At 42.4% G+C, this 144,179-nt stretch overlaps 1 protein-coding gene across 2 annotated transcripts; it reads left to right on the top strand.

Moving 5' to 3' along the window:
• Positions 1–26,255: 26,255 nt before the first annotated feature.
• Positions 26,256–119,351, top strand: pth1r (parathyroid hormone 1 receptor). 2 transcript variants are annotated; one of them, XM_072268681.1, is made up of 13 exons: positions 26,256–26,777; positions 79,073–79,178; positions 93,615–93,725; positions 95,005–95,129; positions 96,617–96,711; positions 100,840–101,029; positions 102,606–102,759; positions 103,541–103,601; positions 108,647–108,713; positions 108,820–108,914; positions 109,662–109,803; positions 113,009–113,050; positions 116,966–119,351. In XM_072268681.1, the coding sequence occupies exons 1-13, from the start codon at positions 26,703–26,705 to the stop codon at positions 117,326–117,328; spliced, it is 1,626 nt and encodes a 541-aa protein (XP_072124782.1). In that variant the 5' UTR covers positions 26,256–26,702; the 3' UTR covers positions 117,329–119,351. The 2 variants fall into 2 exon arrangements, with proteins under 2 accessions (XP_072124782.1, XP_072124866.1); XM_072268765.1 differs by lacking the exon at positions 26,256–26,777 and adding an exon at positions 54,763–54,845.
• Positions 119,352–144,179: the final 24,828 nt, after the last annotated feature.

Raw genomic sequence — 144,179 nt, 5'->3', positions numbered from 1 at the left:
AGCAATACAGGGGCATTCAGCGTAACAGAAGACACTGGAAGGGAGATAGTCACACCTAAGTTGCAGGAAGCAGGTAGCTGAGTGATTGTCAGGAGAGGGAAAAGGAACAGGCAGACAATGCAGAGGCTGTTTCTCTCAATAACAAGTGTACCATTATGTACTGCTGGGGTGGGGGTGGGGGGTGGCAGGACCTACCAGGGAAAAGCAGCAGAGAACAGGTCCCTGTCACTGAGTCTGACTCTATGGCTCACAAGGGAAGGGGAAGAAGAGGAGAGTGAGGCAATAGGGGATTCAATAGTATAATGCCTCCCAGGTACCACTGTTAGAGATGTTGCGGATGTCTACAACATTCTTAACGAAGAGGGTGAGCACGCAGAAGTTGTTATACAACACATTGGGAATAATGTCATAGGTAGGAAAAGGGATTTAAGATTGTTTAGCATTATGTCCAGTACACAAATGTAAGAAGAATGAAATTCAATGCCGTGCAAAAAAGATAAAGAACACAATAATAACCCCCCCCCCAATAAATATAAATATGTAAGATGGCTTACATATATATAGATTGATTGTATGTCCATAAAGTGATGCTAGGCACAGGAGGGTCTGTACATAAGGTGAGTGACAGGAAATGGTAAAGTAGTGGTGGTTCCGGGTTGTGGAAGGGTTTTTTTAGATTATGAGGACACTCAGTCCTTGTTTATTGTCATTTAGAAATGCATCCGTTAAAAAATGATACAATGTTCCTCCAGAATGATATCACAAGAAACACAGGACAAACCAAGACTAAAATTGACAAAACCACATAATTATAACATATAGTTACAACAGTGCAAAGCAGTACTGTAATTTGATAAAGAGCAGACCATGGGCACGGTTAAAAAAAAGTCTCAAAGTCACGATAGCCTCATCATCTCACGCAGACGGTAGAAGGGAGAAACTCTCCCTGCCATGAACCTCCAAGCGCCGCAAATTTGCCGATGCAGCACCGTTGGAAGGCACCTGACCGCAGCGGACTCTGAGTCTGTCCGAAAACTTCGAGCCTCCGACCAGCCTTCCGACACTGAGCACCGAGCACCATTTCTGCTGAGCGCTTCGACCCTGCCCCGGCCGCCAAGCAACAAGCAAAGCCGAGGACTTAGAGCCTTCTCCTCCGGAGATTCTGGATCACACAGTAGCAGCAGCAGCAAAGCAGGCATTTCAGAAGTTTCACCAGATGTTCTTCCGTGTTCTCACGTCTGTCTCCATCAAATCAGGATTGTGCACGGCACCCTACTTGACAGATAACAGACATCACCACTGGAGTGGCTGCTGCGAGCTGCGTCGTGCTGCCATTTTCTCCTCCCCCCAAGGGTTGGTGGGTGGAAGTGTTGATCAGCTTTACTGCTTGGGGAAAGTGACTGTTTTTGAGCCTGGTGGCCCTGGTGTGGATGCTTCGTAGCCTCCTCCCTGATGGGAGTGGGACAAGCAGTCTGTGAGCAGAGTGGCTGGGATCCTTCATGATGTTACTGGGCATTTACCAGCATCTTTCTAGATATACTGCATGTCCTCGAAGTTGGGTAGGCTGAAGCCAGTGATGTGTTGGGCTGTTTTGATTACCCTTTGTAGAGTTTTCCAGTCTGCTGCAGTGTAGCTTCCGTACCCTGCAGAGATGCAGCATGTTAGAACATAGAACATAGAATAGTACAGCACAGTACAGGCCCTTCGGCCCACAGTGTTGTGCCGACCCTCAAACCCCGCCTCCCATATAAGCCCCCACCTTAGATTCCTCCATATACCTGTCTAGTAGTCTCTTAAACTTCACTAGTGTATCTGCCTCCACCACTGACTCAGGCAGTGCATTCCACGCACCAAACACTCTCTGAGTAAAAAACCTTCCTCTAATATCCCCCTTGAACTTCCCACCTCTTACCTTAATGCCATGTCCTCTTGTATTGAGCAGTGGTGCCCTGGGGAAGAGGCGCTGACTATCCACTCGATCTATTCCTCTTATTATCTTGTACACCTCTATCATGTCTCCTCTCATCCTCCTTCTCTCCAAAGAGTAAAGCCCTAGCTCCCTTAATCTCTGATCATAATGCATACTTTCTAAACCAGGCAGCATCCTGGTAAATCTCCTCTGTACCCTTTCCAATGCTTCCACATCCTTCCTATAGTGAGGTGACCAGAACTGGACACAGTACTCCAAGTGTGGCCTAACCAGAGTTTTATAGAGCTGCATCATTACATCGCGACTCTTAAACTCTATCCCTCGACTTATGAAAGCTAACACCCCATAAGCTTTCTTAACTACCCTGTCCAACTATGAGGCAACTTTCAGGGATCTGTGGACATGTACCCCGAGATCCCTCTGCTCCTCCACACTACCAAGTATCCTGCCGTTTACTTCGTACCCCGCCTTGGAGTTTGTCCTTCCAAAGTGTACCACCTCACACTTCTCCGGGTTGAACTCCATCTGCCACTTCTCAGCCCACTTCTACATCCTATCAATGTCTCCCTGCAATCTTTGACAATCCTCTACACTATCTACAACACCACCAACCTTTGTGTCATCTGCAAACTTGCCAACCCACCCTTCTACCCCCACATCCAGGTCGTTAATAAAAATCACGAAAAGTAGAGGTCCCAGAACAGATCCTTGTGGGACACCACTAGTCACAATCCTCCAATCTGAATGTACTCCCTCCACCACCACCCTCTGCCTTCTGCAGGCAAGCCAATTCTGAATCCACCTGGCCAAACTTCCCTGGATCCCATGCCTTCTAACTTTCTGAATAAGCCTACCGTGTGGAACCTTGTCAAATGCCTTACTAAAATCCATATAGATCACATCCACTGCACTACCCTCATCTATATGCCTGGTCACCTCCTCAAAGAACTCTATCAGGCTTGTTAGACACGATCTGCCCTTCACAAAGCCATGCTGACTGTCCCTGATCAGACCATGATTCTCTAAATGCCTATAGATCCTATCTCTAAGAATCTTTTCCAATAGCTTTCCCACCACAGACGTAAGGCTCACTGGTCTATAATTACCCGGACTATCCCTACTACCTTTTTTGAACAAGGGAACAACATTCGCCTCCCTCCAATCCTCCAGTACCATTCCCGTGGACAACGAGGACATAAGGATCCTAGCCAGAGGCTCAGCAATCTCTTCCCTCATCTCGTGGAGCAGCCTGGGGAATATTCCTTCAGGCCCCGGGGACTTATCTGTCCTAATGTATTTTAACAACTCCAACACCTCCTCTCCCTTAATATCAACATGCTCCAGAACATCAACCTAACTCATATTGTCCTCACCATCATCAAGTTCCCTCTCATTGATGAATACCGAAGAGAAGTATTCATTGAGGAACTCGCTCACTTCCACAGCCTCCAGGCACATCTTCCCACCTTTATCGCTTATCGGTCCTACCTTCACTCCTATCATCCTTTTTTTCTTCACATAATTGAAGAATGCCTTGGGGTTGCTTGGGGTTTTCCTTTACCCTACTCGCCAAGGCCTTCTCATGCCCCCTTCTTGCTCTTCTCAGCCCCTTCTTAAGCTCCTTTCTTGCTTCCCTATATTCCTCAATGGACCCATCTGATCCTTGCTTCCTAAACCTCATGTATGCTGCCTTCTTCCACCTGACTAGATTTTCCACCTCACTTGTCACCCATGGTTCCTTCACCCTACCATTCTTTATCTTCCTCGCCGGGACAAATTTATCCCTAACATCCTGCAAGAGATCTCTAAACATCGACCACATGTCCATAGTACATTTCCCTGCAAAAACATCATCCTAATTCACACCCGCAAGTTCTAGCCTTATAGCCTCATAATTTGCCTTTCCCCAATTAAAAATTTTCCTGTCCTCTTTGATTCCATCCTTTTCCATGATAATTATAAAGGCCAGGGAGTGGTGGTCACTGTCCCCCAGATGCTCACCCACTGAGAGATCTGTGACCTGACCCGGTTCATTATCTAGTACTAGATCTAGCATGGCATTCCCCCTGGTCGGCCTGTCCACATACTGTGACAGGAATCCATCCTGGACACACTTAACAAACTCTGCCCCATCTAAACCCTTGGAACTAATCAGGTGCCAATCAATATTAGGGAAGTTAAAGGCACCCATGATAACAACCCTGTTATTTTTGCACCTTTCGAAAATCTGCCTCCCAATCTGCTCCTCAGTACCTCTGCTGCTACCAGGGGGCCTATAGAATACCCCCAGTAGAGTAACTGCTCCCTTCCTGTTCCTGACTTCCACCCATATTGACTCAGAAGAGGATCCTGCTACATTATACCCACCCTTTCTCTAGCTGTAATAGTATCCCTGACCAGTGTTACGTACCCCGTAACTGGGTTGCCAAACCAGCAGAAATGGATCACTCAGTTGGAGTCTGGATTACTAGAACTAAGAAAGTTTTATTAAATTAACAAGCAACACAGTACTCTAATCAAACGGATAATGAATGCAACAGTTCAGCAATGTTAAACATGCATGTACACAGAATTAAGATAACAGGATCAATCAAGCTCTATCGTTGTCTAGGGGTAAATGACCAGTTTCAAAGTGATGCAAAGTTCAGTTCAATTTAGTTCAGTTCAGTTCGCAGTAATCGCTGCTGTGGCAATGGACAGTGGGGGGAAGGAGAGAGAGAGCAAAACGAATGAATATTCAAGGCTTCCACACAGACCTTTGCAGTCAGCTTTCGGGCGAGTCCTTTGTGATGTCATCTGAGGTCACCGACCGTGACCCCTCCATTCCCAGATACGATCATTTCCCTGCAGTGAACCTGGCACCCAGGCAAAGGTGGACACACACCATGTTCCCACCGATTGTGCCTTTCCACCCTGTGCGTCTATGGCCTGGTCCCGCAACCGGCCTTCCAAAACTTCCCACCGACTTGTGAGAGACGCACCGCTTCCAGGGTCTCATTACCTCGGGTGTCGTGTGTGTCTTGCCTTAGCGAACCTGTCCCTTTTTATCCCCCTGCTGGGGTATCACCTGTCCATCACTTCAAACAGTTCAGGGTTCAAAGGGGGAGCCGATCTTGACAGCCCTCCCTCCCTTCATTAACATCTCCAAATGCTGCTCCATTGTTTTCCTTATCTCTCTCTCCTGAAGACAGGTGGTAGACCAACTGCTGATCCCACTGGTGCCAGCCCAAGACAGCTAACATCTTTATCTATGTGTATTCTTGTCACACCAGTAATGCCACCCCTCCTCCCCTTTTTCCACCCTCTCTGTCCCTTTTAAAGCACTGAAATCCAGGAATATTGAGAATCGATTCCTGCCCTGGTGCCAGCCAAGTCTCTGTAATGGCCACTACATCATAATTCCATGTATGTATCCAAGCTCTCAGTTCATCACCTTTGTTCCTGATGCTTCTTGCATTGAGGTACACACATTTCAGCCCTTCTACCTTACTGTCTTTACACCGTTTATTCTGCTTCTCTTTCCTCAAAGCCTCTTTGTATGTTAGATCTGGCTTTACTCCATGCACTTCTTCCACTGCTCTATCGCTCTCTGCTGCACACCTGTAGAATGATGTGAGTATAAATATGCATAGTTCAGCTCCCTTCAGCCTCCTCAGAAAGTAAAGACATTTGGTGAGGTTTCCTGATTGTGTAGGATGTGTTCTGGGACCATCAGAGATTGTACGAGATGTGTACTCCCAGGAGTTTGAAACTGCTCACAGTTTTCACTTCAGTGAAAGGAGGGGGAGAGTGGTGCGAGTTCTGAAGTCGATAACCATCTCGTGTCTGTCTTGTTGACATTGAGGAAGAAGTTATTTGACTGGTGCCAGGCCTCAAGCTCTTCCTCCTCCTCTTTGTAGACGGCCTCATCGTTGCTGCTGATGTGCCCCACCACTGTCGTGCCATCGGTGATCTTGACAATGTGATCACTTGGGTGTTTGGACATACAGTCATGTGGAAGCAGAGTGTTCAGCGATGGGGGGGCACCCGTATTGAGGATGATGGGATGGGCGGAACGGGTTGTGCATCTTAACTCTCCGAAGTCTTTTGGTTAGGAAGTCCAGCACCCAGTTACACAGTGGTGTATTCAGACTGAGGAGTAGGCATTTGTTCACCAAGGTCTGAATGCCAAACTGAAATCCAGAAACAGTATTCTGACATAAGTGTCAGGAAGTGTCATAAATAGCATAAAGTCCTGAAGAGAGAATATAGGAAACTGAAAAGCAGCATTTTAAGAGTAGTAATCTCTGCATTGCTGCCTGTCCACGTGCTAATGAGGGTAAGAATAGGTTGAATGAACGGCTAAGGAATTGTGCAATGGGCAGTGTTCAGATTTCTGGATCATTGGAATGTCTTCTGGGAAAGCATTGACCTGATCAATAGGGACAGAATACATATGAACTTGCTGTCAGATTTGCTAGAGCTGTTGGGAAGAGTTTAATCTAGTTTGGAAGGGGGATGGGAGCCAGAGTGATGGGCTAGAAGATGAAGTAGTTGGTGTAAATATAGATGTTTCCTATAGATAGATTGTGAGGAAGGATAGGCAGTGGAAGAGTGGCATGATTTCAGTCAGTTGGATGGGTTAAAATAGGTCTGTTTTAATGTGAGAAGCTTCTGGATCCAGGGTGATGAACTTATGGCATGGGTCAATACAAGGAACTATAACATTGTGGCCATTCCAGTGACATGGCTGTCACAAGGGCAGTAATAGCTGCTGAACGGTCCAGTGTTTAGGTGTTTCACAAGGGAGAGGGAGCAAAGTACAAGACTTGGGGAGTGGCATTGCCAGTCAGGAAGAGCCACCCCAATAGCAACAGAGACACTGAGAAGCAGATTAGGAGGCAGATTTTGGAAAGGTTAAAAAAATTACAGGGCTGTTGTTATGGTGACTTCAACTTCCCTAATATTGATTGGCACCTCCTTAGCGCAAAAGATCTCAATGGAATGGAATTTGTTAGGTGCATCCAGGACGGATTGCTGATACAATATGTAGACAAGCCGACCAGAGGAGAGATCATATTGGATCTAGTACTAAGCAATGAACCTTGTCAGGTGACAGAAGCCTTGGTGTGTGAGCCTTTCAGAGACAGTGACCACAACTCCCTGCATGGGATTCAGGATAGGTTTGTCCCACTGAGGCAGGGAAAGAGTAGTTGAGTGAAGGAACCATGACTGACCAGAGATGTGAAGCACCTAGTCAAGAGGAAGAAAGAAGCATACTTAAGGCTTAGGAAGCAAGGATCAGAGAGGGCTCTGGAGAGTAAGCCAGGAAGAACCTTAACAATAGACCTAAGAGAGCTAGAATAGGACATGAGAAGAACATATGTGAAGAAGAGGAGGACAACTAGAATGAAGGTAGGACCAATCAGGCATAGAAGAGGAAACTTGTACCTGGAATTGGAGGAGGTCGGGAAGGTCCTTAATGAATACTCTGCTTCAGTATTCTCCAGTGAGAGGGTCATTGATGATCGTGAGGTCAGTGTAGAGCAGGCTGATATGCTGGAACATGTCCATATTAAGAAAGGGCATGTGCTGGAATTTTGAAAAACATGAGGAGAGATAAGTGCCTGGGGATGGATGAGGTATACCCCAGGTTACTGTGTGAGGTGAGGGAAGAGACTGCTGCACCTTTGACAATGATCTTTCTGTTATCACTTTTCAGAGTAACAATACCAGAGGGTTCAAATGTTATCCATTTCTTCAAGATGGGCATTACAGATGAGTGAGTCTTGCGTTAGTGGCGGGAAAACATTTTGAGAGGATTCTTAGAGATAGGATTTATGAGCATCTGGAGAAGCATAATCCGATTAGGAATAGTCAGCATGTCTCTGTGAGGGCCACGTTATGCCTCATGAGCCTAACTAAATTCCATCAGTAAGCGACAAAAGAACATGGTGAAGATTGAGCTGTGGATATGGTGTTTATGGACTTTGACAAGGTTCCCCATGGTAGGTTCATTCAGGAAGTCAGGAGGTACGAGATCAAGGGTAAACTGCCTGCGTGGATTCTGAATTGGCTTGTCCAGAAGGCAGAGTTTGGTAGATATTGGAGAGTATTCTGCCTGAAGGTTGTTAACCAGTGGTGTTCCTCAGAGATCTGTTCTGGGTCTCCTGCTCTTTGTGATTTTCATAAATGACCTGGATAAGGAAGTGGAAGGGCTGGTTAGTAAGTGTGCACATGACACAAAGGTTGGTGATGTTGTGGATATTGCTGTAGGCTACAATGGGACATTGATATGAGATACAGAGCTTGGCTGAGAGTGGCAGATGGAGTTCAATCTGGAAAAAAAAGTGCAGTGATACAATTTGGAAGGTCAAAATTGAAAGCAGATTATTGGGTTAATGGCAGGATTCCAAGTGGAGGAACAAAAGGATCCTGGCAGGTTGGAGGCAAGGAAGAGTCGAGGCAGCGGGTCCTGGGCCTGGGTCTGAGAGCGAATCAAAGCAGCAGGGCCCAGGTCTGAGAGTGACGAATGGTCCGAGGCTTGGCTGATTTAAGCGCTTTGCCAGATTGTATAGGTCAGGGTGTCAGAGACAAGGGACAGGTCAGTTCAGCTCACTGCCCGGTGAGGTCTACTCATCTCTGTGCTGAACTGAGGCTATGGCCTTCAACCAGAATCGCCTGCTGTGACGACTGGCTTCGTGGCTGTGGACTCACTTTCATGAACTTCAGTTCTGAATGTTAATTTGTTACTTTTATTGTTTGCATGATTTGTTTATTTTTCTGCAACTTTTTCACCTACAGTTGGAAATCCAATCTTTTAAGAACCTCTTTGAGAAAACAGAACTGGTATAGTTAGTATAGCATTGATTTCAAGAGGAGTAGACTATAAGAGCAAGAATGTAATATAGAGGTTTTATAAGGTATTGGTGGGACTGCACTTGAAGTACTCTGAGCAGTTTTGGGCCCCTTATCTAAGAAAAGATATGCTGGTATTGGAGAAGGTCCAGTGGAGGTTTATGAAAATAATTCAGGGAATGAAAGGGTTAAGGTATGAGGAGTGTTTGATGGCTCTGGGCCTGTACTTGCTGGAGTTTAGAAGAATGAGGAGGGATCTCATTGAAATCTATCAAATATTGAAAGGCCTAGATAGAGCAGATGATGGAGAGGATGTTTCCGATCGTGGGGGAGTCTAGGTCCAGAGAACACAACCTCAGAATAGAGGAACATTTCTTTCAAGCAGAGATGAGTAGCAATTTCTTTAGCCAAAGACGGCTGTGGAGGCCAAGTCTTTGGATATATTTAAAGTGGAGGTTGATAGTTTCTTGATTAGTCAGGACATCAATGCTTATGGAGAGAAGCAGGAGAGTGGGATTGAGAGGGATAATAAATCAGCCATTATGGAATGGTGCAGCAAATTCAAAGGGCTGAACAGTCCAACTCTGCTTCGGCATCTTTTGCTCTTACGTTCTATGTTCTATGTAAGTATCAAGCTCTGAGTGATTTTTTTTTAAAGCATCGTTCATGCACAGTGTTATCAGGAAATAAGCAGCCTGTTACAAATCTGACAGAAATATTTTCAATTTTAACATCACATTTTCTGAAAATATATAATCCCTCAGAAGGCACATGTCATAATCCTGGGAACACAAGTAAACCAAAGTAGAGTTAATTGTAAGATAATAATTCACATTAATTTTCTCATACTACTGGGCTCCTTTTCATCTTCTGTTTTTGAGTTTCTATTCTGGTATGTAGTCCATATATTTGATGTGATTATTGGAAGAGGTGAACATTTCTCTCCTTTCTCTTGCAATATTACTTGAATGATCATCATATGCTTTCAGATCCATTGAATTCTAAAATATTACAAAAAAATGGAACTAATCGGAATCATTATTAGATACCATTAAAACTTATCTGACAGGACTCTGGAAAGTTGAACTGTTGAATATAAATGAAACACAAGCAATTAATGGTTGGTTCAAAAGAAATCAATATTCAAGAAAACACACATCAAAGTTGCTGGTGAACGCAGCGGGCCAGGCAGCATCTCTAGGAAGAGGTACAGTCGACGTTTCGGTCCGAGACCCCTCGTCAGGACTAACTTATATTCCGTCTGGGTAGCCTCCAACCTGATGGCATGAACATTGACTTCTCTAGCTTCCGCTAATGCCCCACCTCCCCCTTGTACCCCATCCGCTATTTATTTTTATACACACATTCTTCCTCTCACTCTCCTTTTTCTCCCTCTGACTACACTCCTTGCCCATCCTCTGGTTTCCCCCCCACCCCCCACCCGTCTTTCTCCCTGGGCCTCCTGTCCCATGATCCTCTCATATCCCCTTTGCCAATCACCTGTCCAGCTCTTGGCTCCATCCCTCCCCCTCCTGTCTTCTCCTATCATTTTGGATCTCCCCCTCCCCCCCCCCAATTTTCAAATCTCTTACTAGCTCTTCCTTCAGTTAGTCCTGACGAAAGGTCTCGGCCTGAAACGTCGACTGTACCTCTTCCTAGAGATGCTGCCTGGCCTGCTGCGTTCACCAGCAACTTTGATGTGTGTTGCTTGAATTTCCAGCATCTGCAGAATTCCTGTTGTTTACGTTCAAGAAAACACAAGTTGTTTTCTTTTTGCTAAAATTTTTCACTGGAATGATAACACCCTTTAGTTATTTATGCTTTCTTTCTTAGTGTAGTTAATGAAAGAACTCATGCAGTATCAAGAAAAGATTAATCCAGGAATTTTGACCATGATGAATTCCAATTAAAAGTGTGTATGGAACCAGAGGAGAGAGCAGAGGAACTTAATGAGTACTTTGCTTCAGTATTCACTACGGAAAAGGATCTTGGCGATTGTAGGGATGACTTACAGTGGACTGAAAAGCTTGAGCATGTGGATATTAAGAAAGAGGATGTGCTGGAGCTTTTGGAAAGCATCAAGTTGGATGAGTCACCGGAACCGGACGAGATGTACCCTAGGCTACTGTGGGAGGCAAGGGAGGAGATTGCTGAGCCTCTGCCAATGATCTTTGCATCATCAATAGGGACGGGAGAGGTTCCGGAGGATTGGAGGGTTGTGGATGTTGTTCCATTATTCAAGAAAGGGAGTAGAGATAGCCCAGGAAATTATAGACCAGTGAGTCTTACTTCAGTGGTTGGTAAGTTGATGGAGAAGATCCTGAGAGGCAGGATTCATGAACATTTAGAGAGGCATTATATGAATAGGAATAGTCAGCATGGCTTTGTCAAAGGCAGGTTGTGCCTAACGAACCTGATTGGATTTTTTGAGGATGTGACTAAACACGTTGATGAAGGTAGAGCAGTAGATGTAGTGTATATGAATTTCAGCAAGGCATTTGATAAGGTACCCATGCAAGGCTTATTGAGAAAGTAAGGAGGCATGGGATCCAAGGGAACATTGCTTTGTGGATCCAGAACTGGCTTGCCCACAGAAGACAAAGAGTGGTTGTAGAAGGGTCATATTCTACATGGGGTCAGTGACCCGTGGTGTGCCTCAGGGATCTGTTCTGGGGCCCCTACTCTTTGTGATTTTTATAAATGACCTGGATGAAGAAGTGAAGGGATGGGTTAGTAAATTTGCTAATGACACAAAGGTTGGAGGTGTTGTAGATAGTGTGGAGGGCTGTCAGAGGTTACAGCAGGACATTGATAGGATGCAAAACTGGACTGAGAAGTGGCAGATGGAGTGCAACGCAGATAAGTGTGATGTGGTTAATTTTGGTAGGTCAAATAAGATGGCAGAATATAGTATTAATGGTAAGACTCTTGGCAACGTGGAGAATCAGAGGGATCTTGGGGTCCGAGTCCGTAGGACACTCAAAGCTGCTGCGCAGGTTGACTCTGTGGTTAAGAAAGGCATATGGTGCATTGGCCTTCATCAATCATTGGATTGAGTTTAGGAGCCGAGAGATAATGTTGCAGCTATATAGGACCCTAGTCAGACCCCACTTGGAGTACTGTGCTCAGTTCTGGTTGCCTCACTATCGGAAGGATGTGGAAACTATAGAAAGGGTGCAGAGGAGATTTACAAGGATGTTGCCTGGATTGGGAAGCATGCCTCATGAGAATAGATTGAGTGAACTCGGCTTTGTTTTCTTGGAGCGATGGAGGATAAGAGGTGACCTGATAGAGGTGTATAAGATGATGAGAGGCATTGATCGTGTGGATAGTCAGAGGCTTTTTCCCAGGGCTGAAATGGCTAGCATGAGAGGGAACAGTTTTAAGGTGCTTGGAAGTAGGTACAGAGGAGATCTTGGGGTAAGTTTTTTTACGCAGAGAGTGGTGAGTGCGTGGAATGTGCTGTCGGTGATGGTAGTGGAGGCGGATACGATAGGGTCTTTTAAGAGACTCCTGGACATTTATATGGAGCTCAGAAAAATAGAGGGCTATGGTAACCCTAGGTAATTACTCATGTGAGGAAATGTTTGGCACAGCTTTGTGGACCAAATGGCCTGCATTGTGCTGTAGGTTTTCTATGTTTCTATGCTTCTAATTAATAAAATATTATTTGCAATTCCTTAAGGTGAAATGGTCATACTCTCTCAGTTCACAAGCTCATTGATCCAGACCATGGCTTTTCTAATTTCACAAACATGAGAAAATCTGCAGATGCCGGAAATTCAAAGCAACACAAAATGTTGGAGGAACTCAGCAGACAAGGCAGCATCTATGGAAAAGAGCAAGCAGTTAAGTTTCAGACTGTGACCCTTCTTCCGGACCCTTCTAATTTCATGTTTCACTAGTTAAACCTTCATCTTATATTACTTTACTGTCGCTATGACAACATCATGGCAGTTGCCTCACAACTCCAACAAACGAGATTTGATTTTAAATTCCAGTACTCGCTGGGTGGAATTTGCATGTTCTCACCACGACTGTGTGAGTTCTTTTCCTGGGTGAAACATCCCAAAGACAAGCTGGTTGGTAGGTTAATCTGCTGCTGGGAGAATCGGGAGGTGCACATGAGTATATGAGAGAAAATAGATTTTAAAAACAAAGTGGGAACAGCATTGTTCTGAGAGTTGACATAGACTTGATGAGCTGAATGACATCCTTTAATGTTAATATTTGTGACTACAGCATTGTAAATTTTTGCAAGATATCCTCTGACTTATAGTCCAGTACGCTGTCTATAAGGTATAGGAGCAGAATTAGGTTATTTGGCCCATCAAGACTGCCCTATTGTTCAATCATGGCTGAATTTTTAACTTAAATCACCAAATCAGCCTTCTCACCAAAACCACCTTGTTAACTGGAATCTAATACACCCATTTCTTGGCCTCTGCAGCCTTCCATGGCAATGAATTCCACAGGTTCATCACCCTCGGGCTGAAGAAATTCCTCCTCATCTCAGTTTTAAAGGGCTGAACCCTTACTCTGAGGCTGAGCCCTCAGGTTCTAGACTGTCCGACTCCACACTTTATTTGCTTTGTTGTCTGCAGTGCTAATACATGATTGGACTTGTTCAGAATCGAGTGGAACAGAGTATATATTTTCTAAAAAATCAGAACCCTGTGGAATGAGTTTTGAAAGTCCTTACATAATATCCACTAAATAGCTCTCCCACGTGAAATTAATTAAAGACTCAAGGAATTCCATTAGATTTGTGACACATAACATATTGCTTTTAAATTCATGCTGAGTTAACTCCTCTGCAATGTTTAGATAAACATTTGTATCTTGTACAAAATTCTCAAGCGTGTTCTGGGTAAATTTTCTGGGTAAATTAGTTACCTAATAAAGTCTGCCTCCTTTTTGGATATTTTAACAACAGTTAATCAGTTTTAGTCTTTCCACTAAATATATTGAGAAGGAAACCAGGGGAAAGAAGAAAAGGAAAAAAAAAATAAAGTGATTAAAAAAAAAACTAGAGATGGAAAGAAAGAACTTTAATTTACCAGCCTCTGGTAGACTATTAATACATGACATGTAATTACTGCTACAAGTAATTACACATTTTCTGATCAGCCATGATACAAACGTGCTCCTGATTGATCTTAAAGAAAGTTACTCACAGCAATTTAGTGGTCACCTTTGTTGTATGACAGGGAGTTAATTACTCACTTTAAGGAGTACCTAACAATAACTCTGGCATTCCGTATCAGTGATGATATAAATCACTTTTGAAGTGCCAATCATATTGATGAATTTTCAGGCACAAATTGAGAAGTAAAAAACACAACACACACAAAATGCTGGAGGAAATCAGCAGGCCAGGCTACATCTATGGAAAAAGTGTACATTTATGTACATAAGATTTTCTCTCAGCACTTTGTGTCTGTTGCTTGGATTTGCAGCATCTGCAGGTTTTCTCTTGTTTATGAGTGAAGAAACACAATCTTTTCCCACTTTTTAAACATTTTATGAAAAGCAAAATAAATATTACAACATGCACTTAACATTAAGATGGAACTTGACATAACACTAAATAATGAAAGCTGAAATATCTGAGGGGTTGACAATCCATGGACACAAGATCATTCTTTTAGGACCAGGAAGACAGTTCAGCAATGCATCTTCAAAGATCATTAAAAACTAATTCAAATCTCATGAAATAAGCTGCAAGGGTTTTTAATAACAATAAATAATTTGTAAACTGGAAGTTCTTATCAGGCCTCTGATTCATGAAGATTACAACAGATAAAATCTCAAATTGATGCTCCCTTCAGATGACAGCAGCTTCTGCATTTCCACGACTGTGTGAATGTGCAGTCTTCACTCATTGCTAAGAGTCATCCAGCATTCTGTATGTGCCCATAGATGCTGCTTGACCTGCCCAGTTCCTCCAGCATTTTGTCTGAGTTATTAGCTACCAGGGTGCAATCTAGACAAAAGCTGACCGTCCCTACAAGTACACCTGCAAAATCCAGTATATAGGGAAATGAAGTAACTAATTAGCTGATAGGAAGTTGCCATAAATAACAATTCAGTAAAGAGTCACATTCTCTGCTTTTGATTATAGAACATAGAATAGTACAGCACATTACAGGCCCTTCGGCCCACAATGTTGTGCCGACCCTCAAACACTGCCTCCCATATAACCCCCCACCTTAAATTCCTCCATATACCTGTCTAGTCGTCTCTTAAACTTCACTAGTGTATCTGCCTCCACCACTGACTCAGGCAGTGCATTCCATGCACCAACCACTCTCTGAGTAAAAAACCTTCCTCTAATATCCCCCTTGAACTTCCCACCCCTTACCTTAAAGCCATGTCCTCTTGTATTGAGCAGTGGTGCCCTGGGGAAGAGGCGCTGGCTATCCACTCTATCTATTCCTCTTATTATCTTGTACACCTCTATCACGTCTCCTCTCATCCTCCTTCTCTCCAAAGAGTAAAGCCCTAGCTCCCTTAATCTCTGATCATAATCCATATTCTCTAAACCAGGCAGCATCCTGGTAAATCTCCTCTGTACCCTTTCCAATGCTTCCATATCCTTCCTATAGTGAGGCGACCAGAACTGGACACAGTACTCCAAGTGTGGCCTAACCAGAGTTTTATAGAGCTGCATCATTACATCGCGACACTTAAACCCTGTCCCTCTACTTATGAAAGCTAACACCCCATAAGCTTTCTTAACTACCCTATCTACCTGTGAGGCAACTTTCAGTGATCTGTGGACATGTACCCCCAGATCCCTCTGCTCTTCCACACTACCAAGTATCCTGCCATTTACTTTGTACTCTGCCTTCCAAAGTGTACCATCTCACACTTCTCTGGGTTGAACTCCATCTGCCACTTCTCAGCCCACTTCTGCATCCTATCAATGTCTCTCTGCAATCTTCAACAATCCTCTACACTATCTACAAAACCACCAACCTTTGTGTCGTCTGCAAACTTGCCAAGCCACCCTTCTACCTCCTCATCTAGGTCGTTAATAAAAATCACGAAAAGTAGAGGTCCCAGAACAGATCCTTGTGGGACACCACTAGTCACAATCCTCCAATCTGAATGTACTCCCTCCACCACGACCCTCTGCCTTCTACAGGCAAGCCAATTCTGAATCCACCTGGCCAAACGTCGACTGCACCTCTTCCTAGAGATGCTGCCTGGCCTGCTGCGTTCACCAGCAACTTTGATGTGTGTTGCTTGAATTTCCAGCATCTGCAGAATTCCTGTTGTTTGCGTTTAAATTCACTACTGCGAAGCCTCTTCCGGTGATGCCTACACCGAAGAAGTTTAGATCCTCTCTTCGACGGGAGTTCAGTGAAACCATCTCTCACTGCTCCCCATCTGTAATTTCTTCGGCTCTTCAACTTTTCGACCACACTTTGACTCAGACTCGCTATCACAGCTATATATACTTTCTTGGAACATGCCTCCGTCGCCAACTTACTCCAGTTGGCTTTAGGATTCGTTTCCAAGCCTCTCAATTTGGACCTTCTGAGGATCCCAGGTACTCACATTTTATTGGCTCTGCCTCTCGCCGCTTCTCCCTTCAAGCTCTGAAGGCGACTCTCTCCGCCATGAGGAGGTACTTGGTGTCCTTATCCCAGACCCTTCCACATCTTCGGGACACTTTCTTCCCCGTTACTTCATCCTCCGTCGGATTCACGCCTGCAATCGCCGTTTTTTTGACTTTGTCATGTTAGGCAAAGATCGCAAGATCCTACATCTACGGACTCCAGAGCTTGCTGGCCCCGACGCTAGCAGGCATGAACTTCAGATTGCGGCCCCTGCCACTGATCTCGGCGGCTCCAACACCTCAGGGCATATTCAAAACCCGGACTCCAGCAACGACCATGGACACCTTCACAGCAATTGTGCAACCACCAACTGCGACGCCAGCCTTGAACTCCAGGCCGGGTCTTTATGTGCTGCTGTTGTGACTCCCGTCTCCCCTTCCCCCACCAATACTCTGCAACCCCGTCTCCTTCAGATCCCATCGTCAGCTCCTGGGTCCTCAGAAGCTCCTTCTTCCTCTCACCCCAACCCTCCCCTCTCCATTGACACCCCCAGCCTCCCCCCTCCCCCCTCTGATCCCAGCTCTCATCCGTGCCGGGTCTTTACCATCCCCTCCGACCTTCAATTGTCGGAGGAAGAACGCTCTGTCCTCAATAAGGGCCTCACCTTTGTCCGCCTTCGCCCACACCTCAGCGAGTTCCGTGTTCGCCACGATGCGGAACTTTTCTTCCGCCGTCTCCGTCTCCGAGCCTACTTCTTCGGCAAGGACTCTTCCACCCCCACCGATGGCCCCTTTTCCCGTCTTCAACCCGCCTCTTCTTCATGGACACCCCGCTCTGGTCTTCTGCCTGCTCTGGATCTCTTTATTGCTAATTGCCGACGGGACATCAACCGTCTCGACTTCATCGCACCTTGTCCCCATTCCAACCTCACTCCTTCCGAACGCTCTGCTCTCCACTCGCTCCGCACTAATCCTAACCTTATTATTAAACCCGCCGATAAGGGGGGTGCTGTTGTAGTCTGGCGGACTGACCTCTACCTTGCCGAGGCACAGCGACAACTCGCGGATACCTCCTCTTATTTACCCCTCGATCGTGACCCCACTAAGGAGCACTAGGCCATTGTCTCCCACACCATCACCGACTTTATCCGCTCAGGGGATCTCCCATCCACTGCTACCAACCTTATAGTTCCCACACCCCGCACTTCCCGTTTCTACCTCCTACCCAAGATCCACAAACCTGCCTGTCCTGGCCGACCTATTGTCTCAGCTTGCTCCTGCCCCACTGAACTCATTTCTGCATACCTCGACACTGTTTTATCACCCCTTGTTCAATCCCTTCCGACCTATGTTCGTGACACTTCTCACGCTCTTAAACTTTTCGATGATTTTAAGTTCCCTGGCCCTCACCGCTTTATTTTCACCATGGATGTCCAGTCCTTATATACTTCCATCCCCCATCAGGAAGGTCTCAAAGCTCTACGCTTCTTTTTGGATTCCAGACCTAATCAGTTCCCCTCTACCACCACTCTGCTCCGTCTAGCGGAATTAGTCCTTACTCTTAATAATTTTCCTTTGGCTCCTCTCACTTCCTCCAAACTAAAGGTGTAGCTATGGGCACCCGTATGGGTCCTAGCTATGCCTGCCTTTTTGTTGGGTTTGTGGAACAATCTATGTTCCGTGCCTATTCTGGTATCTGTCCCCCACTTTTCCTTCGCTACATCGACGACTGCATTGGCGCTGCTTCCTGCACGCATGCAGAACTCGTTGACTTTATTAACTTTGCCTCCAACTTTCACCCTGCCCTCAAGTTTACCTGGTCCATTTCCGACACCTCCCTCCCCTTTCTAGATCTTTCTGTCTCTGTCTCTGGAGACAGCTTATCCACTGATGTCTACTATAAGCCTACTGACTCTCACAGCTATCTGGACTATTCCTCTTCTCACCCTGTCTCTTGCAAAAACGCCATCCCCTTCTCGCAATTCCTCCATCTCCGCCGCATCTGCTCTCAGGATGAGGCTTTTCATTCTAGGACGAGGGAGATGTCTTCATTTTTTAAAGAAAGGGGCTTCCCTTCCTCCACTATCAACTCTGCTCTTAAACGCATCTCCCCCATTTCACGTACATCTGCTCTCACTCCATCCTCCCGCCACCTCACTAGGAATAGGGTTCCCCTGGTCCTCACCTACCACCCCACCAGCCTCCGGGTCCAACATATTATTCTCTGTAACTTCCGCCACCTCCAACGGGATCCCACCACTAAGCACATCTTTCCCTCCCCCCCCCTGTATTCCGCAGGGATCGCTCCCTACACAACTCCCTTGTCCATTCGTCCCCCCCATCCCGCCCCACTGATCTCCCTCCTGGCACTTATCCGTGTAAGCGGAACAAGTGCTACACATGCCCTTACACTTCCTCCCTTACCACCATTCAGGGCCCCAAACAGTCCTTCCAGGTGAGGCAACACTTCACCTGTGAGTCGACTGGGGTGATATACTGCGTCCAGTGCTCCCGATGTGGCCTTTTATATATTGGCGAGACCCGACGCAGACTGGGAGACCGCTTTGCTGAACATCTACGCTCTGTCCGCCAGAGAAAGCAGGATCTCCCAGTGGCCACACATTTTAATTCCACATCCCATTCCCATTCTGACATGTCTATCCACGGCCTCCTCCACTGTAAAGATGAAGCCAAACTCAGGTTGGAGGAACAACATCTTATATTCCATCTGGGTAACCTCGAACCTGATGGCATGAACATCGACTTCTCTAACTTCCGCTAAGCCCCACCTCCCCCTCGTACCCCATCTCTTACTTATTTTTATGCACACATTCTTTCTCTCACTCTCCTTTTTCTCCCTCTGTCCCTCTGAATATACCTCTTGCCCATCCTCTGGGTTCCCCCCCCCCTTGTATTTCTTCCCGGACCTCCTGTCTCATGATCCTCTCGTATCCCCTTTTGCCAATCACCTGTCCAACTCTTGGCTCCATCCTTCCCCCTCCTGTCTTCTCCTATCATTTTGGATCTCCCCCTCCCCCTCCAACTTTCAAATCCCTTACTCACTGTTCCTTCAGTTAGTCCTGACGGAGGGTCTCGGCCTGAAACGTCGACTGCACCTCTTCCTAGAGATGCTGCCTGGCCTGCTGCATTCACCAGCAACTTTGATGTGTGTTGGCCAAACTTCCTTGGATCCCATGCCTTCTGACTTTCTGAATAAGCCTACTGTGTGGAACCTTGTCAAATGCCTTACTAAAATCCATGTAGATCACATCGACTGCACTACCCTCATCTATATGCCTGGTCACCTCCTCAAAGAACTCTATCAGGCTTGTTAGACACGATCTGCCCTTCACAAAGCCATGCTAACTGTCCCTGATCAGACCATGATTCTCTAAATGCCTATAGATCCTATTTCTAATAATCTTTTCCAACAGCTTTCCCACCACAGACGTAAGGCTCACTGGTCTATAATTACCCGGACTATCCCTACTACCTTTTTTGAACAAGGGGACAACATTTGCCTACCTCCAATCCTCTGGTACCATTCCCGTGGACAGCAAGGTCATAAGGATCCTAGCCAGAGGCTCAGCAATCTCTTCCCTCATCTCGTGGAGCAGCCTGGGGAATATCCCTTCAGGCCCCGGGGACTTATCTGTCCTAATGTAATTTAACAACTCCAACACCTCCTCTCCCTTAATATCAACATGCTCCAGAACATCAACCTCACTCATATTGTCCTCACCTTCATCAAGTTCCCTCTCATTGGTGAATACCAAAGACAAGTATTCCTTGAGGACCTCACTCACTTCCACAGCCTCCAGGCACATCTTCCCAGGTTTATATCTAATCGGTCCTACCTTCACTCCTGTTATCCTTTTGTTCTTCACATAAATGAAGAATTCCTTGGGGTTTTCCTTTACCCTACTCGCCAAGGCCTTCTCATGCCCCCTCCTTGCTCTTCTCAGCCCCTTCTTCAGCTCCTTTCTTGTTTCCCTATATTCCTCAATAGACCCATCTGGTCCTTGCTTCCTAAACCTCATGTATGCTGCCTTCTTCCATCTGACTAGATTTTCTACCTCGCTTGTCACCCATGGTTCTTTCACCCTACCATTCTTCATCTTCTTCACCAGGACAAATTTATCCCTAACATCCTGCAAGAGATCCCTAAACATCGACCACATGTCCATAGTACATTTCCCTGCAAAAACATCATCCCAATTCACACCTGCAAGTTCTAGCCTTATAGCCTCATAATTTGCCCTTCCCCAATTAAGAATTTTCCTGTCCTCTCTGATTCTATCCTTTTCCATGATAATGCTAAATGCCAGGGAGTGGTGGTCACCGTCCCCCAGATGCTCACCCACTGAGAGATCTGTGACCTGACCTAGTTTGTTAACTAATACTAGATCTAGTATGGCATTCCCCCCAGTCGGCCTGTCAACATACTGTGACAGGAATCCATATAACCATATAGCTATGTAACAATTACAGCACGGAAACAGGCCATCTTGGCCCTTTTAGTCCGTACCGAACTCTTACTCTCACCTAGTCCCACCGACCTGCATTCAGCCCATAACCCTCCATTCCTTTCCTGTCCATATAGCTATCCAATTTAACTTGGATAAAATTTAACTTAATCCGTCTTGGACACACTAAACAAACCCTGCCCCATCTAAACCCTTGGAACTAATCAGATGTCAATCAATATTAGGGTGATTGATTGATTGTTAGAAGCTGGCTAAACCAATTTGGAGACTCCCACTACTGCAAAAAATCTTCAAGTGATGACGTGGGATCTTTACATTCAATCAACAGGGCAAATCAGTTTTACCTTTTTGTTCAAAGACAGCAATTCAGCATCCTCTGCACCTATCTTTTAAACAGCAAAAAGAGTATGGTTTCAAGTCCCACAGATGCGATAAGAAGTGAGATTTTGATCGTTGAGCCACACTTTTCAATAGTCAGTATAAGCTTGTATAGGTACTATCTTAGGTAGCTTTAAAGTTAATGAGAAGAGGGCACGTCCTAGTTGATGGGGTCCTTAATAATGGACACCCTTAATGATGGATGCCACCTTTTTGAGGCATCACCTTTTGAAGATACCTTGGATGGTGGAGAGACTGGTGTCCATGATGAAGCTGGTTGATTTTACAACACTTTGCGGCTTTTTACGATCCAGTGTAGTTGTCCCTCTAAACTATACAGTGATACAACCAGTTAGAATGCTCTCCATGGTACATCTGTACAAATCTGCTGTGTCATTGGTGACATACCAATTCTCCTCAAACTCCTATGAAGTATAGCCACTGTTGTGCCTTCTTCATGATTGCATCTATATATTGGGTCCAGGATAGATCTTCAGAGATGTTGACACGAGGAACTTGAAGCTGCTCACCCACTGCTGATCCCTTGAAGAGTACTGATGTGAGTTCCCTCAACTTCCCTTATGTGAAGTCCACAATCAGTTCCTTGGTCTTACTTACAATGAGTACAAGTCATCGCGACACCACTCAACTAGCTGATCTATCTCACTCTTTTATGTCTTCTCCTCACCAGCTGTGATTCTGCCAAAAAGTTGTGTCATTGGAGAATTTATAGATGCAACTTGCGCTGTGCTTAGCCACAGAGTCATGGGCATACAGAGAGCAGAACAGCAGGCTATGCACATATCCTTAAGGTGCACCAATGTTGGTTGTCAGGGAAGAGGAGATGTTATTTCTAATCCACACCAACTGCCATCTCCCAATACAGAAGTGAAGGGTCCAATTGCAAATGGAAGCACAGTGGTCCAGGTTTTAAAGCTTGTTAGTTAGTACTGAGGGAATGGTGGTGTTGAACTCTGAGCTGTAATCAATAAACTGCTCTCCATTTCCACTGCTTGATGTAGGAATTGCTGTTGTTCATGTTATCAAATGCTGAGTGAGATTACATCAACTATAAACATGTTGGTGGAGGTAGGTAAATTACAGCGGTCCAGGTCCTTGATTGGGCAGGAGTTAATTCTGGCCATGATTAACCTCTCAAAGCATTTCATCACAGTAAATGTGAGTGCAACTGGATGGTAGTCGTTGAAGCAGTTCACTCTACTCTTCTTGGACATCGGAATGATTAATGCCCTTTTAAATAATCAAGAATTTTTAATGATAGATCTTCTGAAGCAGAAGAAAATCTTTATATTTACACGAACTTTCCATGTCTTTGTACTCCAGCCCCTCCTATCCAGGGTCTCAGTTCGATCACACATAAATCCATTGTTTCTGCAGAAATATACTTAATTTTTTGACTCCATCTATGTCACAACTTCCATGAACTTCCCTAGACAACTCATACCACAACTATACTACCCTGTGTACACCATGTATTTTCTTTACGTTACTAATTGTTTGGTAATAAGTGCTTTGCCACATGGAACATCTGGTTGGTTATATTCTTCTTGAAATTCTATTACTTCCGGATTGGATAACACAATGTAAAGAACATGAAACTATTTTAATTATTGATTACCCGGAAATAAGATGCTGGATTTATTTTAAAAACTCAGATACTTGTAAAGATTTCAGGAATGGAACAACTTTTCATTTCAAGAGCCCAGAAGCAGCATTACATAATGCCCATGCAAACACAACACAGAGTAAATATGGAGTGAATATTTGTAGCACAGACATTTCCAGTTCAGGTGAATGGCAGAGATACTTAAAGGAAAATTAAAATCTGTTTGACCAGAAGCTCCCACTACCCTGTGACCAACTATCTCAAGTGCTTCACCTACAGTTTGGTACTTTGAAATTCAATGAGTGGTCATGTTATATCTTGAGATTTATTAAACTAGTAATTAAGACCTGGTAGAGGCATGAGAAAGAAGTATGTATTTGAAACAAAATTTACAATGTGGTTGACAGAGGAAGAACGATTTTGACCGGGAGAATTTAGATGGTCAGATTAACTGGGCAGAGAAGAGGGAAATAGATTTCAATTTGAGTTAATTCACTTGGGAAAGTGCTTCAGGACAAGGGAATAAGCAAAATATGTGAGAGTAATAGGAAATATGGAGGAAGAGAGGGATCTTCGAGTGTATATCGAAAGATCCTTAAAGTAAGGAGGACCATAAGACACAGGAGCAGAATTATGCCATTCAGCCCATTGAATCTGCTCTGCCATTTCATCATGGACAGGCAGAAAAGGCGGTTAAAATACATTCAAGTCAAAGAAGGTAACAGCAGGCTACATCTTAAGCATTTTTCAGCCACATTTTGAGTATTGTGTTCATTTCTGATCACCATATTAAAGCAGTTATCTAGTTCACCTGACATGGAGTGTGATTTACCAGGAACTTGCCAGATGAGGAAAGATTGGATAAGCTCGGAATGTTTTCTTGTTTCCTTTGAATGGGGCTGAGGAATACATAAATAATGTATGTGGGATTATGAGGATCTTAGGTAGGGTAGGAAGAACCTTTTTCCCTTAGCTGGATGTTGGAGGAGGAAAAAATTAAATAATGAAGTAATTAGTCAAAACATTAGAGGACAAGTTTTAGCAGGACAAATGTAATCTGTTAAGTACCGCTCCCATCTCAACCTACTTTCAACTAACAGCAAGCTAACAGAAGGTGGTTATCCACGGTGCTATCAAATGGCATTTATTCTCTATTAACCTAGTCTCTGATGTCCTGATTGGGAACCACTAGAACCTCTATAGGAGTTCCTCAAGCCAGTATCCTGGGTCCAATCAGCTTCAGCTGCTTCATCAATGCCTTTCTTTCCATCAAAAGATCGAAAGTGGGGATGTTTGATGACTTTGAAGTCTATTCGCAGCTCCTCAGAAAACTGAGTAACCTGTGCCTGCATGAAAGAAGACCTAGGCAATACCCAGGCATAACTTGATAAGTGATAAATAACATAGTCACCACAAGAGGCCTGATGAAGGATTCTGACCCAAAATGTTGTCTGCTCATTTCACTCCATAGTTGCTGCTTGACCAGATGAGCTCCTCCAGCATTTTGTGTGTATTACTTACGACAGAAGTGCCAGAAAATGAACTTGTCCAACAAGATAGAATTGAACCACCTGCCCTCAATATCCAATGACATTGCAATCACCAAGACCCCTCTCATCAATGCCCTGTGGGTCAACATTGACCAAAAATTCAACGAGATCAGCTACATAGATCCTGTTGCTGCGAGGGCACCGAGAGACTGGATACCTGACATCTTCACATCACATGACCTTTTCACCATTTACAAAGGGCCCAGAGGTAAAGAATTTAGGATGAGAATTACAGCTCGTAGAGATTTCTGACCAAAGCTGTATCAATACAACGATGATGTAAAAAGCTCAGATAAAGGTGATCTTGATTTAGTCTGATACGAATAATAATTATGAAGAATATAGGTTTGTGAGTTCTGCTGAAGATCTCAGTGCCTGCAAGACTTTTGCTATTTTCAGAATTACTGTATGACCCCGAATCAAACAACAGTGGAACTGGATGTTTTAAGGGAGGGCAGCATTGGAATGCAGAGGCTAAACTGAAGCTCTGGTGGTCACTTGAGCAATGTTCCATCAGCTATGGATTAACTGCTGTCTGCCTAGTGCAGCTTTGCCAGAGTCAGGCAAGATGGACAAAAAACAGTTCCTTAGAGACAATCCGGAAAAATTCAAAGAAATAGCACAGTGACTGCAAAAGTAACAGCAAGCAAATGGAAATGTCCAGTATTCACTCATTGTGTAAAAGCAGACTGAGACAAATGGAGAGCCTTAGGAAGCAACTGAAGTGCAGATATTTGTGGCTGAGGTCATGGTACTCAGTAATATTTCAAATGCAATGTTTAATTTTAACTACTGTAGTTACAGATGAGAGCTATTAGTCCCTGAGCTAAGGTTAATGCGGACAGCTCAATGATTGTGGGTGACACACAGACTACATAATACGATGTATTCAAAATTAATGTTGCAATAGTGTATAATTGTGGACAAGAACAATTAAGACCTATTCCTTCAATCTGACTTCTGTTGACTGCACAAGGAAATTCCTCTCATTAAATTACCTAGTGTACAATGTGTATGTTCAATATCTGGCACTGTTTATTACAGGTCAGAACATTGCAGTTTAGTTTTCATGCATGACAGCTGGCATGGAGATGACCACAAACCAACAAATTATGCGACAGGAATTAATTATTCCAAAAACTATTTAAAGACTTCCATCAATTCTTCATGGAGTATGATCTGTCAGAACTTTTCAATTAAATCTGAAGATATAAGATCCTGGGATATACTACAATGATTCCCAGATTTTTTTCCCCCTCTCTCAAATTTCTGCTGTTTGCTTTGGGACTAGACTTTGCCTGCCAAGTGAAAAAATAGCTTAACAGATTCCAGCAGGAGTCAGGAAACCATCTACTGGCGGGAGACTGGAGATCACGGCATGTTAAAGGAGGGGCAGAACTAGAGAGTAATTGTGCCACATTTTTAAGATATTTCCTCACTCCCTTCTCTGATACCTGCCCAAAAGAAACACAATGGACAGAGTGAGAGAATGGGGACAGTCAGAAAGAAAGGGGGGGGGGGGGAAGATTTGAGTTTTATATACATCCTTCTTCACGATTTTGTCTTTTTCAGGATGATCACAGTTGGTGAGCAAATTGACTGGATGGGATAACTGAAAATGGAGAACAGGACTGCTGAAATTAAATCTGAATTGAAACCATCTAAAGGCTATACGCAAAGATCAAAAAAGTGTTCTTTAATATAATTTCTACTTCGGAATATTCTAACCTACAGAGCAATTTTTAAAAAAAAAAACCTGGAGTGTCGCGCAGGCAAATGCGAAAGTGGCAGAAGTGACTTAAAATTAAGGCGAAATTTAAGCGGCGATATGCATGCGCAGGAGGTGGGCTGTTCCCACTCCATCACCCCCCCCCCCCCGGAAATCCTGGAACAGGATTAAGGAAAATGAAGAGAGGCGCAAATGTGACAGCGCAGAAACCCGAAGCCTAGGGTTATAACCTGCCTCTTGCTAGTTGGGAAGATCCAAAGGGGGAGGAGTATACAGAATTTAAAGCAATGGGTTAACAACTGACTTCCGTCATATGGCTATGATTTTTTATGTTGCTCTGTAACTAGTGTGACCAGTGTGCAGAGAGAATCAGACAACAGCAGTGACAGCCTCAGATCTTGCTCTCTCCACAACTTGAGGAAGAAAAGTTAACGAGAGTTGCAATTAGTTTTTTTTAGTTCTGGGGGGAGGGGCAAGTTAGAATGGACTCGTTGATCCGATTCAGCCGAAGGTGAGGAGAGAGAAGGCGTTTGAAATAGCGAATTTGAAAACTGGATGAAGAAGAAGACGCTGTACTGACATCGGCCGGTGTCCGATATGAGGACCGTCAGCATCTCTAGCAGCTTGGGGGTCCTGCTGTACTGCTCGGTCCTCAGCTGTGTCTATGCTCTGGTAAGTGTTCCTTACAGGAAGAACGTGTTTCTTTTCATAGCGTGGTACAGATTAATTCACTGATTTATGCCAGTCTGAAGACCCCATATTTCTTATATTAATTTCTACTGCTGAACTAATTAAGCATTACTGTTATACCACACAATCAGTTCTTATGAACGTGCACCAAGATCCGGGGAGATCAGCACGTTACAGTTCTCATTTCCAAAATCACTAGGTCTCTTATCCAAATGAGATGATCCATATTTTATGCAGGTGTACAATAAGACAGAGCAGAAAAGACTTTACTACCAGAATCTGTATAGAAAAGGCTCTCTTTATCTCCACCAGTGACAGTAGGGGATGCAAAATATGTTTTCTTTGTACAAGTACAGTAGAATGTTCTGCAAGATCTAAGTACAAGTTGGATAGAAAGTCACAAATTTTAACCCTGGTCTTGCTAAAATATATTCAGTGAAATCTGGTGAAATCCAGTGCTAACTGTTTGTTATCATCATTTCTGTTGTGTGTGTCTGTGTGTGTGTGTTCAGATCACTCATTGGCCTCACTTGTCCATGTCACTGAAATTTCCTCCAGCCTCATAACTCTGAAATTTCCATTTCTGCCTTTTTTCAAAATCCTCGGTTCTAATCACTCCTGTTATATACAACTGTGGCCAAAGCACTGGAATTCTCTTCCTTAGCCATCTGGCTAATTAATTTTTTGTCCTCTTTTACGCCACTTCACAAAATCTATTTCTTTAACCAGGGGTTTGATCATCTGTTCTATTTTTTTATGTGGCATATGCCATCATGTTTTCCCAATGATGTTCCTGTAAAGCAGCTTTATTTTAAAATGATAATATGAATTAAAATTAATACGTGCTTGAGCATGGAGCAGAGTGAGAGCTAATGCCATTGTTTGTGCCTCTGATTGTACATTAGAGTGCCCAAGAGAACATATGTGTGTGTGTATCCATGCATTAATATAGATTTCATGCTATTGCTAATTATCTGATATTTGATCTGTATGGTTACGGACCTCAGTGGAAAATACTTCATAGAATTTACTAAGGCTTCTAATATTGAATATAATGAATGTAATGGAATTACTCCATAAATATTAAGAATTCATCAAGTAATGCCAACCATGAAGAGAGAATGCAAACATTCTTACTTCAGTTAAGATAAATTCATTTATTTAATTTCTTTAAATTCATTTCAGTAATAAGTAAAATGCAATGGCCATACAATGCCATCAGCAGCTTGTCATTTTATTATTTACTAACTAATTTTTCCCTAGTTACTCAAATAAGCATTGACTGTGGATATTCTGATGCCATATTTCCTACTCTCTTTCCCAGCTATCTCACCCTTGTACCTGTCCTTTGTCAGTACTGGAGACTCAAATACAACAGCTAAGGTTGAATGTGAGATCTTTGCATCTCTATCTCTCAGTAAAGGGAGGATAAACAAACTTGTATGTATAAAAGCATATAGCACAGCGTCAGGGGAGCACAATGTACTCATGGCCAATGAAGTACTTTTGAAAGGTGTGCAGGCGAATCATATAAAGCACCAGATAATCTGTTTTATGGGTCTTGGTTGAAAAATAAGTGTTGGCTAGGACACCTTAGCCTGTCTGTTTTTCTGTGGGTGGTGCGATGGGATCTGTGAGAGTAAATAGAGCAGTTGTCAAACCACATCTTCAAGAGTGCCGCAATCTTTCATCAAAGCACTTGGATTTGGTTTGTGAGCCCACAACCTGTTGAATCAGAGATGAAAGTGGTATCAGTTGAACTGCTGCTATCACAGCTGTATACATGCTGTGAATAGCAGCTACAGGGTTAGATTGTTGGTACCATAAGAAAGTACATTGGATGTGCTTGATTAAAAAGTGACAAAAAATTAATCTGAGCTATAGATAAATACAGGAAAGCTGCTTAGAAATCTGTGATGGTTTGGAATCAGTGTGTTAAATATCAAGGCATGACAAGAAATCGTGTTGGGAATCTAATTTATTAACTAATTTATTATCTAATCTACTAATTTTAATAACAGGGAGAAAGTAAAATTTCAAATCTTAAATGTAAGCAAAAGTTTTCCATTAACAACTGGAGGCATGATAACAAATATCAAGAGAATAAAACAAGATAGAAATTAGACTTGGGCTTCGATTCTACCTTAACCACTAACTTCACAAATGGAATTTGCCGCTTTGCTTTAAAATATCTTCAGCCCTTAAGTCCGGTTTATGGCTGGGTTCAGCTATATCACCCTAAAAGACATTTCTGCTTGAGTACGTGATGTAGGCTGGACCTTCAGAGCAGTGCAACTGCCAGTATAAAATGTAGAAACAGAAAATAATTTAATTTCATGACAAGACGTGCAAATTAAAATGCATAAAATTGTAGAATTCATAATGTTAGTTTTGATGATTATAGAGTATTGTGTAGATTGTATAATAAAACATCAGTGTTAAACTGAATATATAGATTGGGCAATATCAGATTAGAGTAAAATGAGCAATAAATTGCTGGAAAGTGTTGCAATTTAACACCTTTCAGTTGAAAGAATATAAATTTAAGAAATAACTGTTGTTAAAATTTAAATATTCAATGAAATTGGAGGTAAATTTGCTTGTAAAATACAGGGATGTGAAAGTTCAACTTTTTAAGCAATTAAAAAGATAAAAGATCTTTGTACGCAAGTGATAATAAAAGTTAATAAAAAGTTAATTTCTTCTGTTCCCTTAATTATGCATTCATGCTGGAATGTAAATAAATGTATAAGAACCCAAATAGCAAACCATTGATAAGATGCAGGAGGCTTCTTTGCCTATTGTATTTGAAGGGTGCATAAAGTGGATATGCTGGCAGTAATTAGGAGGGTTTTGTTTGGACCTTCTCAAATTCTATTAATAATGAAGATTTTGTGAAGTTTTACAGAGAGCTGGAACCCTAAGGTGGCAGATACTAAATGTAAGAAGAAATAATATTCATGTCTGTGTGAATTTAAAAGTATTGCATGGTATACTGAACTGGAAGTTCACAGTCAGAAGACAGGAATGAATAAGTTAAAAGGAGCTCTGCACAATGGAATAGCTTCAAGGGAAATAGATAGTTCAGTCCAAGTCTATGAATACAGACCTAGATCGGAAGAATCAGGGACGTGAAGAATGAGAAATTATGTAGTATGCAGAACAGATACCACATTTGGTAAATTTCTACTCAATTGAACTGTGTGTCTGCTTTGTTTAAAATTTGAGTTATTTGTGGTAATTGAATAAATTGATATTTTTCTCAATCAGGTTGTTTGCACTACAAATTATTTTAAAGTTTTGCAATATTCATACAAACATAGAAAATTTGGAGTATTTTTATTGACAAATTTTATCTTCACTATAGATTAGAACAAATGCAAAAGCTACTGAATTTATTCAGGATTATTTTCAGCAATAGTCTGTCCCAGAATTGAGAACAGACTAAGGTATATTAAAAATATTATGAAATAATGAGTCAGATTTAACAGTCAAACAAATTGAACATTTATAGAGTGACATTCCTGCCATTGAGTTCAATAGGTATTTCAAAGAGAGAAACACAAAACTACTGCTGGGATTCTGGATATAAGTGAAGCTGATTTCCATGCACTCAGGCAAAGAATGTCTGTGATAAACAGGATACATATATTAATGGGTAAAATGATGAAAAAAGTACCAGAAGATATCCAAAAGGAGGGTTATAATGCTAAAAAATAAGAATTCTAATTATGAAAGAAAATTTAATGGATGACCAAAGAGTAAAGAATCGTAAAAAAAAAATTGAAAGAAAGGGCTTTCAAAATGTCAAAACCTAGCATATGTATAGATGGCTGGGAGAGATGTACTGGACAGCAAATGTAGCCGAATAATTAGAGCTACAAATGGAGTGTAAAAAGAGAATCAGCACAAAACATTTGGAAAAAGAGTGATGAGGAGCCTGAAAAGTGATAATAATTATTTGCAACAGCATTTACCCTGAAGAAACTCCATTGAATTAGGGATGGGGTTAATTAAAATTAATGACATAAAGTGATAGATAAGAAGACTGGCAAATCCCTCAGTAGAGATGGTTTCAGACCCAGTAATTTAATGCAGGAAGGTGAGAGATTGAAAATGCAACAATAATCTTCACGTTTACTTGATTGGGGTGCTATTTTGTGTGTAAGACTTTATTTTCTAAAGAAGGTGACAGAGGCAAATCTGAGAATTATTGACCAAAAATAGTGGTTGATATCTGAAATGAAATTTTAAAAAATGATGGAGATAGTCAGAAGGTTAGGCACCATCGGTGGAGGTGAAAAATGGAGTTAATATTTCAGATATATGACAATTCTTCAGAACTTCATTTTTTTCCACAGGTACCGCACTGGTATTTCCAGCCTTTGCTGTTTTATTCAATGAAATTATGGATCAATTGTCCTAACATCTGCTATTAGGAAACTAAAGTCCATAATTAGGAACAAAGTCATTGAACACCTTGAATAATTTCAATTTATTGGATTAATCAGCCAAGATTTGTAAAGAGTCAAACCATCGACTCACCCCTGCCCATGATAAATTGGATTGCACTGTTTGACATGTTGACAAAGGGGTGGTCTATAGATTTTACTTATAAGGAATTCCAGAAGACATCTGATGAATGTACTTCCTAAAGAGTGAGGTACTTCCCAAAAGTGAAATATGTGGAACTGAATCCAAATTTTTTACCTGATAGCAAAATTGGTTGAGAGGCAGGAGATCTTGTTGGGCTGATGAAAAGGATCACTTTAGTAGATGTAACTAGTGTCAGCTTACAAGGAATCTTGTAGGAGTGGTAAATATTTAAAAATAATTTAAAAATGAAATGGAAAACTAAGCATCCAAGTTTGCCTGTGACATGCTGAATGTGGAATTCTAAGTGTGTATGTGGAAGAATTACATTACAAATTAATATGAATAGATTAAATGAATTAATAAAAGTGTACATAAACTGATTTCATAGTAGGTTTATGTACGGTCCTCCATTTTAGTCTGTAGGGGATGGAAAATGTTTGTCTGAAAATGTTGAAAAGTTAGAAGTAATGACGATTCTAAAAAGACAGCACATAAATCTCAGGTACAGAATACATTCAGAAAATAGTTTAAGAGGCTAATAGAATGCTGGCTTTTACATTAAACTAGAATGTAAAGAAGTAAAGGAAAATAAAAAGAAATAGCAGAGACTGTAAATCTCAAATGAAAACGGAAAATCTTGAAATCGTGCAGAAGGTCAGGCTCTAAGTGTGGAAAGAGAAACAGAATTAATGTGGCAAGCTGAAGAGCTTTTGTCAGAATTCAGAAAGAGAGAGCAAGTTAGAGTTAAACTGCAGGGAAAATGTGGGAAGGATGGATGGAGTAAAGTGAATATCTGCCATGGGATGAGGCCAAGGTTTCCAAGGGAATAAGTTGTAAAGGGCATTTAGTCAATAGGCTAAAGGGGGCAGTTGTAAAAAAAACATCAGAAGTTATGAAAATAGGGTGGATAAAGAATGGGATTACAATCAAAGGAGCATAAAGATTGCAAAATGCAGGCCATAGGATGTGCTCAGGCTGAGCAAGCATTATCAATAAATAACTTGTTGTTGTAATCCACAGCGGCAGCAGTTCAATGCAATACATAATATAGAAGAAAAAAAGTAAAAATAAATAAATAAGTAAATCAATTGCCGTATATGTATATTGAATGGTATTTGTAGAGTTTGGTATTGAGTCTGAAAGGCTGCAATATGCCGAGAAGGAAAATGAAGTACTGTTCCTCAAGCTTACATAACACCTTGTTGTAACAACACAGAAGGTCACAGCAGAGAGGTCTGGATGGAAGCTGAGGCAGAATTAGCTAGCAACAGGGAGCTCAGATTTGCCCAGACAGAATGAATTCAGGTGCTCCACAAAGCAGTCGCCCACCAAAGAAGAGGCCACATTGTGAGCATTGAATGTAGTGCACTGGATTGTAAGAAATGCAGGTGGTACACCGCTTTGCTTGAGATGACTGAATCGTTGGGTGGGGGAAGGTAGAAATGAAAGGGCAAGTATTGCACTTTCTGTGGTTCCAAGGCAAGGCAAGGAGTGGTTGATGTGAGTGGATGGGCAAACTGTGGAGCTGGGGATAGAATGGCCACTTTCAAATACAGAAGGAGAGGGAAAGATGTTTGGTGCTGGAACCTTCTTGAAACTGGTTAAAAGTTAACTATGTAACCATATAACAATTACAGCACGGAAACAGGCCATCTCGGCCCTTCTAGTCCGTGCTGAACTCTTACCCTCACCTAGTCCCACCGACCTGCACTCAGCCCAAGACCTTCCATTCCTTTCCTGTCCATATATCTATCCAATTTAACTTTAAACAGCAACATCGAACCTGCCTCAACCACTTCTGCTGGAAGCTTGTTCCACACAGCTACACTCTCTGAGTAAAGAAGTTCCCCCTCAACTTCTGCCCTTTAACACTCAACTCGTGTCCTCTTATTTGAATCTCCCCCACCCAATGGAAAAAGCCTATCCATGTCAACTCTGTCTATCCCCCTCATAATTTTAAATACCTCTATCAAGTCCGCCCTCAACCTTCCACGCTCCAAAGAGTAAAGACCCAAGAATAAAGTTGTGAAGGATGATCTGTTTAATTCCATAGTTTGTGGGGTTGAAGGTGAAAACCCTGTGAAAACTTTCCTTGCTCTATCCAGAGGAGAATGGATGAGATCAGCAAAACAAGAAGTAGATGAAATGAGTTCAATGCACTCTGGTAGGTGGGAAGCCATATTTTAGAATGAAGAAAGAGGCACTTATGTGGAAAATTTTAAGCAAAAATGACTGAGCTGGGGGAACTGAGAGAATGCATGGAGTTGTTAAAAAACAACACAGTTAAGCAATCAATGGGTTTATTATGAATATTTATCCCTAGCCTAATCTCTGAGATGGAGACAGAGAGAACTAGAAAGGGAAGGGAAATGTTTGAGATAGATCACACAAAAGTGAGGACAGGGTAGAAAGTAGCTGTAAAAGGACAGATAATTTCAAATTCTATTTGAGTGCTGGAAGCAGCCCCAGTACAGCTACTGGTAGATTAGAAGATGTCAGAGTAGAACTGAAACCGAGTCTGCTACATGTATCCCACAGAAAGACCAGGTATAACGAGGGCCCATACGAGTTCCCATATCTTTGATATGGAAAACGGGAATAGAGTTGAAGGAGAAGTTGCTCAACGTGAGAATAAGTTCAGCCAGGTGAATTAATGTGGCAGTGGAAGGGAATGATTCAACAAACAATCGGAGGGTTTTTAAGTCATTGCGGTGTGATACGGAGGGTTGGTGGGATTGTGCATCCATGATAAAGATGAGCACTTTGGGATCAGAGACTTGGAAACAGTCAAAGTGGCATAGGGCATCAAAGGTGTCATAGAAATAAGTGGAAAGGTGATGGACCAAGGGAATGAAGGGGGGGGGGGGGAAGGAAGAAATAAGCTTGGTGTGACAAGAACAGTCTGAAACACTAGGTGAACAGTCCTGTTTGTATTTCTTGGCCAGGAGACAGATGAAGGCTATCTGGAGCTGAGAGACTCCAGGGCTAGGGAAGGAAGCACTCCTGAGGTAATGAGACTGATGATTGGGAGATAATTGCCTGATGTTTGGTGATGGGAGGTGTATGCTTTGGAGAGAAGTATGAGGATATGTTTAAGAAATTAATGTTTGGTCTCTGTGAGATAGAATGAACCTAATCTTCTGACTGGGTACATTATATTTTTTCAGGCTCGATAACAAAATCTACAACATCAGCTAACTTGCTTTACATAAACACAAGAGATTCGGCAGATGCTGGAAATCCAAAGCAACACACACAATGCTGGAGGAACTTAGCTGGTCAGGCAGCTTCTGTGGAAAGGAATAAACAGTCGACGTTTTGGGCCAACACCCTTCTTCAGGATTGGAAAGGATGGGGGAAGACACCAGTGTGAAAAGATGGGAGGGGATGGGGAATGAGTGTAGCTAGAAGGTGATAGGTGAAACCAGGTGGGTGGGGAAGGTAAAAGAGCTGGAGAGGAAGGAATCTGACAGGAGAGGAGAGTGAACCAGAGAAGAAAGGGAAGAAGGAGGGGTACCAGGGGGAGGTGAGAAGAGATAAGAGGCCGGAGTAGGGAATAGAAGAAGAGGGAAGGGGGAGGGAATTTTTTTACTGCAAGGCGAAATGGATGTTCATTCCGTCGGGTTGGAGGATACAAAGACGGAATAGGAGGTAATCTGCTTTGTCTGTGCTGGACCTAGCCTTTTCAACATCTGTGATATTAGCTTGGTTTGTCTCTTGTCATTAATAGTGCCTAGCCTGCTAGATATGTCCTACAAGCCTGCATTTCACAGCCTTAACTTTCTATTAACTGTTTTGCAATATTACGCCTTAACTACCTGCAATTCAAAGCTTTTGTCCATTTTTTTGTCTCTTTAACTTTATGACAATAATTTGTTTCCACATCCACCCTGGTTTAACTCTGTCAGTGACTTTTTCCCCCTTGTTCTGCCTATTGCTGTCCCATCTTAAAACTGACTTTTTTTTTCTTTCCATTTCTGACAAAGGGTTTTTTAACCCCAGTAATAATCCTGAAGTTATTTCCACACTTGCTGCCTGTGTGTTTTTTTATATATATGTAGGACTGTTATCAGACAGTTTTATAGCAATTGGTGTGTTGACTTTCCTAGCAAAAGGAGCTGATGAAAGGTCTCAGAATGAAACGGCAAACATTAATGTCCTCCACAGACGCTGCCTGACCTGCTGAGTTCCTCCAGCATTTTATATTGCTCAGTATTTCCAGCATCTGCAGAATCTTACTGCAGTTGTAGAGGATCTTGAGTATTGTGTGCAGCTTCTGTCACTTTTGAGAGTGGATGTTCTTGCAGAGGAAAGGACATAACAAATGTTCACTAGACCAGTTACTGGGATGGCAGGACTGAAGAGAGTTTGGGATAATTAGGCTTATATTTACTAAGAAGTTTGAGGGGGTGCTTCATTAAAACTTATAAAGTCCTGATAGGACTGAATGGACTAGATATTGAAAGATTTTTAAGGATCAGCTTTATCTGTCACGGGTACATTGAAGCGTACAGTGAAATAAAACACAAACGTGAGGAAATCTGCAGATGCTGGAAATTCAAGCGACACACATAAAAAATGCTGGTGAATGCAGCAGGCCAGGCAGCATCTCTAGGAAGAGGTACAGTCGATGTTTCGGGCCGAGACCCATAGTCAAGACTAACTGAAGGAAGAGCTAGTAAGAGAGTAAGATAGTAAGACTCTTCTTTCAGTTAGTCTCGATGAAGGGTCTCGGCCCGAAATGTCGACTGTACCTCTTCCTATAGATGCTGCCTGGCCTGCTGCCTGGCCTACTGCATTCACCAGCATTTTTTATGTGTGATACAGTGAAGTACATTGTTTTGTGTCATTCAAGGGTGTGTTGGAGGTAGTCCGCCAGTGTTGTCGTGCTTCTCGTGTGAACATAGCAATGCCTCTAGCTTAGCAACTCTAACCCATACATCTTTGATATGTGAAAGGAAGAATATTCCTAATGGACGGAAAGTCCAGAAGGGTGAGTAACAACCTTAGGATATGGGCTAATTCATTTAGGAATGCGATGAGGAGAAATTTCTTCAGCCAAAGCCTGGCAAGCTTATAGAATTCTCTACTGCAGAAGGCAGTTAAGGCAAAATCGCTAAATATTTTTTAAAAATTGGATGTCATCCACCAATTAGTCCTATCTCATCACTCTCCTTTCCCTCTCCATGCTGGCCATCTCACTTCTCCACTCTCAATCCTGATGCAGGGTTTCCTTCTGAAACGCTAACAGTTCATTTCCTCTCATAGATACTGTTCAACTCGCTTTGTTCCTCTAGCAAGTTACATCTGCAGTCTTATGTAACTTTCTAGATACAGTATAGTTCTAATGGTTAAAGAAATCAAGGAACAGAATATTGAATTTGGATGATCAGACTATGATCCTGTTGATAGATCTACTCCTAATCCCATCAACCGTGCTTTGTATTATGGTATCACTCTAACTTCCCTTGAGTTCAATTTCATTAGATGGTGAAATGGAGCCATGTGGTACAGTGAAATCTGTGCTGAGTTAGCTATCCTCAGTTGTATCCATGGGAAAAGAGGTATACGTGGCCTCGGTTCACCTTCTGCTGCTTATTGCTGACCAGTGACCAACGTTCCTGTCCATATCTTCACAACTGCTGCGAAGAACTCTGGCAATGACACTCAAATTCGCAGAATAGGTCAACGGCATTCACTGTCTAGATCTTTGACTGAGACTCCAGAAAGCTGGTGGAACCATCGGAAATAAAGAGTGGTCAAGTGAGATAACATGGAGTATGATGACCTTTATAAATGATGAAAGAATGCTAGTTCCTTGGAGGACACTCCGAACACAAGATTGCTCTTTCAGCAGTCAGGATACACTGAGAAATCTATGGGAATGGACCCTCAGGCAGAGACAGCACTTTAGTATGGTTGAATATCGAAATCTGATGAGAAAAATGTGAAACAAATTGGCAATGTCTGACAGAGAAATGAAAAGAATTTGCAATATGTTTAAATGCCCTTGCAGTTGACTGGCAATAACTCTGGGGCTTCAGCTGCTTTGGTTCCTGGTTCAAATTTCCGTTGCCTGCTTGATTACTCAGAAAGGCAGACCATAGTAATTTCTTGTTGATTCAATTCTGCTATATTTTTAGCGCTCGGTGATGGTCGTCTTTTGAATCCTAGTGCCGTGGGCTACTAATTCTGTAATTCCAGATGCTGCTGTGGAATTTGCCTGCTGTTAACTCTCCACTGACAGGTTGTTGGGGGCATGGGGTTACTTAATCTTATGGGAAGCCCTCTCCGAAGTTGTCTCTGCTCTGTGTTTGCAATGTAGAGAGCTCAGCAGCCAATGTGAACACTCATTGTTCTTTCACCAGCCAGGTCGATGCAATGTCTGCCTCTCCCTTTCTCTATAATTAGTGAATGTAGTTTCAATTGAACAAGTACTAAGCTCCACCCATTTCTCCCTAAATCATACTTCCCCCCCTATAGACCTCTCTTACCATTTATTTCTTTGAGAAAGGTTTTTGTCATCCATCCTTTTAATTTCATCCTTGGCTCAGCATTAACTATTGTCTACTGATGTTTCTCTAAAAAGTTCTAGGTTTTTTTGTACTATGGTAAAGTTGATATACCCTATACAATCACTGGTCACTTTATTAGGTACAATAGTGGAACCCATTGTGATCTTCTGTTGCTATATGCCATCTGTGTCAAGTTTCAACATGCTGTGCATTAAGAGATGCTCTTCTGCACGTCACTGTTGTAAGGGAGTCTTGATCATAAGCGGGCCGAAACTCCTGAGGACAGGTGGCAGATCAACTGATGATCCCACTGGTGATAGCACAGGACAGTTAACATCTTAGTCCACGTGTATTTTGTAACTCTGTGGTTATTTAGGTTACTGTCAGCTTGAACCAGTCTGGCCATTATCCTCTTGTTAACAGGATGTTTTACCCACAGAAATGCCACTCACTTCTAGTTTGATGTTTGCACCATTCTCTGTAAACTCTTTAATCCCAGGAGCTCAACAGTTTCTGAGATACCAAAATCATCCTATCTGGCATCATTCCATGGTTAAAGTCACTTAGATCACATTTATTCTGATTTGGTCTGCATAACAACTGAACCTCTTGACCATGCCTGCATGCTTTTTATGCATTGAGTTGCTGGCACATGATTGGCTGATTAAGTATTTGCAATAACGAGCAAGTGTACAGGTATGCCTAATAAAGTAGTCACAGAGGATAAATTAAAGGTTGTTTTTGCACGACTAAGTTCCATGTGAAACGAGAAAATCTGCAGGTGCTGGAATTCCAAGCAACACACACAAAATGCTGGAGGAACTCAGTAGGCCAGGCAACATCTATGGAGAAAAGTACAGTTGACATTTGGGGCCAAAAGCTTCCATTTGAAGCTTTGGTTATGATCAGTATTCATAGAAAGATAAGATTAAAAGTGGGGATATCCTTAAAATATTTTGAATGAACAAAATACCTAAACAAATCAAGTGAATGTTGATAAATATTAGATTAATTGGCTCACCTAAGGAATAGTTCTTGATTAATTCTATAAAGAGAACTCAATCAAATTGATACAGAACTGAATTGCTGGTATTAACTTGGCTTCTGATCATACTGAAGTTTCATGTTAGTAACTAATTTATGAGGTTTTGAGAAACAGGAGGCCATTCAAGGTCAGTAAAAACTGTGGGTGGGGGTGTGGGCAGGGGAAACTATAAATGGGGGAACAAATGGAACGACCAAATGTGGGTGGAATTTTGAATTTTAATTCTGCTCGTGGCTTATCATGGCTCACTGAGCAGCAAATACATTTGTAATGCTTGGATTCTAATCATAGCTGATAGCAATAACATACTGATTATCCAGAGTTATGGATGTAACACAATATTTGACAAAATTAGCTGTAATCTTACTACTCATGAGATTCATCCAGAAATTATATTCAGATTGTCCAACTACTGTGCCGTATATGATCAGATACTTGAGACAATAGAATTTTTAACCCACTCCTTGGACTGTTTTGGATTCAGATTCTATGAGATGGGGAATTTTAGTTAGAGATAATTCTATGCTTGTGCTCCATACAGACTCTAACACACTTGAAAAATGATTGAAAAGACTTGGGACTTGGTCTATTTTCCAAACTGAATTCAGTGAAAAAAAATTGTTAAACCACTCTCTGGGCTTGGATTCAAACTTCCATGCGAGTTTCCATAAATATTATAGCACAGGTGGGATCTTTCAGCTGTAAATCCATTCCTCCCAAGCCATTAATAGTCCTCCATTTTAAGTATTTATACTGCTCCTTTAATTTCATATCCTGGTTCATGCCTCAATAGCTAATGATGATGAAGCATTCCATGATACGATACTCCTGTCCACAAACCATTCTTCTCCCTAGGTCAAGTCATGGTTGCCAATGTGAAGGTGAAGTTCAACTGTCCAGAAATGAAGGAGAGTTGTGTGTCAAACAGGTTTAAAAAAAAGCAAGGCATTTGTCATCGAGATTTTTGAGAATCGACAGCCAATGTAGATAATTGGGAATAGAGATGATGGGGGAATGGGTAAAAATTGGTGTCTACATTGCAGCATTTTGATAAATCAAGGAAAATGGAGGATGGAAGAAGAGATGCTGTGCTGGAGAACACTAGAGCTGTTGTCTTTAGATTAAAGTACTTCCAAGTAGTGCCCCCTTTGATAAAATTCAACCTCTCTGATGTTCTCTAGCTGCAAAGGTTGCATTTAACCCCATTTCACAGTCCCCGCCCCCTGTCAATTCCTCCAGCTCCAGTCTATTATCACTCTGTCCACCCAAACCCATTGTCTCCAGTTCTCACAAGAGGTTCTGTAAAATGCTAGAAATCCAGAGTTTATTTCTCTCCATAGATGCTGCCTGACCTGCCAAGTTCCTCCAGCATTTTGTGAGTGTCCCCAGTTCTCAATCACCTACTTTTCCAGTGTTGAATTCCAAGCATTTGCCCTGTATTCCTGATCCTTCTCTTCCCACCCGTTCTACGCCTCTCCATCCTCTGTCTTGACTCTCGTCCCATTCGTCCAGCTGTTGTAAATGCCAATCACCTGTAAATGGAGTGGCTGGGTCCTGCAGTGGGAAACTGCACAGAGCCAGTTACTCCCCTAGAGAGGCAGATTCTGGTGCAAAGAGGTTAATGCCAATGGCCTTGGTAATATATCCCTCCTCAGAAATGGATACTTGCAAGGAACTGTATAAAGGAGAGCAGAGGCAGAGTGTAATTTGCTGCAAAGGAGGCAAGAGGCTGAAGAAAGATTGTCAATAGTCAGACAGAGGGAAGATGAAGGAGAAACTTACAAGGCCAGTATAAAGGGTAAAGGAGTGATCAAAAAGTGGGACTGGAAGTTTGATATTGCAGAGATAAGATAGATTTATGAATAAAAGTGACATTTTATATATAATACGTCATGGGATTAGTCCTGATCAGGGGAGGGGCCAATGGGCCAGTGGTTCCTCAAGTGGGTACAGTAAGTCCCTTGTGTGTATCTGCTACACTTGCTCTATGAGCTCTGTTTACCAGTGGCTGTAATAGAAATATTTGCAGAGACTAAGTTGTACTTCTTGGACAACTCCCAAGAAGTATTTCTGCACTGTGAAAAATTACCTGTGTGAAACCATGAGGCCTCTAATGGCAAACTATCTATTATTCTGTGGTCAATGCGAATGATGTGTTTCTTCATGTTGCGTTAGTTAGGTTCGTGGAAGCATTAGTGGTAGTTTTAAAGTAACCTTTCCTCCAGCAGTAAATGGAGTAATGGGTTGATTGCCTATTTCACACCTGCTTTTACTCACTGTTAATTTATGTAGAGAAGATTAGAATTACATCCACAGTCTAATTGGAATTTTCAGCTAATTTTGTAAAGGCAGAATGTGCAATACAAGTTAAATCTTTCACAGCATCGGAACTCCCATTAGTGTACTCCGCAGTACTTTTGGAGGTGTAGGCACTGTAGTCACGTGGGGACCATAACAGCTAAATTTTACACAGTAATTTACCAATAATGCTGTGGTAAATGTCCAGTTAATCTGTTAAAATGGCTTACTGATAGTAAACTGACTTTAAGGTAAAATAAAGGCCCCATTCCTCAGCTACATCAGATTACCTATGTGGTGATTGTGTTGTATAGGTAGGTGCCAATATGCTGCCAGTTGAAAGTGATCGTGTTTAAATGGGGAAAACGTGTGTTTGTGTAAATGAACACTAGTGAGGGTGCAAGTCTGGACAAAAAGAGCTTGACAATTGTGCTTCCTCTGCTGAATTTCCTGACACAAGGAAATCTTCAGATGCTGGAAATTCAAGCAACACACATAAGATGCGAGTGGAACGCAGCAGGTCAGGCAGCATCTCTAGGAAGAGGCACAGTCGACGTTTCGGGCCGAGACCCTTCGTCAGGACTAACTGAAAGAAGAGATAGTAAGAGATTTGAAAGTTGGAGGGGGAGGGGAAGATCCGAAATGATAGGCGAAGACAGGAGGGGAGGGATGGAGCTAAGAGCTGCAGAGCTGATTGGCAAAAGGGATACCAGTCTGGAGAAGGGAGAGGATCATTGGACGGGAGGCCTAGGGAGAAAGAAAGGGGGAGGGGAGCATCAGAGGAAGACATAGTGAGAGGGACAGAGGAAGAAAAAAAGAGAGAAAGGTGAAAAAAATAGAAAATAATAAAGGGATGGGGTAAGAAGGGGAGGAGTCAATGTTCATGCCATCAGGTTGGAGGCTACCCAGACGGAATATAAGGTGTTGTTCCTCCAGCCTGAGTGTGGCTTCATTGTGACAGCAACCTGGTTAATGTATGAAGGCTGGTCACGTGATTGAGAGGCTAAAGGTACTGCAGCACTACCAAGTGGAAAGGATCAATATTACTGATCAAAAGAAAGAGAGAGGTGGTGGGAGCAGTTTACGAGACAACTGGTGAACTTGGTGAATGAAAGCATTTTCAGTGTCAGATTAAAACATTGTTGGAGGTAAAAAAAATACACCCTGTCCCTCAGTTCTTCAGAATGTTTATGCAATAGTCACATTATCAGTAATTAACAGAACTAGAGTTACACTATGGTTTTAACAAAAGTCCGAAAATCGAATGCTGATATCTCAGGATGTGACCTTAAGGCTGTTGGATTACAGGTACTGCAAAAATCCAACTGGTTGAATTAATTTATTTTGGAGATGGGAAGCTTCCACCCTAATCCAGTCTGTTCTATTGAGGGTGTTTCCTCAAATTCTGAAGGGCCCAGAAATTCCTGTGAACATCCCCAGTGAATAACAGGACAGTTAAAAATTGATTTAAACTAGAGTACAACAATTCTCTGCGCATATTTTGGTGTTATGGGTAAATTTGATGCTTGATATTGTGGCGGAATTTCCAGTTTCTGTTGTACCTTTTGTCTAGTGTTAAAAATAAATTCTCCAAATGAACAACAATAACATTAGCAGCAATACAGCACACAAAATTCAACCAGAGTGAGATTTTCAACCTCTCTGATCTGAGGCAACTACTTTCATATACTTATTTTCCCTTGAGATAATGCTGTTTTAAGAACCAACACTTTTATTGCCTTTGTTGTCTGTGACCTCTGGTGGACTTAAAACAACTTTGTGCTTTTCTGGTTGTTTTCAGCTTTATAATCTCAATACTACTTGAGGCGGCTGCTGCTACTGGTATCTGCACATCTCAGCTTCTCATTAGGGAGCTAGTCAAGCTCCTTACTCTAGGAGGAAGGTCATGAGTAATTGTGTGTTTTGTGGGCTTTCCACATTGCCTGTACACATCCCTTAATCATCCAAGAAGCACCTGGCAGTCACCCCAGCACAGAGGACATGCCGTCTATTGGTGCTATTCCTCATTAGCCAGCCCAGGAACAATCTCTCAGTCCCTTTTTTTTTCCAGCTTCTCGTTGTTCATAAACTTACTTCTCAGTGGGTGGAAGCGTGTTACTTGCATTGTGTGTGTTCTTTTAAAAGTGCCTTACAGAGATCACTTAAGCAATGCTAAATGCCGGCAGCTGTGGGAACCTTTAACAAATCACTTGAGGATGCCACACAGTCAAACACAACAGCTCTATTTGTGCAAGAGCATATTGCTAGTCTTGGTTTCTATGTATTAGGATTATACACCACATTGTTTGAATGCCATAAATAGGTAGAAAAGCAAGTTCTAGCTCATCATGGATTGCACACTAGCTACACCACACCATTGCTTTCACTGGCAATTGTGGTGGGAGTGGTTCTGTTTCAGGGCTTATAGATCATGATATGCGGTTTTGCTCTTCTAAGGCTACGTCCACACTACGCCAGATAGTTTTGAAAACGAAGCCTTTACTCTTTTTTTTTGACCCTCCGTCCACTTTGAAACAGCGTTTTCACCCCCCCGAAAACGGAACTTTTCTAAAACACTCTCCAGAGTGTGTAAATTTGAAAATGATTGTTGTGCGTTGTAGTGTGGACGGGGTAAATGGAGATATTTAAAAACGCTGTCGTGACAACACCACAACAACAATGCTTTTTGGGCTTCTGCTTGGTACTGTGCAAGCACTGCCGGACGACTGTTATAATGCGCAGTCGGTGTGAACAGCGTGAGAGTTAAATTGTAAAGTGAACTTTTTTGACTAGATCCCCTAAATTGATTTGATTGGGTCTATCTTTAAAAATATTAATGTCAGAAATACTGCGCAGGTCTGGCAGCAGAAGATTCCACTCTCTTGTTGATCTTGGGTAGAGGACGGCTTCATGTGTGTGTTGTTTACTTTATTGTGTACGTTAATAGCTTGTTTGGAGTTAAACGTCTCCACGTTCTCCACTGCTTTGCTGACTTTGTAGTCGTTCGTAACTCACAGAAACAGCTCAACTTCATTGTCTGTCTAAACGAAGAAGTCCGGTCTGCTTTTTCCAGCGGAGGTTTTCTTTGTATTCCTCGAAGACATTGTTGAAAACTTTCTTTCATTGTTGTTGGTACTGTAGTTTTTGACCAATGGAAATAACACAACGCCGCCGCGGAAACATAAATATTATACCGTTTCCTCTTCGCTTGTTTTCTGTAGATGTGTCTGCGCATGCCCAGTTGGAGTAGATTCGCCCAAATATCTGTTTTAATGTGGACAGAGATATTTTGAAAAACGCCTAGTGTGGATGCCTGGTGTTTTTACTCGAAACCGGCGTTTTCAAAATTATCTGGTCTATTGTGGACGTAGCCTCAGCTCTGAACAAGACAAGAGATTGGAGTTGCATTTTCTGGTTTCATCTTATAACTATGAGCTGTGCGCATGCACACACATGTAAATTTAATGGCCACTTTATTAGGTATACCTCTACACTGGCTTGTTAATGCAAATACCTAATCAGCAGCAACTCATGTGGCAGCAACTCAATGCATAAAAGCATGCAAACATGATCAAGAAGTTTGGTTGCTGTTCAGACCAAGCATAAGAATGGTGAAGAAATATGATCTAACGACTGTAGATGATTGTTGGTACCAGGTGGGGTGGTTTGAGTATCGCAGAAACTGCTGATCTCCTGGGATTTTCTCACACAATTGTCTATAGAGTTTACAGCGAATGGTTCAAAAATCAAAAAGCAGGCAATGAAAAGTTTCTTTTCTGTGGGTGAAAATGCCCTGTTTATGAGAATGGCCAGACTAGTTCAAGCTGACAGGAAGGTTACAGTAACTCAAATAAACACATGTTACAACAGTGATGTGCCGAAGAGCATTTCTGAAATCATGACAACTTGAAGTCGATGAGCTTCAGCAGCAGAAGACAACAAACTCAGTGGCCACTTTAAGTACAGGAGGTATAGGGCCCAAATTTAATGGGGATATAGTACTCTGCAAGAGTTTTAGGCACATGTATATAGCCAGACCTTTGCACAGTACTATATATTATGTCTTTCCAGTTACCAAGTAACGCTAAATACTTCTGAGCTAATACAAAGCTAACTTCTCTTATTTCTGTTTCCCAGCCACCTCCCTATTTTAACTAATATACAATACTGTGCAAAAGTCTTACGCACCCTAGCTTTAGATACATTCCGAAGACTTTTGCACAGTACTGTATTTTGGCAGTACCCTCTGTATTGGCTTATGTTTCCTGCCATTATTGCCGCTATTTAGTGATTTCCACGTGAACGTAGAAGTTCTGAAGATGTGATAATTTTACCTAATGCATTCTGACGCATAGAAACATAGAAAATCTACAGCACATTACAGGCCCATTGGCCCACAATATTGTGCTGACTATATAACCTGCTCTAGAAGCTGCCTAGAGTTTCCCTACTGCATAACCCTCTATTTTGCTAAGCTTCATGTACCTAACTAAGAGTCTCTTAAGAGACCCTATTGTACCTGCCTCTTCCACCTTCACTGGCAGTGCATTCCAAGCACCCACCGTTCACTGTGTGAAAAACTTACCTCTGACATCCCCCTTGTACCTACTTCCAAGCACCTTAAAACTATGCCCCCTCGTTAGCCATTTCAGCCCTGGGAAAAGGCCGCAGGCTACCCACACAATCAATGCCTCTCATCATCTTATACACCTCTGTCAGGTCACCTCTCATCATCTGTTACTCCAAGGAGAAAAGGCCAAGTTCACTCAACCTATTCTCATAAGGCATGCTCTCCAATCCAGGCAACATCCTTGTAAATCTCCTCTACACTCACTCTATAGCATCCATATCCTTCCTGTAATGAGGTGAGCAGAACTGAAGAGAGTACTCCAAGTGGAGTCTAACTAAGGTCATATATAGCTGTAACATTACCCCACAGCTCTTGAACTCAATCCCTTGGTTGATGAAAGTCAACACACCATACGCCTTCTTAGCAACACTGTCCACCTGCACAGCAGTTTTGAGTGTCCTATGGACATTGACCCTAAGATCTCGCTGATCCTCCACTCTGCCAAGAGTCTTACCATTAATATTATATTCTGTCTCCAAATTTGACCTACCAAAATGAACTACTTTAGACTTATCTGGGTTGAACTCCATCTGCCACATCTCAGTCCAGTTCTGCATCCTATTGATGTCCCACTCTTACAACCCTCCAGACTACCCACATTGGCAAACTTACTAACCTACCCTTCTACTTCCTTATCCAGATCATTTATAAAACTCACAAAGAGAAGGGTCCTGGAACAGATCCCTTGCGGAACACACTGGCCGCCGTCCTTCTTGCATAATACAAGCTATCTACAATCACTCTTTGCCTTCTGTAGTCAAGTCAATTCTGGATCCACAAAGCAAGGTCTTCTTCAATCCCATGCCTCGTTACGTTCTGAATGAGCCTCGCATGGGAAACCTTATCAAATGCCTTCCGCTGCTCTACCTTCATCAATATGTTTTGTTACATCCTCAAAGAAATCAATCAGGTTCGTAAGGCTTTGTCAAGGGCAGGTCATACCTTGCTGACTATCCCTAATCAGATTATGTCTCTCCAAATGCTCATAAATCCTGACTTTCCGGATCTTCTCCAACAACCTCCCACCACTGAAGTAAGACTCACTGGTCTATAATATCCTGGGTTATCTCTACTCCCTTTCTTGAACAAGGGGACAACGTTTGCAAACTTCCGATCGTCTAGTACGTCTCTCGTCTCTATTGATGATGCAAAAGTCATTGCCAGAGGCTCAGCAATCTCCTCCCTCGCTTCCCACAGTAGGCTGGGCTGTGTCTTGTCCAGTACAAGTGATTTATCCAACTTTTCAAAAGCTCCAGCACATTCTCTTTCTTAATGTCTATACACTCAAGCGTTTCAGTCCACTTTAAGTCATCCCCACAATTGCCTGGTGAATACTGAAGCAAAGTATTCATTAATTACCTCTGCTACTTCCTGTAGCTCCACCTACATGTTTCCACTCTCACTCCTAATTGGTCCTATTCTCACACGGCTCATCATCTTACTCTTCACATACTTGTAGAATGCCTTGGTATTTTCCTTAATCCTGCTCGCCAAGGCCTTCTCATGGCCCCTTCTAGCTCTCCTAATTTCATTCTTCAGTTCCTTCCTGGCACCCTTGTAATTTTCTAGAGCTCTAAGAATACCTAGTTTCTTGAACCCTTTCATAAGCTTTTCTTTCCTTCATAACTAGATTTTCTACATACTTTGTACTTACCTTACCATCCTCTCCCTGCTTCAATGGAACATACCCATGCAGAATTTCCTTGAGAACATCTGCTCACAATTTATGTTTCTGCCTAATAGCATCATATTTCCCCCTACTCCAATTAAAGTTTTTCTCAAATTTTCTGCTGCTATCCCTCTCCAGCGCTATGGTAAAGGAGACAGAGTTGTGATCACTACCTCCAAAATGCTCTTCCACTGAGAAATCTGACACCTGACCAGGTTGATTTCCCAATACAGATCAAGTACAGCTTCTCCTTTAGTTGGCGTATCTACAGATTGTGACAGGAAACCTTCCTGAACACACTTAACAAACTCCACCCCATCTAAACCCTTGCTCTAAGGAGATGTCAGTCAGTATTAGGAAAGATAAAATCACCCATCACAACAAACCTGTTGTTATTGCACCGATCCAGAATCTGCCTCCCTATCTCTGTTACTATGGAGGGGGGGGGGGGTCTGTTAAAAAAAAACACCCAGTAGAGCTATTTCCCCCTTCCTGTTTCTGACTTCTACCCACAATGACTCAGTAGAGAATTTCTCCATAACTTCCTCCTTTTCTACTGCTGTGATGCTATCCCTGATTAGCAGTGCCACCCACCCTCACCTCTTTTGCCTCCCTTCCTGTCCTTTTTGAAATATCTAAAGCCCGGCACACTCAGCAACCCCTGAGTCATCCAAGTCTCTGCAATGGCCACAACATCATAGCTCCACGTATTGATCCACGCTAAGTTCATCCGCCTTGCTCATGAATTGAATTGAGTTTATTACTTACATCCTTCACATACTTGAGGAGTAAAATCTTTATGCTATGTCTCCGTCTAAATGTGCAATGTGCAACTTACAGTAATTTATAATAAATAGTATGTACAACAGGACAGTCAATATAACATAGAAATACAGTTGTGTCAGCGTGAGTTAATCAGTCTGATGGCCTGGTGGAAGAAGCTGTCCTGGAGCCTGTTGATCCTGGCTGTTATGCTGCGGTACCATTTCCCAGATGGTAGCAGCTGGAACAGTTTGTGGTTGGGGTGACGTGGGTCCCCAGTGATCCTTCGAGCCCTTTTTACACACCTGTCTTTGTAAATGTCCTGAATAGTGGGAAGTTCACATCTACAGATGTGCTGGGCTGTCCGCACCACTTTCTGCAGAGTCCTGCGATTGAGGGAAGTACAGCTCCCATACCAAGCAGTGATGCAGTCTGTTAGGATGCTCTCAATTGTGCTCCTATAGAAAGTTCTTAGGATTTGTGGGCCCATACCGTCTGAGGTGTCTGTGTCTTTTTCACCACATAGCCAGTATGTACAGACCACGTGAGATCCTTGGTGATGTTTATGCCGAGGAACATAAAGCTGTTCACCCTTTCAACCCCAGATCCGTTGATATCAATAGGGGTTAACCTGTCTCCATTCCTCCTGTAGTCCACAACCAGCTCCTTTGTGTTTGCAACATTGAGGGAGAAGTTGTTTTCTTGACACCACAGTGTCAGGGTGATGACTTCTTCTCTGTAGGCTACCTCGTTATTATTTGAGGTTAGGCCAATCAGTGTAGTATCATCAGCAAATTTAACTAGAAGATTGGAGCTGTGGGTGGCGACACAGAGTAAAGGAGGGGCTTAGGACACAGTCCTGAGGGACACCTGTGTTGAGGGTCAGAGGGGCAGAGGTGAGGGAGCCCACTCTTACCACCTGCCGGCGATCTGACAGGAAGTCCAGGTGCAGTTACACCTTGCATTAAAATAGACACATCTGAAACCATCTGGCTGAGTGCTTCTTTGCTCTATCATCTGCCTATTCTTCCTCACAAACTCTCTACAAGCTGTCTCTACTTGTGCGCCAACCGCCCCATCCTCTGCCTCTTCACTTCGGTTCCCACCACGGCCTCTCCATGGATTTCAGTGGACAGGAATGATTGCAAAGTTTCATGATACATGCAAGTTCATTTAGGATTTTTCAGTTTATTTAAACATTTTACATGTTTTAGCTTTATTTACTTCTTATAAAATGATTTTTTGTTAGCTTAAATAGTGTATCTAGATTTGAATGCTTTGAGTGTTTCCAAGTATCAGAAATAGGAGCTCTAACAGTTGGTCAATCCATAGGCATATCTTAGTCCACTGTCAGTTTTATGCGAACCTTCCCAATGTTGAAGATTGTGTCCAGAAGACCCTTTCATTTTGTAGGGTTGTCCCGTGATGGATACAGCCATTTAGTTCCTGCTAGGATAATCGTCTGAGGAAAATGGAATAATTTGTTGATGGACCTCGGTAAACACAAGCAAATTGTCCCTGAGGTTGTCAACATTGTATTGCAACAACAAAGGACAGTTGTGGAACGCACTGTTGATGGCCTCAGCAAGTTCCCTTGTATAGCAGAAGCTCCCAAGTGCAGCCAAGGTTAAACGTAGCCTTTGCTGTTGCAACCATCAATTTCCTATGAAATTATATTGAATAGGGGATAAAGGAGAATGAAAACAGTGTCAGATCTTACTGGTTACCCACTCTGAAAGCTACTTATTTTTGAAAACATTGATGTTCTGAAAGTGCATGCAGACGTGTGCATTCAGAGGTAATTCGAAAGTGTTCTGGAAAAGAATACATAAAAGCCAAGTGTATTTTCTCTAAACTGTAGTCGATCATCTAGATTGCTCAATGGGCAACTATTTTGCTGTCCCGTGTGAGGAAGCTGGACATGGTTCCTCCGTCAATAATCAAGGTCCTTCTGCAGCACCAAAGGTCTCCTCATGTTCATGTACACGAGCCTTCCTGCAATTAGAACAAACACTGAGACCGAGGCCGTGGCAGTGATGTTAAGACAAAGGCTCTTGTAGTCGTTTGTGCTCTTTATAACAAAATTTTAAATTGTAGTAAGTGCCAGCTTGTGGCCACCAGAATAAGAACCAAATCAGGTTTGTTCACAATGATATATATCGTGAAATTTATTTTGTGACAGCAGTATAATGCAAGACATAAAAATGTTACTCTAGGTTACAGTAAAAAAATAGACACATAGTGAGGTAGTGTTCATGAGTTGATGGATTGGTCAGAAATTTGACGGCAGAGGGGAAGAAGCTCTTCCTAAAACATTGAGTATGGGTCTTCAGGCTCCTGCACCTCATTCCTGATGGTGGTAATGAGAAGAGGGAAGGTCCTTGATGGTAAAGATTTCTTAATGATGGTTGCCATCTTCTTAAGGCATTGCATCTTGAAGATGTCTTGATGGTGGGGAGGCTTCTGTCCATGATGGATCTGGCTGAGTCTGCAACCTTCTGCAGTCTCCTCTCATCTTACGCATTGGCACCTCCGCACCAGACAGTGATGCTACCAGTTAGGAACTCTCTGCAGTCCACGTTTAGAAATTTGCTAGTGTCTTTTATGTCATACCAAATCTCCTCAGATCCCTAATGAAGCAGAGCCACAGGGATATCTTAATTGTGATTGCATCAATATTTTGGGCCCAGGAAAGATCCTGTGAGGTGGCACGCAGGAACTTGAAGCTGCTCACCCCTTCCACTGCTGACTCCTTGATAAGGACTGGTGTGTGTTCTTCTGCCTTCTCCTCCTGTGCCAGCACTATATACCAGGGTTACACCTGAAAGGTTTCTGTTGTAGTGACAGCCTGATAGGATGTTAGTCCTTGGCTTTTCACTCAGACTCTGAAGATTGCACAGGGCCTGACATAGTCACTGGTCCATGTGTTCCTGGTCTTGATCCATGGGTCTCTCTGGTCCTTGATGAAAGGGTAATACTGATGAAGCCTTCAAAAAAAAAGTGTTAGAGAGGATGTTGGAAGCAATGTTCTATATTTTTCTTAATAGCTTGCAGCTGTGACTGGTCAATAACTCGTTAATTTGATTTTCTTGGACAATCCCCGTGATTAGTAATCCTAGTGAATCTGACACCAGTTTTCTCTAAGTTTAGAATCAGTGGTATTTAACCCTTAACTTTGTGACTTCTTTTGGTATTTCCCTGTAAACAACCAGCATGCAATAAAATTTCGCCGGAGCCTTCAAACAGCCCTTATATTTATTTGAACTCATGCTCTGGCTCACACCCTTTTTCAGTCAATTGATGAAGAAGCCAAGTCTGGCACTCGACCAAACTCTACTAAGTATATACATTGTAGTGCATAACACAGTCAATATTGAGGAATCTGATTCTGTGCATTCATTCTATACGTTCATTGGAAAGTGGGACACTATAAATTGTCTTTAAGTCTTTCCAATGAAAATTTCACCCAATTACTCTAGGTGTGTTGCTTTACTAATCCCTGTGCAAAGGGCAGGTGATAATTCGATGTGCATTGGTGCTTCACTTCATTGCTTTGCTTTAAATCTTATTTTTCACATGCTGCAAAAATTTCTGAATGATATCCCTATAGATTGACAACATTCATCTAGTCGTTACAATTCTTACCTGGCTCAATATCCCAAGTTCAAGATCCATTCCAATGAGCTGTGGACATCATCCATGCTGAGACAGTGCTGCACTATCAGTGTGCATTTGGAATGTGGCATTACATTTTCTGCTGACTGAAACAAACAGAAAAGGCTCACTATTTGTAGAAGAACAGAGGAATTCCCCATATCCAGGCCAAAATTTACCCTCAACCAAAAATACCTCTACAGAGTATTTGGCTACTTATCTCATGGCTATATTCACAACCACACTGTGAAATGCACCCAAAGAAATGGAAAAATACATGGAGGCTGTCACACGTAATGAAAGGGTTTCATTTTGAATTTATTTAAATCTTACATCCATCCCATAACATGAGGGAGTAAAAATCTTTGTGTTATGACTCTGTTGCAATATACAGACAAGTGAATTTATAAGTCTAATGGCTTGTAGAAAGAAGCTTCCCGTAGCCTGCTGGCCCTGGCTTTAAGGCTGTGGTACTGTTTGCCAGACGGAAGCAGCTGAGGCAGTTTATGGTTGGGGTGACTGGTGTCCCTGATGATCTTCCAGGCCTTCCTTCTGCACCTGCTGCTGTAAATGTCCTCAATGGAGGTAAGTTCACGTCCACAGATGCGCTGGGCTGTCCGTACCACTCTCTGCAGTGCCCAGCGATCAAGGTTGGTGCAGTTCCCATACCAGGTGGTGATACAGCCAGTCAGTATACTCTCAATGAATTGAATTGACGTTATTACTTACATCCTTCATATACGTGAGGAGTAAAAATCTTTACATTACGTCTCCATCTAAATGTGCAATGTGCAATTGATAGTAATTTATAATAAATAGTATGTACAACAGGACAGTCAATATAACATAGAAATACAATTTTATCAGCATGAATTAATCATGCCCCTGTAGAAGGTCCTGAAGAATTGGGGGCCATGTTGAACTCCTTCAGTCGCCTGAGGTGGAAGAGATGCTGTTGTGCTTTTTTTGCCATGCGGCCAGTGTGTACAGTCCAGGTGAGATCTCTGGTGATGTGTATACCAAGGAACTTGAAACTGCTCACCATCTCAACTGCAGACACATAGATGTTGATCGGGGTGAGCCTGTGTGGTTTACTCCTGAAATCCACGATCAGCTCTTTTGTTTTTTGGACATTGAGGGAGATGTTGTTACCCTGGCATCACTGTGTCAGGGTGTCAAGCTCTCCTCTCTAGGCTGTTTTGTCACTGCCAGACATGAGGCTGATCAGTCATGTCATCGTGTCATCTGCGAATTTGATCAGCAGATTGGAGCTGTGTGTGGCAGCACAGTCACGGGTGTAAAGGGAGTAGAGGAGGAGACTCAGGGCACAGCCTGGGTGGGGGGGGGTGTCAGAGGGGCAGAGGTGAAGAAGCCCATCCTTACCATCTGTTGGTGATCTGACAGGAAGTCCAAGATCCAGCTGCACAAGGCGGGGTGCAGGCTGAGGTCTCTGAGCTTCCTGTCAAGCCTGGAGGGAATTATGGTGTTGAATGCTGTGGCTATGGGGTCATTCCTTTAAATTAATTTTGTTTGCAAATTCAAAAAATAAGACTGATTGTATATTTTCCTGTTTCTATTGGAAGTATACTTCTATAAAAGATCATTAATTAGTTTAGAAATTTGTGATTGCCTTGTAAACATAAGTAAACATTTTTCTTTCAATACGCTTCATTATTGCTCATATTTTTAACATAAAAAATGTGCCCTCACTCTAATTGATTAACTTCTTTGGTTGGATGAAGATACTGTCCCTAGCACTCCTATACAATTCCAAAAATCACTTAATGGGAAGTGTGAGCCTAACTCTTAGTGCTTCATCTGGTCTCAGTGCCTCTTGGTTAATGGGAAGAAAAGAAAAAGAGCCGTGGTTCTGCTCCCGATTATCCTCCTTCGTGTGAGTTTGGAAAGACTGTGAAGTTTTCAGTCAGTGGGCAAAATGGTGGAAGAATTTGCTTGCTACTCTTAACTATTTTTCCTTTCATTGATTTCAGTTGATCTGGGAGCACTATTTTAGCTCTTGTTTATTGCTTTTTAGCTTCCAACTAGCATCTGTGGCACAATGTTTATTTTGCCAGCACTGGCTATGTGTGTGTCGTGTGGCCAAGTGCTTAAGGCGTCGGTCTAGTGATCTGAAGGTCGTGAGTTCGAGCCTCAGCTGAGGCAGCGTGTTGAGTCCTTGAGCAAGGCACTTAACCACACATTGCTCTGCAACGACACCGATGCCAAGCTATATCGGCCCTAGTGCCCTTCCCTTGGACAACATCGGTGGCATGGAGAGGGGAGACTTACAGCATGGGCAACTGCCGGTCTTACACACAACCTTGCCCAGGCCTGCGCCCTGGAAATCTTCCAAGGTGCAAATCCATGGTCTCACGAGACTAATGGATGCCTAAGTTATGTGGTACATGAGTGAGTGATGTGGGACAAGTAGAAAACATTACTTAGTTGCTAATGTAGGTTTTTGTTTATTCAAATAATGTAAAACAACTAAAAATGGCCAATCTTCTGATTCACAGTTTGCATCTCTGCTGATTTCCACACCACTCCCCATCAAAGTTATTACTACCCCCTCATATACCTCCCCCTAACCCCCACCACCCCCCAACAACAACCTGACTAATTCTTCCTTGTATAAAGATGATGAGTAAGAACAGGAACCATACTAATTGCTTTTGCAGTCCATGGTTAAACAGTAAATGACACTGATGTGAGGTCCTCAGGGTATGGCAACTGCCTGGAACAGAATGTTAACTGGGTGTTACATCTAGAGGAGGAAAGCGAGAAGGGAGGAGAGTTAAACATTAACTGTTGGTTAATTCCATGTGTAAGTAATTGGATGTAAATGATGATCATGTGAAGGAGCAGAAGAAACAGAGACTTGGTGAGTTTAAACAAGCATTTGGCATAAGAAAAAAATAGTAATTTTAAAAAAAGTTTTGATCAAGGGAGGTAATGCAATAAGTATAATTATTTAAAGTCATTTATTTATCTTTTAATGTGTTTATTTTAATACATGCAGCATAGCAGGGACCTCACTCCATATTCTCCTGTGCCATATGGGAACTCCAGGATCTTTTCCATGTCCTGGACAAGCACAGATGTGCATCAGCTGGAGGTGCTTGAGCTCTGGGCTTTGGGCCTTGAGGCTGTCTGTGGATAGACCGTTCTCACAGATGCTTACCCGCAGGTGAAGAGAATGCTGACAGAGAAGGAATGGTGATATCTGCACTGAAAACATAAGAGCAGACAAGTAGTTTAGGAGACTCCCATGGACTCTTACTCTCCCAGTCGCATTCTGATAATACTGTTGAGAAAGGGTTTTCCACTGGGAAGTGTAGCGGTGGCTTAACTATACAGTGGGGTGTGGTACGAAGGTGGGGTTGGGGAGGGGAGATGGGGAGGAGGAGTAGGGCACGGAGGAAGGAGAAAGGTCAAAAGAATAATAGCTATAGGGGATATTGTGGTTATCCAAACAGAGAGATGTTTCTTTACACTTGTAAGGCAGCAGGATGTTATGTTTCCTCCTTGCAGTCGGGGTTGAGGATATCAGTAAGTGGTTATTCCGAGAGAGGTCAGTACAGAGCCAGAGACTGTAGTTGATATGGGTGCCGACAGAAAACAGAAGAAAGTCTTGCAGGCAAATATGAATAGAAAGAGTGTGAAGAGCATCAAATATGAATAGAAAGAGTGTGAAGAGCACAGTGATGCGGTGATTCCATGAGCCTGAGTTCAGTATTGATGTTCGGGGCTGCCTAGAGTTTGTTCATTACCTCGGGTGCTCTATTTTGCAGAAACCTGCTGTTTGCTAGGTTATTGACTGTTGTAAATTACCCTCAATGCTGGTGGCTGATAGGAGAATCAGGAGAATAATATACTGTGTATCATTGAGTACTAGAATGGTATAGAAAAATTGAATGTAATTCTGAGGAGATGGTGCAGCTAGGGTAGGTTTCAGATTCTTAGGCACTGGGAATAGTTCAGATTTAAAAGGTACCTGTACAGGTCACACACGTTATACCTCAACAGAACTGGGGTTAATTTCTTTGCAGGTAGGTTTTCTGGTTATGTTAGTAAGGATTTAGTTTGCCATAGAAAGCTGAGTAAGGCTTCAGAAGGGTGAAGAGCAGTTCTGAAATTGGAAGGCAGCAAAAAAGTGGGAGAATTTGGAAGGCGAGGGACATAAAGCTGGGAAAACCAACCAACAGCATGCGCACTTGTGCTTTATGGTTCAGACCTGTATGTAGAGGCTGATTGGATGCAAGGTGAGAACAGGGGAACTCTGTTCTTGCTCTCTTTGGGAGAGGGGGTGACAGCAGAGGTGCAGGAAATAGATGAGGTTATAAAGGGGAAGCTGCAGTTCAGGAATAAGGGTGACATTTTGGAGACAGTAAATACCACAAAAATGAGGGATCTGGGAGAATGGAATGGATTCCTTACAGCCAGTGGATTGGGAGGAAATATAGTCAAGATCACTGTAGGATTCTGTAGGCTTGTTATGGATGTTGGTGGGTTGCCTGACTCCTCCGATTGTGCCACTCCATTCCACAGATCATCTTTTGCAGCTTCTCTCAGCTTCATAAACACGAGAGATTTTGCAGATGCTGGAAATCCAGGGCAATACACACAAAATACTTGTGGATCTCAGCAGGTCAAGAGGTGATCTTCCTGACCTGCTGAGTTCCTCCACTATTTTGTGTGCCTTCCTCCGTCTTTGACAAGATTCCGTCACTGGTCACAAATTCCCCTCCTCTCTCCTTTCAGAATTTTGTCCATCTGTTCTCTTTGCCACTCCCTGGTCCACTTGCCTGCCCCCACCAAACTCTTCCCATCTTGAAGCACTTCCTTCTGCAACAACAGGAGATGCCGTATATGTCCTTTCACTTTACCCCATCTGGAGACTCAATCAGCCTTTCTATGCATTGATGTGAATCACTTGCACTTATAATCTTTTATCTTTCCTTCTTCATGTTTGGTGTGCTGTATCTGGAGTTTGCAAAGCCGTCTCCTTTACTTTGCTGAAACCAAATCGAGGTTGTGTGATTACTTTGCCGAGCACAAGTGTACAGTCTGTGGGGCTGACACTAAGCGTCCTGTTGCTCGCTGTTTAATTCTCCGTCCCACGGCCATTCTGACCTTTCTGCTCTGCACTGTTACATTAAGGCTCATCATCCGCTGAGGAACGACAGTTCATCACCTATCCAGACATACTGTAGACCTTTGGAACAGGTATCAACTTCTCCAACTTTAGTTAATTTCTCTTCTCTCTCTCTATCAGAATTGCTCATTTCTGCTGTGTGTCGCCTGACAGTGTTAGCTCAGCTGTTTTTCTAGATTAGTGCAGCCTGACCTGCTGAGCATGTCCCATAGCCCTGTTATTAGCAACACATCACAATTTTCTCCTATTTTATCACAATCTAACTGCCTCTATTAACCACTTTGACTGGAGAGCTCTCCACAAGGCAACCCAGACCTCATCTTTTCACAGATATTCCTTTCGTCCTGTTCACTCTCGCTGCCACCATTTTTGTAATTTAAATCTACCTTTTTATTTTCTCTTTTTCACTGTTCCACTGAAAGACCTTGCTCTGAAACTTTAGCTCTGTTTCACGTGCACAGGCACTGCCAGATCTGCATGTGGTTAGAGCATTTCTGATTTTATGAGCTGAGATACAATCAGTTCAAAGATATAGAATGCACTAAAGTGCCTGATTTACATTCAGAAATATACGGCAATCCCCATCTGAGGTTGCAATTCTGCATTTAATTTTAAGCAAAGACGTTTGGCAGGTGGAAAGTGCAGCAATGTGAGAGCATGTTGATTGGCATGAAAGTAATGAGGCATGGGATCCAAGGAGACCTTGCCTCGTGGATTCAGAATTGGCTTGACCACAGAAGGCAAAGGGTGGTTGTGTATGGTTCGTATTCCGCATGGTGGACGGTGACCAGAGGTGTTCCGCTGGGATCTATACTGGGACCCCTCCTCTTTGTGATTTTTTAAAAAATATAAATGACCTAGATGAGGAATTGGAAGGGTGGGTTAGTAAGTTTGCTGATGATATAAAACTTGGGGGTGTTGTGTATATTCTGGAGGGTTGTCAGAGGTTACAGCGGGACATCAATAAGATGCAGAACTGGGCTGAGAAGTGGCAGATGGAGTTCAACCCAGAGAAGTGTAAAGTGGTTCATTTCGACAGGTGAAATTTGAAGACAGAATACAATATTAATGGTAAGACTCATGGCAGAGTGGAGGATCAGCGAGATCTTGGGGTCCGTGTTCATAGGACACCCAAAGCTGCTGTGCAGGTGGACAATGTTGTTAAGAAGGCGTATGGTGTATTGGCATTCATTAATCATGGGATTAAGTTCAAGAGCCGTGAGGGTATGTTACAGCTATATAAGACCTTAGTTTGACATCACTTGGAGTACTGTGTTCAGTTCTGGTCACCTCATTATGGGAATGATGTGGATGCTATAGAGAGCATGTTCATTGTCATGGACGTGATTCAATAAGAGATGGCATAGTAATGAAGAAGGATAAAGATAAAATAAGACATAGTGAACATTTGGAGTAAGGCTAATTTACAATATTGAAAAGAAAGTTAGCAAAAACAGACTGGAACTAGTTATTGAAAATCTCAGTGTCAGAATGATGGAAAGTTCTCATCTGCAACAACAAGAAAAGGACATTACTACTGAGATTCCTGAACTGGTTGGGGTGAGAACCACTGCTTCAAGAAGTTCTGTTAAACCTATTTCCACCACAATAAAATAGGACTATAAATATGGAGCTTCCTGGATCCATCAGGGTAAGATTTAAAAAAAAGGGAAATTATGTCAGATACCAAGAGCTTAATACTGCTGAAAACTTCAAAGACCTGAGAGAATCTAAGAATGAATTCAAATGGACATTTGGAAAGCAGAGCGGGAACACTGGAAGGTAAAATCAAAGCCTAAGGATGTTTTATAATGAGCACGAGGATACTAAGGAAGAGTTGTGCTTGTTACTGATAAAGTTGCTTTTGTGTGCCAGCAGAGAATTCTGAATGTTTGCCTTTGTAAAAATGGGACAAATATTGATGTTGTACTGTCAGAGGTATTGAACACAATAAACCATAAAGCGGAGGGTATTAACAGATTCAGATACAGTGGATTCTGGTTAATTGGGCCATTGGTTAATCAGGACAGCTGCTTATTTGGGACAACTCTTAAAGAATAAAAACTAACAGAGAAAATAACCAGGATTCTCTCCTTTTATTTGAGACACTATGCTGCTTAAATGGTACAGGAGTCTGTTGCCTGAACAATTTCTAACCAGAGTCAGTAGCGTGCACTTGTGTGGCCGCTAGAGCGAAGGGTTTTAAATAGTGTTAGATGTGTGTGTTGTGTTCAAAAGGCAGTGATTTTTATCACTGATAGTTGGTGAGAAATATGCAGAAAGACAAATCTGAGTTGTTTTACTCACTGAGGTTTCAAGCATTCAGACTTGGAGATACCACAGGTGAAAATAAAATGATCAACAGGGTAGGAACTACGAAGAATTTGACGGTATGGACAATTATCTTGAATGTTATAATGAAAATGAAGGATTTTGGAGGATGCAATCTTCGAAGGGATTGTATGGAGACACTCTTCTGCACTGATTTTGTTCGTTCATAGTCAATCAAAAGAACACGGCAATGTACACTGGATGAATTCCTTCATCGATAACTATTAGGAACTAATGCGTAGTTTTATAGTACTGTAGTAGTATTGGCAGTGTTCTAATTTGTTCTGTATATCATTTGAAAACACAATTTGCTGCACAGTTAAATGGTAGTTTACTCTTTTTATACATTTTTAACTATTTCCATGCAACTTTGGCTAATTGGGCCGAAATGTGCTGGTCTCAATGTCTCCCAACTAACTAGAATTCACTGTATTTGAATGTGAATATTGCAAGCAGTTAAAAATAAGTTCTTGATGCTTTGACCTCCCAGTATTCAGTACTCCCTGGCTGTAGGATTGGAACATTGCCTGTGTTGTACCATTGTTTAAAGGAGGGAATAATATATTATAACAGATTTGTCATTTTAACCTTTGCAGTGGCATAATTACTCGTAACAGTTCTTAAGATTAGTAAAAAAAAACTTCCTGTAGAAAAGTACAGATTAATCAATGATAGTCTATGCAGATTTATTCAGAACAAGTCACATCTGATTAACAGTTTTGTGAGCTGCCTGCAAAGCGGTGGCTTTTATTTATTTGTTTGTTTGTTTGTGTTTTTATTAATTTGCACGGTTTGCTGCCTTTTGCACGTTGATTATTTGCCGTGCTTATGCGTAGTTTTTCATTGATTCTGTTGTATTTCTTTGTTCTATTGTGAATGCCTGCAAGAAAATGAATCTCTGGGTAGTATATGGTGACATATATGTACCTTGATAATAAATTTACTTTGAAGTTTGAGCTTTTGAGCAGTTCGATTTTTGAAGCAGTAACCGATTTAATGAGGCTGTTGTATGTGGTGCAGTTTACTTTGACAAGGCTGACTGGTCAATGTTCAAAGTACGTTTATTATCGAAGTATGTATACCATATGCAATCTTGAGATTCATCTCCTTGTAGGCAGTCACAAAACCTAGAAAGATAACAGAACCCATTAAAAAAAGACCATCAAACACCCAACGTGAGGGGGAAAAAAAAATCATACATGCAATAAAAGTAAGCAAATAACATTCGGAACTGAAGTTCACAGCCACGAAGCCATTCATCACTGCAGACGATCCAGAAGTCTGTTAGTCGCAGGCCACAACCTTAGTTCGGCACAGAAACAAGTGTACCTTGCGGAACAGTGAGCTGGATATTGGCCTGTCCCTCACCTTCAGCCCCGACACCCTGAACTTTGCAATCTGGCTTGGCCAGCAAACTATGGGTTGTTCCTCACTCTTGGAGCCCAGGCTCCGATGCATCAACACTGCCTTGCCTCGACTCAGTTCTGCCACATCGAATGCCTCCAAGTCCGCTCTGGCAATGGCCAAGTATTGGCTTGTTACCTGCTTTGGGGCCTGGGCCCCACTGCTTCGATTCGGCCCATACACACCACACCACAACCGTCCTGCATCTTCGAGATTTCAGTTCTCACCATAAAAATGCCATGCAGTTCAGAAGCTCAACTCTGAAACGGAAGTTACAGGCTGTTGATTGCAGTGATTGTCTCTGAGGAAAACGTTTGATTAATACAGTAGTTTATAGTTTTGTCTGCTACCAGCAAGTTGCCGCTGTGCTTCACAGTGCCATCTTAAACCAGAAAAAGCAAAGGTGAGTGGAATCCAAGTAGACTGGCAAATTGGATCCAAAATCAGCTCAATGGCAGAAAGTAGAGGGTACATTTGACGGTATTTTTGTGACTGGACGACTGACACCCATAGATTTTATAGTATATATTAATGATGTAGACTTAAATGTAGTGTGCAAGATAAAGAAGTTTGCAGGTGGTACAGACATTTACTGTGGTTGACAAGGAAGAGGAAGGCACTTGAGTTTAGGAACACAGATGATTTGATGAATTAGCATGAATAGAACAGTGCAGAGCAGGTACTGCAGGTGCCTCACATCTCCAGTGATCCAGGTTCAATACCAACCTCTGATACTGTGTGCGTACAGTTTGTATCTTCTCTTTGAAACTGTGTGGGATTTCCCACAAGTATTCTTCACATTGGTTTCTTCCCACATCCCAAAGACACATTGTTTAGCAGGTTAACTGGGTACTGTAATTTTCCCCCAGTGTACTGTAGGTGGTTTAAGATGGGGGTGTTAATGAGTATGTGAGAAAGAATGGGTTTGATGAGGTTGCTGTAAGAGAGAAGAATTAATGAGTTGAGTGGCCCCTTATTAAAAATATGAATACAGTAATTTGGGCAAAACAGTTGAGAATTGAACTTGATTAGAAAGTTGTGAGGGAATGGATTTGGTGAGGTGCATGAAGGCAAAGGAATAAGTGGATTCCTGCTAATTGGATCATCAGTTAATTGGGTCAGCCACTTATTTGGGGAAACTCAAAAAGAACAAAAACAAATCGAGAAAATAGCCAAAGTTTCCTTTGTCAAGTCAAGTCAAGTCACTTTTTATTGTCATTTCAACCATAACTGCTGGTACAGTACACAGTAAAAATGAGACAACGTTTTCTAGGACCATGGTGCTATATGAAACAATACAAAAACTACACTGAACTACGTAAGAAAAAACACAAAAACTACACTCGACTACAGACCTATCCAGGACTGCATAAAGTGCACAAAACAGTGCAGGCACTACAATAAATAATAATAAATAATAAACAAGACAATAGGCACAGTAGAGGGCAGTAGGTTGGTGTCAAGCCAGGCTCTGGGTATTGAGGAGTCTGATAGCTTGGGGGAAGAACCTGTTACATAGTCTGGTCGTGACAGCCCAAATGCTTCAGTGCCTTTTTCCAGATGGCAGGAGGGAGAAGAGCTTGTATGAGGGGTGCGTGGGGTCCTTCATAATGCTGTTTGCTTTGCGGATGCAGCGTGTGGTGTAAATGTCTGTGATGGCGGGAAGAGAGATCCCGATGATCTTCTCAGCTGACCTCACTATACGCTGCAGGGTCTTGCGATCCGAGATGGTACAATTTCCGAACCAGGCCGTGATGCAGCTGCTCAGGATGCCCTCAATACAACTTTTTACAAATGTTTCAACTTTTTTTTACAACTAATACAAATGTACAAATGTTTACTTGGGACACTCTGCCACTTAATTGGAATAGGGGATGTTGCCGAACGGTTTCTCACTAGCGTCAGTTGCATGCACTACATCATGCTTGGAACAAACAGTTTTTAAATTGCATCATTTGCGTATGTTTAAGTGCAAGAGGCAGGGATTTTTGTGACCAATATCTGTTGTAGTTGGCAAGAAATAAGTGATAAGAAAATTCAGAACCATTTTGCTCATAGTGGTTTCAAGCAAAGTTTAAAGTTCAAAGTAAATTTATTATCAAAGTACTTGTACGTCACCATATACAACATTGCGATTCATTTTCTGTGAGCATTCACAGTAAATCAGGAAACATGATAGGATCAATTTAAAAGGAAAACAATATGGACAAACAATCAATGGGCAAAAGACAACAAACTGTGCAAATACAAAAAGTAAAGGAGTAATAATAATAAATAAATAAGCAATAAATATTGAGAACATGAAATGAAGGGTTCTTCAAAGTGAGTTCATAGGTTGTGGGAAGAGTCAGTGATGAGGCGAGTGAAGTTTAGTGAAGTTATCCCCTCTGGTGATTGAGGGGTAATAACTGTTCCTGAATTTGGTGGAAGGTCCTATGCCATCTCCCTGATGACAGCAGCAAGAAGCGAGCGTGATCTGGATGGTGGGGTCCTTGATCAAGGATGCTGCTGCCCTGCGACAGCACTCCATGTAGATGTGGTCAGTGTTGTGGAGGGCTTTACCCATGATGGATTGGCTTTTTCCATTCAAGGACTTTGGTATCTCCATACCAGGCTGTGATGTAATATACTGTCCACCGCACATCTGTAGAAGATTTGTGGAAGTTTTGGATGATATGCCAAATCTTCACAAACTTCTTAGATAGTAGAGACCCTGTTATGCTTTCTTCATAATTGCACTTGTGTACTGGACCCAGGACGGACCCTCTGAAATGATAACTGAGGAATTAAAAGTTGTTGACTCTCTCCATCTCTGATTCCCGAATGAAGACTGGCTCATGAACTTCTGGTTTCCTCTTCCTGAAGTTTATAATCAGGTCCTTGATCTTGCTGACATTGAATGTGAGGATTTTATAGTGGCATCAGTCAGCCAGACTTTCAATCTCCCTCCAATATGCTGATTTGTCACCACCTTTGATTTGGCCAACGACAATGGTGTTGTCAGCAAACTTAAATATGCCATTGGAGCTGTGCTTAGCCTCGCGGTCATAAGTATAAAGCCAGTAGAGCAGAGGGCTAAGCACACTGCCTTGTGGTGCACCTGTGTTGTTGGAGATTGTGGAGGAGATGTTGCCAATACGAACTGACTGCTGTCTGCAAATGAGGAAACCAAGATTTCAGTTGCATAAGAAGGTATTGAGGCCAAGATCTTGAAGCTTCATGATTAGTTTTGAGGGGTGATAGTATTGAATGCCAAGCTATAGTCAATGATGAGTATCCTGATATATGCATCTTCATTGACCAGATGTTCCAGGATTGGGTGAAGAGTAATGAAATAGCATCTGCTGTTGACCTGTTGTGATGGTACATGAATTGGAGTGGATCCAAGTCACTTCTCAGGCAGGGGTTGATACGTTTCATTACCAATCTGTCAAAGCAGTTCATTACCATGGATGTAAGTGCTTCTGGATGATAGTTACTGAGGCAACTTACCAAGTTTCAAGCATTGTAATGACCACGCTATCAGGCTCAAAGTATTCAGCCTCGGAGATGACAGAAAGTGAAAGTAAAATGATTTTTCTGCTTCACAAAGTTAGGAATTATGAAGAATTTGAAGGATTCAACAATCATCTTGAATGTTACAATTAAAATGAAGATTTGGAGGATGTGATCGTTGAAAACATCGTATGAAGGCAGTCCATTATCCATTAGGTGACTGCACTGATCTTTCCAATTACATCAATCAAATGAACACCAGCTCATTAGTAGAAATACATGATTAGTCCTTTATGTGGCAGCAATTCAATGTACGTTTGTATAAAAACATGCAGACATGGTCAGGGTTCAGTTGTTGTTCAGATCTAGCATCAGAATCAGGAAGAAATTACTGTGACTGTAGAATAACTACAGTGTAATTATCCCTAGAGCCAAATAGCATGTAAATATGTTTTTTGTAAGATATTTGGCCGTTTCTTATGCTCTACTGGTCATATTACAACATTATTATTTTATGTACCTTATTTATGCCTTCCGCTTGTCCACAACTTAGCGTACAGTGCTAGAGTAAATTCAATAATGGACCAGTGAAGAACGAATTTGATCAGTGTGACCTATTAAAGTCAGCGTTATAAAATTATAATCATTCACGAGTGTGGACATTGTTGGCAATGCAGGCATTTGTTGTCCATCTCTAACTGCTCTTGCCTTGAGGACTTGGTTAAGAGTCAACCACATTGATGGATATGGAGATACATATAGCCCAGACAAGATAAGGATGCAGATTTCCTTTTCTGAAGGACATTAATGAACCAAATGGTTTTTATGACAATCCCTAAAATTTATGGTTACAGATGCAGTACAGGGCTGTGTATAAATGTTCCACTTGCTGTCAGCTGCTGCAGGGCAAGGTGAACATCAAGTGTGGAGATGATGGAGTTAAGATAAATTAGTGGTCGCCAACCTTCTTAAGCCCAAGATCCCCTACCTTGACCTTTAGTGAAAGGCAAGATCTACCTACTAAATCGATTAGAGAAAAAACAACTCAGATTACACTTCCAACTTGAGGCCTTTTATTTGGGCTAATTGTATTTGAATTACATAAAATGCTGATGTCAAACTTTCAAATTAATTCAAACAAGAAAACACTGTAACTAGCTTGTCAAACAGGCCATAGCTGTCTTTCTTTAAGAATATTACAATACTTCATACCTTTTGTAGTAACTTCTACTTTGAAAAAGGACCACTCGACAACTTCATGTCCAAAGGAACAACTTTATCTGGGACGGCAAAACCAATGCAGTGGAGGGGCTCATACACACATGCGCAGAAAAGACCGGAAGTAAAACCTCGCAACCCTGGAAACAACCTCTGTTTACAAACAGCTTTCCGTAGCAGGAGTATTGCTATATTACCATTATCCTATTTGGTATTAACTTATCTTTATAATGCACACATTACAACACTTCTCCCCCTTTTAATTCCAACATTCCCCAAATGTAAAGGAACTGGGAGACAAAAACCAGAGGTGTCATTAGCTTGTGTACCCCTGAAACTTATACTAGTGTCTCAGTAACAGTTTAACAATACAAAACACCTGAAAAACGTGGCAGATTCAACATTCAGTCTAACAAAGGAAACTGTCCATTCGAATATTCAGCCTGTCAGGAGGTTTGTGAGGGCGCTGTGCTGCAACGGTTTGTTGACTTGCTGCCTGAGATAAAGAATGAGGAGCACGAGGAACTGTCAGATGATGCGTGGCTACTGGATTTAGGGTTTCTGACAGACCTAACGGCTAAATTAAACGCACTTAACAACGAGCTCATGAGAAAAGACCGTCAGCTGCCCCACATGATAAGCGCAGTAAATGCGTTTAAGGCCAAGCTCGGTGTTTGGATTTCAAATCTAAAGAATGAGAGGCTGACACACCTTCCGAACTTGGAGAAGCTGTTATAAGCCATCAAGGGAAAAAAAAATGCTTTTGGCCCTGAGCAGTACTGTGCTTACCTAGACAAACTGGCATTAGAGTTCGATTGGTGTTTTGGGGAGTTAAACGTCATGAAGGATATTGCTGCATTTATTTCAAACCCATTTCTGCCGATCGATATAGAACAGATACCAGCCAAATTCCAGCAAGTATTTGGTGTGCCAAGTAATATTGAAATGGAAATAATTGATTTGCAAAATGACATAGAGCTTAAAGCAAGATCAAGGGATGGTGACTTTGAGGGCTACTTCGGGTCAACTTATCTGTGTGAAATTGCATTTTCACGGATGAAAATTATTAAATCTAAGTACAGGAGCTGTCTTACTGACAGACACCTCATAGACTGTCTCAGACTGGCTATCTGTAGTTATGAGCCAAATTTCAGGGAACTAGCAGAAAGTATTCAGCCCCAGTCATCACACTGAGTGCAACGGTCAATTTTTATTCATTTATTTTTCGTATTGAAATAAAATTAAATAATGAAACTTAGAATTAAAGGTGTTGTAATGTGAGCATTATAAAGATAAGTTAATACCAATTAGGATAATGGTAATACAGCAATACTCCCACTACAGACAGCTGTTTGTAAACAGGTTGTTTCAGGGGTTGCGGCGTTTTACTTCCGGTCTTTTCTGCGCATGTGTGTATAAGCCCCTCAGCTGCATTGGTTTTGCCGTCCCAGACAAAGTTGTTCCTTTGGACATGAAGTTGTTGAGTGGTCCTTTTTCAAAGTAGAAGTTACTACATATGACTCACATATGCGCTCTATGGGTAAAATTTGCTTTTGCATCAAAAGGTTTATCAGGCATAATGTATTTGTGTATTTATTTTTCATTTTTTTTTTCGGGATCTATTGGGAAAGTCTCAAAGATCGACCAGTCGATTGCGATTGACCGGTTGGCGACTACTAAGATAGATGATGCGTTCTGCAAGTCATTTGTCAGTCATTAGTTGGATAAATAAATGAAGGGAGGAGATGCACGTTGTTGCAGATTCGCTGACATTTAATGGGTTATAGTTAGAGGTAATGAGGGAGGAACAGGCTTCCATTTTTTCAGGAAAATAGGGAAGATAATTTTGAGGGTGTGCTGGGAAACATCGGACTGCAGCTAAATTACTTTTGTGGTGAAGCTATTTTGGAATCTCTTAATGGAAAAAAAAGATGAGGTTAATTCCTGACACACTAATAGAATTGTCTGGAAAGATTTTTTTTCCCTTCCATGGACTTCTCCACAGTGATAATTATGTCAAATTTATTAGAGAACGTATCTTTATTACATCTGAAGGTTATCAGCAACGACAGGAAAAGGATATCACCACTGAGAAACCAGATTCCTGAACTGGTTGGGGTGAGAACCACTGCTTCCAAGAAACATGTCTCAACATTTGCTTAGGCTGTTGGGAAATCCTTTTTTTTTGAAGCCTCAGTTTCTTGGCAAGATTTCTGTCCAACCAAGTGAGGTTATTGCCATAGTGGAATGGTTATATTGCTGTACTAATAATTCAGCAAATTTATCTGCAAAAGCAATGCGTCAGCATACCCTGTTCAGGCTTAGGCTGTCGAGGATCAGTTACATCCAGGCCGCAGTCGCCTTCTACAGGAGAGTACTTGATCTCTAATATTTGTTGTACTGTAGCTCTACTATAATTTTTTTCCCACCATCACCATCATTATGTGTTCACCAGTGAACAGAAATTGAAGTGGATCAGCCATTTAAAGGGCGTGTTTCAAGACCAGATGAAAGGATAGTGACATTCTCCAATGCTTTCCGTCGTGTGCAAGACATACATCAGAATATGATGGAGTACCATCCACTTGCCTGGATGAGGTCAACACCTCCTCCACTCCAATGATGTGCTGGCAGTTTAAATCGCTCTGGTCAGCTATCCATTGGAGATGGATAATGGCAAAGGCAACAAAAGAGAAGATCATGGCATGTGCAAGAGAAAATAAGGCTCAGGGTGATTGGAAAATAAGGAGTGGATAAATGGGAATGATGGACTTACTCCCCAGGAGCCAGCATGGACTGGATGGGATGAAAGACATCCTTCTATGTTGGATGTTATGGGTACAGCACACACTTAGTGGCCACTTTATTATGACCGTACACCAGCTCATTAGTAGAAATACGTGATTAGTCTGTCATGTGACAGCAATTCAATGCATAAAAACATGCAGACAAGGTCAGGGTTCAGTTGTTGTTCCGATCTAGCATCAGAATCAGGAAGAAATTACTTCGACTGTAGAACAACTGTTGGTGCCAGACAGGGTGGTTTGAGTATCACAGCAACTGCTGATATCCTGGGATTTTTACGCACAACAGAGTTTACAGAGACTTGTGCAACAAAAAAAACATCCAGAGAGTGGCAGTTTTGTGGGTGAAAACACCTTGTTAATGAGAGAGGTCAGAGGGGAATGGCCAACCATTTCAAGTTGACAGGAAGGAGACAGTAAATGAAATAACCAAGCCTTACATCAGTGGTTTCCAGAAGGGCACCTCTGAACGTGCAATATGTCGAACCTTGAAGTGGATGACCGCCAGCAGCAGAAGACCATGGATATACGCTCAGTAGCCATTTTATTCGGTACTGGACATTTTATTAGGCCACTGAATGTAGGTCTCTTATATAATTACATTACCTAAGTGATATATCCCGTATTCTCCTTACCTACAAAACAATTAACAGTTTCATTTTTGATCATTTCATTTGACTCAGCATTTATAATAAGCCAGTGCGAGTTCCAAAGATGAAAAAAGATTTCCTGATTCTGTAGCTGAGTAAGTTAACTCTACTTCTGAGAATGTTTCTAGTGGTCATGGAGATAAAAAAAAAATCATAGTTTCTTTGGTTTAAAACTAAGTGAGAGAACTGGGGGAGGGGTGTGCGAGTATTGGTGACTAGGCAATGTCCAACATGGACAACACAAAGGTATAGCAGGAACATGTTGGGTCCCGGGCTTAATACTGGGTTACTGTAACTTTTGCTGAAGAGATTGCAAGGGCATCAGAAGGAGGACAAAGCACTTTGGGTTCTCTCCTCAGCAATCGGATAGTTTGAGCTGTCCGGTCTGTTATGGTGCCGGAGGGAGTAATAGGAGTCCAAATATTCCTCGTAGGGCTTGGGGATTGCACATGCTGCTTCTGACTCACAGGAACTTTAATAATTAAAACTTCTTTGTGCTCCAGTTTGCCCGCCGTTTGCTTCCAAATAGATTTAGCCTGATGGTGAGGTTATCAGTGTCCAAGTAACATCGTTGACAAGTGAGTTGGGACCCCAAGTTAATAAGTGGAATGGCTCATTAATTTAGTGTTTGAGTTGTGTGTGTTCTATCAAAGAAACAATGAAAACTTGATGATTTTAATTGCTGCTTGTTCGGTATTCTATCAGGTAGAATTAACTTAAGACCCCTCCTCTGTATAATTTCTGCTCACAAAAATTGGCGTAATGGGTTGAATTCATTTTATTAAATGTCTGCTAGCTTTCAAAGAATTTTACAGTGCAAATGTGTTTATGCTGCCTCTTTGAAAGTGAATTTCAATTAGTCAAATTTGTTGCTCTTTTATCTTTGTCCTGCTCATTTTCAGTTCTCAAGTATGCAATCAATTCAATTCTGAAAGCCACTTTTGATATTTTGATATCCTTTTCAAGAAGGCAATTATAAAAACATGTTGATGTTTTTAAAGAGTGTCCAGACTTTCCACTGAAGAGTTTTTTGCTCCCTGACTACTTTTGTATGGTTGTCAAATTCATTACAGATCAAAAGTTCTTTGTAGTTCTTTCCCTCAACTTGTCTCAGGCATTTCATTGGCACGACCTATCGAGGCAGTGAAAGGCACATGTGGAAAGCCAGGAAGAGTTGTCAGCTCTGTAGATCAGGATTTATGTTTGGCTCAGCCTTGGGGAATGATGGGCTCCTCTGTCTAGGTCTATGATGTTCAATGTGAAATCAGAATATCTTCTTCCTGCTTCAAAAATAATGGAAAACTATTATTTGAAACTGTCTCTGGAGCTGTTCAGTATGACAGATACTGCCCATCTCAATTAGGCATTCAAAGTTTCAAAGGTTTATTTCTTATCAAGGCACGTATCCATATACAACTCTGAAATTTACGTTCTCCAGATAGCCACGAAACAAAGAAAGAACATGAAAGTTATTGAGAGAGAAACATCAAACACACCCCCCTTCACAAAAAAGGAACAGCGTCCTGATCATCAACCCCCTACACCCTCCCACAAAACAGAACAAGAAAATCGACCCCTCCCAAAAAAAACTCTCCCCTGCACAATAAGTTAACAGAACATCAACCCCCAAATGTCCTCCCCTCACACAACAAAATGTAAAAGGAATGGGCGATTTAAAAAAAACAGAATATAAAATCCATAAGTCTGAAGAAGTCCACAGTTCATAAACCAGAAGTGCAGAACCATGATACCATCCTCTCATATCACCGACATTCGTCGAAAGAGAGGGACACCACATGAGGCAGAGAGGCCTACCTGCCTGACACAGCAAGCCACACAGCGATAGGCCGCTCACAGACTCCTCCGGCAGCAATCAGGCAGTGAAACTTTCGCTCACCGTCTACATTCACCTTGACGTCTCCATCTTCCTCGCCTAATGGGCAATTAATAGACGCTTTAAACGGCGAAATAGAGGCGCACCCCATCTCGAAGTATGTTTGCATTGAGTCTGACTGAATATGCACCCGGAATCTTCTCAGAGCCAGTAAAGCCTGGATCACTCAAGCAATCTTCAAACTGTAAATCGCAGGCTCTAACATTCTCAGAAACGCATTTAAGATGAAAGGCAGATGTAAAGGAGGTAAAAAAGGGATTTTCGTTTGCTATGTGGAAGACGTTGACTGAGGAGGCGTTGTACACTGGTGACATCTTGACTGGAAACACTGGTATGAAAATTGATGCACAGAGGAAGGGCTGGAAGTCTTTCACAGGTGAAGGGGAAAGAGTTAAAGTTTCTTGTCAATGAACGTTAAAATGATCTTAAAGATGATCGTTTGATTCCTGATCGTTATATGACCTGAGAGAATACTTGGTTTAACGGCATCAGGAAAGTTTTGAATTTAATCTGTTCTGCACCAGTTCTAGAAAACAATTATCCTCAGTTTAATCCTCCCATTTTACAAACAAAAAGCTTTGAGAGATAATAAACCAAAGCAGAATAATTTGATTAACGAAGTGATGAATATTCACTGTCTAAGGCCTTACTTTTTTTTTTGCCATGCTCAGCTTTCTAAACACAGCAGCTGATACTCCTGTAGATCAAAGTCTTGTTTTTCAGTAAGTTAAACTTCTTTGTTTAGCTTCTTGTCATAAATGGGTGCTAGTCTTCAGTTAATGTAAATGTGAAGCAGTAAGTAGCCTGAAGTTAAAAGAACAGCTTTGCAAAGATGTGCTGCCTATAGCTTAGACTTGCTAACCCTTAGCATGAGGCTAACTGTTCAAGGGATGCAGTATAAGGCAATAGGGTTCTGTTAATAGGGCTTGAATCAAACCAGACAATGCTAGCTAGGTTATTTAGTTCAAGGGGGCTTGCAGAACAGACTGATACAATCACTTAGCACAGCAAATAACTGATTTATTTATTAGTTAAAGGTTTGTGTGCTCAGAGGATCTGCTCACAGCATTAATTTTGGGTACCTGGGAGGTGTGTCTCGCGCGTGCGCGCGCGTGTGTGTGTGTGTGTGTGTGTGTGTGTGTGTGTGTGTGTGTGTGTGTGTGTGTGTGTGTGTGTGTGTGTGTGTGTGTGTGTGTGTGTGTAAAGTTACCCAAATCGCAGAGATCAGTATAAATGAGGAGAGCAGTGATGCTTATTAAGAATGGTAAGGGATATCAAGAAGAATGCCAGAAAAACTGGGTGAACTAGAATCCAATCTTCTGCCTTCAATTCTGTGACAAACAATTTGTTTATCTGCAACTCATTGGTATGTCATTTTAGCTAACAGGAATTGTACCTGTGTTTGGGAAATCCTTTGTGTTTTAGAAATGGTTTGTAATTTGGAAATCTTTTATAAGATAGAAATCCACTGTAAGTTTTAAGTGTGTCTTAAGAATTTTGTTTGAATTTAAACTTGTATCACTAAAGATAAATGAACTGTATTTAAACCACTTTGTTAGCTGGAAGCATCTCCTCCTTGGTAGGGAGGGGGACCCACTGCTCAAATTGTGGGTATTGGCAGCTAAACTCACCATAGAGGATAAACAGGGAAGCGAGTTAGCTTTTGAAAATTTGGTGGTTACAGTATAACTCCCTTTAGTGAGGGTACTCATAGCTATCTATATTGGATAGGGGTTAAGCTCTTTGTTTGAGCTTGGAAGTTTGCGGTCAGCAACCCCAATACCATCACAACAGCAGCTAGATGGGCCAAATATTCATTTTTTTACGAAGCCACATGATTTTATGTAACTTTAGAACTAATCAGAGAAGAGTATCTGATTTACAGCAAAGCAATCAGTACTGTTAGTCAGAAGGTTACGTGAGCCTTGAAAGTGTTGGTCCAGGGGACTGTAAATGCCCGAAGTGGCACACTCTGAGTGACAGAAGACTCGCAAGAGTGAGCTTGCAGACAAGTTAATAGCTAAAGAGGGAAGCATGGATGACGCACAATTTAATGGGAACTTGCTTCTTTGTCTGTTATTAATATTAATTGTAGGCTGAAATTCATTGGAAAGCACTTATGCAAATGTCTCCACATTGAATAGATTTGCTGAAAAGCTGATCTCTGATTCACTTTAGTGAAATTGGATGTTAAATTTGAAATTTCTGGCTTGAAATTCAGCTATTTATTTACTTACTTATTTAGAGATAGGCACTTCCAGCCCTTTGAACTGCACCGGCCCATGACCCCTGTCAGCTCTGATTTAACCCTTTAACCTAATCGCGGGACTACAGTATTTACAATGACCGATTAATCTACCCAGTACATCATTGGACGCTGTGACAGAACTCCAAACTCCGAAGACCTGAGCTGTAATAGCGTCACGTGAACTGCCACGCTAGGGTGTCGCCCACTTTCGTGTTTATATTAACATGACTCAGAATTCAGCTGGGAAAACAAAGGATGCATGGAAGCCTTGACCTTGGCTCACACAGTGACCTCTGATTCAGGGGCTGTTAGTTCACCTCCCTCATGTGGAGCTGAATATGCCTTTGATACTGACACCTCTGTGATGCTCCATTGCAGGGATTTACTTGGAAAGCAGAAGCTCCACATTCTCAGACGGAGATAAGAGACCCCACGGTTCAGGCACTAGCTTTAAAACCATCCTACCGGAAGAAATACGGCAGCCTGCTTATGTAGTGGTTAATACAATGCTTTACAGTGCCAGTGATCAGATGAGTGGTGTTCAAATCCCGCTGCTGTCTACAAAGGTTTTGTATTTTCTTCCTTTGAATGCGAGGGTTTCCTCTCTGGGTGGTCCAATTGCCTGCTACATTCCAAAGACATGCAGGTTAGGGTAGGTAAGTTGTGGGCATGTTATGTTGGCGCAGGAAGCATGGTGAAACGTGGACGCTGCCCCAAGCACATCCTTGGACTGTGTTGGTCATTGACGCAAACAACACATCTCACTGTATATTTTGATATCTCGATGTATCTGTGACAAATAAAGCTAATCTAATCTAAAAAGGTTGCTGAGAGAATGGTAGGTAATGTTCTTAAATAAAAATAACAAGAACTACAGTGGTGCTAGAAAGTTTGTGAACCCAGTAGAATTTTCTATATTTCTGCATAAATATGACCTAAAATGTGGTCAGATCTTCACATAAGTCATAAAAGTAGATAAAGAGAACCCAGTTAAAGAAATAACACAAAAAATATTATACTGTACTGAATTTCCTCCATTTATAGATGACAACTCTAACTGTGGACTGATGAACACTCAGGTCTTTAGAAATGCTTTTGTAACCTTTTCCAGCTTCATGCATCTCTACAATTCTTCTTCTAAGGTCCCCTGAAAGGTGTTTTGATTGAGGCATCATGCACATAAACATATCTTTCTTGAGAAGAGCAGGCTCTGTCAGTAACCTGACTTTGTGTGTCTTTTTTATAGGGCAGGGCAGCTCTACAACCCACACCGCTAATCTCGTCTCATTGATTGGAACACCTGAAGCCAAATAGCTTTTGTAGAAAGCGTTATCCCAGAGGTTCACGTGCTTTTTCCAAGCGATGCACGTAATATTGGATTATTTTTCTCAATAAATTAATGAACAATTATAATGTTCTTGTGTTATTTATTTAATTGGGTTCTCTTTATCTAATTTTAGGACTTACGTGAAGATCTGATCACTTTTTAAGTAATATTTATGCAGAAATAGAGAAGATTCTACAGGGTTTACAAACTTTCTAGACCCATTGTACATATATTCAATTGGTCAGGAAGTATTTTAGATTTCCAGCATCTATATTTTCATTTGTTTTGGAGGTCAAGGTTTTTAAAAATTTGATTTAGTTAAATTTGTGAGTATGTTCTCCATCTAACTTTGAGAATCCTTTTTAGAAAAATATTAAAGCTTTGCACTTTTACTTTTTCACAGGTGCTGTCTGATTGTGAGAGTTGGTGAAGACTTTTAATTGAAGTTGTAGGTTTGATGTCTGAGGACAGGCTGTCACTACTGCCGGTACATTTTGTGACTGCTGTGGCTGATCACTTGCATTAGGAGGGGCCCTTTTTCTCTCTGATGAGCTGGAGCTTCACTGCCAGTGCTGTAAAGCATACTGGAAGGCACAGCATGGCCCAAAACACAGGCAACTGACTATTTTAGGTTGGAGGAGGTTCTGCCCCTCCTGCTGCAACACTGCAAAATTGCTTCTTTGTTTTCTGACTTCTCTGTGGTAGAGTTCCGTGATTTTACAATTAGGAAGCTAAGAGGAAGCGTCACTTTCTAAAAGTCACCTCATCGTCTGTAATAATAGCACCATATACACCTTTTTAACAGCTGAGTAGTATACAAGCACTAAGCATCTAAGTTCTTACCACAGTCACAATAGTTGAAGACTACCAGTTTAGTTAATGTGGGAAAGAGGCAGTGATTAGAGTTGTGATTTATAAAGTAATAGGGTGAACTGGGCCACAGTTAGCATGCCAATTTAGAAAGGAAAGAAATTACTTTTGGAAGGTGACCTTTATTTGTTGCCTGTTTATCTGTAAAATCATGAAAATCAATGGCACTGAAGGCTGTAAGCCAAAAACTGAAGCTAATTAAGTTACCTCCAGCTCTCAGTCCATAGTTTTGTAGATTCCAGCTCTTCAAATCTTCAGTTACTGTAGCTGCCTTGTTAAAATAGTGAGAGTTTCTGCCTTCACCTGACCTTTGAGTTTATGATGTGCAGATCACCACTATTTTTGGACGAAAAATGTTTTATTCATTTCAATGTAATCCTTCTGTTAATTACAGTATATTACATCCATGTCCATCTCTGCCAATGGGACAAGGTCATTTCTGTTCATTCTCTTTGAACCTTTCATGATACTGAATGCTTCAACTAATTCCTGTCTCTGCTCCATTATTATTAGAATGGATGCTGGTACCAAAACCTTCAGTTTTGTAAAATGACCATTATGTTCAGCTAAATAATCACTTTCCTTCAATGTAATTTTAGTATTGGAAGCATTGCGAGATGTTCCAGAAGGTATTTTTATATATATAAATGCATTAAAATATTTAATTGGCTGTAAAGTGCTCTGGGAGTGACCTGAGGCCATGCAAAGTTATTATCTATAGGCTTGAGTTTTAAAGAAGCTTCTATCTGCACACGTTGTGTGTCTAAATCCACGATGCTCTAGTCTGAATTTTCACTTTTTGCCTTATTATCCTGCTCAGTCTTTCAAATAAAGTTCCACCAACAAAATGGTTTTCACCAACAGAATTCTTAGAAATGAAGTCCCCTTTATCCTGTTAATTATGGGTAAATTAGGTTTTCATTTGTAAGTATTTTGTTTGTGCAACCAAGGATCCCGTGATTTGAGCCACATGATAACAATTGAATTCATCTGCAAGCTGCTGCAACCCTTGAAGCAATGAGAGTGAACCTTCAATAACCTCCTGCTGTAAGTTTGCTAAAGGCATTGTTTTGTTAGGTTAGGGTCATATGCTGTTACATGTCTTGTCATTTTTTGAACCAGCAAGACTGTTTATTAAAATTAAAGCAAGTTTGCAGAACTTTCCACTCAAATGAGCATTCATCATCAAATTTGCGGAGCAGGATGAATCTATAAATCAAAGGAAGAATACACCATTGTGCATGTGTTTCTCACTCAGGAAGACCTCATCTTCTACTGAAAGACTCCTTTTTATGAGAGATGTTTCTTGTGCAGAAGGAGTCACATTTTCGGAAGATCAAAGCATCAGATGAAAGTCTAATTCTCTAGAAGGTTGTACCGGGAGTAACACCCTCAAGTGATGGTTTACTATTAAAGAAAAAAATGATGGAGAAATGAAAAACCTGAAGTTTCTCACATCTTGGACCCGGAGGACTCCATAACAGGTGACAGGGTGTTAGAAAAGATGACTGCAGAGTTAGCAAGAGGATTCATGATGATCTTTCAAGACTGCTTAGATTGTGGAAGAATGACAGATTGAAAATAGCAAAAATAACACTTCCAATTGAAAATGTAGGGAGAGACAAAATAAAGAAGTGTTGACCTGATGGCTCAATTTCTGTTGCTGTAAATACTTTTCAATTGATCATTACATTTCTGGTAATGGGGCACAGATCAATCTGTGCAGTGCAACTGAGTCAGCATAGTTTAATGAAGGGAAGATTAGAGTCGACAAATGTAAAATGTTTTTCAAAGTAGCTATCGTTTTAGGTGATGGGGATTATGTTGACAGAATATATATGGAGATTCAAAATGTGGTTGATAAGTGTTTATGAAATGAAACAAAGACCTACAGGATGAGAGTATCATTTCAACATTGATAACTACAGGAAAAATTCCCTCTTCTCAAATTGACCTCATTAAAGAGTGGTTCTCACAGGTAAGGAATGAAATCTGATGATTGATTTAACAGATCTATTTTGAGGTTATCATACTGTTACTGGTGAGGTGCCATAATGTGTTATTGGACCCTCAGCAATTCATAACCTGATTTAAAGACTTAGTCAAAAAGCAGAATGTAAATTGCCTGAATATGTTAATGACACAGAGCTGGATGAGAATGTGAACACAAAGTCTGGAAAAAAGGACAGATGAAGGAGTTGGTAAGATGGTAGCAGATGGGGGATAATATGAGCAACGTGAGCTTGTTTAGTGTAATAGGTAACAAGATCATGTAGTATGTGAGTATATAGATACCATCAAAATATGTTGGTTTTTTTTATGCAAAGTGCTTGGAGTACAAAAGTAAGGAAGTATTTCTGAGATTGGATAGGACTTTAGTGAGACCATGGTTTGAAGTATTATCTGCAATTTAGGTTTCCATACCTTGGGAACAATATACAGATCTTAAACTTAATACAGAACAGATCCCTTGCAAAAAAAAACAGACTGCTGGAGGAATTCAATGAATCAAACAGCATCTGCGAAAGCAAAGGAATGGTTGATGTTGCGAGTTGATTCCCTGCATCAAGAAAGATCCCTTCGTGTAGTATATGTGTTTCCTGGATGGGTCTTGTGCGCGGTGCTTCAGGAAGCTTAGCTGAAATTTGACCATGGTTTAGAGGAATGAATGGTAATCTGATTGGGAAATATAAAATTATAGATTATAAGAATTGTACGGCACAGAAATGAACCCTTTGATTTATCACGTGCTTGCTTTTTACCCATCTTAGCCATACCTGATTATAAAACTGTCATTTAAATCCTGGTCTAAATATCTCTCAAATGTAGTTGACTCCATCAGTTTCTTTGGCAGTGAGTTCCAGATCAGTAACTCTATCGACTGCGCATCATACTCTATTCCTTTCACCTTAAACCTATGTTGTTTTGTATATGATACCTGTAACATGGGATAAAGTTTCAACTATCATTTTATAATTGTTGCTCCCTCCTTCCAATTTCTTGTGGCTCATCTGGGGAAATTGAGGGGAGGTCAGAAACAAGAATTGTGCGTGTAGGTTCCAATCAATGGCCCCTCAGAGCTTTGTAAAGCAGCAATTAATGATGTTCTGAAGGAATGACGAAGAACGATGGAAACTCCCCTCCAAGACTAGGATGGATTTGGTGGTTGTCCAGTGACCCCTGCTGGACAAGTAGGCTCAGATATAACACTACCCATGATTGAGTTGCCTCAGACATTGGTGAGGTACAGGAATATCATACCTTTGGATCTCCACCCTCATCCTCAACCACTGACCTGTATCGTGCATGTACAAATGTCATCCTTAAAATCAATAGGGAGGATAGAGAATTGGCATGGAAACTTTATAGCCGCCTTCAGTCATTTTATTTGGTTTGGTTCAAACCAATATATAAATGACAAGCTCAAGGTTTCTTAACTGTCATTTGTCAGAGCAACCCATTGCCTACAGTCTCTCTCACAGAAGTCTATGCTTTGAATATTTAGCCAATTTTCCTCATAAAAGATTCAATGCCCTTTTGGGAAGAGCATTGCAAGCTGCAGTAACCCTTAGGATAAAGAGGTTTCCTTTCCATATTTGGCAATTTTATTAAATTGGTAAATCTGAACCATAGCATTTCCTCCTGCTCTTCCTCATCCTCACCTTCACTCATTGCTGACTAACGTCTGCACATATTTTTTTGCTATATTCAGGTGGATGCAGATGATGTTATTACCAGAGACGAACAGATTTACCTGCTGCTTCATGCTAAACACAAGTGTGAACAGAAATTGAAGTCCAGGATAACGAAAGCTACTGGTGAGTCCTCCAGCAAATCTGACTAAGTACTGTATTTACTGTATTAAAGATCCCTAGTTGCTTCACAAGAATGCAGTGTTATAAGCCATAGCAGAAGAGATAGTCAGTGGGGTGGAGAGGAAGTTGATTGAAAAGATTTTAAGGAATCTCAAAAGAAGGTTGTGGATGAGAATTGGAGGGATGCGATTCCAAACTTTTGTGCATGTGCAATTGAGTGCATGGCCGCTAATGACAGGGAAACAGAAGTGGAGAGGGCACCATGCCAAATTTAGAGGAGTGCAGAGTTTCTATGTTGGGGAAAGGAAGAAATAAATGTAAACAGCACCAATGGGTGAATTGGGATAAATACTGTGGCTTATGTGAAGTATTAATAATCACAGCAAAAAAGAAAGCAGAATGTTGGAAATATTCATCAGGTCTGGCAGCATCTGCCAAGGGAGAAACAGATTTTACATTTCAGGTCTGTGACTTTTCAGCAGAACCTTGAAAATTTAGAATTTAACACATCCTAAGTTGCAGTAGAAGACTGAACAACATATGTGTTGTTAATGGTGCTTGACAAGGACTGTTAATTACTAAGTTTTTCAGGGGAAAATATTAATATAACAAGATGAATGAGGGTAATGGAGGAAAAAGTAGAGCTATTCGCTCTTTGAAATGTAAAAGATACAAAACACTGCAACTATTGGAAATCTGAATAGAGAGAATACCAAGGTTGAGGTTATTGTCAGATGCACAAGTACATATATGCACATGTACAATAAAATACTTAATTACAGCAGCATCACAGGTTCAAAGGTTCATTTATTATCAAAGATTGTATGCACTGTACAATTCTGAGAATTGTCTTCTCCAGGTAGCCACAAAACATGAAAACCATGGAGGTCGTTCAAAGAAATACATCAGCAACACTCCCCCCCCCCGCACAAAAAACTTACAAATCACCCCATATTAAAACTTACAAATTTCACCAAAATTAAATAGCACAGCAGCAGCAAGAGCATCAACCCCCCCACCCCTCCAAGCAGTAAAGAACATCAAACCTCAACGCCCCTGCACAAAAAAACACTTATAAATCACGCAGTGGCAGCAAGAGTATCAACCATCTCCGCCCCCATGCAGAAAAGCAAATCAGCAAACTGTGAGAATATCAAACCCCAGCCACTACAAATCGAATTGCTCAGATGACAAGAAGAAAGACTGAAATTTGATTTTTACAGAATAATGCAATATATAAAATTACTATAAATTACAAAAATTAAAGTAATTAAATCATTCATTTTCTAATTTTAGAGCATAAAGTATTTATTTTGTAATGTAGGGATTAGAGTTTTGCCAGCTAGTTCAAAAATTGAATGGTTGAAGATAACTAGCTATTCTTGAACCCAGTGGTGTGGGACTTGAGGCTTCTGTACCTCCTGTGCAATTTTAGCTGTGAAAAGATGGCATGGTCTGGATGTTGGGGAACTTTGATGTATGTTATCTTTTTAAATGTGGGAATGCAATTAAGATGGTATGTGTGGGGAACAAAAAAATGATGATAAATTTACAGCTTGATGCCTTATATCACAACTAGTTTGAAGGTGAGATGTGGTTCCTCAAACATGTTGGGTTTTGAGTGTAGAGACAAAATGGTTGAAATTGGAGTGAGATGGAGAATTAAGGCTCAGGGTCTCCTTGTACAGTGAAAGGAAGTGTTCTGTAACATGGACACTCAAGTTGTTTGGTTTCTCTAATGTAGAGAAGGCAGGATGGTGAGCATTGAGTGCAGAAAACTCAACTAGACAAAATACAGCTAAATTCTTATGTCATTTGAAAGGAGTGACAAGCTCCAGGGTGGCAGAAAGGGAAAAATTAAATAGCCAGTTGCATTTTTGACCAGACAGGATATAAAATTGAATTGTTTTTCTTTCTCTCTCTCTTTCTCTCTTTCTCTCTCTCTCTCTTTCTTGCTCTCTTTCTCTCTCTCTTCTGTCTCTCTCTCTCTCTTTCCCTCTCTTTCTCCCTCTCTCTTTCTCCCTCTCTCTCTTTCTACCTCTCTCTTTCTCCCTCTCTCTCTTTCTCCCTCTCTCTCTTTCTCCCTCTCTCTTTCCCCCCTCTCCCCCCTCTCCCCCCTCTCCCCCCCTCCCCCCTCTCCCCCCTCTCCCCCCCTCTCCCCCCCTCTCCCCCCCTCTCCCCCTCTCCCCCTCTCCCCCCCTCTCCCCCTCTCCCCCTCTCCCCCTCTCCCCCTCTCCCCCTCTCCCCCTCTCCCCCTCTCCCCCTCTCCCCCTCTCCCTCTCCTCCCTCTCCTCCCTCTCCTCCCTCTCCTCCCTCTCTTCCCCCCTCTCTCCCCCCCTCCTCTCTCCCCCCCTCCTCTCTCCCCCCCTCCTCTCTCCCCCCCTCCTCTCTCCCCCCCTCCTCTCTCCCCCCCTCCTCTCTCCCCCCCTCCTCTCTCCCCCCCTCCTCTCTCCCCCCCTCCTCTCTCCCCCCCCCTCTCTCCCCTCCCCCCCCAAACAGGTGCTGCCCAAACTGCTATTTCCGGAATTTTATTTCTGATTTTTGACAACTGCGGTCTTTTGCTTTACAATGATCATAATGGGGGATAAAATGCCTCTTATAATAAACAGGATGAACAGAAATAGTAGGAGATGCAGCAAGTTTAAAGCCAGTAATGCTCATCAGATGGACGTGGACAAATTTAAATAGAAATGTAAAGCTATGCTGCTGGATTTTAAATGGTGAAAGTGACAATCTAGACTTAATATAATATGAAATAGTGAAACTGAGGACTCAAAGTAATCCTGTTTGAAAAATATGCAGAGTGACAAGAGCTGTGGAACAGGAAAGTGAGACAAATATGTACAGTGACAGGAACAGTGAAGTGTGCGTGTATGATGATAAAATTTGTGAAGTTATTTTGCCTGTTTGTGGGAAGTGTGAAATGCGTGATAACTAGAACATCCAATAGTAGGTGGAAATATGAGGTGTATATGCATCTGTGATGGTTGGAATTGTGACGTCTATGCACAGTGTAAGGTGTTAAAAGATTTGTGAGCAATTCGAGTGCTCAGTGACAGGAATTGTGAGCTATGCCTGCACAAAGACAAGAAGTATGAGAAGTGTGTCACAGTGAGTAGAGCTGTAAAATGTGAATCAAAGGTGACAGGAGCTATATAGAGTATGTGTACGGTGACAGGATTTAGAGAAGTTTTGCTTAATAACAAGATCTGCAAACTGCTTTTTGAAAGCTATATGTGCAAAGTTACAGGAAATTTATAAATCATGCATATTCAGTCAACTTGTGCAACGTAACATAAATTTGGGCTTGGACTTGTGAAACTATGAAACACACAAATACTGACACACATGGTGATAGATTTGTGAGTGATAGCTGGCAGTGTAAACATGTGTTCGTAGATGTGATAACACACAGCCAAACAAGGACACTCTTCAGTTATTTATAGAACAATAGACAGTGCTTTGCCAGTTGTGACTGACTAGGGATTATTAGGCTGGGTTTTTGCCTGCTTCTGGAAAACAGCATCTATTCTAGAGTCAAAAGTTTAAGAAAAGTGAGCTGAAAGTCGATGCCTGTGCAGTCAGACGGAGTTGGGACTGGAGGGGGCAAGAACTCAGAGGAATCAGCTTGGTTTATGAGCAGGCACATTTGGCTTCAGTAGAGACACTTGGAAAGAGCAGCTGAGCTGAGGCGGAGGGAGACAAGGGCAGCCTATTGAACTCAAATCATTAAATAATGAAATTGGCTCCAAGTTGTTTGCTTGCTGAAGGACCTCAACCTCTCGGTGATATGTAAAGGATAGCTGTGAAATATTCCACAGTTTATTATTATTTATTTTTATAAGAGGCACTGAGTGATCTTTCCCTTTTGCCAGTTTAGCAAGCCATCTCAGAGCTCATGCTGGAGGGTGGGCAGGAGGGTATGGGCAGCTGAGGAAACCGCGGCTCTGCGTTTGGCAGGATGCCCTCACCCTTCTGACTGACACCCTGAGTCATGGCATCAAATGCTGACAAAAAGGCTCATTTGGCAGAATTGCACTACCTCCGCCACCTCTGATGGGCACAGCAGTGATATTATGAGTCTAAATATGATGTTTTAAAACATTTTTCTAAATTATCTGTAGAATTGGTTAAGAGTAAAGCACTTATAGAATACAAAAGGATTTTGTACTGAACGCAGTCCTTTGATATATAATTTACATGCAATTTTTACATAGTTGGGAAGGAAAAGGCTAGCTTTTCTGTCACATCTTCGTAACCTCAGGGAGCTCCGATGTTCCTGAGAGCCAATGAAATGCTTTTTGAAGTTGTATAAGAACATGTAGCAGCCACTTGAGGACTTGTACCCTCACAAACCGCGTTGGGATATGCAGTCTGATCGTTTCTTTTACTGATCATAACAGCTGTGTTTGTGTTGCTAACTTTACAATTAAAAAGAGGCCCCAGAATTTCAGCATTTTAACCTTCACCAGAAATAAGAAGTCATCAATGTAGATTATTAGCATATATCTGGAACAAACTTCTAATTTTAACCTGGTTTTGGATTCTTTATTATCCAAAGTTATGTGAAAAGGATAATACTCACTAATATAGAAAAATAAGGCATTTACCAAGTAGTTCTACCTTACCGTCTTTTGGAATGCATAATCTAGATTGAACCAGTTACATAATTCCAACATCATCAAAGACAGCTAAGGGAGTGTTTCTAAATTACACCTTATGGCTACCTAATGGCTATACCCACTCATGGGGAAGGCTTTGGGAGTAAGCCTTGAGGGAAAATCCGGAGCTGAAGTCTCTAAGGCAATCCGATGTTGAGTTCAACGCTGACTAGTACCTCCTGCAGTGCTGCTGCTGCCAATCTGTATTATCAGGCTCTACCGTTCCTTTGGATTCATCAGCTGCGTGGAGAGGGGAAGCCTGCTGCATGGGCAACAGCTTGCTCTCCAAATCGTACTGCCCTGGCTTGCCGATCATACAGATGGCTGCTCGGACACAACATCCATAGTCGACCTCAACAAACGGAGGGCATCTCTGTTAAGTTGCATATCCAAACTTTTGCGATGGCTCCTGCGCGTGAGGGAATATTCACATTAGATTAGTGCACTTGAGCCAACCAGTCAATCATTCATGCAGTGAACGTGGGACCTCGGGTTAGTGAGAGACACAGTAAACCATTCTAATCCCTAGAAATACTATCCCACAACTGGAAGAGTACACAATGTTCAGAAGGTTCTGTGCAATAAATCTCTTAGACCTGCTACATGCAAGATAGAAAAAGTACATTTCTCTGATGACTGGAATGACTGGGCAGTTGCCCAAGGGGATTGTGGGATGGCTGTTTTTAGCAGTCTGCTTAGGAGTTGTATACTGAATTTTACTGCAAACATACCTAACCTTGTTTCAAGTTTCTCTGCCACACAGAAGCATGCTCTGTACACTAGGCTACCACTGATTGCTCTCTCCAAAACCTAAAATTAGCCTCTAAGAATATTTCATTCCCAAATACCACAATATCATTTTTTTTCTCTTTCTCTGGATGACAGTGTGTCACTATTTTAACACAGCGCAGCTTTGCAAAGTCCAAACATGCATGCAAGCAAGACCCAACCAACAGTGTGGGCTCGTAGAAACTTGGGCCAGGGAAGAAGGGCAGCCAAAAATAACTTTCTTGTTTACCAAAATCTTGGTAATTTAAGATTATTTTTCAAGTTAAAGGAATGTGGAGATTGAATAGTTGTAAATGGACTGATGCTGCTTGGAGAGAAGAGGCTGGGGCAAGGTCTTGTCATATATTTATCCTACTTACTCGTTGTTGATCTGACATCATTCCTGTCTGTTGTGTTGCCACATGCTGTGTTAATGCTACGTAGAGATCAGCCAGGCTCCTGTGCTTCTGTCCAGTCGTTTCTCAATCCTGTTATATTCCACTGCGGTGCTCAATAAAGCATGTAATATGGCCATTGCATGGAGCAGCCGTGGTTGTCTTGCTCATGAGCGAGTGGCTACGAGTAGCATCTTGGCTTTCAGTGCTACCTAACTGGGAGCGACCATCGCTCCCAATCCCAGAACAATATGGTCCCATTTTCTCAGAGAGAAAATCATAAGTAGGAATTAAACCTGGGAAATGCCTGGACAAACTTCCGATTTGATGCAAAGCAACCTGGAAATATCGGTATTACATTTTATTCTGGTATGTGTCAGTTTTCAATCACATAATGCAATTGCTTTTTGTGATAACTGCATAATAATATGTAAAATATCCCCTAATGTGAGGGACATATGCAGTGTATTTTGTACAATATTACATGAAGTATTGTGTATATTATGTATAGGAATCTTAAATCCAATAGTGTATAGATGTGTTATACCCAGTAATACTGGAAATGTTATATAAATGTGCAGGTGCGCTATATCCAGTAACACAGATGTTCTAAATTGTTGCATGAAAGCCAAATAGTGTCTCTGAAGAAAGATTAAACACTTGTGCAAGAGCATTTGGGTGGGTTCTCCTTCAAAAGACGAGTTTCACAGGCTCCCCGCAGGAGTGCAGCTTCTGCCTCTTTGTTATTCAGCACTGAGAAGAGACTGCCAGCCACTGAAGGCATCTTTTGGGTGGGTGCCAGTTATCAACAGCACAAGGACTGCTTTGGGAAAGAGGGCAGCAGCATTGAAAGGGATGTTCATTTCCATGCCTCTACCCACAAACCCTCTGCTATACTGAGCCCTTTACTTGTAACAACTGAGTACTCATAATACTTGTATCAGTCTTTGTAATTGAATCATTTTTAGGGACGTGGGCATTGCTGACGTGGTCGGTATTTATCGCCAGTTCTGAGTTAATCATAAGGTGGTGGTGAGTGAACTTTAAAGGTAATCCTAAAATGCTGTTGGATAGCGACTTCAGATCCTGGATTTAGAACAGGAAGGAATAGTGATATACTACTAAGCTAGGATTGTGTGTGACTTGGAAAGAAGTCTGAAGGTGGTTGTGATCATGCCTTGCTGTCCTTGTCCTTACTGGAAAGACACTGGCTTGAGAGGTGTTGTCCAAGAAGCCACAGTACACTTTGTAGTTGGTGCACACTGTTTCTATTGTGCACTGGTGGAGAGGTGAATGAATATTTTAGATGATGGGTGGATGCCTGTCAGGTGGGATGCTTTATCCAGGATGGTGTCAAGCTTCTTGAGTATTATTGGAGCGGCACTCATCCACATCAGTGAAAGTATTCTGTTATTACTGTGATTTGTGTCAGGTAGATGGTGAGGAGTTTTTGGGATGGCAGAAGTTGAGTCACTTGCTGCAGGATGCTCAGCTTCTGGCCCTCTGTACCTGACTGATCCAAATGAGGTCTTGGTCAATGATTCCTCCCTCGTGGTGGTGAGGTATTTGGTAAGGATAATATCACTGAATGTCAAGTGTAGGTGGTTAGACTCTTTCTTATTGGAGGTGGGTCTTGGCATGTTTGTAGCACAGAAGTTGCTTGACATTTACTGTATCACTGCTTGAATGTTGCCCTGAAGAGTGGCATTTCCCGAATATCATGTAATAGCTTGAGCATAGAATGAGTTCTTTAACATGTGTATGAGTGGGCTTCAGTGAGTGTTAAAATGCTTCGATATCAGCAGAGAGTCCCCTTAAATGATGATCTTTTTTACCTTTAGCATCGCTGGTTTACCAAGACGGGAACTCAGTTTGTGCCTTGAGAGATTGAAACATGTGCTGCACGATAATTGAGTTCCTTAGGTATACATCTATCACACAGAAAATATATACTAGATGGGTCCCTGCCAATTCTGTGATTGCTGTCATTTCTCCCAGAAATGAAAACTAACATGTTTTTTTAAAATCCTGGGATGGTGAACTTACCATTTAAGGAAAGACTGTGTCAACCTGGCCTGTGTTTACCAGACTTTAGAAAAGAAGGAAAGTACAGAATTCCAGTAGGGACGATCAAACTGGATACAGAGACGATGTTTTTCTGGCTGGAGGTGGGGGGTAAACTGACTTTCTATTTCACTCCTGCCTCCAGAACTTCAGCACAGCTTTTAGTAGAAAACGATACTGTACAAACCCAGCATTAAGCTCAAGTAATTATCCCTGACTCTCTGCATGCTTGACAGATGTGGTGTTCCAGGAGCAGGCACCTCAAAGAACTGGAGACATAGGATTATACTGTCTCTGCAGAATTCTCTAAGTCCACTGACAGAATAGAGAAATTAACTTTAGTTCCTCCTCCCAGCCAACGTCCCCATCGATGTTGCACTTACACCCAGACAGCTCCAGTGGCTGGTCCCACCGTCTGTGCATCCAGCGTCAGAACCCTAAAACACACCCTCCACTCCGAACTGTGTCTTTCTACGAAATTTCTGAGAGATGTCATGAAGAACATTCTGACGGGTTGCTATGGAGACACCAAAAGAGGGTTGTAGACTCAGTCAATTCCATCACAGCACAACCCTCCCCACCATCGAGGACATCTTCAGGAGGCAGTACCTCAGTCAGGTGGCACCCATCATGAAAGACCTTTACCACCGGGGACATGCCCACTTCTCATTACTACCATCAGGAGGAGGTGGAGGGTCCCGAAAGCCCACACTCAACATTTAAGGAGCAGCTTCTTCCTCTCTTGCACCAGATCTCTGGACAGTACATGAACACGACCTCACTCTTCCTCTTTTGCACTATTTATTTATTTTCGATTGCAACTTATTTCTAAAATTTTATGACTTGCTGCCTCAAAACAACAGACTTCATGACGTGTAATTGATAATGAATCCGATTCTGATTGGGATTTTTGATTTGGAATGTTCTCAGTATTTCCTTTAAACATCATGATGCCCTCACTGACTCATGGGAATCCTTGCTCAAACTGGAGATGTGTCCAGGAAGACATTGATCACCGTGAATTTCTTCGCTGGGGCAAATGGAGGCCCGGTAATAACAGCAGCAGCACAAAACCCCCCAAACAACCTGTATCACCTGTGGCAAAGGTTACAGATTACAGAGCAGAAGATTTTAAAGATTAAAGATTAACCTCGTCATACGACCATCAGAACATACAGAGAGACGCATGGTTTGCGTCAGCGACCTACACAGTCCAAAGATGTACCAGGGCAGCCGCAAATGTCGCGATTCTCCCACACCAACACAGCATGCCCATAACTTACTAACTAAAGCATGTACATGTTTATTTTGAACTTTGAACTTTGTTTTAATATAAGGTAAGAGATATCTAGTGTAACATTGCAGATAGTGTGTCCTACTGGAAAAGGCAGAAAAATATTGCAATTTTGGTACAGACAAAGAGCTAGATAATTAATCTGAGCTGGAGGTTTGAGGGGCTGCAGATACTGGAATCTGGGGCAAGAAATGCACTGCTGAACAAACTTAGTGGGTTAAGTGTCAATTGTGGAGGCAAAGGGATGGCTGATGTCTTAAGTTGAGACCCTGCATCAGGACTGAGAGTGTAGAAAGATGATGGCCAATGTAAAGAAATGAGAAGGCAGGAACAAAATTGAGGGCATGATGGGTATCTGTAATGAACAGTAAAATTGAATATGAGGGGAATCTCAGCTTGATCCAGCTGTACCCTTAATTGAGATAAATTGCTTTACTCATTTGCTTTCACAAGGTTCCAGTTCCAGTTATCAATCAGCATTAAGGTGAAAGATATTTGTTGTTGTTTACCTTAGACTCCGGTGTTCCTAATGAAGGCCTGATTGTCATACCAGTGTCCCTCAAACATCTGGTAGAATAAACACAACGCATCGACTTGCCAGGAGTGACGTTCAACTGTAGTCTACAGACTTGAGCCATTGTTCCTTGGCCAAGTGAGTGAGGAATCTTAGTCTGCAGTGAGCTGGCATTTGAGCAGTTCACTTGCATCCAGGACTGATAATCATCCAGCTGGATCAGAACCTGAAAATGCACACACATCGTGTCATCCCAAAGATGAAGTTGGCCATGCTGATACATAACAAATTTTAACAGCAGTATTTTAGAAATATAATGATGTGGATTTTTAACAGGTCTGAAATCTACATAGGCCCCTCCTTGACATTGGTAGATGCATTTATTGTTGTCTTGCTTGAAGGCACAAGCAACACGAGTTCAAATCCTAACTAGGGTGATTAAGATCAGTTAATAAATCTAAAATTGAAAAACTAGTTCCTGGGAAGCTATCTATTCTTGTTCCATCCACACGCTCAAAAGTACTTTCTGAAATAGACGAGCAAACCACTCAGTTTTAAGTTGGGTTGGGCAGTGCGCTGAAAATAAATCAAATCAGGCTTTTTGGTCTACAGATATACATTTCTGCCCTGATACATACTCAAAATATCTTCCTGGATCAGGTGGCATCACTTTCCCTTTTAAGTCAAGAATTCATGACCAATTTCACCTCAAGACTTGACCACAAAATACAGTCAATGTCATCAGCATAGTACTGAGAGAGTGTCGTCAGTATAGAGCTGAGGGGATACTGCTCGTCAGGACAGTGGAAGTGAATTTAACTTTATATCTAATTTACAATAAATCTAATCCAGGATGGTGATTTTAATTACTTTTATTCTTTTAGTGAGCATGAAGGGAAGTAAAACAGTTGTCCTAAAACTTGTTCCATGCTGGTAGTATGAAACTTGATATGTATATGTAGTGCTGACTCCTGAAAATCTACTGGAAGGGTAAGAAAACCAGTGTCAATGTCTTCTCCCAGTGGACTTCAGCAGCATTGAGACCCAAGTTACTCTCAGTCCACTCTTTTGGGTAGGTCAGATGATTTACATGCCCACCACCAGACTGTTGAAAAGACATTCTGCTCCTAGCTTAGTCACAGAGGAGAATGCCAGGTAGACCAGGAAAAAAATTCCAAGAATGTGCTCAAATCTTTAATATAGTGTAACATTCCCACTGGCTCCTGGAGTATTTTGGCACTGGACTAGTCAAACTGGAGACGGCATTTGGGATGGTACTGAGAATCTCAGGGCTATGCATTAGGACCACACAGACTCCCTGAGTTTGCACTGAATGGAGCAGGCCACCTCATGATCACCCACCCATCTCAGCAGAGACCTCCAGCCACTTCTGTGGAAGAGCCCACAGTTCTTGTGTTGGTCTCGCTGAACGCCGCAGAACTGGAGTGCAAGCAAGTCATCCTCAATCCTGATAGCCAGCCTAGGAAGAAGAAATGTAGAAGTGCAAGTGTATATATTCTGCCTCTGAAGTTGTGGTTCCATTGACACCACTAAGCAGTGTGTTTGGTGCCACTTATAATGTCTCCTTCACGAAGTTAATATACTAGTGGGTTCTGACTCTTAATGTCTTCTAGTCATAGAACTGTAGTTGATCACGAAGATATGTATGAAACTGTTACACTCTCACCACCCTCTGAGTGAAGACATTTCTCCCCATGTTCCCCTTAAACTTTTCATCTTTCGCCCTTAACCCATGACCTGTAGTTGTAGTCCCACCCAACCTCAGAACACATGGGTTTCTTCTTTAGTTTGCTTTCTACAACTGCTCCAAGTCTGCTAACGCATCATACATCACATATTTACGTATATAAGAGAAATGTATCATTTTGAATTGATAAAGAGTGTGCTCTTCTTGGCAGTGGCAATGAGGAACTCAACAACTGGGTAATGCCTGACCCGAGTCTAGCCAGGAATCGAGTCACCATTCTGTGTACCTGTTCCCTGAAACAGTTCTTTCCAGTTCTGTCCCTGTTTCCTAGTAGGATTAATTCTGGCTGAATTACTTGAGCTTTGATACCAATTAACAATGATCTTTCAAGAATCGATAGATTCTGGCATTGTACCGGATGACTGGAAAATTGTAAATGTTACTGCGCTATTTAAGAAGGGTGGGAGGCAGCAGAAAGGAAACTATAGACCTGTTAGCCTGACATCAGTGGTTGGGAAGTTGTTGGAATCGATTGTTAGGGGTGAGATTACAGAGTACCTGGAGGCACATGACAAGATAGGCCAAAGCCAGCATGGTTTCCTGAAAGGAAAATCCTGCCTGACAGACCTACTGCAATTCTTTGAGGAATTTACAAGCAGGGTAGACAAAGGAGATGCAGTAGACGTGATGTACTTGGATTTTCATAAGGCCTTTGACAAGGTGCTGCTCATGAGGCTGCTTAGCAAGATAAGAGCCCATGGAATTACTGGGAAGTTACTAGCATGGGCGGAGCATTGGCTGGTCAGCAGAAAACACAGTGGGAATAAAGGGAACGTATTCTGGCTGGCTGCCGGTTAGCAGTGGAGTTCCACAGGGTCGGTGTTGGGACTGCTGCTTTTTACAATGTAAGTCAATGATTTGGACTATGGATTTGTGGCTAAATTTGCCAGTGATACAAAGATAGGTGGAGGAGTGGGTAGTGTTGAGGAAACTGAGAACCTGCAGGGAGACCTGGATAGTTTAGGGGAATGGGCAAAGAAGAGGCGATTGAAATACAATGTTGGAAAGTGTATGGTCATGCACTTTGGTGGAAGAAATAAATGGGCAGAATAATATTTTGATGGAGAGAGAATTCAAAATATAGAGATGCAGAGGGACTTGGGAGTCATTGTGCAGGATACCCTAAAGGTTAACCTACAGGTTGAGCTAGTGGTGAAGAAGGCTAATGCAATGCTAGCATTCATTTCTAGAGGTATAGAATATAAGAGCAGGGATGTGATGTTGAGACTCAATAGGCTCTATAAGGCACTCGTGAGACCACATTCGAAGTATTGTGGGCAGTTTTGGGTTCTTTATTTGGAAAGGATATACTGACATTGGTGAGTGTTCAGAGAAGATTCCCGAGAATGATTCCAGGAATGAAAGGGTTACCGTATGAGGAACGTCTGGCAGCTCTTCAGCTGTATTCCCAGGATTTCAGGAGAATGAGGGGGGATCTCAGATCTCAGATCTCAAAGGGTATGAAGAGAAAGCAGGGGATGATTGGATAGAATTAGATCAGCCCTTGATTGAATGGTGGAGCAGACTCGATGGGCCGAATGGCCTACTTCTGCTCCTATATCTTATGGTCTAAATATCTTTTATGATGATCCATGTCTGGCGAAAAGTGGAGCATTTTATGAAATGTTTTAATACTCTGAGACAGTGGTAACGTCTGGATTATAGTTGTATTTCCATCATATTGGGCTTTCTACATGTTTGTAATGTGTTCCCTTATTTTTATGACGGTTGTGTTGGTGGTTTTTCATCAATTTGCAAAAAAAAAAGTGCATCTGTGATTGATTTCTTCATATTTGTAGCAAGGTGCAATCTTGGGTGACAGTGGCTAGTTGCAAGATATTTTAATAGCTGGCCTAGATGTCATAGGCGATGTGAGTTTTCCGACGTGGAAGGACATTGATGTTATATGTTCTTAGAGTCTTGCAATGTACTCTCAATTTGCCTGAGGTCGTTGGCCTGAAAAGCTGTTTCGTTTTCAGTCTGCGCTGATGCATCCTGACCTGCTGCAGTTCGCAGAACGTACAGCTATGCCTTTAGCTTTCAAGCATCTGCAATATTTTGCTTTTAGGTTGTTAATGTGTAAGGCTGGAGTAGGAGCCACGTTTCAATAGGTGCTTTTTATGTCAGAGAAAGGTATACAATATACATCCTGAAATTCTTTTTCTTCGCAAACTTCCACGAAAACAGAGGAGTGCCTCAAAGAATGAAATACAGTTAAAAATTTAGAGCCCTAAAGCCCCCTTAGCTCCCCGTTCCACGCACAAGCAGCAGCAAGGAATGAGCTGCCCCACCACCCCCACCAGCAAAAAAGCATCAGCACCCTCCACCGAGCACTCAAGCGTGCAGCAAAGCAGCAATAAAGACACAGACTTACAGTACCCCCAAAGACTACTCATATATTTTGTGTTGTGCATTTATTAACTGTATTATGGTAACTAGTTACATTAATTGGGGGACGTGGTAGAAGCGAAGGGAATAAATTATGTATCCATGCTTATTTCATGGCAGTTTGTAGCTTGGGACCACGCAGGTCATATCTTTGCCGACCGCTGAGATAACGCTCAATTGTATGTTTGCGAATTGCTAATAAAGGACTCTGGAGCAATCATGGCAGTTGTAGCCATTTCACACAAGTATACCAACTCTGTGGGGTCACACGTTGGGGGCAGTTGTATTGATTTCAGATCAATTTGGATCAATTTTGCCACTACAGCTGGTACATAAAGTGCTTTTTTTTGGGGGGGGGGGAACCATTCTTCTTTCATGTGGCATTGACAATTCCTTCAATTTTACTTTTCTTGGCATATTTGATTTGCTTAATATCCAAAGCTGACTTGTTTCTCTTGTCTTTATTTAAGGTGTTCTACGTACCGTAGGTCATACTGATTCACACTACTTTAATCCCACCCCCACCCCCCCCCGCCCCTGAGCATTTTCTTCATTGCTTTATTACGTTTTTGTACTTTGCTCCGCAGAAGGATATTGTGCTCCCCAATGGGATGGCATCCTTTGCTGGCCCGAAGGACCACCAGGCAAATTGGTTCCAATGCAGTGTCCGGATTACATATACGATTTCAACCACCAAGGTAGGATCTACTAGTGTCCAGCTGACAAATTCCTCCAGACTGCGGTATTTGAATTTACATTTATTAGAATGTATCAGAGAGGACATGAAGAAAGAAAGATTGCTTTCATTGTCAATTTGAATAATATGCTGTATTCTTGAAAGAAATGGACCAGGGATGACATAAATTTGCTTGCAAAACTTCCAGAGAATAAGCCTCGCAACACACACCAGATACTGGGGAAGCTCAGCAGGCCAGGCAGCATCTATGGAAGAGTGCAAAGTCGACGTTTAGGGCCAAGACCCTTCGGTGATCACTGAAGGGTCTCGGCCCAAAACGTCGACTGTACTCTTTTCCGTAGATGCTGCCTGGCCTGCTGAGTTCCAGCAGCATTTGGTTGTGTTGTTTGGTTTTCCAGCATTTGCAGATTTTCTCTCGTTTGAGAGAGTAAGCCTTGGTGTTTTCTTCATAGATGGTAAATAATTAGCTCCTCATACTCTTGGTCCTCATGCCCATTGTACTAGGAGGGTTTAAACCTCATTCTGCATTTTAATCTCGTTCCTACTAATTAGTTTAGTTTCAGGATTTCTCCTGTGTGGCTTTGAGATTTTTCTCCTGTCTACGTAAAACCATAAGAGTCTCACAGCCTCACTTTGCATTTTTATTACTAGTCAAAGAAATTTAATGAAAGGTGAATGCAACCAGTGATAGAATATGCATAGATATCATTCCATGTAGCTCAGTGGAAGGAAAGCAATATTTTGGCTGATTAACGTTTGATATGAGTGTGGGAAAACAGGATGAATTATCTCTCACCTATTGTTATGGCCACGAAGCTTGAGCCCCACATCCAAGCTGGAAATTTAGTCTGGGACTCTGCCAGAGTCTATAACAATTATAGCTTTCCCAGCAGGCTCAGGATACATACTGAGTCTGTAAATTAGTAATTTGACTCTGAGAAGTCTAAACCTCACTGCTCTTTGTGTCTACTATCCCAAACAGTTATTAAAAGCCTGCTTTTCCTTTAATAAATTTCAAATGTTGCTTTTTTTAATCTAACTGGCTCACATTTGTGACTATAATGTGAATGATTTTATTATTGGGTTTAAGATCAAATCCATCTCCCGCAGAGTTAAGGAATCACACTTGTAGTTTACTCATCTGCTTTTGGCTGTAAGATTGCCGGTGCCACCCGTGTTAAATTTTGCCCCCACCCCCCCTTTCACCGGGAGTTGATTATGGAGGTGGATGAAGAGACACAGGTACCTTTGTTACTTACTCACTTTGTGAAATTTGCCAGGCCATGCTTACCGACAGTGCAACATCAATGGGAGCTGGGAGCTTGCAGTAAACAACAATCGAACATGGGCGAATTACACAGAGTGTTCAAGGCACCTTCCAATTGTGAACCAGAGCGCAGAAGAGGTGATGTACACTGATAAATCATTCTTATTCTGATATCATTCTGAGCACGTGGCTTTCAGAATATTGGAAGGCTCTGATCAACTACCAGTAGCATTCATAATTTCAATGAGGTGAACAACCTCAAAGTCTTTTAGCGAAGAGAACGTCAGCCAGGATGCTGAGAAATCTTCTTGTGCTCTGAATGATTAGATCACCAAACAGCAGCACTGGAGCAGGAATAGGTCACCTGAGTTTTTAAGCATGCTTCATCATTATTAAGACTGTGGCCAACCTTTTACCTTAACTTTACATTCCCACATTATTTCCAAATCCATCACTAGGATATGGTACAAGGATTACTTCTGTAACAAACCTGTTAATGATCTACGTCAATAGCTTAGATGAAGGGATTGGGTGAAGTGAAAGGGGAAACAGAATGTGGGGTCTGGGGTCTGTGTAGGAAGAACTGGCAGGATAGGGACATGGGTGAAAGAAAAAATGGAAGATTATGGACTGTGTAGGAGGGAAGGGACGGATTGATTGTGGAGTAGAATTAAAGGTCGGCACAACATCATTGGCCACAACATCTGTATTGTTCTATGTTCTATGAAATCAGTAAATTCAGTGTTTATTGTATTAGTTTATAGACTTGCCCAAGTGGAAACACAGGGAAATGTTCCTCTCACTTGCATTGGCAGTGAACAGATGTGTAGCTGTGGGAATGGGGAGGAGAAAAAAAAGATTAATGTCCAGGAGCACCAGACTGTCATGGTGGATTGAAAAGTGGACATTCATTTGGTGGAACAAATTTTCAAGTACTTTATAAAAGACAAACTTCATCAAAGTTTGTGTTGTGTCGTTAATGATTAGTGTGATTTTATATATGTCCCAAGGTCATATCAGAATTATAACTTTGAAGACAGTCCATCACTACTCCCTGCTCCTCCCCTGCCCTCCACACACAATTCCACTCATAGCATGAGCTGTCAGTTGTTCCATTATTGAGCAGTGTTATGGTGCTGAACGAAGCTCTCTTCTAGTGTCTCGAGGCCAGTGTGAACCAGAATTTGTGACATCTCATTACATTCTGCAAACAGAGTCTAGTATGCGCTGTGAAGTTTGGCCTTGTAAACCTGGGAGTCCATATATAGACCAGTATATCTGGATGTCTAGAATAGACTGAAGTAAGGAAAAAAAGATTATCGCATTAATATAACACTGAAGTGCAGTGTTTTGTTGCTGCAAAACTTGTGTTAATCATTTTATGAACATAAAATAGCTTCATGTTGCATCAATTGTGATTAGTACAAATGTACACCCATCCCTTGATAGAGCTCTAAATATCAAGACAGTTCTTCAGTACTAGCTGCCAAGAACATTCCCTGCACAGCATGAATTGTCAGTCATTCAGTTCCTATGCATCAGTTGTTCTGCTGATAGGAGCCCTGTATGTTTATGTCTTGTGGCGAATGTTAACCAGTCAGTGACACATCATTACTTTATTTCAGGATATCTTTTATCGTCTGTACCTCATATACACAGTGGGCTACTCTGTCTCATTTGGCTCGTTGACTGTGGCTGTTATTATACTGGGCTACTTCAGGTAAAGAATGTTGTCTGGTTATTTTGAAAATCCTGTAATTAGCAGAAGGATTTCTTTCTCATTGAAGGTCAAATTGGTGACAGGGTAAATGGAACTGGTTTTACATGGGCATAACTTAGCAATATTCTGTGTCCTGTTATCAGTGTTCTGTTGTTACACCCATTTAAAAAAAATTCTAAGTTACAGTCAGTTGAAGAGACAAACCAAAGGAACTTTCAGCAGGGTAATAAATTAAGAATTAACACTATATTAAATAGAAACAGAAGATGACCAGGTGAGGCCTGAAATACGTTTGTAGATTGGGGGACCACTTTGTCAGTGCCTTTGCTTCGATTGCCACAAAAAGCAGGATTTCCTGATGGCAACCAACTTCCCATTCCTACTGTGGCACATCAGTCCATAGCCTCCTGTACTGCCACGATGAAGCCATGCTCAGTTTGGAGGAGCAACCTCCTATTCCGACTGGGTAGCCTCCAATCTGATGGCATGAGCATCAATTTTTCTAACGTCTGTTAATTTCTTCCATCTCTCCCTTCTCTCTTTATCCATTCCCCATTCTGGTTTCCTGTTCACCCTTTCTCTTCTTACTTGCCCATCACCTTCATCTGATGCCCCTCTTCCTTTCATGGTCCACTGTCCTCTCCTATTAGATTCCTTCTTCTTCAGCCCTTTACCTCTTCCACCTATCACTTCTTCAATTCTTACTTCATTTCCCCCTTCCCCAGCTTCCTGCCTTTTCCCTTATCTGTTTTCACCTATCATCTTCCAGCTTCTTCCTCTCCCCACCTTCTTATCTTCTTCTTTCTTCCTTTCTATCCTTGATGAAGGGTCTCAGCCTGAAACATCAAATGTTCATTCCTCTCCACAGGCGCTGCCTGATTTGCTGAGTTCCTCCAGCATTTTGTGTATGTTGCTCATGATTTCCAGCTTCCGCAGAATTTCTTGTGTGTAGATGACCACACAACTTGTCATGACTACTTTACTATTTAATAAGATCATGGTTGAGTTTGTTAACTCATTGCTAATCGCACCAAAGACTTTTCTTTAATTCTTACAATGTTGAAAGACTTATTGAACTCTGTGTTGAATATATGTTGCAACAGCATCTACATAGTTCTCTTAGATATAAAATGTCAAAGATTCATTCCACTTGCGGAAAAAGTTCTTTCTTTCTTTCTTTTTTCATGGTTAATGCTGGGTTTAGAGACAGTGACAACTATTTCTAGGCTATGTGGTCAGGGGAAACATCATCCCTCAATCTATCCTATTAAACCCCTTAAGAAGACACAAGCAATTCTGCAGATGCTACAAATCTTGATCAACACGCACAAAATTCTGGAGGAACTCAGTAGGTCAGTCTGCATCAATGGAGGGAATGTGCAGTTGACATTTCAGGCTGAAGGAATGAAGGATCCCAGCCTGAAATGTTGATTACTCATTTCCCTCCATAGATGCTGGCTGCCCACTGCATCACTTAAGAATTTTATGTTTCAAAGAGATTGCCATTCATTTTTTTGAATCTTAAAGGAATGTGGCTGAATGTTTTACCTCTCTTCACAGAATAATTGACATTCAAAGAATCTTTGTTGCAATTCCTTTGTTGCAGATGTATCTGTTCAAAAGGAAGAGAGACCAGACTGTGCACAATATTGCAGGCTCTGCCTCACCAGGGCATATTTACTTTTGCGCTTAAATTCTCTTACCATAAAGACCTATATAGTGTTTACTCTAAATCCTTACTCTACCTGCAGTTTAGTTTTCAGTGATCCATGTACAGAGAAATCCAGATTTGTCTGTACACCAGCACATTTCAACCTTAATCCTGAATTGAAACTTGCTGGAACTGTGCGCTGGAGGCCAGATACCTTATTAATGTACCTATTTGAATTGGTGTAGGTCACTCACAAAGTTCATGCTCACAAACTTACGAACAGGAATTTGGGCCCAAGTCAATGTTACCTGAGCCTCCCACTATCTGGTGCATGACATTGTGGCTCAATTTTTGTGAAGAGGCCTCACTTGTTGAAGTTAGCTGGTACTGATTGATGCCTTGCCTAACATGGTACAAGCACATTCACTGTCTGCACACACATGGCATTAACAGTGCTTTGTATAGGTGCAGCATGAATATGCTTTACCAAGGTTCCTCAGATATAACGAGATCCATTTCTGCTTTTGATTTATTTTTGTCCATCCATGATTTGTTTACATGAACCCCTTTATTCCCTTTTTTTTTCCATCTTCTGTGAATTTAAAACTTTTTTTTTGCCCCTCTCACTCTGGTTGACAGTTGCCTCTATTGAAACCTGTTAACCATAGTTTTAGATAAGTGAAGTGGATATGGCAATTAGAATGTACTGTGAAAAATGTGAGGTCATCTATAAGGTAGTGAAATGGTGGTGTTTCTTTTAAATAGCAAAAGATTGACAGGTGTTAGTGTTCGGAGGGACTTTGCACAGGAATCACTTTGTAGGTTCAACAAGCAATTAGGAAGGCAAGTGTTAGGTTGAGTTTTATCACAAGAGAATTGGTATAGAAAGGTAAAGGCACCTTGCTCCTGGTAAGACTATATCTACAAGGTCTCTCTACTGAAGTGTAATAAATTTGTAATGGAGAAGGGTGGTGAAAGTACACAGGATTGTTTTCTGGGATGACAGTTTGTTGCTAAAATGGCAATTAATTAGACCACATCTGTACTCTCTTGAGTTTGGAAGCATGGGAGGTAAACTTATTGAAATATACAAACAATTTTAAGGAGATTGACAGCAGAGATGCATAACTGATAATCACCGTAGCTGTAATGTCTAGAGCCAGAACTCAGAGTCACTAAATAGAGGTGGCCCATTCATAATTTCTTCATCGAGGTTGAGGTGAATCTTTAGAAGTCATGGACCAAGAGGATTGTGAAAGCTGGTTTATTGAATACAATCAATAAAGAAATTAATAGATTTTTAGATATTAGGGAACCAAAGGATGTGGAGTTATTTCAGAAAAGTGGCACAGAGATAATAGGCCACCATAGTCATATTGAGTAGAGAAGTAGGCATGAGGAAGCAAACAATGGTTCTGTCTCACATTTCCTTACCTAATCTTTTAAGGTTACAAGTATACTAATACTTGCACGTTGAGTATGCATTTTCAACCTTGTATAAGAGTAAGACAACATTTTCTAAGAAAGTTATAACAGTATACTAAATTCATCTCCTTTTTTTTGCAATGAAAATGCAAGCAAATGCACTTCATCCAACAACCAAACAATTCTGAATTGGTAGTCATCAACATGATTGATATCCTTCAGTTAACTTCAGGACTTTGGATCCGGAAGTGTGGATTCAGTTTGCTACATTTTTGCCTCAGGAATTAAATTGAGCCCATTCATAGGAACATAGAAACATAGAAAACCTACAGCACAATATAGGCCCCTTGGCCCACAAAGCTGTGCCGAGCATGTCCTTACCTTAGAAATTACCTGGGCTCCGCACTAAACCCAGCAAATCCTCCATCATGTGGGTGGATTATTTTGTGGGGGAAAGGTTAGCATCTACTGTCCAAAATGCCTGACCACTGCATTTTCTTATAAACACAAGATATTCTGCCGATTCTGGAAATTTTAATGATTAACCTGGTTAGACCACACTTGGAATGTTGTGTTCAGTTCTGGTCACCTCATTATTGGAAAGTAAAACATAGAAACATAGAAAACCTACAGCACAATACAGGCCCTTTACCCGACAATGCTGTGCCGAACATGTACCTACTTTAGAAATTACCTGGGGTTACCTATAGCCCTCAATTTTTCTAAGCTCCATGTACCTATCCAGGAGCCTCTAAAGAAACCCTATTGTGTCCGCCTCCACCTCCGTCGGCGGCAGCCCATTCCACGCACTCAGGAGTAACACTTGAGAAGTGTTGAGGAGTTTTGTGACGTCCTAGTTCTGTGAACCAAAATCCATATCAAAAAAACTCCTTTACATAGAAGGAAAAAGAAGAGTAATGTTGAGACATTTTTAAAATAAGATGAAATATTTTTACTTGATTTTGCAGTGAGTGGGACAAGAGATGTTTTTGTTTGGGATCTAGAGTGTATACATTTCACACTGACCATTATGTGTAACTATTCCCTCACAGACGCCTTCACTGTACCAGGAACTACATCCACATCCATCTCTTTGTGTCTTTCATGCTCCGAGCAATCAGTACCTTTGTGAAGGATGCAGTGCTGTACTCAAAGACAGCTTTCTTAGATATGGAAGGGGTTGACTGGGCGAGCCTGAAATCTATAACTGAATCTCCTCCATCTCAGGACAAGTCTGAGTATGTAAGTGCTGCCTTTTTCTGCGAGCAATTTCTTAAATTATACACAGTTAGATACCACTAATTCTTTATTCACTCCCAATGCTATTTTTCACTGGCAGTCCTCATTCCTTCCTTGGAGTAGCCATAATGCTCACAGCTGTCTCCCCATGCTAGTCACAAAGTCATGTTAAAAAGTTAATAATCTTCTCTAAAACTACTAAATATTTTGGCAAGGTTCAATCGTTGATGGGTATTAGAGGAAGGCTTGTGGATTTAATATGTCACCAAAATCAATTTTAAAATTTACCATTATTGACAAAGAATTCAAATTCAATAAAACAAAAACATGGAAGGAAAGGGTTAATGCCAGTGATGATGACCACTAAGATGTCAGACAGCTTGCACCTTTTGGGGAAGGAAATCTTCCACCTCCCTTCTGTGATCCTTGGTTATCCTCTGCAATTACTTTACCAGTCATTTCATTGTATTGAAGGTTTTCATCACACCTCCTAGAGGGAAAAGCCCAAGTATGAACCAGTTGCTGTGGTAACTAGGGATAACCCATAAATGCTAGCATATTTTAATACTAAATGGCAAGTAGCAAATTCTTGAGGTGAGATTTTCAATTGGAACCAGAGAGAATTTTGCAAACTGGCCACGTATACAGGACACAGACATCCAAATGTATTCCAGTTTGCATTGAACAGGTGGAGGAGACTTTCACCTTGTAGCAACACACATCAAAGTTGCTGGTGAACGCAGCAGGCCGGGCAGCATCTGTAGGAAGAGGTGCAGTCGACGTTTCAGGCCGAGACCCTTCGTCAGGACTAACTGAAGGAAGAGTGAGTAAGGGATTTGAAAGTTGGAGGGGGAGGGGGAGATCCAAAATGATAGGAGAAGACAGGAGGGGGAGGGATGGAGCCAAGAGCTGGACAGGTGATTGGCAAAGGGGGATACGAGAGGATCATGGGACAGGAGGCCCAGGGAGAAAGGCAAGGGGGGGGGGACCCAGAGGATGGAAACGTCGACTGCACCTCTTCCTAGAGATGCTGCCTGGCCTGCTGCGTTCACCAGCAACTTTGATGTGTGTTGCTTGAAATTCCAGCATCTGCAGAATTCCTGTTGTTTGCCTTTAAATTCACCTTGTAGGGTTCATTTTGAAACAACCCAACATCTTTATCAATCTAAGCAGCCATAAAATGTTTTACAACCAGTCCACTGTACATTAATTCTCCAACTTACATTACCAAAGTTTGTCCTGATCAATCACTTCCATGTCTGAGAGTTAGAATTCCACTGCATCACTTGCCCAATCACATTTAGTAATTATTGCTCATTATTGATTATTTTTTTCATGAAACAGCAATAGAAAATGTGGAATGTGAGGATAAAGATTAGGATTGAGAATGAGTATATTTAAGTAATGTTGGTGATCCTAAATTATTAAAAGTGGAAAGTGTGTGAGAACTGAAGAGAATCGTGCATGTACATGTTTATCCCTAATTTTTCATCCTAACACATCACTGTAATTTCTATCAGCATTTTAGAGCAATAGCTAGCTGTTCCCTGCTGATAGGTTTCTCCTTACTCTCCTCCAGATTGGATGCAAGGTGGCTGTCATCATTTTCCTTTACTTTCTGGCTACTAATTACTACTGGATTCTGGTCGAAGGCCTTTATCTCCATAGCCTCATCTTCATGACATTTTTTTCTGATAAGAAGTATCTCTGGGGCTTCACCTTAATTGGCTGGGGTAAGGTATCATTTTAAACAAACTTTATTCTCCACTGTTTGCTCTCTTCCCCCGTCACCCCTGACTCTCTGTCTCCCTTCCTCCCCACTCCTCCATCTATTAATTTGTTGTCTGAATGGTTTCATCTGTTTCCAATTAGACAGTGTCCAAGTGCATTTTAAGCATTCCTTAATAGACAGACATTCTCAACATGTGGTTTTCTCCATACCTTGGTGTAGATGTCTGAACAACAAGAAAGAAATCCATCCGTTAGATAACCACTTACCTGAAAAAAACACTCAGGAAATATTTTTATCATATCCAAGGTATTAGATGAGTGACAGAAAAGCTGTGTCACTGGTCTAGGATCCCCAATAAATATGAATGTGAGATACAGAACAGATAGAAACTGCATCCTCTGCATTGACAGTGGAGTTATTAACCTGTCAAATCATCATTACTAAAGTGCTACGTGTGTGGGAGGGCATGCCATACACATGAGGGAGTTAGTAAGGTAACTATGACACAGGAGGAGGCCCATCAACTCCAAGCTGACTCCCAGCAGCTCAATCACATGTACCGTTGACTCTGATCTCTTTATTTCCCTGAACCACCGCACTGAATTACCAAATTCTGTGCTGGAATGAAGTCTGAGGCTCTGCAACAGGACTTGAGCCTCAGCACTTCTGTTAGAGTGATATAATTAATGAGTAACAGATGAAACAAAAAAAAGGGAAACAGAAGATAATGTCTTGGTCAGAATTTCTGTTTCATTAATTTTTTGGTTGCTTTTAATCCTTAGGGGTCCCCGGTGTGTTTGTTGCAGCATGGACAAGTGTGAGGGCAACTCTGGCAGATACACAGTACGTATGGAGGCCTTACCACCTTGGGTAGCGATTTTCTGTGGCAAGTTTGTATATATAAAATAGAGCGCAAGCAGAAATGACATAAGGTAACTCGTGCAGTCCTTCAACTTGCTCAGTAAGACTACTTCTAATTACTTTTCCCAATTCAGCAGCACATCTTGAATTTAGGAGCAGGCTATCTAAACTTTAATCAACTGAATAATGGTTAATTTGAATATCTCTTCCATTTAATTGCTTTTAGTGTTTGACAAAAATCTGTCAAACTCACTCCTCAATTGATCTATCATCAGCCTTTTGAAGGAAAATATTCTTGATTATTCTTGACGATATTTTTAATGAAAAATTGGCCTTGTAATGCACTCATAAATGGTTTGGACTTGAATTTAAAATTCATGAGATTAAAGGATTAGGATTTTTAATGTTGCCAAAAAATGCAGATCGATTTAAGATTGCAAATCTTCCTGATATCAGGAAAGGATCAGTAAGGAATATAGGAAAGCAAACAGGATAAAAACGACTGTAAAAGCTTCTGTAGATTAGATTAGATTATGAGGATACGCAGTCCTCTTTTATTGTCATTTAGTAATTTAGATATGTGAAAATGAAAAGGTTAGAAAACATTAAAATGAGTCTCTTAAAGACTGAGACTAAAGAAATTATATTGAGGAAAAAGGAACCAGTAAAGACATTAAATCTTCATGAAAGAAGATGCAGAAGGCCTGCCAGAAGTAGCAGAAACAATAGGCATAGAGTGAATGAGGAGCTGGATAAAAGTAACATTATTTAAAAAGAAACATTAATGAAAAACTAATGGGAGTGATAGTCAGTAAAATCCCATCATCTTGTAACATGAGCCTAATGATTTGCAAGATTTGGCTCTGGAGATAAGGAGTGCACTGGTTGTCATCTTCTAAATTTCCAAGGGGCCTCGGACTCTTCATACTATTAGGAATATATTGGATCATGCAGCCCAGCTATTTACAATCTATGTCACTGATTTGATAAGGGGATTTTGTGTAATAAATTTGAGTTTACAGAGCTAAACAGGATGATACTGTGAATCATGAGATCAAGACTAACCAGCTTCAAGGCATGCATGAATGACTCTAGAAAGTCAACTCCGGAAAGGCTGTGGGATACAGGCGGAGTACTCTGGGAGCTCACACCGGGGATGGACATCTTCAAAACCTCCCTCATCCAGGATGCTTATCCTGCGTGTTTCAAATCAGCCACCACTATCCCCATACCAAAGAGCTCTACACTTTCAGAACCAAATAACCGCTGCATGGCGGCACTGATGCCAATCATCATGAAGTGCTTTGATTGGCTGGTAATGGCACACCAGCAACTACATTCCTGTCACACTGGGCACTGGCCAATACGCTTACCGACAGAGCTGGATACCATAGCATTTGGCACCTGGCCTTGACACGCCTAGAAAACAAGGACATGATGTCAGAATGCTGTTTCTGGATTTCATGTGGGCATTCAACACTGTTGTCCCACAGACCTTGGTGAACAAACTCCTACTCCCCAATCTAAATACACCACAGTGCAGCTGGGTGTTGGACTTCCTAACCCATGGAGCTCAGGTAGTCAGGATACACAACTGCAACTCCCTCCCCATCATCCGCAACACTGGTCCCGCCCAGGGCTGCTTGCTAAACCTGTTGCTCACACATGACTGTGCGGCCAAGCACTTGAGTAATGGCACTGTCAAGTTTGCTGATGATAAGACCGTGCTGGGGCTCATCACCAACAACGATGAGACGCCCTACAGAGAGGAGGTGGATGAGCTCGAGACCTGGCGCCAGGCAAATAACCTCTTCCTCAATGTCAGCGAGGCAAAGTTCAAGTTCAATTTATTGTCATTCGATCATACACATCTATACCCCCAAACAAAACAGCATTCTTCCGGACCAAGGTACACAACTCAGTACATATAACTCACGTACACAACACATAAGGTAGATTAACTAATGATAAGGCGCATTTACGGCACAAGTTTAAAAAGCACACTGTATAATGCTACTGGCGCTTCCTACATGATGAGACCTTGGTGGTGGCTAGGAGTTTAGTTGTCTTACGGGCTGAGGGAAGAAGCTGTTCCCCATCCTGACAGTTCTTGTTCTGATGCTATGATACCTCCTCTCTGATGGTAGGAGGTCAAAGAGATTGTTGTATGGATGGGTGCGATCATTGATAATGCTAAGGGCCCTGTGTATGCAGGATTTCTGATAGAGATTTCTGATGGTTGGACGAGAGACTGCAATGATTCTCTCAGCAGCCCTCGCAATACTTTGAAAGGACGTGCAGTCAGATGTCGTGCAATTCCCATATCAGGTGGTGAAGCGGCTGCATCGGGATACTCTCGATGGTGCTCCTGTGAAAATTGTTTGGAATGGAGGGGGATGGGGAACCGGTCTCACCTCAAACTCCGCAGGAAGTAGAAAAATTGCTGTGCTTCCTTGATCAAAGAGTTGGTTATTAACTTCAGGAGAACTTGCAGCACCTGCATCTCTCTTTATATCGACAGCACAGCAGTGGAAACTCCGAGCATTTTCAAACTCCTAGGAGTGCACATCTTACACAATCTCTCATGGTCCCAGAACACATCCTATACAATCAGGAAAGCTTGGAAAATGCCTCTACTTTCTGAGGAGGCTAAAGAGAACTGAGCTAAGTGCATCTATACTCACATCCTTCTGCAGATGTGCAGCAGAGAGCATCTTAACATGCTGCATCACTGCAGGGTACAGAAACTACACTGCAGCAGACTGGAAAACTCTACAATGGGTAGTCAAAACTGCCCAACACATTACTGGCACCATCAGGACATATATACGGAAAGATGCCAGAAAAGGGCCAGTAACATCATGAAGAATCCCATCCAGCCTGTTCATGGACTGTTTGTCCCACTCTCATCATGGAGGAGACTACATAGCATCCATGTCAGACTCAATAAACAGTTACTTTCCCCAAGGCAGATCAACACCTCCACCCCTCCACATGCCCCACCACTAGTTTATCATTTTCTGACAAAGTCAGTAACAATTATTTTGTCCTCCTTTACACTGGTGTACTGGAAATGACATTAAACAATTTTGAATCTTGAAACTAGGGCTCTCAAGTCTATCCCACCACCCAAAGTGACCCTGGCTGATCTTCAGAAGCAGAATCAGGTTTAGTATCGCTGACATATATCGTGAAATGTGTTAACTGTGCGGCAATGGTACAATGCAATGCATAATAATAGAGAAAAAGAACTGTGAATTACAGCAAGTGCACGTGTATTAAATAGTTAAATAAGTAGCGCAAAAAACAGAAATAAAAAAGTAGTGAGGTAGTGTTTATGGGTTCAATGTTCATTCAGAAATCGGATGGCAGAGGGGTAGAAGCTGTTACTGAATCATTGAGTGTGAGTTTTCAGGCTTCTGTCCCTCCTCCCTGATGGTAACAATGAGAAGTGGGCTTTTGAGGCATCACTTCTTGACAGTATTCTGGATGTTACGGAGGCTAGTGCCTGTGATGGAGCTGACTAAGTTTACAAACCTCTGCAGCTTACTTCAATCCGGTGCAGTAGGACCCCCACCTCCCATACCAGATGGTGATGCAGCCAGTTAGAATGCTCTCCATGGTACAGCTGTAGAAATTTCTGTGTGTTTTGGGTGAAGTGCCAAATTACCTCGAACTCCTAATGAAATATAGCCACTGCTGCACCTTCTTTGTAGCTGCATTCATATGTTGGGCCCAGTTTTCGTCCTCAGAGATATTGACATCCAGGAACTTGAAACTGCTCACTCTTTTCACTTCTGATCCCTCTGTGAGGACTGATGTGATTTCCCTTATCTTACCCGTCCACAGTCGAGACTTAACTCATCTTCTGTGCCAGTTTCATGTGGAGCTCAGTTCCCCAGTCTTTCAAGTGTGTATCTGTCTTCTCTTTCAATATCTCCAGCAAACTAACTTCCATCAGAACAGAGAGTTCAAGAAATTCACCATCTTCTGCAAATAGAAATTGGTTTATTATCGTCACATATATCATGGTACAGAGAAAAGCTGCCTTATGTGCTGTTCATATAGATCAAATCATCACACCATGCATTACTCAGTTGTAAATGACTGAATCTTTATCTTGAAAGTATATTTCCTCACACGAGACTCTTCCGCTAGAGACCATTGAGACTGTGAAATATGTTCTTACATTCAGTTAAAAACAATGCTGGACTTGCACCTTACCTCCTATATTGTAGTGGCCCCGTAGGATTTCACAGGTTTTAATAAAATTATCCCTCATTCTTCTAAACGCCAAAAAATACAGAGCTTTTAGATCTTTATGATAGAACAAGCATCTCGTCCTTGGAATGCGGGCAGTCAGTCTCTTCTGCACTGTCAATATGTACAATATGTCCTCACTTAAATAGAGGGGCTGAAACAGCACACAGGTGTGGCCATACCAACACTCTGTACAATTGTAGGGTATAGGGAAACTTAAAAATCATAAAAACAAGTAACAGGACAAAGGCAATGGCAGATGGAACATAATGAGGGAAAATATGAGCTCAACCACAGGTTGAAACAGCTAGAATAGTAGAATATTTTTTAAATGGTGAGAGATTGAAACTCAGTCACTGAATATATTTGGGATAGTGATTTTTTTAAAATACGTTTTTAGAGGCTTGGAATATAAAGCACAACAGAGGATTACATGTGGAATTTACTGAAACTCTGTGTAATTCACCTTCCTCCAAGCCAAATTCCAAAATTTATGAGATAACTTCCATTAACCAACCACTTTGATTATTTTTGTACTTGTACAGTAATAATTGCTTTGTATATCCAGATACATAGAGCATACAGAATTTATCGGATTTTAGAACACAGAAGCCATTCAGCAGACTCATTCGCAGATTGTGAAAACTGATGTATCAAATTTCTCACTGTTCTTGTCAAGCTAATGAAAATATATACAGGAATTATAGATAATTGTTTCTTATATTGCATCTAATGATATTCTTCCTCTTTTTTTTTTACCCCTATAGGTGCTGGGATCTAAGTGCTGGAAACTTAAAATTGATTTATCAATTACCTATTCTGGCTTCAATATTGGTGAGATATAATAAATTTTGCCTTCCTCCCCTTAGGATCTAACTCCATTCTGCAAACTTCTGTGTCATCACATTTTTCTGGTTTCACATTTCTCCTCTATTTTCAGGTGAACTTCATGCTTTTTATCAATATTATCAGACTTCTCGCCACCAAACTGAGAGAGTCCAATGTCGGAAGGTGTGATACCCGTCAACAGTACCGGTAAGCTCTAGGGCTTTGGTAGAACAGGCCCTTCTGAAAAGTGGTGCTTAATGTAGAAACGGAAATGGACAAGGAGGCCCTCAACGTTTTTTCAAATTAAGACACCTTATTAGATCAATGTTCATTTATCTATTGCTACCATATTTGGCTTGACAATACTTGAAATATTAAAGAAACTTTGTGCTTTATCTATGCTAGCAACAAAATGTTTGATGGGACATTAAAGAGGTAGTTTTATCCTAACATTTACTTTACAGTTTCTTGCACCACTTCTTGATAAAACCTCTACTTTGTAGTTCCCAACCCATTGTCAATTCTAAAATCACTGATTACATTTGAACTTCAAGCTTGGCACGTAATCTATTTCTTATCTGAGCCTTCCGAGACCCTTCCATTTTCATGTAGCTGAATAGGCGGTCAAGGCCTCAATTCAGATGAAAGGTATCAACCCAGGAATCAAAGTCTGTCTCTCTTTCCACAAATGTTGCCTGACCCACTGTGTATTTCCAGCATTTTCATTTTTTTTTGTCTCAGGTTTTTGTTTTGTGTGTTTTGTCTGGAGCGACTCCTGCAACAATGTTCGGCAAATTTAAGGTGGTTAACATTCTTGCTTGTGGATTGGAAAATAACATGTCCAAGAACTGCTTCAGCCACTAATGGAAGCTGTGATGGAGAGTGATTGCCGCTGTAATCTGTAAAATATGAAATTAAATGGAAATACCTCATCTGAGCTATTTTTAATTGCAGGAAGCTGCTGAAATCGACTTTGGTCCTGTCACCTCTGTTCGGAGTACACTACATTGTCTTCATGGCAATCCCTTATACTGAGGTGTCCGGGATTCTCTGGCAAATCCAGATGCATTATGAAATGTTCTTTAATTCCTCTCAGGTAATTATAGTCATAGCGTCGTCCAACATAGAAACAGGCCTTTTGGCCCACGATATCCATGCCAACATTTTTGCCCAGTGACAATAATCCCATTTGCCTGCATTAGTTCCCTGTCCTTCTATGCCTTGCCTTTTTAAATGCCTGTCTAAACAACTCTTTAAATGTAGTGATTTGATACGATTTCATCACCTCCTCTGGCAGCAAGTTCCCGATTTTTTGTGTAAACAGCTTTCCCCTTTAAAAATCCTTCCTCTCAATTAAACCAATGCCCTTTTGCTTTTAACACCAGATTCAGGGCAAAAGGATCTGCCTTTTCTGTGCTTCTTATGGTTTTTAAAAACTCTTATCAATTCACTCTTTAGCCAACTTCACTCAGTGAATAAAAAAAGAACAACCAATCCAATCTCTCTCCATAACTAAACTCCTCCAATCCAGGCAACATCCCAGTGAATCAGCTCTGCACTCTTGCCAGTACATTCTGATATTTCCTATAGAGTAGTGATGAGAACCCCATGCAAAATTCTCAGTGCATTTGGACCCGTGTTTTGTACATTTGCTTATGATATTCCAGCTTTCATTTTCCATGCGCCAAATTATGATGGTGAGCATGCCACATGTCGTCTTCACCACTCTATCTCCCAGTGTCATCACTTTCAGGAAATTATGGACTTGAACCCCAAGGTCTCTCCATCCACCTTAGTGCCTTATCATGCTCCACTCCAATTTGACTTCCTATATTGCATTGTCTTGCATTTGCTGGAATTAAATTCCATCTTCAATTCTCTGACCAACTGCCTTTTTGCTCTATATACCTCCGTACCATTTTACAAATTTTGTGCCATGTGCAAACTTAATAATCATACCATTTACATTTACATCTAACAAACAAAAGAAGTCCCAATGCTAATCCCAAACATCATAACATCACAGAATTCCAAATAGGAAGAACTCTTCCACTACCACCGTCTGTCTCCTGCTGGCTCTGTAATCTTACGAATTCCCTTTTAAATAACTCCCATTTGTCAGCTGTCACATTACCCACATGTATTTGCTCTCATTCTATTTTTGCCAACTCTTCTCTTAACACTATTGAAATGGGCCTCCTCACAGTAGAAGTTATTAGCCTGAGGACAATATTATCCCTTTGCACAACTGCCTAAAATTTATAGTGTTATGGTCACTGTTCCGAAGTGTTTCCACAGCAACACTTCAACACCTGTCCAATTTCATTTCCCAAGATGAGGTCCAGAATTGCCCTGGCTGGGAGTCTTCCTTTGGTCAAGGTGGCCACTGGATGATGCATCCTAGCTGTCTATGTGCTACACAGAGCAGTACAATATGGAGAGCAAGCTGTTGCCTATGCAGCATACTTTGCCCTCTCCATGCAGCTGATGACCCTAAAGGAAAGGCAGAGACCAATACAGCTTGGCATCAGCGGCACTGCAGGAGTTGCCAGTCAGTGTTGAACTCAACGTGGGACTGCCTTTGGGACTGCAGCTCCGGATTTTTTCCTCGGGGTTCACTCCTGAATCCTTCACCATGAGTGGGTGCAGCCACAAGGCCATGGAGGGTTGAGATCAGAGATTTCCTTCTAGATGAACTGCCAACCACAGCCGATGAGGCCCAAGTTTAAGGCACCAATAACCTGCCTTTGCACCTTCTCCTGTCAGTAGAAGTGGTTCCTCTGGGCTAAGTAGCTAAGCCACACATGAAGGCCAGGAGCTGAATAAGTTGTGTGAATTGATCCTCACTAACCACCCCCCAGCTCAATCAACCTTAAGGATGCATAATATGCCCTGCCTATAGTAGGCCTGACAAGAAATTGTCTTAAAAATCTCCCTTTGACACGTCTGACCCTTCTATGCACCTAATTCTGACTGAAATTTGCATAAGAACATCAAGTCAGATTATTGTTGCAGGTGGTTCTTGGATGTAATGACATGAAGCTGTTAGATTAATTTGAAAATTGATTGCTTTAGAAAAAGCCAATCAAGTCTATTGCTCACGCACATTCTGGCCTATAGCTCATTCAAGTACACTCTTCACTGCCTTTTGGTCGGCCAAGCAGATGTTTTTACTTCTGTTTTCTCAGAGTAATTAAAAATGGACATAAAATCTGTCTTTCAATGAAACCCAGATTCACAGAATAAAATATAGTTGGACTGGCTCAACTTTTTTCCCAATGTTGTCAGTTATTGCAATAATTTTGAGAATTTAAGATTCTCAAAATTATGCTGGGAATGGCTTTTATATTTTTCCTATATGGAATACAGTCTTCATTCTGGAGGGATACAAGATTGAATGCGAAAGGCATAATGAACTAGACATAATTTGGTATGTCATGTGCTGAATAACTTAAACGAGTAATTTATTCTTATCAAATACTGAATGGCCATTGTACTTCTCACCGATGACAGGTAGACAACACATCAGAATTGCAAGGTATCAATTACCTGTGTGTCAGCATTCATTCATATACGTTACTCTGAGAGAATTGTTTTTGTGCTTCAAAGTTCAAACACTAAAAAATAAAACGTAGGAGCTAGAATTATTCATGGAAATATTCAGTTATGCAGCATTTGGAGTTATAGAAGTAGAGTTATTCTTTGAGGTTGATGGCCTCTCATCAGTAATGGAAGTTAAAAAAAAGCAGACCTTAATTACAGAGCCATAAGGTCATAGAAAAGTACAGCACTGAATGCTGAACGACTGAACCTTCTTGACCAAACCTTCATGTACAGAGAGAACAATAAGTAGTAGGAGGATAAAAAAAGGGTTAGGTTAAATTAAACAATGAATAGAGAAACAAACTTGTGACATAAAAAGAGACAAAATATGCATTAAAAGGAGGTTTAAATGGAGATTGCAGAAAAATTACTGATAACTGATTTCTAGGGAGCAGTAGATATGAACTGAAATTGTTGAACACACTTGGAAGAATGTAAAATGTCTAATCTAAAGATGTGAGTCTATCCACAACTTTAAGATTTGTTAGAATAAATCAGGTTATTAGGATAGTGAGCGCAGAATTGGGGTATGGCTGAGGATCAGACTACAATCTACTGCAAGCTGGTAACTCGCCTTGCCGACTGAGCAGAGCTGTTTCAGGGCGATCACTCAATTTGCATTTAGTCTCCCCAATGTGAAGAAGATTACGATGTGAGTAGAAAATGTGGCTTTAAATATTATCCTCTTAACTTTACAGGGTTGCTTTGTGGCTGTTATCTACTGCTTTTGCAATGGAGAGGTAAGCACTTGTGTTCCTGTGTGTAAGTGTATTGATTTTAGTGAATGAGCAAAGTCTCAGATGGAATGGCTGACTGGCCGACTGAGTAGGTTATAGCATACTGAGAGCTTATCTAGTTCTACCCTGCAGAGTACTACTTTTTTTATATAGGGGCTCAGATTCTTGAGTCCTAACATTCAGTGCTGTGCCTTGTGTAAATTCGCTTGGGCTGTACTGGGAACCCCTGCAGCAGTGGCATGGTGCTCTCGGTGTGGAATGAGCAACAAAGCCAATGTGCAGATATTGCCAGTGAGGGTTGGTGATGCCTGGGCTGGGTCAAGTGGTGCTGTCACTCAGCACTGAAGTGTGGTGTGGGGCTCAAGGCTGCACTGGGGCTGGCCTGGTACCCCTTGGTCAGGGGATTAGTGTAGTGGTCACTGGCCATTGAGCTTGTTACCACAGAGAAATCACGAGGCTGGGAGCCAAGCAAAGGGACAGGGAGGCAGCAGCCTCCACCATATTGAACTGGAGGTAATGAGAGAGACCACACGAGCTCAGTGGTTGATGATCTTTCATCAGAACTAGAAGAACATAGAATATAGCACAGTACAGGCTCTTTGGCCCACAATGCTGACACTACCTTTTAACCTACTCCAAGCTCAGCCTAGCCCTTCCCTCCCACATAGCCGTCTTGTCTTTCTCAATCCATGTGTCTATGGCAGTCCTTTAAATGCCCCAAATGTATTTGCCTCAACTGACACCCCAGCAGTACATTCCACACACTTAGCACCTTGTAAAAAAAAAAAAAAATTACCTTTGACACAAACAAGAGAATATCTGCAGATGCTAGAAATCCGAGCAACACACACAAAATGCTGGCGGAAGTTTCGGAGAATTATGTGCTGGATGCGGAGGCTGGTGGGGTGGTAGGTGAGGACAAGAGGAACCCTATCCCTGGTAGGGTAGCGGGAGGATGGGGTAAGAGCAGATGTGCCCTGCCCTTAAGTTCACTTGGTCCATTTCCTAAGCCTCATTGACTCCATCTCCGGAGACAGCTTATCCACCGATGCCTATTACAAACCCACAAACTTACAGCTACCTAGACTACACCTCATCACACCCTACTACTTGTGAAAACGCCATCCCCTTTTTTCAATTCCTCCGTCTCTGCCGCATTTGCTCTCCGGATGAGGCTTTTCCTTTTAGAATGAAGGAGATTTCCTCCTTTTTCAAAGAAAGGGGCTTCCCTTCCTCCATCATCAACGCTGTCGTCAACTGCATCTTTTCTATTTCATGCACGTCTCGTCCCTCCCCACTGACCTCACTCCTGGCACTTATCCTTGCAAGTGGAACCTGCCCCTACATCTCCCCCCTCATTATCATCCAGGGCCCTAAATAGTCCTTCCAGGTGTGAGTCTGTTGGGGTCATCTACTGTGTTTGGTGCTCCCAGTGTAGCCTCCTGTACATCGGTGAGACCCGACGTAGAGCCCGCTTTCCTGAGCACCTGTGCTCCACCCAGCAGAACAAGCGGGATCTCCCAGTGGCCACCCATTTTAATTCCACTTTCTGTTCCCATTCCAATATGTCCATCTATGGTCTCCAGCACTGTCATGATGAGTCCACATTTAGGTTGGAGGACCTTATATTCTGTTTGGGTAGCCTCCAACCTGATGGCATGAACATCGATTTCTCAAACTTCAAGTAATGTGGCAATGCCCCCCAACCACCTCCCCTGCACCTTCTCAATTTCCCATCCCCTTTTCCCTCTCTCACATCTCCTTGCCTGCCCATCGCCTCCCTCTGTTGCTCCTTTCTGCCCCTTTATCTTTCTTCCATGACCTTCTGTCACTTCCACCAATCAACTTCCCAACTCTTCGCTTCATCCCTCCTCCTCCAGATTTTGCCTGTTACCTGGTGTTTCTCTCTCCTGCCACCTTTTAAGTCTACTCCTCAGCTTCTTTCCTCCAGTCCTGCTGAAGGGTTTCAGCCTGAAACGTTGATTGTACTTTTTCAATAGATGCTGCCTGGCCTGCAGAGTTCCTCCAACATTTTGTGTGTGTGTGTACCTTAGGCATCGGCTCTATACTTTCCTTTGGTTACCTTAAAATTAAGCCCTCTCGTATTAACTGTTGCTACCCTAGGAAAAAGGTGTAGGCTGTCCACTTTTTGCCTCTTAAAATCTTGTACACCTCTATCAAGTCACCTCTCATCCTCCTCTCCAAAGAGAAACTAAAATCTTTACCAGGACTTTAATTATGTACAGAGAGAGAAAAAAAATCAGTAGGAGGGGGGCAAAACACAGGATAGGAGAGATTAAATGGAGGAGAAGGGATGGAGCAGCTGATGTCAGTCCCCCTCAATGATCTGTTGTCCATAGCACCCAAGCTCAGCACCACACTTGCTCAGCCCGATCAAGACAGACAGCCATTGGACATTGCCTCATCAATCCAATTGACAACAAGGTGACTTCAAGCAACACACACAAAATGCTGGTGGAACACAGCAGGCCAGGCAGCATCGATAGGAAGAAGTACAGTCAACGTTTCGGGCCGAGACCCTTCATCAGGACTAACTGAAAGAAGAGATAGTAAAAGATTTGAAAGTGGGAGGGGGAAGGGGAGATCCGAAATGATAGGAGAAGACAAGAGGGGGAGGAATGGAGCTAAGAGCTGGAAAGTTGATTGGCAAAAGGGATACAAGGCTGGAGAAGGGAGAGGATAATGGGACTGGAAGCCTAGGGAGAAACAAAGGGGGAGGGGAACCCAGAGGAAGATGGAGGGCTGGCAAGGAGTAATTATGAGAGGGACAGAGAAAGAGAGAGAGAGGGAAAAAAAAAGAAATAAATAGATAACGGATGGGGTACGAAGGGGAGGAGGGGCATTAACGTAAGTTAGAAAAGTCAATGTTCATGCCACCAGGTTAGAGGCTACCCAGACAGAATATAAGGTGTTGTTCCTCCAACCTGAGTGTGGCTTCATCTTGACAGTAGAGGCGGCAGTGCATAGGCATGTCAGAATGGGAAGGTGACTTCAAATTTGTTTATCGTCGTGGGAAGAGCAAAAAAGGGCTGAGCCACTTCATAGATGCACCAGCAGGGAAGTTAGAGGTCCTTGTCAGGTTTTCAGTACAGCAGACTGTCAGTAAAGCTAGCCTACAAACATAATGTGATAACAACCCCCTCTAATGCTGATTACATTAGCTTTCTCAGTCAGCGGGATACATGTTGACTGCTAAATAAGCTGAATCCTGCCCCTGGGTTGTTTCTGAGCTCAGGAGTGTAAAGCTGTGACGTTAGATTTATTGCATATATGAAGCTGTACAGGATTTTCCTTTGATGCTGCTTTGGAATTCTTGAGCTTATAAATTGCATGGCATCTATTTATTTTACAGTCAGGAGAGAGGGTCAAAGGAATGAGTATAAAGGCCAAGGTGCATGTGCATTCTGTGCACTTGGCACACTGACCACCATGTTGCTTGGGATATCTCTCAGTGCTCAGTATTTGCCTAAAATCTGTGTAGTATTAAGTTGTAATTTGTACTAGCCATGTCCTGCAATACGATGTCAGCAGGATGCAGCCTTAAGCCCCACATTTCATTTGCCGATTAACGCGCATATCTTAATGAAAGTTTCAAGCTACCTTTGTGTCATTCAATAAGATTCCAAGCTGACTTTAAATTTGGGAAAGCCAAAAATGTAAGGATTAAGCTTTGCTGCGAGGGGTTGTCACTGGAAGTTAAGCTTTAATGCACTCTTACTGAGAGGTCAGCTGATCTTGCTGCTACTTGTGGCTAATGGGCTATTTCTGGCTTCTTGATGAGAATAATTGGGGGGAAAAGATGGCAGACCTGCGGCTAGTAATTTTGCTTTGTACCGAGTGAGGTTTGGAACGCTGCTTTTTGTCTTTTTAATTGTGTATCTTTATATTTTGTTTCAGGTCCAGAGTGAGATCAAAAAAGCATGGGCCCGTTGGATTTTGGCACTTGACTTCAAACGCAAAGCTCGGAGCGGAAGCACGGCCTACAGCTATGGGCCAATGGTGTCACACACTAACAATAGCATCAGTGCCAACATAACCACCCGGGCACCACAAACTCTCCACCTCAATAGCCGAGTGGGTGGCGGGTTACTCGATGGGCATTGGAACCTGCCGGGCTACGTGAAGAGCAGCTCCGTGTCTGAGAACTCGCACCCCTCCTCCCTTCCCGAGCAGTATGGCAAGGATGATGAGAATGGCAAGTCTCCAGCATCCAACAAGCCTTCATTGGTTGTTGAGGAAGAGAGGGAAACTGTAATGTAATTTATAGGCACACTTAAGAAACTTCATTTCCAACTGCACACCACAGATGTTCGACACTGGCACTGGACTGTATTATTTCTGCCCACACTGGAATAGCAGGCTCCTGAAAATAGAAAAGGGAAAATAATTGTGAAGAGAGAGTTAGGAAGTTATGACACGTCTGGCTTCATCATGCTTTCCTGCTATCTGCTAAGGGTTGTCTGGACATTTGAGTAATTATTTAGAGCTTTGTTAAGCACTGTTTCACAACATTGTCACAAGTGCCAGTGTTCAGTGGCTCGATTCAGAACAACATTGATGACAATCATTGCTTCATCCAGCCTGAATCTAGCAGAGGAAGTCCTTGATTCCAGCACTTCAGAGCTCACTCAGCCAGACTAGTTGACTATACTAAGCTGCACATAATCTTATCAAACTCACGGGAGAAAGTGAGTCATCAGATCCCATTCGGGCAGTAAAAAGAGAAAATGCTGGCGATAGCAGGTCAGCGTACTCTTTGGGCTCCTTATTTTAGAAAGGATTTACTGACATTGAAGAGGGTTCAGAGAAGATTCACGAGAATGATTCCAGGAATGAAAGGGTTACTGTATGAGGAGCGTCTGGCAGCTCTTGGGCTGTATTTCCTGGAGTTCAGGAGAATGAGGAGGGATCTCGTAGAAACATTCTGAATGTTAAAAGGCCTGAACAGATTAGATATGGCAAAGTTATTTCCCATAGTAGGGGATTCTAGGACAAGAGGGCACGACTTCAGGATTGAAGGACATCCTCTTAGAACAGAGATGCGGAGAAATTACTTTAGTCAGAGGGTGGTAAATCTGTGGAATTTGTTGCCACGAACGGCTGTAGAAGCCAAGTCATTGGGTGTATTAAAGGCAGAGATAGAAAGATTCTTGATTAACTGGCCTTCAAGGGGTATGGGGTGAAGGCAAGGGAGTGGGGGTGACTGGAAGAATTGGATCAACCCATGATTGAATGGTGGAGCAGACTTGATTGGCCGAATGGCCTACTTCTGCTCCTATAATTTATGGTCTTATGGTCTTTTCGGTCAGGCAGCATCTGAAGAGAGGAACATGGTTAACATTTTGGGTTGATAGAAGTCAGATTCAGCATTGGGAATGAATGACAAAGCTGTGCTTTTTGGCGAGGACATCTGGAAGGATTAGATAACTAATGAAGCGAAGGGTCTGGGAGATGGCCTCAACACAATTAAGCCCTAGCTGGAGTTTAAAAGGCACCCCTTCCTGTTGTTATGGAGTCTGCAGGTGTACGGCTACACGTAGTGATGCAGAGCCCCAGTGAGGTGGGACACCATCCTGGACATCTTGTCTGATATCAGACCTTTTCATTTTAGGTGTTTATCAAAAGGAAGATCAGAAATGATATGTAGCAAATAGATCCAGGAATCAACATCAGGACAGATCCTCAATGAAAGAATCCTGGGAAGAAATTACAAACGTGTAGAATTCAGACTGAGCTGAGGTCAAATACTATCTGAAGCACGACAGATCAATGCCCCTGCAAGATTCAGTTGTATTCAATGTGTTGAGTTGGATCGTAGTCAACCCATTAAAATACAACCACAATTAAAACCACGATCTTCTTCACAAAGTAGGTTTTGATATATATGCATGTATTAGGTTCAACTGACTTTGTGTCCACTCGCTGTCCAGTGAAACTAATTGAAGTGCATTCTAAACACGCCTGGTTGTTGTTGCTGATTGAGTTTGTAATGTCAATGTTGTTTGGTTGACAATTGTGAGAAAAAGGAGTAAATTATTATTTATTGTTAATATTTTTAAAATTTAGTGAATGTGAAAAGAAAATAAATGTGCTGTCTCTATCATGACTGACAAGAAGCGGTGAATAGTATTCTGTTTGGATATTGATTTTAAAATAATATAGCATGGAGCATGAGATGACAATCCTGGGGGTTAGCTAATTTACCTGTAAAGGTTATTCAGATAGAATCCACAATTACTCTTCATATGAGTAAGCTGTATCTGTTGATGATAATGGGGAAGTCGTGAATTTAAATCCCCACAAAATAAGTCAGGGAATGATGTTAAGTACATTCAGTAATTCTGAGGCAACAGCAAAGCAAACTGTTTTGGTTTACTATGTCCTTCATTAAGTAAAGACATGCCATCTCACCCAGACTTGGTCATCCGAACGAGTCCTATTCTTTCTTGTAGGTCTATACTTTATGAAGTGGCCTAGCAAATTACGATGCCACATAAAAAAGTATTATTACAGAAAACAACAAGAATTCTGCAGATGCTGGAAATTCAAGCAACACACATCAAAGTTGCTGGTGAACGCAGCAGGCCAGGCAGCATCTGTAGGAAGAGGTGCAGTCGACGTTTCAGGCCGAGACCCTTCGTCAGGACTAACTGAAGGAAGAGTGAGTAAGGGATTTGAAAGTTGGAGGGGGAGGGGGAGATCCAAAATGATAGGAGAAGACAGGAGGGGGAGGGATAGAGCCAAGAGCTGGACAGGTGATAGGCAAAAGGGGATATGAGAGGATCATGGGACAGGAGGTCCGGGAAGAAAGACAAGGGGGGGGAGGACCCAGAGGATGGGCAAGAGGTATATTCAGAGGGACAGAGGGAGAAAAAGGAGAGTGAGAGAAAGAATGTGTGCATAAAAATAAGTTACAGATGGGGTACGAGGGGGAGGTGGGGCCTAGCGGAAGTTAGAGAAGTCGATGTTCATGCCATCAGGTTGGAGGCTACCCAGACGGAATATAAGGTGTTGTTCCTCCAACCTGAGTGTGGCTTCATCTTTACAGTAGAGGAGGCCATGGATAGACATGTCAGAATGGGAATGGGATGTGGAATTAAAATGTGTGGCCACTGGGAGATCCTGCTTTCTCTGGCGGACAGAGCATAGGTGTTCAGCAAAGCGGTCTCCCAGTCTGCGTCGGGTCTCGCCAATATATAAAAGGCCACATCGGGAGCACCGGACGCAGTATATCACCCCAGTCGACTCACAGGTGAAGTGTTGCCTCACCTGGAAGGACTGTTTGGGGCCCTGAATGGTGGTAAGGGAGGAAGTGTAAGGGCGTGTGTAGCACTTGCTCCACGGATAAGTGCCCCGGGGAGATCAGTAGGGAGGGATGGGGGGGTCAAATGGACAAGGGAGTTGTGTAGGGAGCGATCCCTGTGGAATGCAGGGGGCGGGGAGGGAAAGATGTGCTTAGTGGTGGGATTCCGTTGGAGGTGGCAGAAGTTACGGAGAATAATATGTTGGACCCGGAGGCTGGTGGGGTGATAGGTGAGGACCAGGGGAACCCTATTCCTAGTGGGGTGGCGGGAGGATGGAGTGAGAGCAGATGTACGTGAAATGGGGGAGATGCGTTTAAGAGCAGAGTTGATAGTGGAGGAAGGGAAGCCCCTTTCTTTAAAAAAGGAAGACATCTCCCTCGTCCTAGAATGAAAAGCCTCATCCTGAGAGCAGATGCGGCGGAGACGGAGGAATTGCGAGAAGGGGATGGCGTTTTTGCAAGAGACAGGGTGAGAAGAGGAATAGTCCAGACAGCTGTGAGAGTCAGTAGGCTTATAGTAGACATCAGTGGATAAGCTGTCTCCAGAGACTGAGACAGAAAGATCTAGAAAGGGGAGGGAGGTGTCGGAAATGGACCAGGTGAACTTGAGGGCAGGGTGAAAGTTGGAGGCAAAGTTAATAAAGTCAACGAGTTCTGCATGCGTGCAGGAAGCAGCGCCAATGCAGTCGCCGATGTAGCGAAGGAAAAGTGGGGGACAGATACCAGAATAGGCACGGAACATAGATTGTTCCACAAACCCAACAAAAAGGCAGGCATAGCTAGGACCCATACGGGTGCCCATAGCTACACTTTTAGTTTGGAGGAAGTGGGAGGAGCCAAAGGAGAAATTATTAAGAGTAAGGACTAATTCCGCTAGACGGAGCAGAGTGGTGGTAGAGGGGAACTGATTAGGTCTGGAATCTCCGTCTCCGTCTCCGTCTCTGAGCCTACTTCTTCGGCAACGACTCTTCCACCCCCACCGATGACCCCTTCTCCCGTCTTCAACCCTCCTCTTCTTCATGGACACCCCGCTCTGGTCTTCTGCCTGCTCTGGATCTCTTTATTGCTAACTGCCGACGGAAGATCAACCGTCTCGACTTCACCGCACCTTGTCCCGATTCCAACCTCACTCCTTCGGAACGCTCTGCTCTCCACGCCCTCCGCACTAATCCTAACCTTATTATTAAACCCGCCGATAAGGGGGTGCTGTTGTAGTCTGGCGTACTGACCTCTACCTTGCCGAGGCACAGCGACAACTCGCGGATACCTCCTCTTATTTACCCCTCGATCGTGACCCCACTAAGGAGCACCAGGCCATTGTCTCCCACACCATCACCGACTTTATCCGCTCAGGGGATCTCCCATCCACTGCTACCATCCTTATAGTTCCCACACCCCGCACTTCCCGTTTCTACCTCCTACCCAAGATCCACAAACCTGCCTGTCCTGGCCGACCTATTGTCTCAGCTTGCTCCTGCCCCACCGAACTCATTTCTGCATACCTCGACACTGTTTTATCACCCCTCGTTCAATCCCTTCCGACCTATGTTCGTGACACTTCTCACGCTCTTAAACTTTTCGATGATTTTAAGTTCCCTGGCCCCCACCGCTTTATTTTCACCATGGATGTCCAGTCCTTATATACTTCCATCCCCCATCAGGAAGGTCTCAAAGCTCTACGCTTCTTTTTGGATTCCAGACCTAATCAGTTCCACTCTACCACCACTCTGCTCCGTCTAGCAGAATTAGTCCTTACTCTTAATAATTTCTCCTTTGGCTCCGCCCACTTCCTCCAAACTAAAGGTGTAGCTATGGGCACCCGTATGGGTCCTAGCTATGCCTGCCTTTTTGTTGGGTTTGTGGAACAATCTATGTTCCGTGCCTATTCTGGTATCTGTCCCCCACTTTTCCTTCGCTACATCGGCGACTGCATTGGCGCTGCTTCCTGCACGCATGCAGAACTCGTTGACTTTATTAACTTTGCCTCCAACTTTCACCCTGCCCTCAAGTTTACCTGGTCCATTTCCGACACCTCCCTCCCCTTTCTAGATCTTTCTGTCTCAGTCTCTGGAGACAGCTTATCCACTGATGTCTACTATAAGCCTACTGACTCTCACAGCTGTCTGGACTATTCCTCTTCTCACCCTGTCTCTTGCAAAAACGCCATCCCCTTCTCGCAATTCCTCCGTCTCCGCCGCATCTGCTCTCAGGATGAGGCTTTTCATTCTAGGACGAGGGAGATGTCTTCCTTTTTTAAAGAAAGGGGCTTCCCTTCCTCCACTATCAACTCTGCTCTTAAACGCATCTCCCCCATTTCACGTACATCTGCTCTCGCTCCATCCTCCCGCCACCCCACTAGGAATAGGGTTCCCCTGGTCCTCACCTACCACCCCACCAGCCTCCGGGTCCAACATATTATTCTCTGTAACTTCTGCCACCTCCAACGGGATCCCACCACTAAGCACATCTTTCCCTCCCCCCCTCTCTCTGAATTCCGCAGGGATCGCTCCCTACACAACTCCCTTGTCCATTCGTTCCCCCCATCCCTCCCTACTGATCTCCCCCCTGGCACTTATCCATATAAGCGGAACAAGTGCTACACATGCCCTTACATTTTCTCCCTTACCACCATTCAGGGCCCCAAACAGTCCTTCCAGGTGAGGCAACACTTCACCTGTGAGTCGACTGGGGTGATATACTGCGTCCGGTGCTCCCGATGTGGCCTTTTATATATTGGCGAGACCTAACGCAGACTGGGAGACCGCTTTGCTGAACATCTACGCTCTGTCCGCCAGAGAAAGCAGGATCTCCCAGTGGCCACACATTTTAATTCCACATCCCATTCCCATTCTGACATGTCTATCCACGGCCTCCTCTACTGTAAAGATGAAGCCACACTCAGATTGGAGGAACAACACCTTATATTCCGTCTGGGTAGCCTCCAACCTGATGGCATGAACATCGACTTCTCTAACTTCCGCTAGGCCCCACCTCCCCCTCGTACCCCATCTCTTACTTATTTTTATGCACACATTCTTTCGCTCTCCTTTTTCTCCCTCTGTCCCTCTGAATATACCTCTTGCCCATCCTCTGGGTCCCCCCCACCCTTGTCTTTCTTCCCGGACCTCCTGTCCCATGATCCTCTCGTATCCCCTTTTGCCTATCACCTGTCCAGCTCTTGGCTCTATCCCTCCCCCTCCTGTCTTCTCCTATCATTTTGGATCTCCCCCTCCCCCTCCAACTTTCAAATCCCTTACTCACTCTTCCTTCAGTTAGTCCTGACGAAGGGTCTCGGCCTGAAACGTTGACTGCACCTCTTCCTACAGATGCTGCCTGGCCTGCTGCGTTCACCAGCAACTTTGATGTGTGTTGCTATTATTACAGATCAGGATTAACGTATCTACCTTGCATGGATGCCATGATTATGAATACTAATATAAATTTATAGCACCCTTGTGTGGAACCATATACAATAACAAATCAAATCATTACAGAACAAAACAGCATAGGCACAGGCCTTTTGACCCATAATGTCTGCTCTGACCATGATGTGAATTTAAACTTATTGCATCTGTCTGCACATGGTCTATATCCTCCATTCCCTGAATAAGGGTGAAGCAATCTGGTTATGAGGAGAAGGCAGTAGAATGGGAATAATAAATCAACCATGATGGAATGGCAGGGCAGACTCGATGGTCCGAATGGCCTAATTCTGCTGTGGTATTATAGTGTTATGGAAAAGGAATTGATTCACGTTTACTTTCACTCTGTATTTCGGAGAATCTTTTGTTTCAATGATATCTCTATCCCTCTTGCCAGATTGCAGTTTTGTTCAGGATGGGATTGAAGTTCTCATGTTGCCTTTGAAGTTGCATGTGCTCAGACAAATAGAGAATATTTCAATATTCCACATTAGACACTAGAATACTACGGCACAGTACAGGCCCTTCGGCCCTCGATGTTGTGCCGACCCATATATTTCTTTAAAAAAAGTACTAAACCCACACTACCCCGTAACCCTCTATTATTCTTTCACCCATGTGCCTGTCCAAGAGGCTCTTAAATACCCCTAATGTTTTAGCCTCCACCACCATCTCTGGCAAGTCATTCCAGGCACCTACAACCCTCTGTGTAAAAAAAATATACCCCTGATGTCTCCCCTAAACTTCCCTCCCTTAATTTTGTACATATGCCCTCTGGTGTTTGCTATTCGTGCCCTGAGAAACAGGTACTGGCTATCCACCCTATCTATGCCTCTCATAATCTTGCAGACCTCTATCAAGTCCCCTCTCATCTTTCTACACTCCAAAGAGAAAAGTCCCAGCTCTGCTAACCTTGCCTCATAAGACTTGTTTTCCAATCCAGGCAACATCCTGGTAAATCTCTTCTGCACCCTCTCCACAGCTTCCACATCCTTCCTATAATGAGGTGACAAGAACTGAACACAATACTCGGCAGGAGGAGAAGATGGCGGCGCGTCGCAGCGCGCACAGTCTCTCCAGTGAAATGATATCGTATTTGTTAAATAGGGTCCCATGCATAATTCTGATTTAATGGAGACAGCCGTGAGAAGCACGGAAGAACATCTGGAGAAACTTCTGAAATGCCCGGTTCGCTACCGCTGCTACTGTGCGATCGAGAATCCCCAGAGGGAAGGCCCCAAATCCTCGGCTTTGCCTGCTGCTGGCGGCCGGGGCTGGGGTCGAAATGGTCGGCAGAGTCGATGCTCGGTGCATGGTGTTGGAGGGCTGGTCAGAGCCTCGATGTTTTTAGATGACTCAGAGTCGGACTGTGGTCGGGCATGGCAGAGAGAATTCTCTTCCTTCTCCTGTCTGCGTGAGATGTGGGACTTTCAAGAGACTTTGAACCTTTTTTTACAGTGCCCATGGCCTGTTCTTCATCAAGTTACGGTATTGCTTGCACTGTTTAACTATATATTACAATTATGTGGTTTTTGTCAGTTTTTCAGTTTTGGTCTGTCCTGTGTTTCTGTGATATCACACCGGAGGAATATTGTATCATTTCTTAATGCAAGCATTACTAAATGACAATAAGAGAAGACTGCGTGTCCTCATAATCTAAAAAAAAAGTGTGGTCTCACTAGAGATTTGTAGAGTTGCAACATGACCTCTCTACTCTTGAACTCAATCCCCCCATTAATGAAGCCTAGCATCCCATAGGCCTTCTTAACTATCCTATCAACCTGTGCAGCGACCTTGAGGGATGTATGGATTTGAACCTCTGTTCATCCACACTCTTAAGTAACCGACCATTACGCCTGTACTCAGCCTTCTAGTTTGTCCTTCCAAAATGCATCACCTCACACTTATCCAGATTGAACTCCATTTGCCACCTATCTGCCCAACTCTACATCCTGTCTATATCCTCTTGTAACCTTCGACAACATACAGCTCCATCCACAACTCCTCCAATCTTCGTGAAGTCTGCAAACTTATTCACCCATCCTTCCCCCTCTTCATCCAGGTCACTTATAAAAATCACAAAGAGCGGGGCTCCCAGGACAGATCCTTGCGGCACTCCACTAGTCACCAACCTCCAGGCAGAATACTTTCCTTCCACTACTAGCCTCTGCTTTCTTCCTGCAAGCCAATTTTTTAATCCAAACAGCCAAGGTTCCACTGATCCCATGCCTCATGACTTTCTGGATGAGTCTCTCGTGGGCGACCTTGTCAAATGCCTTGCTAAGATCCATGCAGACCACATCTACCGCCCTACACGCATCAATTTCTTTTGTTACCTCTTCAAAAAACTCAATTAGGCTCGTGAGGCATGACCTTCCCTTCACAAAGCCATGTTGACTATCTTTGAGTAGACTGTACTTCTCTAAGTGCTCGTAGATCCCATTCTTAAGAATCCTTTCCAATAGTTTGCAGACCACCGACGTAAGACTCACCGGTCTATGGCTGCCAGGATTCTCCCTATTACCTTTTTCAGACAAGGGAACTACATTTGCCATTCTCCAATCCTCCGGCACCTCCCCTGCAGCCGAAGAGGATTCAAAGATCATAGCTACTGCTCCAGCGATCACTTCTCTCACTTCCCTCAACAACCTGGGGTATATCATGTCCAGCCCTGTGGCTTATCAATCTTGATGTTTTTAAGAAGATCCAACACTCCTTCCTTAATCTCCACATTGTCCAGCACACAGGCCTATTCTATTTCGACCTCACCCTGATCAAAGTCCTTTTCACTTGTGAATGCTGAAGAAAAGTATTCATTTAGGACCTCCACAACCTCCTCCGCCTCCAGGCACATGTTGCCTTCTTTATCCTTTAGTGGCCCCACCTTCATTCTTGTCATCCTTCTGTTCTTCACATACGCATAGAATGCCTTCGGGTTCTCCTTAACTCTACATGCCAAGGCCTTCTCATGCCCCCTTCGAGCTCTCCTAAGTCCTTTCTTAAGCTCCTTCCTGGCTACCCTATATTTCTCATGAGCCCCTCATGCTTCCTGCTTCTAGTATCTAACATATGTAAGTAGGGGACCGTGCACAATTCTGATTTGACGGAGACAGACGTGAGAGCATGGAAGAACATCTGGAAAACTTCGCTGCTGCTCCTACTGTGTGGTAACTGGAATCTCCGGAGCAGAAGGCCCTGAAATCCTCAGCTTTGCGTGTTTCAGTGGCTGGAGCGAGGTCGAAGGCGCTCGGCAGAGGATGGCGCTCGGGAGGCTGTATCGGAGTGGCTGGTCGGAAGCTCGAAGTTTTCGGATGGATGGACTCAGTGTCGGCTGTGGTCGACTGCTTCCAAGGTATCGGCAAGTTGACGGTGCCTGGAGGTTTATGGCAGGGAGTTTCTCCCTTTTGCTGCCTGCTATTGGGGACTCAGGAGTCGATCGACTCGGGACTTTGAGACTACTTTTTACTGTGCCCATGGTGTGTTCTTCATCAAATTATGTTATTGCTTTGCACTGCTGTAACTATATGTTATAATTGTGGTTCTGTCAGTGTTAGTCTTTGGTTTGTCCTGTTTTCTGTGATATCACTCCAGAGAAACATTGTATCATTTCTTAATGCATGTATGCATTTCTAAATGACAATAAAAGAGGACTGCGTGTTCTCATAATCTAATCTAATATGCTTCCTTCTTCCTCTTGACGAGCTGCCTCACGTGTTTCGGCAGCCACGGTTCCCTTTTCCTACCATTTTTTCCTTGTCTCAGTGGGACAAACCTATCCTGAACCCAGCACAAGTGGTACCTAAACTTCCTCCACATTACTTCTGTACTTTCACCCTTGAACATCTGTTTCCAATTTACTCTCGCTAGTTCCTGCCTCATCCCTTCATAGATAGCCCTTCCCCAGTTAAGCACTTTCCCATTTTGACTGCTTTTATCCTTTTCCACTCTCACAAAATGCTCCCCCACCAAGACATCTGCCACCTGACCAGGTTCATTACCCAGAACTAGATCCAGTATGGCCTCTCCTCTCGTCGGCCAGTCCACATACTGTGCCAGGAATCCTTCTTGAACACACCTGACAAATTCAGCCCCATCTGTTCCCCTTGCAGTCAGGAGGTGCCAGTCAATATGAGGGAAGTTGAAATCACCCATAACTACAACACTGTATTTCCTGCACCATTCTAAAATCTGCCTGCTTATCTGCTCCTCCGTGGCCCGAGGGCTATTACTATCCTGAAAGAGGCACATGCTACTCTTGACAATCACTTTCTTGCAGGAATTCACAATAGAACAGAGAAATACAATACAATCAATGACAAACCACACACAAAGTTTGACAACCAATATGCAACAGAAGACAAACTGAGCAAACGCAAAAAATTTAGCAAACACACAAATAAATCAACTAACAATATTGAGAATATGAGTTGTAGAGTCCTTGAAAGTGAATTTATAGATTGTGGAATCAGCTCGGTCTTGAGGTTAGTGAAGTTATCCACATGGGTTCAAGAGCCTGATGATTGAAGGGTAATAGCTGTTCCTGAACCTGGTGGTGTGGGACCTAAGTCTCCTGTACCTCCTTCCTGATGGCAACAGCGAAAGGAGAGAATGGCGCGCAAACGGGTGGCTTTGTAGGTAAAAACTGAAATGTTCTCAGGTTCTTAACAATCCGAATTAAAATTTAAATATTACACCACCAAAGAGGATTTTACTTTGGCCAAAGTCATTGAAAGAACACTTGCTGTCGCCTGCACAGCATGCAATTGATTCTGATGGAAGTTGCCCAGTTCCTTTGAGCTATTCAGAATACCAGACCACAACTTGCAGTTAATCAGTGTAATTAATGTCTGTGTGTGAATTGAAAGCAAAGTACTGAGCCCTCTCCATCAACTCAGGAAAACAACATCCTCTACTAATTTTTTTGGAGTCTGTTTGGTTCTTAGATCCTCTCTTTATGGTTCATTGGGTCTCTTTCCCAGATCTCTGTCCTCGTCTCTGTAGTAAAAGCAGATAGGAAATACTCTGTGGAATGGGAAAACAATTAAAATGTTTCAGGACCAAGCCCTTTGTCACTATTGTGAAAGAGAGTTTCGGGGGCAGAGAAGGTAGGGAAGAGATGAGCAATATCTCTGTCAGGGTGAGATCAAATGAGGTAATGTCATAGAATCAGAATCAGGATGTCATTATGACTGACACACTGGACAAGCAATATCATCAGGCAGGTGTCTGGTTGGTCCGAGGACAATGACCACAAACACACAGTCAAGGTCATAAAGAATTATCTCCGGCTAAAAGAACACTCGACAGAGCCCTGCTCTCAATATCATAGAGTCATAGAATTGTAGAAAACTACAGCACACAAACAGGCCCTTCAGCCCAGCTAGTCCCCACCAAACCATTGAAGCTGGCTAGTCCCATCAACCTACACCCAGATCATAGGCCCCCGCACCCCTACCATCCGTGTATCTATTTCAACTTCTCTTAAATGTTGAAATTGAAATTGCATCCATCAACTGAGCTGGCAGCTTGTTCCACACTGTCACCACCCTCTAAGTGAAGAAGATCCCCCCTCATGTTCTCCTTAAACATTTCACCTTTCACACTTAACCCAAGACCTCTAGTTGTAGTTTCACTCAATTTCAGCGGAAAAGGCCTGCTTGCATTTACCTTAATTATACCCCTCATAGCTTTGTATCCTCAGTCAAATTCACCTCATAAATCAGGTCCTCCAGTCTTGGCAACATCCTTGTAAATCTTCTCTATACTCTTTCAATATTATTTACATCTTTCCTGTAGGGTGGTGACCAAAACTGCACCACAATATTCCAAATTGGGTCTCACCAATGTCTTAGACAACTTTAACATAACATCCCAACTTCTGTACTCAATACCAAACAAGAGAAAATCTGCAGTTGCCGGAAATCCAGGCAACACACACAAAATGCTGGAGGAACTCAGCAGTCCCAGCAGCATCTATGAAAAGGAGTACAGTTGATGTTTCAGGCTGAGACCCTTTGGCAGGACTCTCAGTCAGAGGGATACAGTCGACTATACTCTTTTCCATAGATGCTGACTGACCTGCTGAGTTCCTCCAGCATTTTGCGTGTGTTCCTGTACTCAGTACCTTAATCTATGAAGGCCAAAATGCCAAAAGTTTTCTTAATGACCCTATCTACCTATCATCGAGGCTGTTTCGGATTACGTGGAGGAACAGAAGAAAGCAAGAAAGCCAAAGTCTGCAGAAGAACTGTGGCAAGTTCTCCAAAATGCTTGGAACAACCTACCTGTGGATTTTCTTATAAAACTGCAGAACAGTGTACCTATGATAATGATGTGGTTTTAAAGACAAAGGATGGTCACACCAAATATTTTTTGATTTAGTTTTTTTACAGTTTACTGCACTTTATGGTAATTTTTTTGATATTTAGAAGCTTTTCATGTCATTAGGGGTAACATGAAGGGGAATTTCTTTACTCAGAGAGTGGTAGCTGTGTGGAACAAGCTTCCAGCAGAAGTGGTTGAGGCAGGTTCGATGTTGTCATTTAAAGTTAAATTGGATAGCTATATGGACAGGAAAAGAATGGAGGGTTATGGGCTGAGTGCAGGTTAGTGGGACTAGGTGAGAGTAAGAGTTCGGCACGGACTAGAAGGGCCGAGATGGCCTGTTTCCGTGCTGTAATTGTTATATGGTTTATGTGCTCAGACTTCTGCTTAGTACTGAATTTCTGCATAGAGGTCACAAAATCTCAGCCTCAGACATACACCTGCATCCAGAGTATAGTTGATGGGGGACTTACACCAGATTCCATTAAAGTCAGCTGATAATTTCATGATCACAGTGTTGATGGGGTCCAAACCAGTTGTCCCTTTAGCAAACTGTTCACTTAGCCAGCAAGTGGGATATTGTGGGAAGGCAGGGAGACCTCCAGAGTCCCTGACACTACAACTGTAAGAAGAGCATCCAGCTAACAGTGCATGTTAAGGGGATAGAGCTGGAAATGGATGAATTCTGGATCATTTGGGAGGCTGAGAGATTGATAGGCAGGAGATATGGGGGATAGTTACAGCCAAGGTGGAGGGCACAGATAACTGGGTGACTGTCAGGAGGGGGAAGGGGACAGGCAACGAGGGGAAAGTACCCCTGTGGCTGTTCCTCCCACTTGCAGGTACAGTATATCGCTTTGGATACTGTTGGGGGTGTGGAATGACCCAGCAGAGGAAAGCCACGGTGGTCAGGTCTCTGGCACTGAGTCTGGCTCTGTGACTCAGAAGGGAAGTGGGGGTGAAGAGGGAAGCTGTGGCGATGGGGGATTTGTAGGCTAGGGAAACAGAAAGGAAGTCTGTGGATGAGAATGAGATTCCCGGATGGTTTGCTGCATCCCAGTTGCCAGTGTCGGGGATATCTCAGATCGAGTCCATGGCATTCTTAAGTGGGAGAGTAGGCAGCCAGAGGCTGTGGTCCATGTTGGAACCAATGACTCGAAGTGAGTTCAGGGAATTAGGTGCTAAGTTAAAGGACAGGACCTCCAGGGTTGTGATCCCAGTATTGCTACCCTTGCCACATGCTACTGAGGCCAGAAATGGGAAGATCATATAGTTTAACATGTAGCTAAGGATCTGGTGCAGGAGGGAGGGCTTCAGAATTTTGGGCTGTCTTTTAGGGAATGTGGGACCTATACGGAAGGGATTGTTTGCACCTGAACTGAAGGGGGACTAATATCCTAGCAGGAAAGTTTGCTAGTGCTGCATGGGGGGTGGGGTGGGGTTAAATTAGAATAGCAGGGTGATTGGAATCAGAGTGTTGGACAGATAGTGGAGTGGTTGTGGGGAAAGTTGTTATACAAAGTCAGGAATCGAAAGGTCAAGCATTGTAGGACTAATGTTCTGAGCTGCGTACTTTTCAATGTAAGGAGTATTGTAGAAGGACATAAAGATACAGAAGATGCTGGCGTGGAGGGCTATGAACGACATGAAGGAAATCTGGAAGTCAAACCTGACCAGAGGGCTCAAAAAGAGGATCTTCATAGCAGTCATAGAGTCCATTCTCACGTACGGATGTGAGGCGTAGACACTCACCAAGACTATGCGAAAGTCTCTAGATGGTTGCTATACACGAATGCTCTGGATGGCTCTTGACGTGAGTTGGCAACAGCACATGATGAATATATGACATATAACATATAACAATTACAGCTCTGTGACGACCTACCGATGCTCACCACTAAAATCAAGGCGAGAAGACTGCAAATAGCGGGACACTGTCTACGCCATACCGAGCTACATGCCAGCCTAGTCATCATATGGGAGCCCAAACACAGGAGGATGAACCCTGGGCGCCCTCACAAGACTATGGTCAACATGTTCCTAGAAGACAGTGGCAGGGCTGATGTAGATGAACTGAACACACTGATGAGGGAGAGGGAGAAGTGGAGAGTCCGTCATCGTGCCAGACGCCGGCCTCCTAGGCCTGAGTCAACATAGTAGTAGTAGCATTGTAGAGAAAGTGGATGAGTTTGGGGCATAGATCAGCATATGGAATTATGACATTGTAGCCATTAGTAAGACTTGGTTGCAAGAGCAGCAGGACTGACAGCTCAGTGATGTGGGGTCCCATTGTTTAAATGTGATAAAGCAGGAGGTAGTGAAGGGAGAGGGTTGGCATTACTAATTAGGGAAAATGGGAGCACAGTAGTCACAGCAATTCTCAATCAGGATAGACTGGAGAACTCATCTATTGAAGCTTTATATGTAGAATTAAGGAATAAAAAAGTTATAACCATGTTAGTAGGATTATATTTTGACTACAAACAGTCTTTGGGATTTAAGGAAGCAAAATTGTAGAGAGATAACAGACTGCTGTAAGAAACATCTGGTTGTGATGGGAGGTGATTCTAACTTTCCACATATTGACTGGAGCTCCCATACTGTATAAGGGCTGAATGGGAAAGAGTTTGTCAAATGTGTTCAGTAAAGTTTGCTTCATCAGTACATAGAAGTCCCAAGTAGTGAGAGTGTGATACTAGATTTCCTGTGAATGAATGAGACAGGGCAGGTGACAGAAGTTTGTGTAGGGTACAGACTTTGCATGTTTCTGTCAGAATAAAAAGCAAGGATAATAGGTTTGGGGAACCTTGGTTTCCAAGAGATATTGAGACCCTGGTTAAGAAAAAGAGGGGGTTGCATAGCAGGTATAGGCAGACAGGAACGAATGAGGTACTTGAGATTATAAGAAATACAAGAGAACTCTTAAGAAGGAAATCAGGGCTAAACAAATACATGAGGTTGCTCTAGCAGACGAGTGAAGAAGAATCCTAAGGGCTTCTACAGATGTATTAAGAGCATGTCTACATGGCCTTTAGCAAGGCATTTGACAAGGTCCCACATGGGAGGTTGGTCAAGAAGGTTCAATTGCTTGGCATTCAAGGTGAGGTAGTAAATTGGATTAGACATTGGCTTCATGCAAGCAGTTAGAGAGTTTGTTGTAGGTGGTTGCCTCTATCACTGGAGGCCTATGACTAGTGGTGTGCTGCAGGGATTGGTGCTGGGTCTGTTGTTGTTTGTCATCTACTGTATATCACAAGGTGCTGAAGGAACTCTGCATATCAGACAGCATCTATGTAGTGGAATAAGCAGTCGATGTTTTGGACCGAGATTGGGGTCAACAGGACCTGCGGAGTATTGTTTCTGGTCCTGCCTGTGTAAGTCATTTCTCTTCTACAGGACCCGCCTTATAAAGATTGTGGAAGCTTGACATGACTCAGTTGGGTGTTGTGTTTCCTAAATTAAAAGGGCAGAAAGTTGTGAAAGTTGACACATTAATACCATTTTTTCTTATTTCTCCTAAAGCACTAGAACAGGGACCTTAATAATCATAATTACTTCTCCAGGAATGACACCACTCACCTTTCCAACACAAATAATTCTCTCTTGGTGATAGATCAATCTAATTAAGTTCTCAAGTCATAGCAAATACCAATGTAATTTGCTACCATAGGAACATAAAAGAAAATCATGAGAACCATAAGAGTGGGAATTAATCCCACTTAACAACAGAGAAATAATGACATCATCTTTATGTAAGGGTATGACATTTACTAATAAGAAACTTCCAGTAAAAGTATTAGTGGATAATTAATTTAGGGCAGTGAGGTCATTTGATAGTCAAGGACAAGTTCAAAGTTGAAAGTAAATTTATGATCAAAGAACATATATGTCACTGTATACAACCCTGAGATTCATTTTCTTATGGGCATTCATAGCAAATACAACGGGACAATGAAAGACCGCACACAACGAACCAACAAGCTATGCAAATTAAAAAAAAACAAAATAATAGTAATATATAAGCAATTAACATTGAGAACATACCAGGCTGTGATTCAGGGCCCAGTCCTGGAGAAGGGTCTAGGCCCAGAACTCCTCCTCCATAGATGCTGCCTGACCTGCTGAATTCCTCCAGCATTTTGTGTACCACTTAAAATAAACCAGTGCTGTTGAACTGGTGGAACAAGATTCATAAAAGAAAAGGGTAATGTCATCACTACTAATAGGAAAATCCCTATTAGCAGAGTACAAATACCTGATGCTGATTAATGAAGCAATTGGATGCAACTTTGGGATAGTTTTTGGGATCTTTGCAAATAGATTAAGACAGGACAAAGGGGCAACACAGTCTGATATGGAAACACCAATGTCCTTGAACAGAAAATCCTACAAGAAGTGGTGGATACTGCCCATTCCATCACAGTAAAGCCCTCCTCACTATTGAGCACATTTACATGGACTGCTGTTGCAGGAAAGCATCATCCATCATCACGGACCTCCACCATCCAGGCCATGCTCCCTTCTCAGGAAGGAGGTAGAGGAGCCTCATGACAAACACCTCCACAATCAGGAACAATTATTACCCCTCAACCATCAGGCTCTTGAACCACTTCACTCAATTTCAGTCTCCCCATCACTGAACTCTTCCCACAACCTATGACTCACTTTGAAGGACTCACTAGGCACTAGACACTAGAATACTACAACACAGTACAGGCCCTTCGACCCTCGATGTTGTGCCGACCCATACATTCCTTAAAAAAACGTACTAAACCCACACTACCCGTAACCCTCTATTTTTCTTTCATCCATGTGCCTGTCCAAGAGGCTCTTAAATACCCCTAATATTTTAGCCTCCACCACCATCCCTGGCAAAGCATTCCAGGCACCCACAACCCTCTGTGTAAAAAACTTACCCCTGATGTCTCCCCTAAACTTCACTTCCTTAACTTTGTACATATGCCCTCTGGTGTTTGCTGTTCATGCCCTGGGAAACAGGTACTGGCTATCCACCCTATCTATGCCTCTCATAATCTTGTAGACCTCTATCAAGTCCCCTCTCATCCTTCTATGCTCTAAAGAGAAAAGTCCCAGCTCTGCTAACCTTGCCTCATAAGACTTGCTTTCCAATCCAGGCAACATCCTGATAAATTTCCTCTGCATCCTCTCCATAGCTTCCACATCCTTCCTGTAATGAGGTGACCAGAACTGAATTGCAACATGAATTCTCTACTTTTGAACTCAATCCCCCTATTAATGAAGCCTAACATCCCACAGGCCTTCTTAACTATCCTATCAACCTGTGCAGCGACCTTGAAGGATGTTGGATATGAACCCCAAGGTCCCTCTGTTCATCCACTCTCTTAAGTAACCAACCATTAACCCTGTATTCAGCCTTCTGGTTTGTCCTTCCAAAATGCATCACCTCACACTTATCCAGATTGAACTCCATCTGCCCACTTTTCTGCCCAACTCTGCATCCTGTCTATATCCTCTTGTAACCTTCGACAACCTACAGCTCCATCCACAACTCCTCCAATCTTCGTGTCATCCGCAAACTTACTCACCCATCCTTCCGCCTCTTCATCCAGGTCATTTATAAAAGTCACAAAGAGCAGGGGTCCCAGGACAGATCCTTGCGGCACTCCACTAGTCACCAACCTCCAGGCAGAATACTTTCCTTCCACTACTACCCTCTGCTTTCTTCCTGCAAGCCAATTTTTAATCCAAACAGCCAAGGTTCCACTGATCCCATGCCTCATGACTTTCCGGATGAGTCTCTCGTGGGGGACCTTGTCAAATGCCTTGCTAAAATCCATGTAGACCACATCTACCACCCTACCCTCATCAATTTCTCTTGTTACCTCTTCAAAAAACTCAATTAGGCTCGTGAGGCATGACCTTCCCTTCACAAAGCCATGTTGACTATCCTTGAGTAGACTGTACTTCTCTAAGTACTAGTAGATCTTAGCCACTGGCAGGCAGTGACTAGTGGGGTACTGCAAGGCTCAGTGCTGGGACCCCAGTTGTTTACAATATATATTAATGACTTGGATGAGGGAATTAAATGCAGCATCTCCAAGTTTGTGGATGACACGAAGCTGGGCGGCAGTGTTAGCTGTGAGGAGGATGCTAAGAGGATGCAGGGTGACTTGGATAGGTTAGGTGAGTGGGCAAATTCATGGCAGATGCAATTTAATGTGGATAAATGTGAAGTTATCCACTTTGGTGGAAAAAAACAGGAAAACAGATTATTATCTGAATGGTGGCCGATTAGGAAAAGGGGAGGTGCAACGAGACCTGGGTGTCATTATACACCAGTCATTGAAAGTGGGCATGGAGGTACAGTGGGCGGTGAAAAAGGCAAATGGTATGCTGGCATTTTTAGCAAGAGGATTCGAGTACAGGAGCAGGGAGGTACTACTGCAGTTGTACAAGGCCTTGGTGAGACCACACCTGGGAGTATTGTGTGCAGTTTTGGTCCCCTAATCTGAGGAAAGACATCCTTGCCATAGAGGGTTCACCAGATTGATTCCTGGGATGGCAGGGCTTTCATATGATGAAAGACTGGATGAACTAGGCTTATACTCGTTGGAATTTAGAAGATTGAGGGGGGATCTGATTGAAACATATAAAGTCCTAAAGGGATTGGACAGGCTAGATGCAGGAACATTGTTTCTGATGTTGGGGAAGTCCAGAACGAGGGGTCACAGTTTGAGGATAAAGGGGAAGCCTTTTAGGACCGAGATGAGGAAAAACTTCTTCACACAGAGAGTGGTGAATTTGTGGAATTCTCTGCCACAGGAAACAGTTGAGGCCAGTTCATTGGCTATAATTAAGAGGGAGTTAGATATGGCCCTTGTGGCTAAAGGGATCAGGGGGTATGGAGGGAAGGCCGGTACAGGGTTCTGCGTTGGATGGTCAGCCATGATCATACTGAATGGCGGTGCAGGCTCGAAGGGCCAAATGGCCTACTCCTGCACCTATTTTCTATGTTTCTATGTTTAAGAATCCTTTCCAATAGTTTGCAGACCACCGACGTAAGACTCACCAGTGTATAGTTCCCAGGATTCTCCCTATTACCTTTTTTTAAACAAGGGAACTACATTTGCCATTCTCCAATCCTCTGGCACCTCCCCTGCAGCCAAAGAGGATTCAAAGATCATAGCTACTGCTCCAGCGATCTCTTCTCTCACTTCCCTCAGCAACCTGGGGTATATCACGTCCAGCCCTGGGGACTTATCAATCTTGATGTTTTTAAGAAGATCCAACACTTCTTCTTCCTTAATCTCCACATTGTCCAACACACAGGCCTGTTCTGTTTCAACCTCACCCTGATCAAGGTCCTTTTCACTTGTGAATACTGAAGCAAAGTATTCATTTCGGACCTCCCCAACCTTCTCCGCCTTTAGGCACATGTTGCCTTCTTTATCCTTTAGGAGCCCCACCTTCATTCTTGTCATCCTTCTGTTCTTCACATACGCATAGAACACCTTGGGGTTCTCCTTAATTCTACATGCCAAGGCCTTCTCATGTCCCCTTTGAGCTCTGCTAAGTCCTTTCTTAAGCTCCTTCCTGGCTACCCTATATTTCTCATGAGCCCCTCCTGCTTCCTGCCTCTTACATATGCTTCCTTCTTCCTCTTGACAAGTTGCCTCACGTGTTTCATCAGCCATGGTTCCCTTTTCCTAACATTTTTTCCTTGTGTCTGTGGGACAAACCTATCCTGAACCCAGCACGTGGTCCCTAAACTTCCTCCACATGACTTCTGTGCTTTCACCCTTGAACATCTATTTCCAATTTATTCTCGCTAGTTCCTGCCTCATCCCTTCATAGTTAGCCCTTCCCCAGTTAAGTACTTCCCCATTTTGACTGTTTTTATCCTTTTCCATAGCTATGCTGAAGCTAAGGGAGTTGTGGTCACTCTCACTAAAATGCTCCCCCACCAAGACGTCTGCCACCTGACCAGGTTCATTACCCAGAACTAGTTCCAGTATGGCCTCTCCTCTCGTCGGCCAGTCCACATACTGTGCCAGGAATCCTTCTTGAACACACCTGACAAATTCAGCCCCATCTGTTCCCCTTGCAGTCAGGAGGTGCCAGTCAATATGAGGGAAGTTGAAATCACCCATAACTACAACCCTGTATTTCCTGCACCATTCTAAAATCTGCCTGCTTATCTGCACCTCAGTGTCCCGAGGGCTATTTGCGGGCCTATAGACTACTCCCAGCACGGTGATATTAACCCCTTCCTATTTCTGACTTCCACCCACACCGACTCAGTGGACACTCCCTCTGCAGCGTCCTCCCTTTCTATAGCCGTGATACTATCCCTGACCAGTAATGCTACTCTCCCTACCCCCTTTTCTACCTCCCATCCTATTTCTTTTAAAACACCTAAACCCCGGTACCTGCATCAGCCAATCCTGCCCTTCCTCCAGCCAAGTTTCAGTAATGGCCACAACATCGATGTTCCACGTACTGATCCATACTTTAAGTTCATCCCCTTTATTCCTAGTACTCCTAACGATGAAATAGACACATTTCAACCCCTCTAACTGGCTACATTTATGCTTTGTCCCCTGCCTGTCCTTCCTCACCAACTCAGAACACAGCATCATGCCCTTGTCCTTCTACCCTAATCTCTGCACTCACATTCTGATTCCCACCCCCTGTCAAACTAGTTTAAACCATCCCCAACAGCTCTAACAAACCTGCCCGCCAGGATATTGGTCCCTTTCCAGTTCAGGTGCAGCCCGTCCTTTTTGTACAGGTCAGACCTTCCCCAGAAGAGATTCCAATGATCCAGAAATCTGAACCCCTGCTTCCTGCACCAACTCTTCAGCCACACATTCATCTGCCATAACTTCCTGTTCCTACCCTCTCTGTCTTGTGGCATAGGTAGTAATCCCGAGATTACCACCCTTGAGGTCCTGCTTTTTAACTTCTTCCCTATCTGCCTATATTCCTTCTTCAGGACCTCATCCCTACTCCTATCTATGTTATTGGTCCCCACGTGGACCACGACATCTGGCTGCTCACCCTCTCTCCTGAGAATACTGAGAACTTGATCCGAGATATCGCGGACCCTGGCACCAGGGAGGCAACACACTGATTCTCGATCTCAATATTTATTACTATCATTATTCTTATTGTTTTCTTTGAAATTACACAGTTTGTTGCCTTTTGCACATTGGTTATTTGTCCGTCCTGTTGGGTAGGGTCTTTCACTGAATCTATAGTATTTCTTGTAGTTAATGTGAATGGCCACAAGCAAATGAATCCCAGTGTTTTATATAGTACAATATACATGTACTTTGATAATAAGTTTACTTTGATCTTTGGAGAGGAAGAGGGCAGAAGCCTGAATAAGGAAGTGGGGGGAGGGTGAGGGGTACATCTAGCAGGTGATAGGTGAAACAAGGTAAGGGGGAAGGTGGGAGGGTGGGGAAGGGGAATGAAGTGAGCTGCTGCTCAGTGATAGGTGGAAGAGATGATCACCTTCCAGTTTATTCATAAATGTGCTTGACTTAGTGCTTTGTTCCAACAGTTTGTGTGTGTCCAGCTTCTGCAGAACTTCTTGTGTCTATAGTCAGCTGGAGGAACTGTGAGGGGAAATGAGTTGTTGACATTCTGGGTCAACATCTGTCATAATGCAGGGTTTTGACCCAAAATGATAATAATCCCTTTCACCCCACAGATGCTGCCCGACTGCTGAGTTCCTTAAGTAGATTGTTTGTCGTTCCAGTCACTTATGATTTTTCTTATTGTTCCATGAGAATTTCCTTTTCAAGTTTACAACTATTACTTTCTTGGAAGTTGGCAGTTAACCTGCTTCCAGCATTTATTCAGAATGCATATTGTAATCCTCTATATACAAATTGAGTAGAAAATGATTGAAAATAGCTGACTGGGGATTCAGATTCAGAAATGGATTAAGTTTAGTCCATTGTCTTATGCACTAGGAAGCAATGAAGTTCCTTGTTTACAATGAAGAACATTGAGCAGTGCAGTACAGTACAGGCCCTTCAGCCCACAATGTTGTGCTGACCTTTTAACTTACTCCAAGATCAATCTAACTTTTCCCACCCTCATGTCCCTTCATTTTTCTTGCATCGACAGTGGCACGAAAAAGATTGGACACCCCTGGTCAAAATTTCTGTTACTGTGAATAGCTAAGTGAGAAAAAGATGACCTGATCTCCAAAAGGCATAAAGTTAAAGATGACACATTTCTTTAATATTTTAAGCAAGAAAACTTTTTAAATTCCATCTTTTACAGTTTCAAAATAACACAAAAGGAAAAGGGCCCAAAGCAAAAATTTGGGCACCCTGCATGGTCAGTACTTAGTAACACCCCCTTTGGCAAGTATCACAGCTTGTAAACACTTTCTGTAGCCAGCTAAAAGTCTTTCAATTCTTGTTTGGGGGATTTTCGCCCATTCTTCCTTGCAAAAGGCTTCTAGTTCTGTGAGATTGTTGGGCCGTCTTGCATGCACTGCTCTTTCGAGGTCTATCCATAGATTTTCTATGATGTTTAGGTCAGGGGACTGTGAGAGGAAAGATTTTCTTCTGATGATTCTTCCATGAAGGTCATAATTGTGTAGGTGTCGCTACACAGTAGAACAGTATCCCACTACTCCAGAGTCTGCTAAATCTTCCTGAAGGTTTTTTGTAGTCAAACGGGGGTTTTGATTTGCCTTTCTAGTAATCCTACGAGCAGTTCTCTCGGAAAGTTTTCTTGGTCTTCCAGACCTCAACTTGACCTCCAACGTTCCTGTTAACTGCCATTTCTTAATTACATTACGACCTGAGGAAACAGCTACCTGAAAACACCTTGCTATCTTCTTATAGCCTTCTCCTGCTTTGTGGGCATCATTTATTTTAATTTTCAGAGTGCTAAGCAGCTGCTTAGAGGAGTCCATGGCTGCCGATTATTGGGACAAGGTTTGAGGAGTCAGGATATTTATAAAGCTTTGAAATTTGCATCACCTGGCCTTTCCTAACGATGATTGTGACCAAGTCATAGCCCTAAAAAGCAAATTAAGGTCTGAGATCTAGGTAAAAGTTACCTGAGAGCTCAAATCTCTTGGGGTGCCCAAACTTTTGCCTGGTGCTCCTTTCCTTTTTTTCACTCTAAAATTGTACAAAACAAAAATAATACACTAATCTTGCTTAAAATGTTGAAAGGAATGTTTCATCTTTATCTTTATGACTTTTGGAGATCAGTTCATCTTCTACTCACTTAACTATTCGCAGTAATAGAAATTATGACCAGGGGTGCCCAAACTTTTGCATGCCACTGTACATGCCTATCTAGGAGTTTTGAGTCATAGAGAAGTACAGCACAGAAGCAGGCCTTTCAGCCCATCTATTCCATGCTGAACCATTATATTGCCTTGATCCATTGACCTGCACCTGGACCATAGCTCTCCATACTCCTCCCATCAAAATACCTATCCAGAGAGGCTCAGAGGGTAAACAGTATACATTGTAATAATAAATACAATCACACCAATCAATAAAATGATGGGCACAAAACAGAATGTTGCAAAGATTGCAGGCTCCACTGCCAAAATTCAGAGAACAAGGTTAACACTTCAGTTTGAGACCATGAAGGGTCTTTGAACTGACATATTCACGCTGTTTGTCTTTCCACAAGTGCTGCCTAACTTGGAGAGTGTTTCCTGCATTCTTTATGTTCCAAATTTCTCACATTTACAGTTTGTTAGTTTTCAATTGCAGATAAACATGTTTTGTCATCTATACATAGAAACATAGAAAACCTACATCACAGTACAGGCCCTTCAGCCGACAATGCTGTGTGTACTTAGTTACATGTACGTACTTTAGAAATTACCTAGGGTTACCCATAGCTCTCTATTTTTCTAAGCTTCATGTACTTGTCAAAGAGTCTCTTAAAAGTCCCTATTGTATCCGCTTCCACCACAGTCGCTGACAGCCCATTCCATGCACTCACCACTCTCTGCGTAAAAAGTGTACCACTGACATTCCCTATGTACCTACTTCCAAGAACCTTAAAACTGTGTCCTCTCACATTACCCATTTCAGCCCTGGGGAAAAACCTTTGACTGTCCACGCGATCAATGCCTTTCATCATCTTATACACCTCTATCAGATCACCTCTTGTCCTCCCTCACTCCAAGGAGAAAAGGCCAAGTTCACTCAACCTATTCTTGTAAGGCATGCTCCCCAATCCAGGCAACATCCTTGTAAATCTCCTCTGCACCCTTTCTATAGTATCCACATCCTTCCTGTAGTGAGGTGACCAGAACTGAGCACAGTGCTGCAAGTGGGGTCTGATCAGCATCCTATATGGCTGTAACATTACCCCTCAGCTCTTGAACTCAATCCCACGGTTGATGAAGGCCAATGCTCTGTATGCCTTCTCAACCACAGAGTCAACCTGCGGAGCTGCTTTGAGTGTCCTATGGACTTGGACCTCAAGATCCTTCTAATCCTCCACACTGCCAAGAGTCTTACCATTAATACTATGTTCTGCCTTCATATTTGACCTACTAAAATGAACCACCTCACACTTATCTGGGTTGAACTCCATCTGCCACTTCTCAGCCCAGTTTTGCATCATATTGATGTCCCACTGTAACCTCTGACAGCCCTCCACACTATCCACAACACCCCCAACCATGAAATATACCTGCTGTAGTGGATTTTATTATCAACTGTTAAAGAGTGACTGAGATTGTTGGATGGCTAACTCAATAAGTACTGTGCTATTTAATGGAACACTCTCTGGGTTGTAGCAGGGCCTTCTGGACCTGTCCACAGAGAGGCCTTTGGAATAAGCAGATAAGTGAGTCTGTTATGTTCCTTGTTCACAAGGTTACAAAAGGACCCAGACACCAAACCTGCCAGACATGAAAGTTGTTCAAAGAAAATCTTCCTCCAAATAAGTTCTTGTAGATGTCCATTGATTTTCACTTTTGCAGCAATATTCCAGAATTTGTTTGAATATTGTACTTGACTGAGTTTAATGAGAAAATTGTGTCATTATACCAAAGTGCATAAGTTAGCTGCTATATTATTTTCTGGCTTTGTTCAAATATATTTGTAAGTTATTAAAAGTGAAGCATATATTTCAGAAACACCAATTTATTCATTAATAGCTAAAACTACATCTATAAAAACTTGAACTAGTGAAAAATAATAAAATAATTAAACAATTTTTTAAAAGATTAGCTCATTTTTCCATGAAATGTTTACCCAACAATGCCATTACAACCAGTGGTGTCTCAGAACTGTGCCAGCCCATCCATGACACACAATATGCAGCAAGATAATTAAAAGATTCAGCAAAACAAGAGAGTCTGATGGTGGGGCCAGCCAGCCGATTCAGGCATCAATCTGGCCCAATGACACAGCATCCTTTAGTGGAGAATTCAAATTATTCCTGATTCTCTAAGAGGAGAAGTTCTTCATTATGTAAGTTTCAAGTGACCCAACCCTCAATCTGACACGATGCTTCTGGTGTAGAAATCCCAATTGTGGGAAATGTCCTTATAGTATCTACCCTATCTAGCGTACTCACAAACACTAGCAGCATTGCCTTTGCTAGAAACTAGATTTAACCCTCATTTATTGCACTAGATGTCTGCTGCTTTTAACCCTAACCACCAGTCAAGGGACATCAAAAAATAAAGAAGCAATTGGGAAAATGTCACCACTTAAATAATCACTAGGGTGACTTTCAACCTGCTTGTTAAGCTGAAGCACAAGCTGTGTGATTGCCAGAGGCAGATGTCTGCAACTGGATGAAGTGATCTTTAACGTTATAAAGTATGGATGGAGAATAACAACCTGAAATAATTATCTCTGTTTCATCAACAGCGCAGCAATGCTGCTGGATGAGAAGATGGAGGTTGGGAAAATGGGCCTTTTGCATAGACCATTTCCTCTCACCCACAGCTGGGAAAATATTCCAGTCATGTAAAATATGCATATTCAATGAGTTCTTAACCTCTAATGAAGTCTATCTCAGAGTGTACAGACTGAAGCATGTAAATTCAGACAAGATGTGTGTG

The sequence above is a fragment of the Mobula birostris genome, chromosome 1 (genome assembly GCF_030028105.1).
Source record: "Mobula birostris isolate sMobBir1 chromosome 1, sMobBir1.hap1, whole genome shotgun sequence".
NCBI classification, from domain to species: Eukaryota; Metazoa; Chordata; class Chondrichthyes; order Myliobatiformes; family Myliobatidae; genus Mobula; species Mobula birostris.
The sequence above is the reverse complement of the archived record's forward strand: the minus strand, read 5'-3'. Positions and strand labels throughout refer to the sequence as shown.

Bases quoted from the DNA above. Each gene is read 5' to 3' on its own strand.
- pth1r (XM_072268681.1), top strand. From the start codon at position 26,703: ATGAGGACCGTCAGCATCTCTAGCAGCTTGGGGGTCCTGCTGTACTGC. The intron at 26,778-79,072 runs GTAAGTGTTCCT...TGCTATATTCAG, and splicing joins TCAGCTGTGTCTATGCTCTG to GTGGATGCAGATGATGTTAT. The intron at 108,714-108,819 runs GTGAGATATAAT...CTCTATTTTCAG, and splicing joins CTATTCTGGCTTCAATATTG to GTGAACTTCATGCTTTTTAT.